The sequence below is a fragment of the Uloborus diversus genome, chromosome 5 (assembly GCF_026930045.1).
Source record: "Uloborus diversus isolate 005 chromosome 5, Udiv.v.3.1, whole genome shotgun sequence".
Taxonomy (NCBI): domain Eukaryota; kingdom Metazoa; phylum Arthropoda; class Arachnida; order Araneae; family Uloboridae; genus Uloborus; species Uloborus diversus.
Genome location: NC_072735.1, coordinates 119,201,913 through 119,346,091, shown reverse-complemented (window position 1 = coordinate 119,346,091; position 144,179 = coordinate 119,201,913). Strand labels below are relative to the sequence as shown.

General features: G+C 33.4%; 1 protein-coding gene across 1 annotated transcript; it reads left to right on the top strand.

Annotated features, from left to right (window-relative positions):
* Positions 1 to 62,819: 62,819 nt before the first annotated feature.
* On the top strand, positions 62,820 to 63,803 carry LOC129223102 (histone-lysine N-methyltransferase SETMAR-like). Its single transcript, XM_054857668.1, has one exon. It carries the CDS (start codon positions 62,820 to 62,822, stop codon positions 63,801 to 63,803), a length of 984 nt encoding a protein of 327 aa, XP_054713643.1.
* Positions 63,804 to 144,179: the final 80,376 nt, after the last annotated feature.

Genomic DNA, 144,179 nt, shown 5'->3' with positions numbered 1-144,179 from the left:
ATAAAAATATTCTAGCTGATAAAACAACAGAACAAACATTAGTGTTTCTGACAGAAAGACAAAAGAGAGAGAATAATATCATGAAACATTATCTATTTTCATCAAACGCGGAAATAAAACAGTTCTATAGCTTAAAATTAAACTGCAAAAAATCACATTTTTAACACCATTTTATGCTCAGCTTTACAAATCTAATGATCAGCTTCTTTACTCATTGTTCGTGATTTTAGAGATAGCTGAAAAATATATTTTTCTGCAATAATTAGGTACACATATTGCTTACTTTTTCTGAATATAAACAATAAATGTTCTAAGCTAGTCCTCTAAGTTTTCATAGCAAAAAGTTCATGATAAAACGTAATATATTTGCTGCTAACAGCTCATTCAATTGTATGAATTCATTTCATTTTTTGAGTTAATTTATCTTTGTCCGATATCTGACTTTCGGCAGAGCTGGGAAGTAATGCACTAAATATTTTAGTTTAGGATATTTTAATGAGATTTTTCTTTAAAAAATGCAATATTTCGATTGCTGTGATTGGTTTTCCAGAGAAAGTTCAATTGAAATTCTTTACTAAGGAAAAATCAATACTTCCGTTTAATTTTCCAATAGTTTATTGGTTTTCAAATCAAAACATTCTAGATTTTCTTGATTTCAGAATTCTTCTTTTTTTTAATTTTAGCATTATATATGCATATTAATTGGAGCAAAAATGTGAAATAGATTTTTTTCTTCTGATTTCGCGACTTTTTGACACTTTCAGTCGTAAGTATACCAAAAATTTAAAAAAGAATAAAAATATTTTCCTCTTTTAAAACTCTTTTTTTTTAATTTTTATATTTGTTGCAGTATATATATATATATATATATATATATATATATATATATATATATATATATATATATATATATATATATATATATATATATATATATATATATATATATATATATATATATATATACATTCCAGTATCCAGTATATGTTTTTTTTCTTTTCAAAACATATTTTGATCGTTATGTCTTTCTTCATTATGTCTTCAGGCTACAAATTTAAAACCTTTTTTTTACCTTCAGGGTAAAAGAAAGATTATTTTGCACCAAAAAAAGTATTTTTCTTGCTTTTATTTCACATCTGATTTTCTATTTTGCTCTCTTTTTGCTGTTGAACTGCAATTTTGTTTCATCTTGTGTAGTCTATAAGCGATAACTGCTCAGAAAACTTTTCAACTTCTTTTCAAATTTCGATTTACGTCATACTTGACTCTGCGCTCGTAACAAACTGTAAAAGGATGATCTGCACCAAAGGCGTATATGGAAAGAAAAAATGCACAGGAAAGAAAAAATGCTTTGAAGTAATCGTATGCTTTTCGAATTTAATTTGCGCAATAAATTTATTAAGTAGTTGGTGTAAGCAGCAGCTTTTTAACCTTAAATATAACCTTTAGTAGCTTTTTCCCGGATGTCTTTACATCCAAAATCTCACAACTTTGAATTTAAAAAAGAGGTTATTGGAAAGCCCTAAGCACGTGTATTCAGTAATCTGTTTATTTTTGAACAGCGTTTCATCTTTCCTGCTATTTTTCAGCATAAAAGTATTTGTTTATTTTATGGTTGGCTGTAGTTGCTCTATGTTTTTTATTGAAATGATCTCATTTTTTCCACTTGTTTATTTATTTATTTATTTTTGCATTTATTCATCAAATTACTTGCTGTTTTCTGTCGTTCACGTGTTATTTCAGAACTTGTGGTCACTTTATTTCACATTGTTTACATCCTCTAGAAATTTATGCATTCTAAAATAGTTTTTTCGCCTCACTAATTATCTTATACACACTTATAGGTCATTCTTCAAAAAATAACTTTTCTGTCACACGCTTTTTACAGTAAAATTTTAGGGAACAATTCATTTTAAAAATGATTTTTAATTTCATCAAAAATATATCTATTTAAACCTTTAACAATTTTTTAATAATAACTTTTATTTTAGTATATTTTTTGGTTCACAACATGTGAATTATCATCGCCGTGGCATGTTGCACACTTTGTGTGACTGTTTATGTTGCTTAATAACAGGTTTAATTAAAAGTATATACTTATTTATTATTTCTTTCACAAGTTCCTCAAATACTAATTGTTTAGGAATATTTAAGTTTTTAATATTATGTTTTAGTTCATTTTAGTTGGACAAGGAGTCATGTCACACAATAAACTCTTATCTCCGTTATTTAGACACAGAATGCCATTCCTCAGTAACACGTGGCAGCAATGACATCCAATTTTATTTTCCATGATACAAGGGAGCCCCCTTGTTTATTTTCAGCCATAGTTGAAGCTGTGATATTTTTGTCGAAAAACAAAAGGATGGATTTTGCTTTAAAAACTAAGTGTAGTTATTCTGACTTCTCACCTCCGTGAACTTGAATTTCAGCGACGTAAGTTTATGTAAAAAAATTAATAAACATGTTTTCATATGCTTAACATGTGCAGATTGTAGCAATGAAGAAAAAAAATCAATAAAAAATGTATCTATTTGGCCTATATTAATGGAAAATTCCTCACCTCCGTGAGTCTCCCCTCCGTGACAGACCTTAGCAATGTCATTATTTCTGAGGTGAAAACAAACGATGGAGGTAAAATACATAAATAATAGGCATTCTACCAAATTTATAAATTGCCCTATGTCCTCAAATTTACTAAATACTATTTTTAACATACATTTGAAACTACTAATTAAGTTGTACTTTAATTAAGAGAGTTTAATATTATACTCCTCCTAATCATTAAAATAGCTAATTGTTTGCACAATTAACAAAATTATTACTTTGATATTAAATTAGCCTCGATTTTTAAATATTAAAAGTTTTTTTCTTTTTATTTATTTCCGGTGAACAAAGCATTTTTTTCATTATTTTTTGTTTATGAGTAAAATACTCTGAACTTAGCTGAGCCATTGTCTATAGTTACTTCTAGTAGGTAACACTTTCGTGTAAGAATGAAAGAAAAAGAAAACAAAAAGTTTTCGAAATTGAAAAATATTTGCGTTTAAAAGTTATGTTTTCTGAACAATAACCCTTATGTAGTTTTGCTTTGTGCTACTCTTTTATTTAAAAAGCTACTTTTCTCCGCCACCTCACCACATTTCTTAGCGAATACGCTTTACGTATATTTTTTTTACCGCTCCATAGCTGAAGCTAAGGCAGAATTGTAAGGAAATGTCAAAAATAGACTGCAGTTTCACCCTCACTACAGGCTTGTCAGTCTGATGAACTAAAAAGAAGTGAAAATAAAAGCAGTCATTCTTTGAGATGCAGCCGTACTATGTTTGCAGACTTCTTGCTGATGCAATAAAATATTTTTAGCTACCCGTGTAAAATATTCTCAGCTTCTTTATGATGATTTTCACTACAAGTCTGTTATCGCTGTAGAAAACTGAAAAAGCTTAAAACAATAGCAAAACCGAAGTCTACAGATGTTGTAACGAGATGTTCGGTATTTGCTTGTCATGCTTTGGTTTCCTTCGATTCAGCAACTTTCTTATAAAAACTGAGCAATTATTTAAATCATAACTTTTCAGTATTATACCAATAAAATTTGTAGAACTCTAATAGAAATTTTTGTGTATTTATTATTACTACTTCAAGTAAAAATCTGAAAAAATCTTAAATCATTGATTAAGTTCAAATTTCAAATGCAAACTCTTATTTTTTCCAGTTAATAAAGTTACTCATTCAACATGCATATGAGAAACCAAATAAAATCCAAAACAAGATGAAAGATATCGCCCTGACTTGAATTTCCCACCAATAACTTACCTTAATTATAATGTTTGCTTAAATAGTAATTAAGAATTCAATTAATGTGCTAAAGAAAACTATCACCCGTCATTGATATGACGCATTTCTTGAGAAAAATCTCGTTAAAATTTTCTAATTAAAAATCCAATTGCTCTTTAGTGCGTAACTTTCAAACTCTGGCAAGCTCTGATAGTTAACAGAGAGAAATTAATTCAAAAGATCGAATATTAATAGAGAAGAAATAAATGTATACGAATATATATATATATATATATATATATTATATATATACATAAATAAAGCAAACAGAATTTCAAATATTAAACCAATTATATAAAATTGTGTTATATTTGAAATTCTGTTTGCTTAATTTTATATTTACTTGGCTTTTTAGTTTTGCTGCGTTGCGCATCTATGGGCTTTTGGTGTGGTCTTTTCAATATTTTTCACTTTTATTATATATATATATATATATATATATATATATATATTATATATATATATATATATATATATATATATATATATATATATATATATATATATATATATATATATATATATATATATACTTCAGAATAAGTGTAGATTCGGTTGGGGTGAAGGGACACAGAATTTCAACGTCTCAAATTTAGAGCCTTCTCTTTCTTTTGGATGAATTGAAACACACAAATTTTGCTCATTGTACCCAAGACTTACACTCTTTGAGAGAGTCTGGATGCGAAACATTTGACTTTATGACTGTTTCTCAGTGAATACCATCCTTTTTCCTTTTACCCCCAGATACTTCACAACTTACTAACTGAGGAACAGAAAACCTTGTTGACCAGTGTAATTGAACTGTACGGAACCAGTTTAGAAGCTTAAAAAGTTCTACACCAACAATACTCAATCGTAGGCCATAGGTCACTTACGACCTGCTGCATTTTTGAAATGTAATCTGGAACCGTTAAAAAACTATTAATGCCCTGGATTTGTGTAAAATACACACTAAAGTCTAATTTACACCAGAAATTTATCTTCTGAAAAATAACAAGAACGCCATAGGTCACTTACGACCTGCTGCATTTTTGAAATGTAATCTGGAACCGTTAAAAAACTATTAATGCCCTGGATTTGTTTAAAATACGCACTAAAGTCTAATTTACACCAGAAATTGATCTTCTGAAAAATAACAAGAACGAAAACTTAAAAGTTTCCATTTACCCTACACTACAGCATTTATATGGTAAATGGAAACATACAAGTTTCACACCGAAAACAGCTGGGAAAAGTGGGTTTCATGAAAAAATGTTTTAAGTAACTTTTCCCATGACTAGCAAAATTTGTTGCAGTTTGTTTGCATTTGTAGTCCTGGAGAAGAAAATGTACGCTCACTTAACTTTAAGAGCAACTTTTTTCAGTGTCATCTTCAATCAATGATTGCCACTATTCAAGTGTTTGAAAACAAGCGGAACACTCAGAATCTCAGTTATATATTGCCTTTTGTTTACTCACCAACAATTTAGTTTCAAAAATTACCACAAGTGAATCTATTATTTCAGAAAGGTCATAAGTCACATTTTTTTCAAAATTGAGTTAGCTGTGATTTTCCCGTATTTGTATGTAGAGACATCGACTAGTGTAGCAGGGGAGTCAATCCTTGTACAACAAAGCACTTTATTTAGGGGTCACATTTTTCGTTTAGTGCAGAAAGGGCTAAGTCCGGGACTTATGCCCTTTCTACACTAAACGCGAAGGGCGAATTAGTAAGACGCAATAATTACGCACGAATTGGTAAGACGTTTTTGGAAAAATATTCTACTGGGTGACAAATGTTTTAAATTATCAATTTTCATGATGTTTATATACTCGATAGAAAATCAAAGGAACGGTTTCATGCTTTCTTTTCTATAGACGGTTTTCAAGAGAGCATTGCAAAGTAATGCTTGTCGGATGAACTATCTTTTCCAATATTGAGTATAAAGGGAAAATTTTAGTATTGTTGGAAGTAATAACAAATGTCAAGATGATTATTCAGTTTAATTTTGAACATAGTAATATGTGCATCGAACTTGGTGCACAAAAGTAGAAAAAAAGAAGGATAGAAAAAAAGATTTCCATGGAGGATGTATTTGATTAATATGAATATAGTTTTATACACATGTAAAATTTTTGATTTTTATCTCAGTTTGTTAGTTGTTGTATTTTTTTGTTTTCATTTTTTTACACCAGACCATATTATTTCACTAAGACAAGACGAGAAAAAGAGGATAACGCATTTTCTAAAGATAATGAATTTATGAATACGGACTCCACTAATTATTTTTGTCACTTTATTATCTTATTTTTTATTATCATAAATCAGTTTGAAACAAATCTGTTTCACTTGATTTAAATTTTCATCACTCTAAACTAGTCTTTCGGGATATTTATTGCAGAAAGGGCACAAGTCCAAACTAATTTTTTTTAATATAATTTCAGTGACGAAATGAAACGTAATTTAAGATGAGGTAATGGTCCTACTTGTTGTAGATTAGTCATAAAACTTTTCGTAGAATTTAGTTCTTTTTTGAATGAAATAATCACATTTTATTGATTCCTGAGAAATTGCAATTGTTGGATTTATTCCCTTTCTGAAATAATCGATTCAAGTGTAGTAAATGCTTGTTTCTCATTTAACCCCATGCTTCCTTTCACATTCAACTGACCCTATACCAGATCATGGAAAATGTGTGCCTTAAAAGCTTGCTTTTTTTTCTTTAATTTTTTACTATTGTCTTTTATTGAAAAGATCATATGAAAAAAACATCTTTGAATAAATTAATTCGCAATTTTTAGTATTGAAAATGTGGTATAGTAAGGGGTATAATCTCCAAGTAAATTACACGATCATATTGCTGTAATTATTTAGGATTCTACTGTTACAGTTGAATCAATGTCTTTGCACATGACGTAAGAACCCAGGCTAATTTATGCAAAAGTGGTTAGCATTAATCAGAAAATGGTTACAAGTCAGTAAGCATCAGGGTATTCCGCTTATGCATCTATCCCACAGAAATTGTTAGTGTTCAGAACATTTGGCATTTTGATGTATGTGCGGTTCCTGCTTCCTAAGAGGCCTATACCTTGGTATTAACAGTGCAATATGCATCAACGTAAATTAGGGAGTAAGTTATGTTTGCTTCACTAAAAGGATAATTGTTACAGACAATTATAACTTAGTAAAAAAAAAGTTGAGAAGTAAATAAAGCTATTTTTGCGTACTTAAATTAGTTTGAGAGGTTAGTTATCACGTAATGAATTTCTTTTTTTTTTTCATCTTTCGAATTAAAGAAAAGTGGGGCAAAGTGAAATAGTAAACTTACCTTTTTCGAAATAAACAAATAGGGTGGTTTCCTTCAGTCAAAAGTACTACTTTTAGTCATTGAAATGGATAGAATGAGCAAAAAAAGAAAAAAACATGAACCCAGAAAATACTTTCATTTTCCCAACAGTTTTTTTTTTAATTAATTTTTTAAAATGTCCGATTTTTAGAACAAGGCGTAGTCTTGATGACGTCACAAATGATACACTTTGCCGCATCTTTCTACCGCGATTCCACGTTATGATAATCAAGAAGCGAATTAAATATTGCACTCTACGCTTGCAATCAACCATATCGTTGCCAAAACACGTGAATAAAGATGCGAATTAAGTAATTTGCTCTGTGAATGGCAACACTGAATGGCATTTCATCATTTGTGATGTCATCAGCAGAAGCCGTAAACAATGACAGCGCTCCGATTTAAGTATTTTTTTTTAAATATCAAACGTAAACAAATTTATCAAAAAATGGTCAGATCCTATGTTTTAAAGCATGCTCTTTCAGAAAAAATTACTTTTAAAATTTTGGAAACGACCCCATTGCAAATTGGAAATTTGTCTTGAAAATGGCAGTACAAAACGGAAAAACAACGCATTTTATAGTAAAACTTCCGCTGAAACACTATTTTTTATTTTTTGCATAAATTTGTACGTTTAAAAACAGGTAGAAATGTTTCTTTTTTTCATGGAGCAAAGTTAAAAATACATTTCCCTAATTAATTCGACGCGAAGTATAATTATCATGCATGAAAAAGAAAACTAAAAGCGTTTCATTAAAAGATGTCGAATTCATTCCTGGTTCAATATTTTCGTTTATTTTCTCAACTACTAAATATCACGTATTCTATATGGAAATTTTTAAGCTCAAATGCAACATTGCAGTATATATAAGCTTAAACCGGAAAAAAGTGTATTTATTTTTATTTATTTTGAAAAACAAGGAACATAAAATAGACTAATTAATACAATTTTAATCGACAATAAAAAGATTTAAGAAATTAAAGAAGATTAAAACAGTTTTCTCTCATAAAGGGAAGAAAACAAAATTTGAAAGCAGTAAAACAATGCGAATGCATTAATCTGTAATCGTAAAAAGAAGTTCAACTTCTTTTAAATGCAAATCATTGCCTACAAAAGCATAAAAATGACAAAAAACTAATTATAACTATTAAAAAATAATTCATGAATGCATATCAATGCACCAGTTTGTGGCAAAGCTCACATCATATGCGCCTTTTTCTTTAGGCGTTTGCGTCAAATGTCTTATTTAAAATATCCATGAATGTTTGAAAACTAAAGAAATCAACAAGTATATTAATCGCTATTTACATTGATTTTTTGCCAAGTACACTTTAATTTAGCTTACATAACTAATAATGTTAATGACTTCCATTTTACCAATTAAGTTTTTAAAATACATTGTTACTTCTCAGCTTACTTAATATTAGAAAATTGCAGTATTCAGTCCCTGCTATTGCTATTATCGAACTCAATATCTACATAAAATGTGCAATATAGACTGTTATTGCGCCACCGTAGGTTTATATGCTCACATTTAATGAAGTTCTTGTATACTTAAGTATATATGACATCTCAAGCGTAATTTATATCGAAATTGTGTTTACTACGTACATTTTAAGCACTTCAGGTATTTACACGAATGGAGTAAATATGAAGTTGTCAAAATATGATGTGCTAAGCGAAAATGTGTATATTTCAGTTCATATTAAAGCTGTAAATACCTACAAAAGCTTTTATCATTGATAATGCCTTATTTCAGCAGTTTTATTAAAATAAAACACATTCGTTTTTTTTAATGGTTTTAACTTATGTTAATAGACATACAAGAATAGTTTTCGAGTTAGGGTATGAAAAAGGTGGATTTAAAACCATCATATTACTTAAATTAAGTCAAACTTAAATTTAATAAATCCGTTTTTTCTTGATTGTAATTTTTGTTAAGTTTTAATTAAAAGTAAAAGAAACAATTAGTATAAAGAATTTTTGATAATGCATCTATCAAACATCAGCTTCAAATTTCTGAAAGTGATTTTTCAATTTATCAGAACTAACCTGTTTGAAACATTATCATTTTTATCGCAACCAAATATTTTAATTCGTTTTAATAAATCATTAATTTAATGAACATTTACGAAAGTCATAACTTGTTAATGAACGCATTCAAGCACAAGCATTTGAAAAGCAATTTAAAATTAATCTTTTAATTAAAAAATAATGACAGTGCATTATCTAAAATTATAATTAATCAAGTTCGTTTAGGAGAACACTTAAAAAAACCAGCCTCGTATATTCAAATATTGAACACTTTATTTGAAAAATATCTTCTTCAAATAAGTTAAGTTTTAGTTTTTCCTGAGCAAAGCTTCTAGCTTGACCTTAAATTATTCAAATGTAGCTATGCTATCACGGAAATAATACTTTCTATATATATATATATATATATATATATATATATATAAACAAGGCCATATGTAAGGGGCGGGTTTCTAAGGTTCAGATCTTTTTTTAAACTATTCCAAAACTAGCTTTTCATTATTCCTTTTTCGCTGAAAAAAATATTGTTATTAATTTTTTTCCCACTGCATTTGAAAAATGAAATTACTATACAAAAGTTTTACTAACTCGGTACTGTGTTTGCAGTATTTACTTTTGTTGTACTTATTGCAAATTTCATTTTTTTACGCTGCAATACTGCTTTTTCCTTCAGTTTTTCAAAACCTGTCAAAAACATTCTCTACATTTCAATGTATATATCTCTACCAATGTTCACTAAAGTCGGGTTCTTCCAAAAATTGCTTTCTTTTGAATTCTTTAAACACGTTTTTAGCCTTCTTCAGTTGGAAAAAAAATTCTCATGCGTTAATGGCAAAGCGTCAGCCAGCATTGACTGGCAATGATGTCAAAATCTGAAACAGCTTGAGAATGTTTGGAAAACTGAAGAAATTGTTGCACTTCAAAAAACTTTCTATGGAAGAGTTTTGATGTTTTTTTCAGTTTTCAATTTCGCATTTTATATCTAAAATTCAGAAAAAAGTAACTTCTTTATGAGAATTCAATACTTATTTATATTCTAAATGCGCATGTCAATTTCGTCATATCTCCTGCCAGAAACCTTTGCGCTTCATCAAGCACGGAGCTGTCTCTTCATACGTATGTAACAATGGCTGTAGTTTGTGGAAAAGAATAGTCTGTAATTTTTAACTATGTTTAATGTGATGTGTAGCTAGCACTAAATGTTTGTGCTTAACAACTGAGTTTGATTCTGCCCACATGCTTAAAGTAAGATTTCTGCAAAAAATGTGATGCATTCTTCTGAATCCCTTTGAATTGGTTGTTAAACATCGGTTTGGTATCAATGGTGAACTTAAATTCGAGAAAGTGTTTAGTGAAGCCGTCACGTGGGGTTGGTTCCTCACGTGGTCTAAAAAATATATGCGTAACTTTAACTCGTTATACGCTTTGCATTTGTTTGATGGAATACTTTTTCTTCGTATGTTTTGCAGTTATTCTAGGCATTCTTGCTTTGAAGTTGTTGTAGGTATTCTTGCTCTGAAATTGTTCTAGGCACACCTGTTTTGCTGTTATTTTATTTAGTCACATTACCCTGCCATTTTCAAGAAATATTATAGAGGCCTCTTAATTTTATTACTAAAATATTTTTCGTCATTTTTGCGGATATTACGAAAAATATTGTTACAAATTCTGTAAATAGTAATTATTGTAGGAACGTAACCTGTAAATAGTTTCCCGTAATGAATATACAACCCCTTTTTCATATGGCTAAAATATACGACCCCTATTCCCTCTTTGTTCATTGATAAAATTTGATAACGGTCAACGCATTTCGAGAAGCGTGTGGAATATTTGAGAAAATTCTTTTCGGTGTATTTAAGCCGTTAGCGATGGATAAACAGTTAGTTTCGATTCAGATTTCGAACGGAGAGCATTTTGCTCTGTTTATAGCGAGGCATTTCGCTGTGTTGTTTTCGTATTTGGAAGTAAATACGTGTGTAAACGTTGAGTTTACGGTGTTGTGTGATAATTGCTGATGAATAATTTAGCAGTTGTTGAAGATCTTTCCTGTACATAGTGTAAATAAATTTCCTGTGTTTTTATCAAGAACTGTGTCTTCATTTCAAGAAAGTGGAAGTTGCACCGAATCCGTTACAATTGGCGCCCAACGTGGGGCTTCTTCTGGACTTTCTTGGAGTAAGTGTGACTTTGGACATTTTTTCATAAAGACTTTTTTTGAATTAGGACTTTATTGTTTATGGTGATTACTCGCGCAATGGATGAACAATTAAAACAACTTCTTGACGCAATCACCTCTGTGAAGAGTGATATGGCTACTAATCAAGAACAATTAAAAAAGTGACTTGACTGCAAGTTTTACAGCTAATCAAGAACAATTAAAAAGTGACTTGACTGCAAGTTTTACAGCTAATCAAGAACAATTAAAAAATGATATGGCAGCTAATCAAGAACAATTAAAGAATGATATGGCGGCTAATCAAAACCAATTGAAAAGTGATTTAACGGTGCTGAGAAATGATCTAGTTTCTAACCAAGAGGAAATTAAAAACGATCTTACTTCGGTAAAGACTGTGATGGAAAATAAATTTAATGAGATAGAGCATCGAGTTGATGCTATTGAAGGAAAGTTTGAGGCAGTTGAAGGCCGATTCATCGCAGTGGAAAATAAAATCGAAGAGAAATTTGAAGAAAAATTAAGTTCCGTTGAAGGCCGATGCAATGCTGTAGAAAATAAACTGGAAGAAGAAGATAGAAAATTTCATCAACTTAAAGAAGACATCTTTAAAGACCTGGAAAGGAGATTGGCGACCGCGGAAAGCAGCTCTGTACAGTTTGGCGCTCCCACATCGGTTGCTCGACCGTCCATTAAACTTGCCACATTTGATGGGAAAACTTCGTGGCAGGTTTACAAAACTCAATTCATGATAGTGGCGGAAGCGAACGGATGGGACTCTGCTACCAAGGCCTGCCATCTTGCAGCATCCCTGAGAGGTGACGCAGCGGACATTCTCCAGACCCTTCCGGACAGCCAGCGCCTGGATTTCGCCGCCCTCACATCTGCGTTGAAGCTTCGCTTCGGTGAGAAGTGCCGGAAAGATTTCAGCCGACTCCAGTTGAAGTCCCGTTTCCAGAAAACCGGGGAGACCCTGCAAGAGCTTGCGGCGGACATCGAGAGACTGTCTCATCTTGCTTTTTACGACTGCCCTGCGGATGTTCGAGACAACCTGGCACTCAACTACTACATCGACGGGGTTCGAGATCCGGAAATCCAGAAAGCTCTACGGATGGCGGATGTCAAAGACCTGAATTCTGCCGTTGTGTATGCGATGAGATACGAGGCCGCCCAAGAAGCAACCCGTGTGGATCGCCATCTAATCCGGACTCAGGAAGCTGATGAGTCTGATTCCGGGTTGTCCCACCTCGCTGAACTTGAGAGACAACTCGGTGACTTGACAAGACATTTGAGCAGCATAACTGCCCAAAAGAAACAAGAGCAGAAGTGCTGGAAATGCGGTAGTGAAGGACACCTGCGAAGGAGTTGTCCGGCTCGCCAAGCTACGCGAGGGAAGGAAATCACCACCACTAAAGCTCTGCAGATTTCCTCTTCTGGTAGTGGCAGTGATGGACTTTTCATTTACGCACATGTAAATGGGAACCCCTGCAGACTGATTGTTGACACTGGAGCCAATGTGACAATCATTAGGGCAGATGTGGCTCGTGAATTTGGATTGAAACTGCTGTGGACATCGCCACGCGTAAGTCTCCAGACTGTGACAGGTGACAAAATTGAGATTGACGGTAAAGTGGACTTGGAAATAGTGTTTGGGAATGCCACCTACCATCATACGGCATTCGTCGCTAACATCACGGACCCCTTCATTCTCGGATTGGACTTTTTGAAGAAATATGACTTCACTCTCGACTTCAAGACTAATGAGCTCCACTCGATGAGAGAAGACATAGCCGTTTTCCCTGCAGAAAGTGATGTAAAATCCGCTCATCAAATAATAGCCCAAACAGATATATCGATTCCCTCAAGGTCAGAATCATTAATACCTGGCTCCCTTGCAGAAAGCAATAGCTTTCGATTTGGAATCATTGAATACCCTAACCTAAGCAATTACCTAAAAGGAGTGCTGGTAGCATCTACGCTTGTGGACCTTTCTAAGGATGTAATTCCTGTGAGAGTCGCCAACGTGAGTGAAAGGCCAAGGAATATCCGGAAAGGTGAAGTGTTAGCAACTTGTACTCCAGTAAACTGCATCATTAGAAGAATCAATTCCCCCGAGACTGTGTCTTCTGAGTCCTTGACATCGAAGTTAATTGGGAGTGCACCCTTATCGAAGGATCAAAGAACTGCTGCGGAACAATTGGTGGACGACTTCAAGCATCTGTTTTCATCTACATCGGAGGATGTTGGCCGTACGAATTTAACGCAGCATAGGATCTACACTGGAGAACACCCCCCTATTAAACAGCATCCAAGACGACTACCGTTCGCCAAGAAGGAAGAGGTTGAAACCCTTCTGAAAGAGATGAAGGAGAATGATGTAATCGAACCTTCATCCAGTCCTTGGGCCTCTCCCATCGTCTTGGTCCGAAAGAAAGATGGCTCCACCAGATTTTGTGTCGATTACCGACGGCTGAATGAAATCACCAAGAAAGACAGTTACCCTCTTCCACGGATAGACGACACCTTGGACACTCTTTCCGGACACAAGTGGTTTTCGACCCTGGATTTGAAGAGCGGCTACTGGCAGGTTGAGATACACCCTGATGACCGAGAGAAGACAGCGTTTACAACTGGACAAGGCTTATGGCAGTTTAAAGTGATGCCCTTCGGCCTCTGCAATGCACCAGCTACGTTCGAGCGTCTTATGGAGACAGTGTTAAGAGGACTTTCCTACGAATCCTGTCTGGTCTACTTAGACGACATCATCATCGTGGGACGCAGTTTCGAAGAACATCTGGCAAATCTTAGGAAGGTGCTGCAAAAGCTTAAGGAAGCCAATCTGAAGTTAAGCCCGTCCAAATGTAATTTGTTCCGCCGGGAAGTGAACTACCTTGGTCACATCATCTCTTCTGAGGGTGTACAAACCGATCCAGAGAAGGTATCTGCGGTCAAGAGTTGGAGTCGTCCCGAAAACATCCATCAGCTGCGAAGTTTCCTGGGGCTCTGCACGTACTACAGGAAGTTTGTGAAGGGTTTTTCCAACATTGCACGACCTTTGCATAAGCTGACGGAGAGCAAGCAAAAGTTTGAATGGTCCAAAGAATGCGAAGATGCATTTCTACGACTGAAGGAGGCTTTGACATCAACGCCTATCCTCGCCTATCCTCAGCCTGAAAAATCCTTCATCCTGGACACTGATGCGAGCAACGAGGGAATTGGAGCTGTTTTATCCCAAGAAATTGACGGAAATGAACATGTCATCGCTTACTGGAGCAAATGCTTATCAAAGTCGGAGCGAAATTACTGCGTCACCAGAAAGGAGTTACTGGCCATAGTGAAAGCTGTAGAACACTTCCATCATTACCTCTACGGCCGAAAATTTCTGCTTCGGACAGATCATGCCTCGTTAACTTGGCTTTTGAACTTCAAGAATCCAGAAGGCCAGATAGCCAGATGGATACAGCGGCTCCAGGAATATGACATGGAGATCAAGCATCGAAAAGGGTTATCTCACGGTAATGCTGACGCTTTATCAAGGAGACCCTGTCCTGAGAACTGCCACTATTGTTCCCGAATCGAGAAACAGTATGGAACGACTAGCCCTACCGCCTATCAGGTGACAGTGACTCCAACATCATCAGAACCTGATCCATGGAGTGATGACCAAGTTCGAAAAGATCAACTTGAAGACCCCGGCATAAAACCAATTTTAGAGTTCATGGAAAGTGACAGTCGACGCCCTAGCTGGCAGGACGTTTCCATCTTCAGTCCTGCAACAAAAAGATACTGGGCTTTATGGAACTCACTCCATTTACGGAACGGCGTGCTACACCGGAAATGGGAATCTGACGACGGCAAGACATCTAGGTGGCAGTTACTACTTCCCCGATCAAGGATTTCAGATGTTCTGAAAGAAATACATAGTAGTGCGACTGGAGGACATTTTGGTGTCTTGAAAACCCTCAATAAAGTTCGGGAGCGCTTCTTCTGGAGCAAGGCGAAGGATGACGTGGAGAAGTGGTGCCATTCTTGTGACGCCTGTTCTGCTCGTAAAGGACCGAAGAAAAGAAGCAGAGGGAAGCTACATCTGTACAACGTTGGAGCTCCTTTCGAACGAATTGGGATCGACATCCTGGGTCCTCTACCAAGAACTGCTGATGGGAACAAATACATTCTTGTTTCCATCGACTATTTCACGAAATGGCCCGAAGCGTATCCCATTCCAGATCAAGAAGCTACCACCGTAGCAGAGACTCTAGTCCAACATTGGATCTCGAGATATGGAACACCTTTGCAGATTCATTCCGACCAAGGGAGGAATTTCATCTCTGCTGTTTTTAAGGGCCTATGTCAAATTCTCGGAATTGAGAAAACTAGGACAACACCACTACACCCACAATCGGACGGCATGGTGGAGAGATTTAACCGCACAATCCTGAATAATCTCTCGCTTATGGTATCCAGAAATCAACAGGATTGGGACAAGAAGCTACCTTTGTTCCTGCTGGCCTACCGCAGTGCTGTCCACGAGACTACCGGATATGCCCCATCTCAGATGCTCTTCGGACGAGAGCTTCGGCTACCTTGTGATCTCGTCTTCGGTCGTCCTCCGGATGCGCCTTCATCGCCTGAGGAGTACATCCAGGATCTCCAGGCCCGGTTGGAAGACGTTCATAACTTCGCACGAGAGCGAATCAACATCGTGGCGGAGAAGATGAAGACCCGATACGACACAAGGTCTACTGGACATAAATTCAACGAAGGCGACAAGGTTTGGTTATGGAATCCCATCCGACGGAAAGGTCTGTCACTCAAATTGCAGTCGCATTGGGATGGACCCTACAAAGTCTTTAACCGACTAAATGACGTCGTAGTGAGGATCCAAAAATCACCTAATGCAAAACCTAGGGTTGTACATTATGATCGGTTAGCTCCATACTATGGCCATAGTTCATGAGTATTACGTAAACAACCATGGTTGATAACATAAAAGTTGTAGATAATTTTTGCTTTTAATGTTTAGTAATATTTCTTGTTATTATTGTGTTTTCTGTATCTGTTAGTTATTATTTAATGTGTGTAATTGTGAACTTGTGATAGAAGTTTGGCACCCTTTCTGGGGATTGTACTGCCCGGGACGTGCAGTCCTTAGGAAGGGGGCAATGTTACAAATTCTGTAAATAGTAATTATTGTAGGAACGTAACCTGTAAATAGTTTCCCGTAATGAATATACAACCCCTTTTTCATATGGCTAAAATATACGACCCCTATTGTTCATTGATAAAATTTGATAACGGTCAACGCATTTCGAGAAGCGTGTGGAATATTTGAGAAAATTCTTTTCGGTGTATTTAAGCCGTTAGCGATGGATAAACAGTTAGTTTCGATTCAGATTTCGAACGGAGAGCATTTTGCTCTGTTTATAGCGAGGCATTTCGCTGTGTTGTTTTCGTATTTGGAAGTAAATACGTGTGTAAACGTTGAGTTTACGGTGTTGTGTGATAATTGCTGATGAATAATTTAGCAGTTGTTGAAGATCTTTCCTGTACATAGTGTAAATAAATTTCCTGTGTTTTTATCAAGAACTGTGTCTTCATTTCAAGAAAGTGGAAGTCGCACCGAATCCGTTACAATATCATTGACATTGTCAAAAATTTTAAAAGCTTCAGAAATAGCTGCCTTATCTTCGTAATGCTTTTCAGCGTTTCCCATCCGGTGGTTCGCGAACCCCTGGGGGGTCTGAGAGATTTTCAAGGGGTTCGCGAAAAAAAATATTGTAATGGCGGAGTCTAAACATGCCTGTTTCTGATGAAGTCTCATGTTGAACCAGTTTCAAGCAAATTTTGCTCCTTTTTTATTTATTTGTCTCTCGCACATCCGATACTCTTATCGTTAAAATATTTGCATACTTCCTGACATATTTTACATTTAAATAGTTTAGTCTGTCATTGCAAATCGCCGGTTTTAGCGCTTCCATTGAGAATGATAGCCGTGCATCCAAACGCTGAAAAAGCTTTTCATATGAATAAAATGTCTTCATTTGAAATAATTTCAAAGCGTACATTTCCTCAGAAGCTTTTTATTGGAAAGATTGATTAAACTTGATGAAAACATTACATAGAGAACATGCAAGCATCTAAAATATTTTGATGTTTAGTTTCTTAACCATTAATTTGAGTCTCAGGAAGAGCTATCGCTCTGCTCTTGTGTTGAACCAAAAATGCATAGGAGTGAGCTCACGCTGTTGTTTGTTGCTCTAATTTTCACATTATACATATTCTACAATTTACTTCGAGCTTTATTGTCGGAAAAGAAAAAGAATCACCAGCAACCCAAAAACACCACAGGAAGTATCAAAAATTAATTTCTATAAAAAGTTTTCGTGGGTGAAAGTTTTTCAGTGTAAAGTTTAAACAGTAAAAAAATTCAGCAGAATTTAACCATGCAACTTAATTTGCACTCTATGTAAATAAGGAATTCATGAAATTTGTAAAGAAAATGTCTTTTGTGGGAAGTGAGCAAAAAAATATTTTTTTTGTTAAAAGTTACCTTTTTTGTGTAAAAATTAGAGTAAATGCGTATTTTGAACATAGACGCTTCTATTATTTTTCAGTGTACGCATTTTACTCCGCACTTATGGCATAATTACAAGAAAATTCTTCCGCAATCAAACGATCAATGCACGCAATATATCTTTATGAAACAGCTAGGATCGTAGTCCTTTTCGAGAAGACTTAAACCTACAGATCTTTCTCATTTTACTGTAAGAAAAAAGTTCATTTACTTAAACTGAAAGGTATTTTAACGGTCATTCTTTATTTAACTTCTGATTTAGTGACAATAGAGATAAATGTACCCTTGTGTCAGAAAAATTCCAGTCAAACTTTGGCCTGTTTGTTCCACAAATGTCCCCATTTTCAATTTTTTTTTTTAAAGTTGATTGAAGCTCAATGCAGAACAATCCCTGTGTTTATTTTTTGGTGAATTTGTTTTGCGTTAATTTTTTAGCGATCATTTTAGTTCGTAGCAATATTTTGTAATATTTTATATTTTGCCATTATGTTTTCGCTCTTGTTATAAACTATGGAGCAACTAAAAAAAAACTCCCAAATTTTATTGTCTATAATGTGCGTGTGTGTGCGCCTTTTTTTTTTTTTTTTTTGTTACTTATTACCTAGTACTCAAGGGGTTCGCCAACTTCTTTCGGAGTTTGGAAGAGGTCTGCATAGGGAAAAAGGTTGGGAACCGTTGCCTTAGATAGAGGAAGTGGAAAAGCATACATCTTGTCTTAAAAAGGAACACCCTAAAAAAAATTGCCGATTCGTACAGCACACAGTAAGGGGAAAACGTTTTTTAAAGTGTTGCCACTATTGTCAGTTATTTCCAGAAATTGTAGAGCAAGTGTTATAAAAGAGTACACTTTATACCAAATCACACTGATGCTTTTTTGCCTATTTGACTTCAAAGAAAACCATTAGATTGTATGTTTCGACTGTAGTGATGTTTAGAAAGACCGTAAGCCAGTTGGCACAATCTAAGAGGAATACTGCCGGAAGAGCTCTCTCTCTCTCTCTCTTTCTCTCTCTCTAAACAAAAGTTTTAATTGTCATTTGATATTTTTGGGGGAAAAAATCAAAAAAGTGAACATTGCTAACATCATGTAAGGTGTAGTGAGATAGTATATGGCGTTTAGTAAGAGAGCATATTTTCAATGTGTAAGATCAAAACTAATACATATTGAACAATAAATTAATTTCATTGTACATGTAATTTAAAAAGTCAAGTTGAAATTGCAAAAAGATATTGATTTTTTTATACGATTTATTCTTATGGGATCTGGTAAAAGCAATTACTATCTTTATTCAGGGTGGATGCAACATCTGGTTACAGACGGCCAAATAAAAACATTCAGAATATTTTTACTCTTGTGCAAAAAACAAATGTATACGTCTCCATCGCTATCAGCTTCCTTTATAACTATCCAAACATAAAAATATTACTCTTTGTCGCCAAGCTCTACAAGAACAAGAATTGATTCAAGTGGCTCATGACCTAGTCCTTCAAACCCGGAAGATAAATTTTCACACCTGTCAACATGGTCTGGTGAATTCTTGGACCGTTTAATCTGTTTTTCTTCATCAACTATGTCATCTTGACCAACGAGTTTATTTTCTATGTTTTTCACTTTTTCTTACGTTTATGTTTTCTTCTTCTTCTTCTTTTTTTTTTTTTTTTTTTTGCTTAAGTATCAGTTGAACGACACTTTTCCTTTTTTATGCCCTTTCTTCATTCTTTTCTCTTTTTAGCTTTTGGATATCCTCTAAAATTCTCAGGATACAAGAAAACACTCATTGCTGGACCAAAGCGGATGTACTCGTTTGTATCAATTTCAAACGTTTTTTAGTTTGGCAGTTTCGTATGGCAGCTTCTCTAATTGAAGCAGCCTGTTCAATTACCATTTTGACCGCTTTTATCATGCAATCCGCCGGAAATATTTCTTGTCTCACGCGGCCCATTTTGCATTTTTTATAAAAGGTTAAATACTTGTAAAACAAGCAAACATTTGTTTAAAACTCTGATGGATCATAAATTTAAATTGAAAATATTCCTATCAAACCATAATTTTGGGTGGCACCGACACAGTTTCATTCTTCCCCAACTACTTCTGTCCCACCATATCCTCGTCGTCAATTTTTTCGAATTCAATATTTTAAGCAATTCGTTTAAGACCCATCTTAAATTTTGCAGGTGACAATTAGCCACATAGGATGAACAATTAACTCTATCAAAAAGTTCGTTTTTATCCATAAAGTGAAATGTTATAAATAGATGAATGCTCGTGTCAAAAAATAAACATTTCTAAACACAAATCAGAAAACAACGATCAATTGAAGTAGTGAGAAGCAAAAGGATGCAGGTGATAAAATTAAAAATTTGGAGATAACCAGGACAAATGCTAGATGAACCTCTCCTCTGTCTTGGGACCAGAGATTGTACTAGTAGCCCTGGTAAGTGCTGCTGTACAGCATGATTTAGAAAAAAAATTCAATGAAAGCCTACCTATGATTTTATCTTTAAACGCGTTTTACTCAAAACTTGAAAATGTCCACATACATCAATTTTCTTAACACTGCCTCAATTGGTGCCAAACAGAATCAGCAGCTTCCTGTCCCAGAATCCACCTGCCTAATATGCTACAGATCAAGGGTACCTAGCACTATTTGTCGATTTCTTCAATAGCCCCAAAAATCGCGCTTCCCAGTCTTCTGTACCTCGGTGTCCCCTAACGCCTTATGACTGCATTCATTTACCGTTTCGTGCGAAGGTAAAAAATAATTGCACAGTATGAAACTTCTTCGATGCACATTTTGCAGACACACTGCAAGGAGCAGCCCGTTGTCAAAGAGAAGACCACATCACGAGAATGAAAGACATTCTGTACAATACAAAACTTCTGTGAAATACATTTAAAGTGACGTACATTTTGCGTATATACATCATACAAGATGTAGCATTATCAGCCATCAGACCACATAATACGTACTCATATGGAGCACCATTTGTACAACCCGATACTTCTATGAAGTATATTTAAAGCGGTGTACATTTTGCGATTACATATGTATGGGGTCACTCTCACAGAAATGGTCATTTTCATGTCCCTGTAATAATTTACGAATGTTTTATGACTCAAACATATTTTTAGACATTCAAATACTTTTCATGATACAGTTTAACAAGATCATAAAAGTAAGAATTCTATATTTTATATTAAATGTTAAAGTACCGGACTGTCATTCATTCACTTGTCCCCACTGTTAGTAAAAAATGAGCAAAAATTATTTCTAAGCAAACAAACAATAGTTCACATTTTTGTGGTTTTTATTTCAAAATATTGAAGCATTTAAGTAAAAACAAGTTTAAAATTTAATTTTTATTGAAAATTAGTTCACGTAATTATTTTTAGGTTTGTCCCCAGGCGGTTGATGTCATTCCCTCACAACAGTCGATTTCCTTCCCAGATCACAACGAAAAAATGCTTTTTCAGCTAAAAATAGTAGTTTAGTGTCGGAAATCCAGAAAAATATTGCAACATATTTGCGTCTTTAATTTGTCGGAAATTATTATTCGGAATCAATATGAAAACCTAAAACAAAATTAGGGTTGTTGCATCTGTCATTCCTCTCACATCTGTTTTGACAGAAAAAGGAAGTAAAACAACGTATGATCATAATTTGCTTCCCAGTTTGAGAATTCTTGTATGCATATATATTAAAAAATCAGTTAGGTATAACAACTAGAATCTACTTTTAATGAATGCGTCATTCCTTCTATTGTGAGGGAATAACGCTTAAGTGAGTTTATAATGCTAAGGGTATTATGCTATTCCAAAAATATTTTTGTTTAACAGAAATAATATTTTTTTCATAAAATCTTACATGTGGGTCATTCCATGCGAAATGAGCAAATCAGCTGTGGCTGACATGTCACAGATTTCAATGAAAATTTTTATTCAGGTAAACCATGCATATCTATGAGGGAATGCAAAGTATGAAGTTTAAAAACTGTTTGTTGCTTTGTTATTGACATTAGAAGTTGATGCTTATGCTAAGCCTAAATTTTCAGAGTTCATTGCTGCCAGTTTGTGACTGAATAACTCCATAAGTTATAAACGTACACTTAAAAAATAAATATTTCCGCATTCTATAAACAAATCTCTATTGGGAAAAAGCAAAGTAAAATTTATTCGGATCTTTTTTTGAATCTGAGATATTAACAAATATTGAAATTTTGCCAATTTACTTCAGATTTCAAATCACTCTTCTAACTCTTTTAATGAAAATATAAGAGTAAAAATGATTCAGATTGAAAAACTATCTGTAACTAACTATCTGCTCTAATTTAGTTATTGTTTATGAATTTCTTGATGACGAAATCGTACTTTAAAAAATCGAAAATTTCAGTTTTTCCTCTATTTCAGATGTTTTTTTCGAGATGAGGGAATGCTCTAAATTCACTCAAGTTTTTTTATGTAATATATTGAAGTGTCTTTTAGATGCTATTAAATTTTAATCATTGGTATCAGCGTATTTTTGTTACTAGAGTAACTTGAACTTAGGCAAAATTTCATTAGTTAGTTCTTTTTATTGTAAGTTTAGCAAAACTAACCATTTCTTTCGTGTTTTATTTTCTCAAAAGCATGTTTATGAAGTATTTGCTAAAATGTACATTTTTTTTAAATTCGAAATAAATGTTAGATATACTTGCTTTTGCATCATTGAGTCTTTTATCTAGTGTTTTGAATTCTCGTAATTTCACATAAGGGTCGATCCATACAGGTTTCATACAGTGTAAACTACTCATTCATGTTCAAATATTTCTAAGTTATAAAATTAAAATAATTATTTTGAAAATTACAATATGTTTTTTCAGTATAATGTATTATGTAGGGCACAATATATGTAATTTAAGAAGGTGCAATGAAGTTTTCACACTTTTAATTTCTGTTTTAGTGTGTGAATTGACTAGCAAAATTGCTCAATTTCAAAGACCTTTATCTTTTTTACAAATCAAATACAAAAAACAATATACATATAACATGTATAGTACTTGAATGGAATATTCAAAATTGCTCAATTTCAAAGACCTGTATCTTTTTTACAAACCAAATACAAAAAACAATATGTATAACATGTATAGTACTTGAATGGAATATTCAATTGGCCAAGAAATTTCATTTTTAATTCCATCCCCTTTTGGTTTACAGGGGTCTAAAAATGTCATTTTTGTCATTTTTCCGATTTTTGAGGGGCTGTAATCTATAAAGGGCGCACAAACACACAGCAACAGTTACATATTCTTTTTAGTATGGTTCCAGTGATTAGTTTTTGCTGTATTTAATTTTGTGTTTCCGTCCCCTACGCGAGTTATCCTCCTTTGAAATGAGTAAAATTTTTACATTTGGTCTTGAACTAACCTGTTGCCATTATTTCAATTATTAACGTACAGCTACGTAACTCAGCATGTAAGACTATCAACTTATGCACTTTAACATCAAAGCGTTAAATTAACTGTCATAAATGTAATTCAAATAGATTTTGGCCAAAATGCAAAGGTCTAAAAGTCCCATTTTTGAATACGAAAATCACTTTTGATGACCTCCAAAAAATCAAAGTTGAGAGAAAAAATAAAAGAGGTTTTAAATATCTTTCATATGCAGCTATTAGGGATATGAATTTCAAAAAAATTAAAAATGGTCGAGCGCAACCATCCGTCGAACCTGTATGGATTGACCCATAAAACAGAAAGAAAATGCTATTTTTCTGAATTTTATTTTACGTTTGGAAATCAAAAACCAATTTCGAGTTTCTTCAAGCAAATAGTAGAAACACAGCTCTATATTCTTGAAAAATTTTAAAGTTGTCTGAATTTTCCCTCATTTGAATTTTTGTGTGTACGTGAAGGGGAAAATCATCATTTTACAAAATGTCACTAAGTTTAAAACTGATTTTAAAGACAAATGAGTTAAAATACAACTTCAAAAGTAAGGTATTTCTTTTATGATACTTAGCACATTATTGGGTATTAATTTCATCAAAGATAATGCATTCTTTAAAGATTGAGATTAAAAAATAAAATGCTTAATTATGAGAAAATTGAAATATTTTCAGTTTTTGAGACTCGGTTAAAAGTTAACTATAATAACTTTGAAAATTTTACTGATATCAGATTGATTACCCTACTGCATAGATTGCAAAAACATATAACTTTTATGTTTTCATTAAATAGTTAACAAGATACAAGCCTTCAAAAGTGCAACATTTAGCATTGATGAGAATGCTGTTCAATTTGACCAATTTTCAATCGCATGTAACTATTTAAATAAAAAATTTTAAGCAAAAATATTTTAGATATTTTTATATAGGCATAAAAGGAACCTGGAACCTGTATACCAAATTTCATAAAAATCTGTTACCATGCGGCCACCACTTTTTTGCGAATTTTGCTCATTTCGCATGGAATGACCCATGTATCTAACTCTAAAAAGAGTTTCATCTGAGTCCACCTACTTTAATTTTTCTTAACTTAATAGGCTCAAAATGACTGTTTTTATGAGAATGACCCGTATATGATACATGCTTAGCTTTAAAAGGGCAGATCATTAGTGAGTCTATCGCTTGTTTTTTCACACTTTTTACTGTTGCCTTTATTTCGAAGCTGTAATTAAGCTCCTGAAAGAGAGAAGAGCAGATAAGATGAAATTGTTTTTCTCTTTTCGTATTTTAGAAGTAAACCGAAACGTTTGCTTTAATTAATCCTTTACGTAAACACTGATCCTGGGTTGAATAATCCAGGATAGTTTCAATTTCAGCTTGTGCGAAACATTACTTGCTCCTTGTCTGTTACCTAAATTGTTCTCTATATTTTTACAAACGTTAAAAAAAAGCCTCATTTTCATTTTGTTTAAATCTGTCGTTAGAGGAACAGAAGAAAAAAAGACAAGGAATTTTATATACCTGAATTTTAATAGCTAAAGCAGTAATGAGCTTCATAAAAAGTTACTAATCAGGTCATTATTGTCCTGGAACTCTTTTCTTTTGTAATTAAATGAGCTTTGGTTGCCGCATTAGTGGAAGAAAATTCCAGTAATTAGAGATAACTGCTTTTCTTCCAGAACTTTTACGCTACATTTTTTTATAAAAAGAAGTGCCGTATATTCTGGTGCATCTAATTGAACGGACGATTCTATTACAAATCAAACTAATGAGCATAAAAAAGTCAGGAAATTCGCAATTTTGGAAGGAAGGGGAAAAAAATGTAGTATTTTATAATGAAATTACATTTTGAGTTTATAATGTTGCTCGAAATAAGCACGAACATTAATTCTAGGGTAAAATGTCATTACCTTTGATTTTGAACATTATTGCCAACATTTAATTTTTCAAGAAGAAATAAAAAATAAATTTCACCATCGGAGTTTTCCTTTTACAAAAGAAATTCAAACTATTTTTTAAAACCCGTCAAAAATTGTTTTTTACATCACTGTATGTCACATTATGAGCTAGTAATTCAGATATTATAATCTAACGAATTAGTTTATGTTCAATAAAATGCTCACCAAATAATCATAAGTGTGATAATAAGTGCATATAATTTTCATACGTGGTGTGAAAGAACGAACTAAATTTCTTATTGCCCGTGAGCAACGCGTTCAAAATTTACACTGCTTGACAATTGCTAAGGAACAATTACGTTTTTTGGAATAGTTAAGAATAGATAATGATTAAAGAAACTGAACGAAATATATAGTTAGTAGGGAGGATGTGCCTTTTTTATAAGAACAAAATAATACAGATATTACTGCATCGATGAAATAAATACTTAAAAATAAAAAAATAATCCTACTTAGATGATTTTCATACAACCACAAAAAATGATCTAAGTATGATGGAGACATGAGTACCTTAAGATGATGTATGATTACCAGGGACACTGATGCACATTTTACATCTGTTTTCCATACTCCCCACTAATTATTGAAGAGTGCTTGGGGGATTTGAGTTCTTGTATTGTTCTGGGAGGGACAGTTCTTCACGCAACACGTCTGCCAAGAGGCCTCTCAGGCAAGTTCAACTGGATTTAAGTAGGGAAAGTAAGCAGGCCACTGCATACGGAGGATGTTTTCACTTTGCAGTGTGTTTTACACTTCAATGCTCCAGTGTGGCCGTGTATCGTCGTCCGTAACGAGAAAGTCTGGACCTACAGCCCCCATAAAAAGACGAACATTGTCCAGCATCACATCTCTGCAATACATTTGCGACGTATCGCTTTCTTATTTAAAAATGTGAAGCGGTGTTCTGCCATTGTGCATGATGCCTGCCCACACCATGATGCCTGGGCCGTACCGATCACGTTCGCAAACAAATTTTTGTGCATAACGTGTTCCACGCTCTCTCCACAGAAGTTGGTGACCAGAATCACTTGTCACACTGAAACGAGATTCGTCAGAAAACATCAATCTAGACCAATTTTGATGATCCCACCAACATGTTCCTATGGCGTGGTTGAACTTGGATGCAACGTACGGGCTTCTGTGCATACAAACCGACATTATTTACTCGCCGTGAGATGGTTGTTGCAGAAACATGCGTACCGGTAGCGGTTGTTAGATTTGCAGCTATTTGTCCAAGAGTGAAATTTCTGTTCCTTTTTGCCATGAGGGTTACATAGCGATCCTCTGAAGGTGTGGTGCTCCTACCACGACCCCCCGCGTGCTTTTGCAAAACATTTCCACCTTCAGCAGCCGTCTTTAATCGAGAGATGGCACTTTTTGATACACCCATTGCAGCAGCCACAGTGGTGACACTTTGACCTGCTTCCAGTCGTCCAATCGCTCGTCCACGATCGTCCATACACAAATGATGTCTTGCTGACATTTTACTCTTAAGTATTTCAAGAACCAAACAGAATTTAAGAGGAAAACCTTTTTTTTAACATACAGCACTATTTTTGTTAAAAACCAAACAGCGAGAATTTTCGTACGAATCTTGAGCGTGTATGCAGTCTTATACAGATAACAAGTCTTGGTCTACCACGTCATCTGAGCTTGAATTAATTTCCATTAGCCAGGTGGTTGACGTTCACATTTGCATAAATCACTTGTTCCTTAGCAATTGTCAAGCAGTGTACTTTAATTCAGTTTCACGATTAGTATTCCCTCAATATTTAAAAAAAAAGAAAAGCTCAAAATTTCGCTTCCAAAGGGCGCATTTTAGTTTTTAAGATATTGAATTTAGAACAGTTTAAAACTTAATTTCACATGAATAGAAACAAAAAGACTGGCGTGCTTTTGATTGCCATAGATAACCATAAGATAGTGGTATCAGAAGGGGTAAAATTAAGTCTACGAAAAACAGTGAGTAACTGCAAAAGTTATTATTTTATTGGCAATCAAATTTTTTTACAGGTTATTTACACCAAAAGCAATATTTTTGGAAAAAAAATATATTCGTCAGCATTGTTTTAGCATAAAGTGATAACATTTCTGGTTTTATGCTTGGCTTTGCCTATGAAACAATGAAGTTTACTTTTCTGCATCGCGTTTCTCATTCAAAATGCTGTCTGAATTTAGATTACATAAGCTTCTTTCGTTCATAAAGAATATAATCTCTACTAAATAAGTTGCATTCATTTTATTTCTTGTTTTAGAGACGTTTAAGCAAAATGAGGTAAAATAATTATAAGGGAAGCTGCTGTTCCCACGGACAAAATTTACTTTTCAATTTTTGCTGGTCTCTGGGAATGGATAATTGTATTGTACGATGAGATTATATCAACGATGTTATCGTACCGATGACTAATTTAATTAGTGCCCTTTTGAGTTGCAGAGTGTAATTGGAGTCCTTTTCAGAAAACAATACCTGTGTGTGGTTGAAGTTATGTCTTTTATTTCCTCCATGGTGATATAATGCAGTGATATCCTTGGTGAGTTATTTACATATGATATATGAAATTGAAAAATAAGTTATCTCTAAGCATAGATAATTCAGTAAAACATGCAAAACCATTATTGATAAATTTGTAATATGACTAACTTAAGAGTCATTTGAGTAATGGAGGTTTCAGTAATTTGAACTTAAGGTTTGCACACAAAGTTTACGATTATAAAATGCCTAATCGAGAGCATGACGGCAAACAGCCGACTTGGCTGACCATGAAACTAAAGTACGGCGCCTTAAAAGAGGAAATATTTCATTGGAAAAATATTTTATACTTCACTTTGCCTCATGAAAAAAGAAGTGAACAATTTCCAACATTTTTTGGAGGTACAAATTTCCTGCCAAAAATAAAACATAATGTTTCAATGTAAATTTTATTATGAAATATATTGTTCTTTCTTTATGTACCGTAATTTTTAGAACAAATTTCCCAATGGTTCATTTTGGAAAAAGTAAATTATCTTAACCATTTCACTTCGCCCAACATTCCCCTACATGTAAATAAACTATATGCTGAAGCAAATAAAAATCTAAGAGATAAACATATCTTTTCGAGTTTGATTTCCTACTTTCAATTAAGTCACATGTTCCCGTTGAAGTTGCAGTTTTATTTAAACTGTCTAAAGATTACGCATTGAAGACTAAAAAGATTAATCATTCATTAACAGAGAACAGAATAATCTCATTAAATTGCAAGGTAGTTTTACTAACATAATTTTTTCTCAGTTTAGCTGTAATGTGCTCTTTTATTATTCTCTTTGTTAGATAAAAAGTAGTCCATCTTTCATTTCTTCTATTAATATTTACGGAATAATATTGCAAAATTTCGTTTTCAAAAGTAAGTATTAAAAAAAAAAGATTTTAATTAGTAAAATTAACATTCCTATTTAAAAGTTGTTTTATTTCCTCTCTTTTTTCGTTTTTTTATCTATACTTTTTTTCAGCTTAGAGAAACAATTTATATACTAGAAAAGTATTTTCGTTTAAATTTGATTATGTTTTACTAATATTTTACTAATATTATACTTTTTGTTTTAATTTGCAATATAAAGCTGAGTAATTTCAGAGCAAAATTTTCATTTTCTTTCAAAATCTCAACCAAAATAATGTTTTTTATTCCGTAAAGGAAAATTTTAAACATAGAAATCTCTACCAAACACAACATGTTTTCAGAGACATTTTTCAACTACCGCTCCATTGTTTTTTCTTCCCACCCGAAAGAACTTTCTAATTTATTTCAGAATAGCAATATATCACGTCATGTCTCTTTTTCACAAACTAATTATCATTTACGAACTCAAAGTAATTAATTATTTTATTAAATGCAAATATGCTTAAGTAATCTTAATAATTAATATGTTAATATCTATCCAAAACATACATGTCCGTAAACAAAAAGCCGTAAACTAATGAAGAAACCTCATTGCTCCTCATCATAATTGAACTAGAAATTTCATTTTTGAGTTACACTGCGGGAATATGTGCAAGTAAATATTTCATGCGTACAACCAAGATCTTCATAATCTTCAGCTAATGTAGAAATAAAAATTTCAGGCAAGCGAAAAAAATTCTACTTTTTTTTTCTTTGAGTGAAACTACTTTTTTTTTCACAGCAGTGACATGTTTTGTTTTTCGAGAAAGAAAGGTTAAAAACACACACATTTTGCATGTGGTGGAAAAGTTTTTTCTACACGTTTTTCGTTCGATCAGTTCTGACTCGTAAATGTATGAACTGTATCAACATACGTTATATTGTTCCACAATTGACTGCAATACGTTATACTCTTGCTTCATTGAATGAACTACTTGAGGAACATGAACTCTACATCTACGTAATGCAATTAAATTTTAAATATTTACATGAGCCAAGTGTGCCAAATAAAGCCCACCTAAGTTTCAAAGCCAATCGCTCAATTATGACTCAATCGGCTCCCATTTTTGTTCATTCATCAAATGGCTCGTAAAAAATCTGAAAAAATTCATTTGAAGTGAAAAATAAGATTAAAATCATGTTTGTCAGCAGTTTCACAAAGAAAAATGGCGATTCGGCCTTATTAGGAGTAGGGCACAACTCAGTTAAAACGCCACAATCATACTAAAATAAATTGAAAGCTTTTACATTGTCAATATAAAATCGTATTCAACCGCAGTTCATAAACTCATACACATTATCAAAACTTCCACTTTTCCTTCAATGGAAGGAAAAAAATCAGTTGTCACATTAAAGCACTTATCAGTCTTTATTTATTTATTTATTTATGTACTTTATTTATTTTTTATTTATTTATTTATTTATTTATTTATTTTTTGGTCACTCCTACGCAAAGCTTGTGCTCATACATGCGCATCATATTCAGTCCAGGATTATATCCTCCACCCGATTCTTTCATGTCTTGAAAAGGACACCGGAGTTCTAATGCTTCTAATCATGGTCTTATTGGGCTACAGTTTGCTTTTCTAGGGTAATATAATCACAAGAGAAAATGACGGTACGCAGGGAACTTTTTACTTAATTATGTTATAATTATTTATTTATTGTTTTTTTTTTATTTTATTTTTTTATTTTTTTGTATTTATTGAATAAATTAGACTTTTTGGAAAAGCTTCCAACTTTTTAATAACTTTTTTCACACTGGTAAACTACAGTGAACTACGAAGAACCAAAATTTACTGCAAAATAAAATCTAGGCAGATATGACAAAAATTTTTTGTATCAACTCTTACTCACTTTTGCTTGTTGAAAACAAACTATTTGTTGTTACCGCTTCACTAAGGCTTTCTAATGACGATAAAATCATTACCTAATGAATATTTACTATTCTATTTAAAAAAATGAAGGGGGGAGGGGCGCCCTTAATAATTAATATGGTCTTATTTGGCACATCCACTTTGGTTAAGGAATTTTCTTTTGCTCAGTAACAGACGTATACGCCAGTTACTGAGTAAAAAATAAATAAATAATGCTTTGGGAAATCTTCAAAAGTTAGTTGCGTTGTAGAAAAGTAGAGCTTTTGTTAATGCAATGAAGTAAGAATCTAACATATTTGAAGTCTTTGTAGAGTCTTTTGTGCAGCAAATAAATTTATCAAAATGGAATTGCCTTGTAAAAAATTATTCAAAATACAAGTAAGAAGTTGAAGAGCAAAAAAAAAATGGAACCAGGATAGAATTTAGCTATTTTCTTTCCACAAATTCCAGACGACCCTTCTCTTTCTTTAGAAGAAGCAAACTTTTCTTGACTTTAAAAACCTAACAGAAACCCTAATTAGAACTGGATGTTGTTACAGAAAATGTGCACTTAATGATTTTTCTTTTTTCTTTTAACAGTTAAAGAAGAAAATTTTTTAAAAAAGTAAAATTTGGTTCCTACTTAGTCTCATTATCAAATCGGATCAGATTTTACCTTAATTTTGCTTTTTCAATTCTCCTTAAAAATAAAAGAGCCCACAAAATTTACTGCTTTGCTTAAAAGGAATAATTTTGATAATATATATTCCCATTTGTGCTGATCTCTAGTCACATAAAGTATTTACCCATAGTGTTAGCAACGTACTGCAAATATACTCTGTTATACTGCTTTATATATCATGAAAACAGTGATTTTCTTTTGTTAATCAAAATTTTCGGTTTTATTAATTTTTTTTCCTTCATTTATTTTTTTTCATTTATTTTTTTTCTTCATTTTTACTTATATTACTATTTTTTTTTGTTGTTGTTATTATTATGCGTGTATCATTTTTTTACCTTAAAAAATATCACGACATAATAACCTTTACACTAATTTCATTGTTTGAAAAACCTTGTTTTTTTTCTGATTTAAAATGTTACTTCTCCAAGTTATTGAACGAAAAAGTAACGTTTGAGTTCTCACACTCTTCATGGTTTTATTCAGTGAAAATGGCACTTAATTTGCATTCCGTCATACCGTAACTGTTGCTGGTTAAAAAGCAATTTAGCAGAAAAAGCAACACTTTGAAAATTAATTAAGACGCAAACCTTCACTGTTTTTGTTCTCAAGATTAGTTTTTGCTCAAAAACCAATATTCCCACTGTGGGAAAAAATTTCCGTAAAAATAAAAAATGCATTTTCATTGAATTTTTTTTGAAATCTGGAACTTATTTCTTAAAGTTCTAATTAACTCATCTAGTTTGTTTTTTCAGAGGACTGATAAGAAATTTTTGCGTTTCACAGTTCTAGTTTCGATATTTTTTTTTCTTCCTTCGAAAAATTAAAAGTTTTCATCGAACGTAGTTCATTTTTTATTCTTACCAAATCAACACAAAAGTCAATAATGATGTTTACTTTAATGAAAATATGTGCAGTTCATTTTTGATTGCAGAACAGTTATACTAACGTTGCAGTGTTTTGAATTTTTGGTTTCGATCAAAAATGCATCAATCTCCTTTCGTTTTGCAATGAAGAACTTTTCTCCGTTATTACTCGCGACAACCTTATTACATCTATAAAATGTTACCAGGTTACCTCTTATAGTTACATCAATAAAAGGTCACAAAGTTACCTTTTATAGTCACATCTATAAAAGTTTACAAAGTATCAAGGTTACCTTGATTCCTTCCTCCATCCCCCAACATCAGGGTGACGCTCAAGCACAAACCATCCACATCACAACACACTCACGCAAAAGAAAGAACAAGGACAGGAGAGAGAAAACATATCCATGCTCGAGTCGGGATTCGAACCCAGGACTTCCTCGTCCCCAGTCAGACTCTTCTGACCACTAGACTAGGCGGTCGACCAATATTCGAGTCTAGTAACAAAATAAACCGAGTAATACATTCTACGGGTATGATAATAAACTACATTTTTTATAACTAAATCAACATTTTAAAAATTTGAAAAGAACTTTCTTCGTATTTTAGTGTATTTGAAAATTATACACACTCGAAATACATTTTCAAAATTTTCAAACATGAATCTAATATTTTAACATAAAAAATACCTGTTTTTCATTGATGTGATTTATTTACTAAAATATTTGTTGTTCATTTAATTTCGAAAAACTTTTTTTAAACAGTATTAAAATTCTTGTTACGTTAAACATGACTCAAAAAAATATTTATCTCGCATAAAGACAACAAAATATTTTTCAAATAAAGCGATACACTTTGAGTAAATAAGTTTTCAAAATCGGATGCAATACTCCTGAGCCGGAGAAGTAATATGGGCAAAAAAACTCATTTGCACAAGAAACCAAACTTTCGTGATCAAAACATTTCCCATTGCTTTATTTTCTTTGAAAAAAAAAACATAAACAGTCAGAAAAGTTTACACTGTGCAACAAAATACGAATTCAAAAAAAAAAAAAACTCAATTCTGCACAAAAGCACGTTTTGCTTTTGAAAACAAGATACTTAATTGCAGTAACTACTGTTTTAATATTTACATCTTTGATATGACTGAAATCAATTGAAATCTCTGATTGGTTTAGATATTTCAAAGATGTATACCGTTCGTTAAAGTAATTTATTTAAGGCACGCAAAATTCACTATCAATTTACATTTGAGTTTACGTAATGCTCATACTCCCATGCGCTTTGTTTATGGTAGCAATGGTAGCTAGAATCATAAAGTTATTGAAATTATTATTTCGCTTAGGTAAATATATGGCCTGATACGTTCAATAAATCCGGCGTCCTTATGAAATGATACTTAACGATAAAGTATGCCCCTAGGATACGTAACTTAGTAGCATTTGTAGAAATTCAAGTTGTCAGTCTTGCTGTATTAATGTTATGTTTAATGATTACTAGGCGCTTAATGTGTAGAATTAAGAGTCAAGTTTAAGTGCTTTAATATATTGTTATTTGGGGTAGTTGTTTGTATCAGAACCATTTCTTTACTTGCTTCATTTTTATTTCTTAAAAAAGAAGACTGTTATCCATAACTTTGAATTGAAGAAAAGCAAATTAACCAGTGAAACAGCAGGTAATAGTGGAATCAAGTAAAGTTCTCTGAAGATAGTGAAATTTTTGGAAACTATGAGAAAGCAAGACCCCCCACTCCTTCGCCCCCAAAAAACTTTTCAAGTTTTAGTTGTGTTCTTCAAATTTCAGTTTCAGAAAGTGTTCTCAGCCCAAAATTTTCGGAAACGGTAATCCAAAATTTTCGGGAGTTTCAGATTACAAACATCTCTAACACGAGAGCTAAACACAAAATATATAGGGCCATTCAACGAAAAACGGAAATTTTGTCCCGCGCGTGACAGCTCATATCCTCATATAAATAATAGCCGATGATCGCGTGTTTCAACAATGAAACTCGCGCCACGGCATGATAGTTTGATAACGTGTGTTGGTAATGTTTAACATGCAGGAAAAGACTTTATAGTAACAAGGCTTAACTGGATCCGGTAACTTAACTGTTTTGCTGGTTTTTACTGTGTCATTTCAGGGGAATGAAGAAACGAAAAAATGGTTAGCAATGAACGCTATCTACTGGATTTTAGGGTTCATCCACTGGAGTTAGGGTTACAGTTTCAACTATCAAAATTTCACCAAACAGGTAATGGCTTCGTTCAAATGTAGAAACATTTTCACCCGTCATACCTTGATTGCTGATTTTCTAGTATTTCGTTAAAAATAATAATTTGAAAAAGTAATGGAGAAAATTTTGTTGCTGACAACCGTACGTGTGATTTCTTAAGCAAAAGCTTTTGTTGATTTCCTGTCAGAATTATTATTTTTAATCAAATGAGCTGTGCCGTGCGTTACAAAATGCCAACTTTTTCGTGGAATGACCCATAACAATTGTTACGGTTGAAAAAAAAAAACTTGAAATTAAGCTATCGGACCACGTTGAAATTGTTATGAAAGTTGCAAGAGAGAGTGAGAAAATGATAATCATTGTAGCAATATTTTATGAACTATAGTCAACTCTTCAAATATTCATCTAGTGAAATTGTTAAAAATAGCATTATATGGAACTTTATTTAGAACTAATGTACTGCTTTCATAATCACGAGAAAGTCAGCTAAATTTTAAAGAAACATAGTACACACCAGTAGCTGTTTAACTTGATAAAGTGCAAATGAATGTAATATAGAGAGGCACAGAGCTTTTCAGAGAAAATCGGTCTAACATTCCCTACATATTGCACAAATACATAACAAATCGATTTCCCGTTTTCCACGAACTAATTAATTTACTTTCCCCGTGTTACTGACTAAAATTATTAAAGTAAACTAGAATCAATTTGTAACGCAAATATTAAGGTGTTTCTCTAAAATGATATAATGAATCATTCTGTATTTAATTATTTAATGGATTTTTTAATTTCTTTCTTTCGATATTCATTTTATGCGAATGGTACTGGCTTCTAAGAATTTGGGTTTTGTAACTCATTGTAATATTTCCTGTTATGTACTGATACATTAAAACCCAATACCTGGAAGTCATTTCAGTTCTGTTATCTTTTCTTTTCTTTCGACAAACTTATTTCGGATGTATTACACTAGACTTCCGTTTTCTTCATTTCAAGTAGTAGTTAATAAACCACAATTCGTAAAAGTGAAATAACAGAGAAAAACAAATAACGATTACAAAAAGGACTTAAATTTCAATATTGAAAATTGAAATGAATTCATGCTGCCTGGCGATTATATTGCATCATAAAATTAATTTTGTAATGCCACAGATAACGTTCTAAAAATGTTTAAGAAAATAATTCAGAAGTGAGAAAAAGCCTGGATAAGAAAAACATGAGTATTGTAGTTCAGCATAATTGTTCTAAGCTTGAAAAGGAATTGACAGATTTTTTTCGTAGAAATATGAATAACCTGTAAGTACTATTTAGCGTATCTATAGAATGTTTACTTCGTGATTTTAAAAAAAATGAAGTCAACTAAAATATTATATTAATTTATGCCTTTATTTTGAATATTACTTAACTGTTACAGATAAAATTGAAAGGAATGCCCTAAATCTAATAGTAAACTCTCTCTCTCTTGAATAAACTTCTTACTTGCATTTATAATTTATAAACCAAAGAGGTCCATGCATTTAGTTAACATACTATGCCTGACCAAACTGGTTAAGTTACTGTGAATACTAGTAATTAGGGATCAATGCAGGTTGTTAATGGTTACAAAACCGTAAAGTGTTACGTTAAGGGCTTTTTAACGTACTAATCGTATATGGTTACAAAACCGTAAAGTGATAGATTTACGGTATCAATATACTAGTCCTTTATGGTTGCAAATCCGTAAAATGTTGCGTTGTGGTATATTTACGGTTTTTTCACCGTACAATATGGTTGCAAAACCGTAAAGGGTTGCATTTGCGGTTTTTCACCGCACTAGCTGTATATGGTTAAAAACCTTAAAATTACATGTTCACAGTTTTTAACCATTCTAGTTGTAAATGGTTTCAAACCCGTAATGCTGAAATAATGTCCCTAAACGTAAATTTGACGGTTAATCAGACGGACACCCTACTGCCGGTTATTTCACCGTAATATTGCGACGAATTTTTTAACAGTGGAGCGAATAGATGGTTTTACTCCTTTAATAGCTCTAATGAATCAATTCATAAACTACATGTGCCGTCCGCCCAGTCTGGTGGTCAGAGGAGTCTGACTGCGATAAGGAGGTCCCGGGTTTGAATCCCGGCTCGGGCGTGGATGTACTTTCTCTCTCCTGTACTTGTCCTTCCTCTGTGTCAATGGTTTCCTACCCTATAATCGGATCCTTGTGGCATGTGTGTATTGTGGAAGTTGGACTTCACACCAAATTAACGGTACAGTTGGAAAAGTGAAGCAGCGCTCCCGAAATTGTCCGCCTAGCTGGCACAAGAGAACAACAGCATAAACAATATGTGTAAGACATTCCGAATATTTATTTTCTAATTTGAATTGGTCCAATTAAACGAATAACGTTATTGTACTTGTTTTAAATATTGTATCTTATGACTTTCTTATCAGGGATGAAATATTTTGGTTTCTAAACCATCAACATGACTCATGCTAAATATTATATTTTATTTTGTATGTTTTTACACTGTATGCAACGCTTATACCGTATTCCTTTAAACCTTTTACCTTTACCTTATTAACTCCTTCCACCTTCCTTTTTTTAATTTAAAATTGTTATGGTTAACTCGCATGCACATATTTACCTTGTCTATCTATATCAGATAAGAATTTTAATTTTTCCATTTTCCCATATTGTTTCACGCCAGAAACAGACTGCAAATGCTACATGTCACTCTTCCACGTATGAAATTACCCCGCGTTAATCAGTAAGAATTTTTATCATGTTTCATATTCTGAATCGACAAATAGTAATGATTATTTCAATGTAAATTATTATTGTGTTTAACATTTAGATCGTAATTAATAAAAAAATTGTTATGGTTAACTCTCGGTTACACATATTTGCCTTTTCTATCTACAGTTGAGCCCGCTTATTAGAATATCGGTTAAAAGAATATCCCGCTTAATGTAAGACATTTTCAATGCACCAAACCAATGTAATGTATAATTTTGATTCCGGTTAGTGGACTATCTAGCTTATTGTAATATGTTTTCGTGGCAAAACGTCTATCTCTTTAAGTGAGTTTGACAGTATAACATGTAGGAATTACAATGGTTGCATTTTCCCATATTGTTTCACGCCAGAAACAGACTGCAAATGCTACATGTCACTTTTCCACGTATGAAATTACCCCGCGTTAATCAGTAAGAATTTTATCATGTTTCATATTCTGAATCGACGAATAGTAATGATTATTTCAATTTAAATTATTATTGTGTTTAACATTTAGATCGTAATTAATAAAAAAATTGTTATGGTTAACTCTCGGTTACACATATTTGCCTTTTCTATCTACAGTTGAGCCCGCTTATTAGAATATCGGTTAAAAGAATATCCCGCTTAATGTAAGACATTTTCAATGCACCAAACCAATGTAATGTATAATTTTGATTCCGGTTAGTGGAATATCTAGCTTATTGTAATATGTTTTCGTGGCAAAACGTCTATCTCTTTAAGTGAGTTTGACAGTATAACATGTAGGAATTACAATGGTTGCATTTTCCCATATTGTTTCACGCCAGAAACAGACTGCAAATGCTACATGTCACTCTTCCACGTATGAAATTACCCCGCGTTAATCAGTAAGAATTTTATCATGTTTCATATTCTGAATCGACGAATAGTAATGATTATTTCAATGTAAATTATTATTGTGTTTAACATTTAGATCGTAATTAATAAAAAAAATTGTTATGGTTAACTCTCGGTTACACATATTTGCCTTTTCTATCTACAGTTGAGCCCGCTTATTAGAATATCCGTTAAAAGAATATCCCGCTTAATGTAAGACATTTTCACTGCACCAAACCAATGTAATGTGTAATTTTGATTCCGGTTAGTGGAATACAGTAAACTCCCGATTATCCGCGGAATTGGGTGGCACAAGGGCCGGGGATAATAAAAATCGTTGATAACCGCAAAAAGACTAAAATATGGGACAAATCAGGTAAAAATTGTCCTATCTCAACTTCTTAACTGTATTGATGCACAACACTTTCTGCAAACAGTGAAAATATATATAGAGTACAGTACAAATGTTTTGTATTTTTGCACAACCGAACTTAACATCAATAACAAACAAGTGTATGTACGATGAAGAACGCACAAAAATAATAATAATAATAAAATTAAATCAAATCAATCAATCAAGGAAAAACAACTGAGTGTAAATTTACAATTTTTCAAAAAAAAAAAAAAACAAAAAAAAAACAGCCACTGGTTTCACAGCTTTTTACTGCGAAAATACATGTTCGTGATTGTTGATTGATTCGCGGATAATCCGCCCCGCGGATAAACCGCTCGCGGATAATCGGGAGTCTACTGTATCTCGCTTATTGTAATATGTTTTCGTGGCAAAACGTCTATCTCTTTAAGCGAGTTTGACAGTATAACATGTAGGAATTACAATGGTTGCATTTTCCCATATTGTTTCATGCCAGAAAAAGACTACAAATGATGCATGCCATACTTCTACATATGAAATTGCCACGTGTTAATCAGTTAGAATTTCATTATGTTTCATGTTTTGAATCGACGAATGGTAGTAATCATTTCAAAGTAATTAATTATTTTATTTCACTTTTAATATCGTGATTAATAACAGTTTATAAGGGATGCTTAGGAAATTCTTGTTTTCCTTACTTTTTTCCCACTGTGTGTATTCATATTAGATTTACTGCACAAAATGAATGACTTCGGTTTTGCATTCATTACGTAAGCAGTGTGCTATGAATAATTGCTATCGTATATCTAAACCTAAACAAAGCTGTACAATTTAAAAAAATCTCCTTGTTCTTTTTCATGTACTCGTATTAGAAATACAATGGCGATGATGATGAAGAACATCTTTGCTTACAGTACGGTTCGTAAGGACTACGGTGACGTTAAAACCTGTTATTTATGTTTTTCTTGTATAATACAAAAAAAAAACAATAACCGTTGCTTTTGAACTTTCGGTAATAAATTTTCAATTTTAAACTAACTAAGGTAAACACACCAGTAATGGCCAGTGCTTCAGTAGTGCCACTTCAAATTTTGTATTTCAAAAAATAGGATTTCAGGTCTCCCCAATAGATTCAATAGTGCATCAGTTATCAGGAGGCAATACCTTCTGCACGATTGATGCACTTTTGAATCCATTAGATGACCTAGAATCCTATTTTTTCAAATATAAACCTCGAAGTGGCTACTACTGAAGCAATATTAAGCACTAAGCACTGGCCACTACTGGTGTGCTTACCTTAATCTGACTACTGAGATGTGCAAGCAGTTTTTTTTTTTTTTTTTTAAATATAAGAAACAGGGAAGAATGGTAATGTATAGGACATTTCTTTCTCTTATTTTTTGTGTTTTTCTACTGATTCTATTTTTTCAAATGATCAGTGAGGATACGCTGATAGAAGACAGGTGGTCAACTGATAAGGATGGTCCACTATATAGGTTTTATTGTATCAACCTCAAATATTAGGAGAAGACGCTGTGTGATTTGCGGTGAGGATTCGCTAGTGGAAATGCTATCGATGGAGAGCAGAAAAAGTGCCATTTACAATAGCAGTAATGGCATGGTGCGGTGAACATCGTCATGAGATGTAGAGGAGTAGATTCACAGCAGTGGTTCTTTGATTACTATTTAGCAAGAATTTTGCTTTTGGTTCCAACTTGACCAGCATGATCCTCTTCGTCAAGAAAAACTTCGGTCAGAAAATCCATGAGAAGCTGCATGTTTAAGTGCTAAACGCTTTTGGGCCATTTAGTAGGGGGGCATACTATATTCCGTGGGAAATTTCGTGAGGAAATTGTGAGATCAATTCTATTATGATCCTTATGGCCTGTGTAACCATGCCTCACCAGGTGTTTTGCTTGAATTTGTGTCAGATGGCCTGTATGACGGCATGAATCCAAGATGGCAGCTGTAATGAGTTTTTGCAATTATGACTCAATTTTTGGGTATTTTGTGATAATTTTTATGTGAATTTGCTTGATTAATATCCTATTACTTTTATTATTATAAATTGAAAGTAAAATACTTAACTTATTTGTTTATTAAGTCATTTTTTAAAAATATTCTGAAGTCTTCATTTTTTACTTTGGCATTCAGAATAAACTAGTTTGAAAGTTCCTCGGGTGAGTTTTTGCAGTTAAAAATACTGCTAATTTTTAGGATAAAGTCTCTAAATATTGGTACAGTCGAACCTAGTTAATTCGGACACGCTTATAACGAACTCCTGCTAAAGCGAACTACATTTGCGATCCCCATCCTACTGTACTTACACTTAACACTATTGTTTTTCGGATAAAAAGAGCAACTGTTGAAGCAAATTCGCTTTTAAAGTCCCTTTGAGTTCGTTTTAACAAATTTCGACTGTATAATCGTTTAACAGGATTTCTTATAACCTGTATAATTACGCCTTAGGAGCTTTTCTTGCATCTTTTAGAACGCACGTTTCATTTCATCAACGCAGCTTACGTTCATGCAGAAACTGGTACATGTAACTAAATATATTTTAGGGGAAAATTTACCAACACTTACCACCATGGATATTGGATTATACAATCCAGTTTTAAAAATTGCTATGTCAAACAAAAACTTGTACAGGTCTTGACACTAATTTGACTGAGTTATACAGTGAAACTGTAGTGTCAAAAAATTCTTGCAGGAAAGTGTTAGACGAGCTATAGAAGCACATTCTACATTAAGGGTTGCCCTATTTAAATGTTAGCTCCATGCTTTTTATACACACAATGAAGAAATGAAATTTCAATGCGATGATAAAGTGCAAAAATTAATTGCTTTCAAGAAAAAAGTATGGTGAAACAAAAGAACTCCTCAAATATAATGCAGATATTACTAGATTCTAAAATACATGCAAAAATGAAAGAGTTGAGGATACAGAATCAAGTGGAAGACCAATATTTAAACTTGCTTTGTTATACATGCCATATGATTGATACTATATGTTACTTTTTATACGGTCTGTTAGGTCAGGACATTGAGAATTACACATTTCTTCATTGGAAGTTTTTACTCCCTATTTCTTTGCTTTGAAAATAACAAATTATGCAAGTATGATGTCATGGTACTTAACTAATATGAAATGAAGCGTCTTAAAGTAAAGCATCAAAATCTTCAGAATGAATTCATATGGAAGGAAATTGAGTTTTTAAAAAGTCTTTTGTACCGTTTTGTGCTTTAGGGTCAGACGAAGCTTTGGAGCAAGAGAATAGGAGTATAGGAGTATGAAAGTAATTGGTAGAATAGTAAATACATAACTCAACAGAAAAATAGTTTAAGATAAAGAGTAAACATTATCATTTAACAGATTCGAGAGAAAAGCGACTATATGAATATGTGCAATGTATATATAGTGCCATCAGAGTATCAACAAGCCTTATAATATATGAAGGAAGTCAACTTATTAACCCAACAAAGTGTACATAATGAAGTCATACAAACAAATGTATTAGGCATTTTAAACAAAGGCCGTGACATGTACGCTACTTTCAAACGAGAGAGAATTGAAACTGAAAACACAATTTCTGGACCCCAATGAAGAAAGAAAAGCTAAATATATGTAAAAATAGCATGAAGAAAGCTGCATCAAATACAGCTGCCACTGTTCTACAGTTAAAAGCTGATCGATCGTTATTTAAACGTCTGCTAGTTGTATCGAGGAGCCGAGCAGATATTGATTTAAAAACAGCATATGAATTTTAGGCTGTTCCGCAGTCTATGTTTAATCTGGATGAGTAGATAAAACTGTCCCAAAGCAAATTAAAGTTAATGAAAGTTTTAGAAGAATTTGGCTCAGAAAAAAAAAGACAGTAGCATCGAAAGTTATTTGCCGAACCCCCTGAAAGACTCGAATATACCGAAGCAAATGAACAGAAAATCTTAGTGTTGCTGTTCTTGATGGAATGGCACAGCTACAATCAATGAAGAAACCAAAGCAAGTGAAAATTGCCGTGTGCAGGTAAAACACAGTATCTGCAGAAATGAGTTTTCGAGGTATTTGAAGAAACGCGTTTTGTATTCAATACTAACAATAGGGAAATGTTGGAATTAGACGTCTTTTTTGTGACTTTTTTCAGCGGAAACCAAATAAGCGAGCTTGTACAATAAAGATAACGTACAGTAGATGATAAATGCAATGTCATCATTATACGATAGATGTATAATGATGAAATAAAACGTGCGTTCTAATGGAAAAAAAAGGAAAAATTTGCAGTTACTGCCCCACGGCAGAAAACATATAAGGATTTATTTGCAGAATTTAATAATAAGAGCAAGGAAATTCTTCCAAATTATGATGAAACACACTTAGTGTTTGACACATACATTGAAAACTCGCTAAAATCTGCCATGCGGAAAAAAGAATAAGTACATTAACACCCCCTGAGTTCAAAATAACCGATTGTACTAATATTAAAAACGTACACATGAAGACCCTTTTTTCTCATGTAAAAACAAAGGATAACTTAACAGCTCATCTAGAGAATAAACCGTTAATATACATATGCAGCATTGAAAAAAATCTAATCGTTAGCTGGAGAAATAAAGCTAAACATCGTTAAAAGGTGACGTGACTGTGCTGCAACGCAGTCTTGGAGAGGCAGGTATTAAAATACACAGTCCAGTCACATTAATATGACCACCACGTACTTTCCACGTCAGAGTTAAATAACCAATCACAGAAGGCAGGTGGCAGCACAGTGCAGTTGAGCGTATATAAAGAGTGTGTGAGGGCTTCGGAAAACATTTCAATCGTTGGCGTAATGCAGAAACGAAGCGATTTATCCGACGTGCAAAAGGGCATGATCATTGGCTTTCGGGCAAGGGTGGAAGCATTTCCGAAACGGCTGAATTTGTGAACTGTTCGCGTGCCGCCGTGGTAAAAGTGTACCGTGCATGGCAAAATGGGACCGTCCAAAATCAGCGACGGGGCAAATGTGGTGCCCCACGGGCCATAGATGACAGAGGCGAACGACGGTTGCGGAGATGCGTTCGGGCAGATAGACGGGCTACCGTTGAGCAACTGACCACCAAAATGAACCAAGGGGCTATCAAAAGTGTCTCCCAAACTACTATTCAGCGAACATTGCTGCGTCTGGGCCTCCGAAGCAGTCGCCTGGTTCGTGCACCTATACTGACTGCTGTTCATCGACGACGAAGGCTAAAATTTGCATGCCAGTACAGCAGCTGGACGTCCACTGAGTGGTGACAGGTAGTGTTTTCAGATAAATCGCGTTTTATGCTCCATCGGACAGATGGACGTTGGCGTATAAGGCGTGAAACCTCTGAAAGGAACCACCCTGCAACCATTGCCGGAACGGTCCAAGCTGGAGGCGGGAGCATTATGGTCTGGGGAATGTTTTCCTGGCATTCTCTGGGTTCACTGATCATTGTGGAAGGCACGATGGCTCAATACAAGTACGCATCTGTCCTTGCGGACTATCTCCACCCCTACATGCGCACTGTTTTTCCTCAGGATGATGGCATCTTCCAGCAGGACAATGCTAGGTGTCATACAGCTGCCAGTGTGCGTGTGTGGTTCGAAGAGCACCAGGATGAGTTTACCGTCCTCCCCTGACCAGCAAACTCACCTGACTTAAACCCAATCGAGCATCTGTGGGACTATCTCGATCGAGTTGTTCGCACCATGGATCCTCAACCGCGTGATCTAGCGCAGCTGGTCACGGCATTAGAGTCGGCATGGCTCAACATCCCAGAGAACACCTTCAGGGACCTAAGTGACTCTCTTCCTGCACGTCTCGCAGCAGTCCGCTCTGCGAAAGGTGGTTATTCTGGCTTTTGACAGATGGTCACATTAATGTGACTGGACTGTGTAGTACTGCACTGTCTTCATTGTTCTGGTTGAAATCATTTCACTGTCCATGCACATATATGACTGGGGCAGGTAGCAACCGAAGAATGACCTGCATTATGACCGCATTAGGACTAGATAAAACAAGAGGAATATTATGACTCTATGCTCTGTCTGGAAGTAATATAACAAGCTCACTGGCTTAGAAGGGAAAACTTTCTTTTGGAAAATTTATAAGACAGCTGACAAAGATACTCTTGACGTTCTGAGTCATCTGGTCAACTGAAGAATTCGGTACAAGTGATAAAATTGTTATTGAAGGAAGACTTTATTTATTCTGTGTATGTGCCGCTGACAAAGATTTCTGATATTGGAGAATTTCTTTGGTTCATGTTTTCCAAGCAGGAGACTCGAAATGAAAATTTGCCTCCTGCTAGAGCATCTTTGTCCCCTTACATTTTAAGAGCGCATTATCAGGTATTGGAGCGGCGTCTTGCTCTGAGTGACCAGCAGCACCCGAATTTACCATTACCGCCAGAGTTCAGATGCGAAGAGAAAGACAACTTCTATGTTTCAGTTGTGTGTACACTTTTTTTTGTGTTCCTGAGTCCATTTTGAAACTAATTCGAAGCAGCTGTGTAAAAGGAAAATGCATTGTTTCATGTAAATGCAAATCTCAAAATATTTCATGCAGTGAACTTAGTGTGTGAAGGTGATGAGGACTTATGTGAAAATCATAGCCAACAAAGCGATATTGGTAACACTTCAGATGAAGATCTTTAAGTAAAAACTGTGTGTTTACCTTTAAATCTATATTTTGAATTAAAATCACAGTTTAGATAATAAAATCAGTCATTCATTACTTGAGTACATAAAATATAAATAATAAAGTTATCATTATATCTGATATTAAGTAACGGAAGTTGAAATTTTTTTTCAGCATTGGAAAAAAAATGCTTTTTATAACCTCAAAACGCGTGTATAGGAATAATTTTACAGGTTTTTTGGAATAATAAATTTGATTTTATCGTACAAGCTTTCCAAAAATTTTTCAACTGCTATTGGTTACTAAAAAAGTTCATAAAATCTGCATCGAAAAAAAAAACTTATTTTAAATTGGCAATTTGTTTTCAAATTTAAATATAATAGTATTATAATATTAAATATATAAGATAAGTTGAAAAAATGTCATAATATGCCTCAAAAATCAGTTAAAACCGAAATTTTTCATCAATATTTAGTGTAGCCGCCATCTTGGATTAATGACGTCACAAAGGCCGTCTGACACAAATTCAAGCAAAACACCCGATGAGGCATAGTTATATAGGACATAAGGAATGTATTAGAATTGGTCTCACAATTTCCTCACGAAATTTTCCACGGAGGATCTTTTTCCTTAAGTACGCAACTGGACTAATCACACGACAAAGTCAACTGCTTGTCCCGCACGTGACGATTCATATGGTTCATTAAAAAGTAATAACTTTAAAGGGTAATGACGAAATTTTTTGCTTAAGGTATCACATATAAGTTTGTAGTTCGTTAAGCAAAAAAAAACATTGTTCATTAATATTTGAGAGTATTATTCGTAATAAAATTTATGAGGCGTCTCAAACGAGACAAAAAGACCCTTTTTCGCGAAATGTCATTTTGAGGTTCCTGGATGGATGCTTTTGTATGCGTTGTAACGATCAAAGGTCGACTAGACGTTTTTGTTTCCAGTTTACTACCTGTTGCTTTAAAGTTTGATACCCAAAATGATGTTTTTCTATCTGGGACAGGATCACGTCAACAAATTTGAAACCGAAACCGAAATTCTTTCGCTGAGTAGTAATCAAAAAACCACTTCTTCGAATACACTCCTCCACAACACATGACGATTCTCCCTTCACCCATTGAGAAGAGATAAAATGGAGGGAGTGAAGACTTTCATTCACGAAGCAAAGATCCCACGTCACATGATAGATTTTAAAACCAAGGATTGGAAAAAATCGGGTTTATTTCATTAGTTTCATGCAAAACGTATCAACCATTCGTCGTTGTTGAGTCACGTGACTTGGGGGTCTTCACCACAGCTTTTGCTAAGTCAATTATTGATCAGACTATCTTCCTCCATTTACTAATTCTTGCTCTAAGACTTCACCTAGCAATTTCTACTACTGTTAATAGCCCATATAATGCTAGCCATTGGTACGGCTTCCACCACTGTATCCCCACTCAATTCACACAGCACCCTCTCCAAATACTACAGGTTGATATGCAGCAACCTGTATTGCAGCAGAAATATTTTGCCGTAATGCTTTGTCATAAACACTAAACACGATTCAGAAACGTTCCTGGGAAATAATAGGCTGCTAATGTGCCCAATTTCTGCCAGTAAAATATTTTAGAAAAAAAAATAGGAAAGTTCCACGCTGAAAGTTCCCAATCCAAGTCAGACAACATGTTTCTGGACTGACTCAGGAGTTTCAGGGAAAACTTATATATGTATATAGTAATAACGTTGCACCTTCCTGCATTACCAGAAAGTCTTCTAAAGCAAATATGGCCGAAGCTAAGACGGAGTTGCAAGCAATTCCATCAAAGCTACACTAACAGGAGACTGCATTTCCTCCTCGATTGTATCTCAGTCACCCCGGACAAGCCGTAATAACTTTTAGCTGAAAGAAAAACACGACTTAAAGAAGAGTGACATATTTTTACACTGGTAGCTAAAAATGTTTTTTATCACAGTATAAAATCAGAATTCATGGAACTTGTTGTGATGCAGGTAACCTTTTCGCAACAAAACTTGTTTTTCACAGAAAACTGGTGTAAACCCTTCAAGTCTTGAAATGTTTCTCGGAAGTAATCAGTGACGTTTCAGAGTTTTTTTACAAAAGCATTTTGATCATTTTGGTAGGATGAAATATGCTGAAATATTATCTAATAAAAAAATATGGAGATAATCGATAGCAATGATAAAGGCCTCACCTATTACTTTAAGCCCGAATGTTTTCTGTATTTTATGCATTGAAACGATATGCAAATGAAATAAATATCAGAATTAGAAGAAAGAAAAGTACTAGGTTTCATTTTAGCTACGATTACAATTACAAAATACGGTGAGGAAACATCTTAATCCCTAATTATGTTAATTTTTTAATGAATCATATTTAAATCCTATATTACAAATTGTATCAGAGTAATAATTTAAGTGGAAACACGAACTAATTTCCTTAAGCAAGTTTGGAATTGGGTGATAAACAATACTTCAAAATAAAGTTTCATTTCTCAAAAAAGAACCAACGTTTCGAATGAAGCGCAAAAAATAAAAGAATGAGAATAAAAGGACAAGAATAGTTGCATTCTATTTGAATTTAGAAACTTAAGCTTCAGAAAAAACATTGATGCATTTACCTGGATCTGAACAAAGAAATGTATCATGCGATTAGAGATATGTCTCGAATGGTTTCAGCTTTCGTGATGGGGGATTTTATCTTCCCTGTTATTGACTGAAATACTTTTAACCCAAGTAATGGTAAAAAAAAGAAGATATTTTGAAAAGCATTTCGGTAACTGTATCTAGGAATCAAGTTTACACAATGAACTCGGCATTGATGCAATTTTTGGTTTAACTTGGGATGGGATATCACTTCAGAAGTTGAGTGTACTGAGTTTTATTAGAAATAGTGTCTACATTACTACTGCATTTTGGACTAGCTTTGAAGTTTATAAATTTGAAAGTTTCAGTTTTGTACCCCATTTCAGGCATTCTGATTTGGTTTTGCTTGGGAAATTTTAAAGTCTTGGACAGTAATGCCTTCAGTTGACAGAACTAAATGGTATGATTAAGGACTATGGTTGTTTAAAGAAAAAGAGAGTGACTGCGAAAATGTAGCCTATGTGGCTCTCTACGTGAAGTGAGGGACGCTCTTAACCAAAGATTTTTCACCAGTTTAAAGAGATGCTGATAAGACTTTGTACTGTATGGCTAGGCGGGATTTTGAGTTCTTGGTGAGGATTAAGAAAAGAGAATTAGGGCAACGGCTAGCAGATAGCATTGATTGGAATCCTAAGAAAACATCTACTTATGTGCTTATACTAATTCCTGATAAGTTTATACACTGTAAAAAAAAATTTTTGTAACCTTGCTCCAAAACATCGGTGGCAACTTAGCTGCCTCCACTGCTCTGGAGTAACTTAACTGATATAACTGGCATTAAGTTACACATCGCTTGTGGAAGGATGTACCATTGTAATGTGACTATAGCGTAACGTCTCACTCATTTCTGCGTAAGGTTACACCAGAATTTTCTGTATGCTTACAAAAATTAAGCTTTCCTCCGACTTTCTTGTAGGATTTATCAAGTTCATGCTTTTTCGCAACCAATGTACAGCAATTATTCATTTATTTTAATGTACAAACAAGACATTTTTTACGTTGAGAAGAAATAGCTTGAGCGGAATCCGAACCTAGAACGCAAATCTCAGACAGGTCGCAGAGCAAGAGCTTATACCTCTCGCCTACCGAGGAGGGTTTTCATTTCACTAGTAAGAGTTTACCTGAGGCTCTGCGCCGATTCTGATCTTTACGCATGCGCTTTGAATTCTACTGAAACCATAGTGCAAGGTTCCTCCAACAATTTAAGTTTTTAAAATAATGATGCTACACGCTTCAAAATTCGTGTAACGTTACACCAATCAATACTGGTAGACTTACACATTTTTTTTTTTTTTACAGTGAATGAGTCAAGTGAACCCTCTGGCAGACGAGAATGAGAATTCCACTCGTGTTTTCAAACGGATAACATATTCATGCTTTGTTTTAGCTTCATTTTTTTTTTTTTTTTTCAATTTGTGCGTGTTTAGGTGCAAAACGTCCGTCATAAAACTGCATAAGCTTGGAACGACAAATCCAAAAAGTAGTTATATTTGTATAACAAGCGCTTTTCCGTTCTACAGAGCAATTTATTTACAACTAGTGACTAAATAAAATAAAGATGAAGTCATATTACTTTTTATTAAATTTTTAGATACATTTTGTGCAAAGAATAATTCAAACCGAAGTACAGAAGAACTCCAATTATCCAAACTCCTACTATGCAAATCGCTGATTTTCCGAATTGCTTTCAGATTTGCGATTAGCAAAAAAAAATCATTCTACCCCCCCCCCCTACCCCTCTGCGATACCCCCTCCGCGAAACTAGTCAAACATTTAACTATGACAGAGATATTCAGCAAGTACTTTCCTTTAAAGACTTTCCTTTAAAGTACGGAGTGTACAAGTGTATACTGTATTAATGTTTAGTATTTGTAAGTATACCCAACCAATAAAAGTGCTGTCTTTTCATTTCATTAATTAAAAGCTCTTTTTCTTCAAGAATTATTCTTTTGCTTCCGATTTCAACACAGATTCGATAATAAATTACAATCGACACTTTTTTCAGACAAAAATCTAATTGCTCAAAATTTTGATTATCCGAAAGGGGTCCGGTCCCAATTGATTCGGATAATTGGAACTCTACTGTTTAAAAGTTAACTATATTCACATATTAACTAACCAAATTTTTAAAAACTACACACACTAAAAATCAAAATATGACTGAATTATAAAAATATATAACTAGATGTATGCTTTATGTTCAAGTTTATTCAAAAGCAATATATTCTTTGCATTTTCAAAAAAGTATTTCCCTAACTTTTTTTTCTTTGCTTGTTTTTTTGTATGAAATTAAAACTAAGAAAGATATGTTTAAAAATAAGACAACCTAAATACAGTTCATTAATTTCCTTACTTCCTTTATGTTCACAATTTAAGTCTTTAGTAAACAGACATTAGATGTTGCAGCAATGTTAAAGAATATTTAAATCTTTTGATCTCGTTGATCCATCTCTTTGAGTTGGCAGTGTTTACATTAGTAAATAAGATCCGATTGAAGAATCCCGTCGGAGAAGAAACGGTGTGAAAAGAGGTCTTTTGGTCTTTTTTTTCAAAGCATATTACATTTTGTAGGAAGTTCAAAATGTTGCCATCCTGTTTGCAAAAATGTTGCCGGGAAATTCCAATTAAAGCGTCAGAAATGGTTTAAAAGGAAATTTCTGCAGGAATCTAAAGATAGTATATTTTCGTAAGTAAAATAAACTATTCATGTCATTTAATTGACTTCATTTATTTTTAGAGATAAAGAAGAAATGCGAATTAAGCTGTAGATATAAAAGATATATTCTTCGTGAGCATCATTTAACCAAAAATACTTCTGTTTTTAAAGGGAAATTCTCAAAGTGAGTTAGATCTGTGAATAATATATGATAGCTGTATTGAATTTTTAGAGTTTCAGATAGCGGGAAAAAGATACAATCTCATTCGGGTTATTCTACTATTAAAGTTGCAAAGTAAAAGATGCAAGTGTGTTCAAATTATGGGCTTTGTAAATGTAATCTTTTATTTCTAATTCAAGAGATCAACCAGGGCGGCTTTAGGTTTAAAGATGGTACATTAAAAATGCGGATCAGTTTAAGTAAGTGAACATTTTTTAACCTATAATTCAGGATAAAACTCATTGGGATTTTCCTTTTTTTGCTACGTCATAGAGCCATGCTAACTTTTGCAAAATATTTACACCTAGACTTCACTTCTATAATTTTTTTGCTAAAAACTTTAAGAAAATGTATTTATGTTTTCCGTACATATCTTTCACTTTAAATACAAATTTTGCGTGATTTAATGAGAGTGATCACATAATCACGTGACAGTCATGTTCTCACGTAATCATGTGAGAAATTTAATTTCTCACGTGATTACGTGAGAAATCAAATTTACTATTTAAAAAAACTTTTCAAACCAACATAACGTCATCATAAACTTTAGCGTCATTCGGTACCAAGCCAACTTCACTTAAAAGTTCTTAATGTAAGAAACATTTTAAAAAATTAAAAACTTATCAATACATGAAACAAGGTGTGTTTTGCATAATAGTTCTAAAAACAAGGTCAAAAATTGAAATACTTAAATTCAATTAATGTTTCTAAGACAAAAATTATCAAAAGTTCAGATAGAAGAATCTCTCTCTCTCTCTCTCTCTCTCTCTCTCTCTCTCTCTCTCTCTCTCTCTCTCTCTCTCTCTCTCTCTCTCTCTCTCTCAAAACAGCTAGAGAAAGACTAGTCCAAATAAAGTACAAAATATTTTCTGTTTGAAAACTGTAGACCAAGAAACCTCATTCTAGTGTTTTTTATTTGAATAACTACGTGTCTTGTTCAATTTAAAACAATTAGAAAAATTAATATAAATGACCAACAGGAAAATTTGAATAGCTATAAATCCTATTTGGACAAGAAAATCGAAGTTTTGAACATGGTTTCTTGAAAAGAGCTATTGACACAGAACATGTACATAAAAATTATGTTTAGAATATGCTACTTTAGAACATAATTTGAACAAATAGCAGGAAATAACCAACTTTTGTAGCAGAAGTATACAAATTAATGCTGACACGTATTTCGAGGTTTCAAGGAACCCCTTTTTCAATACAAAATAGTGAGCTTTTGTATCTAAAGACATCCAGTAACAACTTCTGCATCCATAAGCTCACTATTTTGCATTGAAAAAAAAAAGGAATCCTTGAAACCCCCACACAAGTGTCTGCAATAATCTGTATATTTTCGCTACAAAATGGTGCTTATTTCATGTTACTTCTCGGCACAAAGGTATTTATTTATTTCATAATTTTAACAGTTCTAAATTTTTCAACACTTTTAGCAGCAAAGAAGGGTGCTTCCTCTACTCCTCCCCAGGAAAAAATTCACGCTTGATATTTTTAAGTATTTGATAAGAAATTTAATTAAAATCAAACTCATGAAAACAAAAATTTTGTAAGAAATTCAATTGAGCAAAAACCTTTTAAATAGTTGAATAAGAGAAAGTATTTAAAAAATTTCCCTAATTATTACAGTCGAGTCTCAACTTACGCGAGGGATGTGTTCCAAGACCCCTCGCGTAAGTCGAAATTTCGCGTTGTGGAAAAGGTTATGTAATACGAATTCTTTATTAGCATACCCAACTAATTTAACCATTTTTAAACATTCCTTAAACTGTTTTAGACCATTTCTTAACTATATATTACCGTTCCTTAAATAAAGAGCTGAATTTTCTGCATTATCCAACATAATATACTGTTACGATGCACAAAAGCAGTGGGTGAGAGATATATAAAATAAAACAATCCGGTACATACAGTATGCACAAATAATAAAGCGCTGCACAAAAACAGTGGTACAAAAGATACAATAGTTAAATTAGTCTTCTGAAAAATGTTGAGTGGTTATTTGTAAACACCAACTAAGCGATATTTAGATAAGCGATATTAGGTGTGAGAACTTGCGCTGTCAGTAATGGTGCTAATAAAAGGATAACAGTACATACATGGAACCAATATTTAGTAGTCAATAGCGATGCCGACACTTAACACCACGATTCCTTTTCAAATATTTTCCGGTATTGAGCAAGGAATTCGCGTTAACTCTAAAATTCGTTACTCGAAAAAAATTCGCGTTTATTGTCATTTCGCGTAAGTTGAATCGCGTTGTACCGAGAGTCGACTGTAATTTAATAGGAAAAAATCTACCATGAAACAATTTCCGAATAGCTAAAATTTCAGAAAGGTCTCTGCCATGCATAAAATGGTATAATCAAAGAAAGATTAACGGTTCTGACTGTAGAAATCTAGACTTCATCGTTGAGTGATTGATTACTTGAGACGTAATTTCGAGAAGGTCGTTGTTAAACTGACGGAATAACAAGTGTTCTGTTCCCGGAGGGGCGGAAGTCGAGTTTTTAAACCTCCAGTTTGAAGTCCTGAGTCAGACAATTTTGTTTTATTTCAAAGGATGCCGATATGGACGAACATTGATAAAAATTTCTTGCGAGATGAATTTGTCTTTCAGCGAAATATGAAGAATAAAATATATTGAAGGATTCTTTTTCGCTGCATAAGTTTTTTATTTATTTTAACTAGACGAATTGTGCAATAATGGGGAAAGACATCAAATGGGTAGCAATCAAAAGAGAGTAGTAAAACTTTTTTTTTTGCATGAATTATTTACTTTTGTGCCCCCGTATAACGAAATAGAAAATACAAATACAATACACAGAACAAGGAATACCGTAAAATATTAGCTGCCTATGCGCTTTCTCGCCTTCCATTAACAGTCACATGGGCTCCGTCTGGAAAGCTCAGTGCGCATGTGCAGGTGGCGAAAGTCCATTTATTCATTTGAGTTACTAAGAGGACAATTGGGACTTCCAACAATCCTCAAATGGCGAAGATGCTTTGTCAAACAGTCATGGCCAGTTTAAAGTCGAGGGTTGGGCACTGACTCTGCTCTTGGTGTTATTGGATCAAAATTGCGGTTTGTAAACAAAACCTTAAGGTTGATTCTACGATTTAAGTGTTTCCAAAATACATGCCTTGATTTCTTCCTGATATTTGATATATAATTTTATTACATTAAACGAGACTGGCTTATTTGATATTTGAATAGCAGCTGATCCATTCTTCGTTGGAGCACCAGCGAGCTTGTTTTCCTTAATCCCACTGTGTGCTAGAATCCACTGAAACACCACTTTTATGTTAAATTTATACCTTTGTACATAAAAAGGAAAATAAGAAATAACAACGTCAAATAGAGCAAGTAGCAAATTACTGTAGACACGCGTTTCGGCGTTACAGGGAACGCCTTTTTCAACGCAAAAGAAATGAGCTTATGGAGGAAAAGACATCCGACAAAAGTTTTGTCTGATGACTTTTCATTAATTTTTTGAAGTCGCCTTTTTTTTTTTTTTTTTCCTTGTCCAGTTGTAAAAACATCATTTGTACAAACACTCTTTTCAACTTTTATCATGGTGTTTTTCTGACTTATGTGTAAACTCTTATTTTTCACTTTAAAAAATAATAATAAAAAGTTTTTCATTTAAAAAATAATTCTGCATGAATACGATGTACGAGGCATGTTTTTAAAGTAAGTACCGTTTTGATATAAAAAAAGAACGAGTACAGATAGAGCAAAGAAATTAATTGCACAAAAATCTACCATCCTTACGCTATTTTTTGACATTGCTCCCGTGATTTTCCAAGCATTTGTCACAGCGTGGTACAGGTTTTTGTATACCTATTCATAGAAAATTGCCGCCTGTGTAGTCAGCCATGGGATAACATGTTCTCTGAGCTCATTATTGCTGTTGTGCCACAGACCACATACGAAAGACTTTAGATGCCGAAACAAATGAAAGATGTTGCGAGCGAGGTGAGGGCAGACCAGATTATGTTCAAAAACGCCCCAGCCAAAGCCCTGTAAGAGTCCTAATGGCTGACTACACAGGCGGCAATTTTCTATGAATAGGTATACAAAAACCTGTACCACGCTATGACAAATGCTTGGAAAATCACGGGAGCAATGTCAAAAAATAGCGTAAGGATGGTAGATTTTTGTGCAATTAATTTCTTTGCTCTATCTGTACTCGTTCTTTTTTTATATCAAAACGGTACTTACTTTAAAAACATGCCTCGTATATAAATTTCAAAACACAGAAAGTAACATTGTCAGGAATAAGTTCAATCGATATGAAACTGAATTAGAAAAAAAAAACTTCTGTATTTTCTCAGGTTCAATAATAATATTCATGAAAATCATATAAAATCGGTTTATCTGACTTTTCAAACAACTTGTTGTATTAAAAAAGCTAAATCAAAACAGTTGCGTTAAAGCAAAGCTAAAAACTAATTGAACTCGAAAACAAAAGTCTCTCTACTCTAAATAATGAAAGATTTCTTAATTACCTTAAAAGCATCAAGCTACGTTTCATTGTCATATTTGACTCTAAAATTATCTTTCTTATTATCAAAATTACAATCTTCCAAGTTTTGTTTCTGAAGTATGCAACAGTTCTGAAAAAGTTTTGAGTCTTCAAATTAAGAAATACATAGTTTGAGATAAATATAATGCCAAGGCTTGTGGTTACGGTTAAAGCAATTTTAGCTATTAAACTCTAATGGTTCTTAGTGCACTCTGATTTTTTTTTTCTTTTAAATGTATTGGGTTCAAGTATTCATTTTCTTTTTCTTGCTCAAGTTCCTACTTGAAATAAAATTAAACTGGAAGTAATCAATGTGCTGTATTACTTTTCTTGATTATAATACTAACACTAGAAAATTGCCCATCGAGGTACGACGGGAGAAAATTGCTCCTACATTTGAACGAAGCAATTCCCTGTTAGGTGATATTTTGATAGTTAAAATTTTAACCCTAAGATTCCAGTAGATAGCGTTAAGCTGTTGACCACTTTTTTGTTTCTTCATTTTTCTAAAATGACTCTTGCCAGTAAAACAGTAAAGTGACCGGACCCAGTTCAGCCTCGTCGAAATAGAGCATGTCAAGCATTACCAAAACATATTATCAAATTATAATGCTATGGCGCGAGTTTCATTGTTAGCGACATCAGGAGCGTTACTCGATCAGTGAGTTGGCTATTATATAATCAGGATACTACGTAACGTTCTTCTATTCATGTTGTTCAATGTGTTTCATGTTTGTTAAATTCAGAACAAAAATTTTTTTTTAGAACACGGACATAAGAAGAAAAAAACTTCGGAAAATTATGTCCTAGTGTACATTCATTAAAGGACACATTATATAGTTATTTAAATACAAACAATCTTTAACAGCTCCTTACTAATTTCTGGGAAAAAGAAGTGCATTGAAATTAATGATTGATAATTTATATTACAAGCCATTTGAAAGATTGGAGCAGTCATTATTTCTTCAAAAAAAATTGTTAAGTTAATTAGATTAAAGAAAAAAAAATTCTAAAAGTATGTTTCCGAATTATTTCCAGAATCAAACAGGATATATACTTTTCCGTTTTTTAGTCTATGTATTTTTTATGATTTTTTTTCATCAGCTACAATATTTTTTTTTTAACAAAACTGACCCCCCCCCCCCTTTTTTTGAGGATAACATTGCTTATTGTTATTACTTGACCGTAGTTGATGTCTTATTCCTTTTGAGACCTACCGACTTCCACGCGAGTGCTCCTCCTGTGAAAGAGCAACGGCTCCTCCTCCTTTTCCATGTCCCCGGATTCGACTTTATTTGTACCCGACCACTTCGACTTTAGACAACTTTCTTTAACAAAAACATCAATCAATATACAACATCTTGCATCCGTTACACAGCATTCAACATTCAGCACACAACATCCAGCATACATTTATTGAATTAAACCCTACCAATCACCACCGTACCAACCCTGGTAAAGGGTTTAACCGGATGTGGTGACTGGGGGGGAACAAAACAGTTCACGAGCGACACTTGCTGGAACATTTTTGATATTTACAGAAACCAATATAAAATCATAAACAATAAAAAAGCAAAGTATTCAAGTGAAGAAGCTAAATACGACTGGGATGGCTGGTAAATACAATATGAACGGCAATTATGAAAGTTTTTCAGCTGGATATTTAAAGTCATCTGTTTGAGATATGAGTAGCGATACTATTTTACGGATGTTTTTGCGTAACATCCATCACACAACATCCAGCATCCATCACACAATATCCAGCATCCATCACACAACATCCTGCATCCATCACACAACATCCAGCATCCATCACACAACATCCAGCATCCATCACACAACATCCAGCATCCATGACACAACATCCAGCATCCATCACACAACATCCAGCATCCATCACACAACATCCAGCATCCATCACACAACATCCAGCATCCATCACACAACATCCAAACATCCAGCATCCAGCACACAACATCCAGACATCCAACATCCAGCACACAACATCCAGCATCCAGCACACAACATCCAGCATCCAGCACACAACATCCAGCATCCACCACACAACATCCAGCATCCACCACACAACATCCAGCATCCACCACACAACAACCAACATCCACCACACAACATCCAGCATCCACCACACAACATCCAGCATCCACCACACAACATCCAGCATCCACCACACAACATCCAGCTCTTTGGCATTAATTTGAATTTTGACCTCTTGAATTCTGATTCTGTTTTTCATAATTATGAATGGGAAAGGAGTCATTTGTAGAAACAAGAAAGCAACGGGTGGGTCCTACCGTGATTACGAAAAACATAATTTGAATTCAAGTTGTCAAAATTCAAATTAACGCCAGGGGCTGGATGCTAGATGTGTGCAGTTAAAAATTATTTTGAAAACTACTTCTAGTTTATTTTCTTAATTTTTTTTTGTCTCGCATTTCAGGTAATTCCTATCATCAGGAATCTTTAATCAGCAGTTTTTACTATTAGAACAGAACTTTTTAGTTCACGTGTAAATATAGGACAAATAAAATGTAAAACTATAATGAAACATGCCACCATTATGAAATTTCTAAGTTGAATAAACAAAGAAAATTAACGCAAAAATGCTTTTAACGCAATGCTTTCCATTAGAATTGAAACACAGTAAGTACGATTAAAAAAAAAAAAAATTAAAAAAAGTCATGAAGCAGAATACATTTCTTTCAGCAGAAAGAAATTAAAAGGTTTTAATTATTCAGAGTTACACGAATTTGACGAGTTAGAATGAAGTGGTGTAAGTCAAACGTTTTACAATTTGAGTTAAGCAAAGCTCTGAGTTTATCTTTAGTTCATCGAATAACTGCACCAATTTTGCAAAGAAACACTAAAGATTATTGTCTACTACAGTGGTGACCAAAATTATAAGGACAAAAAATATGTTTCCCAAATCCTGTTTGCATTGTTCGGAAAGTTATGCACATTTTATGACTGAAAACTAATGGTAAAAAAAAAACTTTTTTTTTAGTACTTTTATTGGAAATACATAGGAGTTTCATAATCATAGAATAAATGTTTAAATTTAAGCACCCCTGTTATATGGACAAAATTATAAGGACAATTTGACTTGTGTGTTCTAAAACGCAAAATTTGCTTTTTTTTTTTTTTTTTTTTTGATCTGCACACTGTACTAAACAATAAAAAAGCTTAGTAAGAATTGGGGAGATCACATTCTATTTTTACAGTCATGCCTCTAGGTAACTAAACTTTAAAAAATTGAGAGAAGGAAAGTGGTTGCTTCGAAAACTTCATGACTTACTGTACGTCAAATAGCAACAAATCTGAATCGATAGAGGTTGGTCATTTAGCGCTTTTTAAAAATTCTCAGCAAGTAAGGACCACAAACACGAACAAGTAGGAAATTTTCTGTTTCTGCATACGTGTGGAACACATGATAGTAAGCGAGCTTGCTCCAAAAAAAAAAAAAAAAAAACCAAGAAAAAGTAGATGAGAATTAAAGTTACAATGCAATTCTCGATTTGTTCAACGTGTTTTACAAAAAGAGAAAAAGTTTCATGATGTGAAACTAATATCACGACCGACTCATTAAAAAGTTCGAAAGAGACCAAGGGTTGAACGTGATAAAAATACGTTGTTATGGATAAAAAGTGGGATAATGTAATCTTTTCTGGTGAGAAAATGTAGACTAGATGATTTTTCTACTTTTGGTACGATCTCTGTGAAGGAGAATAATCTCAAAGCATAGAGCGTACATTTGGAGGCGCCTCAGTATTAATCTGAGGAAGTTTCGCAACGGACGAAAACTATAGTTTAGATAATAGAGATATAGCAGTTTCATATCTCGTTGTGCTAAGATTGCGATCATTGGACATCGTTAGATCAAATTCTCTATTCGATGTTTGAACCTGAGGTCCGAACTCACAATCTCCGAGTCCACAGTCCAGCGCCTTTGCCATTCGGCCAACCTGGCGCTCGCTTCAAAAAAAAAAAAAAAACACAGTGTCAAATAACATATTTTACAACGGATTGTGTGACTTTCAGAGCATCCTGCTTGATTTACACCACTCATTATAACAACGAAAATTTAATATTGTTGTCTCCTCTTCAGTTATTCATTTCTGCTTCATCTGATTTTTTCAAGTTCATAACTTTTTTCTCTGTATTATGGAACAAACGGAACGTGTTAGGGAAAAATAAACTAAGAAGGAAAAATTATACAGAAGCTCTAAGAAAAAAATTTGGTAGTCACATAGATTTCTTACCTGGATACTATGAAGAAAAACTAATAAAGGATTACGCCTTCTCAGAAGTTTCAAAAAGAGCGGCAAAATACCTCCAAAGAAAACACCAGAGGAATTACCAGATCAGCTACTCGGAGAAAATACGTGAGAGGAAATGTAATGGATAAAAGAAACACTTTCTAGTCACTGGGAAACTTTGAGAGCACTGGCGAAAATGCTAACAAAATGGTGACAGTGAAATATGCTGTATTTTTAACGTACTCATAGGATTAGCTATATTAAATCTAATCTTTATTAAAATTAGGTACTGTGTACTAGAAATTTAAAATACGAACTAAGTAAAAAGCAGTGTTGCCAGATGGTCAAATCCAGAATTCCCCAATTCCCTTCCAACATTTCCCCAAAAAGCGATGTTTTCTATCAAAATTCCCCAAATTCAAAAATTATTTTTCCACCAATACTTTCATAAAATGAGTCGACTTCCTCTGATATTTTTGTCTCTCGAATTTTTTCTTTCCTCAAATAGCAAAATTTTCTTATAAAATTCCCCATTTTTTTTTCCTCCCATTTTCGTTTTTTTTTTTTTTGGCTTCTTTATCTTTATTTTTACTTATAATAAAGCTGAAAGTCTCTCTGGATATCTCTCTGTCCGAATCCCTCTCTGTCTGTCAGGATCTGCGCATAGCGCCTAGACCGTTCAGCTGATTTTCATGAAATTTGGCAAAGAATTAGTTTGCAGCATGGGGATGTGCACCTTTAAGTGATTTTTCGAAAATTCGATTTTGTTCTTTTTCTATTTCAATTTTAAGAACCTGTTCCCGAGCAAAATTATCATAAGATGGACAACTAAATTACCAAGTTATCATAACGTGAAACCGTAACGTGGGCAAGCCAATTGGCAAGAAATTCATCATGCATTATTCGTAACTATACAAGGGAACCAAAAGACCTTTTAATTTTCTACTACGGGCAAAGCAGCACCGTGGGTGCCACTAGTCATAAATACAAGCGCCTGACCGAGAGATAAGAAATAGCCAAATATTTTTTTCTACTCGCATTTACTAATCTGCTTCTGTACGTACATTTAAACTACACTGGTGTGCAAAAATTAAGGACGAAGTTGAAAAATTAGCATATCAGCTGAACGAAGAGGCAGAGCGGACAGAGAGATCAATCAGGAGATTAAGTAAGGAGATGTACGGTAGCAGATATGCAGGCAGACGTAATGGGGGAGTGTCTGAGTAGTATAAAGCATGTTGTCGGTGTAAGATCAGTATTTCTGGCAAAGAGATTGCACGTCGTATAGCATTTAAAATCACACCGAGTGGCTGCCTCAACGAGAAATGGCGAATAATCAATCTGTTAGACGACATCTGGATGCTTTTACCCGAGGTTGAATCATTGGGAAGTTGGAGGAAGGCCGCAGTGTGACAAGTGTGACTGCAGAGTTCGGAATTGCTCACAGCATCGTTTCACGATTTTGGAGACAATTTCAAACTACAGGAACAGCTATCCGGGGTTTCAGTAATGGTCGTCCACGAGGAACCACACCCATAGATGACCGGTATATTGTCTTACAGGCCAGAAAAAACCGGCGGCAGACAGCGGGAGAAATCGCTAGACACACGACACAGGCGACTGGACGACCGATATCGCGTTTTACAGTGACCAGAAGACTGCACGGTGGTGGTCTGTTTGCACGACGCCCTATATGGTGTGTACCTCTAACGCCTGCCCATCGGAGAAGGCGTTCTCTGTGGTGCCGGGAACACCGGAATTGAAGAGACAATGAATGGGGACGAATACTCTCGAGCAGATTCATTCTGAGTAGCGATTCTCATTGCATACTCATCTGGAGAGAGCGGGGAAGCCGCAATCATCCCTCGAACATCATTGAAAGGGACAGGTATGGAGATCGCTGTGTTCTCGTTTGGGGAGGCATCATGCTTGGTAGTCGTACAGACCTTCACATCTTCGGCGCAGTTTCAGTCAACGGGACCCGTCATTGTAACGAGATTCTTCTTCCATATGTGCGTCTTTTTAGAGGCGCTATGGGTCCGCAGTTCCTTTTCATGGACGACAATGTACCATGTCATCGCACAGTAGCTGCCGAACAGCTCTTAGAGAGTGAGGATATTGAACGTATGGATTGGCCGTCACGATCTCCGGATCTCAATCCCATCGAGCATGTATGGGATTTTCTAGGCAGACCCTTGGCAGCTCGTACCTTACCACCAGTAACGATTCGGGAGCTTCGATTGGCGCTGCAAGACGAATGGGCAACAATGCCTCAACAACTCATTGACACCCTCATTCTCAGCATGGGCAGACGCTGTGAAACCTGCCTAGCAGTCGGGTGAGATCATATCCCGTACTAAAGACCGGATGTTTCTTGCTGGACACCCATCACAGGGATGTTTCGGTCTTCAGTCGCATTGCGCTCCATGCTACTTTTTCAATAAAGCTTCTTTTTATCCCTCTGATTTCTCTTTTAGTAAGTGTTGCTTACATTACATATGTCCTTTCGTATTGGGGATCTTACGGTATTAAATGTGTTGATTTGGAAAGCTTTTGTATAAAGTCATATTGAAAAAACCGTCTCGTCCTTAATTTTTGCACACCAGTGTATGATTTTTGTATATATTTATTCAAGAACATTCTTCATCACACTTATTTTTATCTGTTTCACGTATAACTAGTTACTCACGCAGAACATTAATGCGAATTCCGTAGCATAATTATTCCACATAATGCGAAATGCGAATTCATAAAGTTGAGCAAAGCTAAACCAACGCTGTATGATACAAACAATGTAACTACCAGATGTCAAGACGCGAATTTAAATACGAAATTCCCCCCCCCCCCCGAGGTTTTTTTCCCCAGGTTTTCCCCAAGAGAAAATTTTTTCCCCAAAGAATTCCCCTCAAAACCCATTTCCCCAAAATTTCCCCAGAGAGCACCGCATTTCCCCAAAATGGGGAAATTTCCCCCAATCTGGCAACACTGGTGAAAAGACGCAGATTTAAAAAGATCAAAATTGGCGAACTGGTTTCAAGGGTAATCACCTCCTTCGTCAGTGACTGGCAGAGGAAGGAAAAACTATTTTAGGAATGAAATCTAAGTGCTTAAGAGATGGCCTCAAAACCAATCAAGCTTCAACATTTCCTCCACAACCGTAGAGATATAAAAAATGCAAATTCAAGTAGAAACTATACAGGGTTTGTCCGGAAAGTAATGAGCCTTATTTTATTGTGACGCGACCGTACACCGCCGAGCGGCGCGACCGCTTGGAAGTGGTGGGGGGAACCCTAAGCTTTCCAGCGAGCCATGCCTCAGTCGCCTCCGAGCTTTGAAACGGTGAGGACGTCATTTTAAGGAGACCCCTGTTTCGCGCCCTTGTCATACTAAAAATGGAAAGAACGATTGAACAACGCTACGCGATAAAATTTTGTGTCAAAGTGAACAAAACTGCCAAGGAAACCTTCGATATGCTTCAGGAGGGTTACGGGGAGGCTTGCAAGTCCTATTCGCAGGCAAAAAAGTGGCACAAAGCTTTCAAAGAGGGTCGTGAGGATGTCACCGACGAGGCGACATCGCCTCGAAGGTCTGGACGCCCTTCAATCTCGAAAATGGACAACAATGTGAGTTGTGTGCGCGAATTGTTGAACTCAGACCGCCGAATGAGTGTTCGTTTGTTGTCAGACTCGTTGAACTTGCCGAAAACAATTGTCCATGAGATTGTGTCGGAAGAATTGGGCATGCGAAAGATTTGCGCAAAACTTGTGCCCAAAGTTTTGACCGATGCTCAAAAAACGCATCGCTTGGAAGTCTCCAAGGAGATGAAAAAAATGTGTAGGGACAACCCTAATTGTTTGGACAGCGTCATCACTGGAGATGAGTCATGGATATTCGAGTACGACCCAGAAACGAAAAGACAGAGTGCGGAATGGCACACCACGGCGTCGCCTCGCCAGAAAAAAGCTCGAATGAGCAAGTCACGCGTGAAATCAATGCTCATTGTCTTCTTCGATGTTAAAGGAGTAGTGCATCACGAGTTCGTCCCACCTGGCAAGACTGTTACGGATCAGTTCTACAAAGAAGTGCTTCAACGGCTGAATAACCGCGTCACCCGCGTCCGAAAGAAGATCAAAAATTGTTGGAAACTCCATCATGACAATGCACCGTCTCACACCAGCTTTATTGTGACCTCCTACTTGACCAAAATTCGCGTTGACGCGCTTCCCCAGCCACTCTACAGTCCCGACTTGGCCCCGCCCGACTTTTTTTTGTTTCCCAAACTCAAACGAGAGCTGAAGGGGAAACATTGGGACACCGTGGAAACCATCCAGTCTACTACGACGTCACTTCTAAAGAGCTTATCGGTCGAGGACTTCCAGGGAGCCTTCAATTCATGGAAATCGCGCTGGCAAAAGTGTATCGACGCAGAAGGGTCGTACTTTGAAGATTTTTAAGTATTTGTAAGAATCTGATCATTAAAAGTATTTTTTTAAAAATGAGGCTCATTACTTTGCGGACAAACCCTGTACAAGTTTCGTTTTCGTAACGTTCAAAATATGGACCTTTCATCTTGGGGCAGATATCAAGTCAGAAGTATAATTTTTGTTTTACTCGCTGTAACATGATGCGATCAACCTTAGAAAATGCGATTCTGATCTTTTGGCGCAAACCTTGCAAATGATGTAAGGCACGAACTCACGGTTTTTGATGTAACACCATAAAAAAATCGCTTGGAGATAAGTTCGGAGAGCTCAATGGTTACGGAAGGTGGTTATTGTCGTCAGCAGATTACGTCAAATTCAACGACTATGAAGCTGGTTATTGAGGAAAAGGGAAACGTCTGTCAGATACTGGGGGATGCTCCATCTTGTTGGAAAATGAACGACATTGATTGTAGCATGTTACAGCGAGTGAACCAACAATTAAACTTTAGACTTGTAACCTATCTCATCGCGAAACGTTCACAAATCGATCATTTGTGAAACAGCACTATTATACAATTTCTTTCTCCATTAAAGTCATCGTTGTTACTGTATTGGTAATATATTTCTCTCAGAAACCTTCCGAGCTCTGAAGAGAATTGCCACAAAACCCGGACAATTCGCGGCACTCCGTCGCCATCGCTTGCGGCACTCGAGCCCCTGTGTTGGACTATGAAACTGTTTCATGCACAGTACAAAAAATACTCTTCAATCTCAAAGCACATCATACTAAAGTCGTTTAAACGTTTTAATATTTTAGCATGAATTACAACATGAACTAACTGTTCAAATGTAACACACAAACACTATGCAGTATATTTCTGTATCTATCACAGTAAATCACGAAGACACGTTGAAATGTTTTACTATCCAGTAACTACATGATCACTTTATTTTTTATTTTTTATTTTAAAATGCTTAACTTTTTATGTCTTATGCATAGAATACATAGTATTAGTAGGAAAAAAAAAATTACTCCTTTCTTACTTCAAAAAAACTGCGTAATTGTGCACGTTAACGTAAAACGTTAATATTTTAAGTAATTTTAAAAAAGTTCTCAAGAGCGAAACTCTTCAGAAAGTTAAAAACTGGATTTCTAAAACTTTTCCAATTAATAAAAGGCCGAAACTTTAGATAAAACTCTGCTGAAACTGATAGAAAAGAAAAATCTCAGCAATATTCAGTGATTTTTTTCTTGCTAAGAGCACTGGTTTCGAGTGTGCTTTTTTTCCCTCTATAACAACCATGCATACAAGAAAAGTTCTTAAGATTGTTGACTGTGTGGTTGAAGAACTTTTAAGGAAATTAAATGCTCAACAAAAAAAATTTTTACTTTGTAGATAAAAAAACTTTCCTCATCTTAAGCAAAAATAATGAAGAAAAACACGCCCTAAAATATATTGAGGTTTCATTTTTACTGTCTTGTGATTGGCTGGTATATAAATTGAAAAAAAAGAGTACCAATGAAATACTTGTTCTAATAAATTACAAACTGTACTAAGAGTTATATATTTTTTTACATAAAGTTAATTAAGGAATTTGGACAGGATTTCAACTTTCTACTGGTATTTAATCTTTCGATCTTGATTTTTTATCTTTTATGTGCGTTCATAAAAAATAAAATCTGCTTAGATACATCTATTTTTTAGTTAAATGTGATGTTTTATCCTGAAGTTTTATACTATCGTGTTTCTTATCTGAATGTTCCCTTATGAAGCACTTAGAAGTGAATAGTTAAGTGCCAAAATTAACTAGTATGTTGTGGCCATCACGAAACATGCTTCTATATCTTTCTTATAATTCTGATCCCTCCTTATGATTGACGAGGAAGTAATATTCCCAACAAAAACAAAATTACACACGCCAAAACACGACGACCCTCCCAATTCCCTATTTATCTCAAAAGTAAAGCAAACAATGAAAATTAAAAATTATTTTAAAAGCCTTGCTTAAAATAATTAAACATTTATTTGTTAACAAACACAGATGGCAACAGTTAAAAAGTTTAAATAATCGCGATTTTCTGGTCATTTTCCAATAATTCAAATCACGCGAATTACGCAGACAGTCTATTACGATTAGTCTTTTTTATTGTTGCAATTATAAAACTATTTTTATTCACAAAAAAAAAAAAAAAAAATCAGCCCCCCTTGGAGCGATTGGCGACAAAATTGAACCAACGCCTGTTTGCATATGGATTCACATTTCAAATTTCATCCAGAACGTAGCATTACTTCTGGAAACATGGCACTCACAATTTAAAAAAAGAACGTTCGATTGCTCCACCCCCTTTCAGCTGTTGACGCCAAAATAAAATCAGCTCTTATGCTCTCTAAGGACTACTTTTAGATACATTTTTGTTTGATTCCGTTCCTTATTTCATGGCATACAGCAGTCACAATTGAAGACAAAAAACGTTCTTTAGCTTTACCCCCGTTTGAGCTATTAACACCAAAATTGAATCAGCACCTGTACCTGTTAGGGGTAACATATGAACCAAATTTTCTTTAATTCTACCAGTTACTTCCTGGGGAATAGCAGGCACGCATAACTCAAGAAACGTCCCATTGCTCAACCCCTTGGAGGAATTCGCGCCAAAACCCAATGAGCACAATTTCACATAGGGGCACATATGTGTACCAAATTTCGTTGAATTTCATGCGGTAGTTTTTGCTGTAGAGTGGCCACAAAAAGCTGGTTACACACATCGTACGCACACACACACACACACACACACACACATACGCGCGCGCGCGCGCGCGCGGACGGAAGGACACCCGCACACTCAGACAGACATTTTCCGAAAATAGTCAAAATGAACTCAGCACACCTCAAAACGTTCGAATCCGCCAAAATTCGAAATTCGAAAATTTGCACGAATCCAATACTTTCTTCTAAACTCTCTTCTGTTTTCCGGTAAGAGATGGTAATGGTAATCGCAGCCCTGATAGGTGCTGCTCTGCAGGATGATTCATAAAAACGTTTCAATAAAAAGACCTATGCGTTTAGTTTTGCACGAGTCTTTCTCAAACTTTTAATTTAATTTCTTACATCACCTGTCTCATAGAATTTACTTTTTTAACATTCTTTAAGTATATTTGTTATATTTCTTTTATTCAAATTAAGCATTTCCCCTTTGTAATAACACTGCCGTGGGCAGCTAAACGGCGTTATCTGCAGAAACGAGTTTTCAAGTTACTTGAAAGAAATGCGTTTTAGTTTCCATACTAGTAGTAGGAAAATGTTGGAAATATACTTTTTTAGCGCTTTTTTTTCAGCGGAAACCAAATAAGCAAGCTTGTGCAATAAAGCTAACGTACAACAGATGACAAAAATGCAAAAAAAAATGAAAATTATGCAGTTTTTGCTCTTTGCTTGCCCACGGTAGAACAGCTCTCGTTGCACATTATCACCATCGTCCAATGATATCCAATTAAAAAGTACGAAATTAATGAGATAATTTCTAAACACATCAGGTTCTAATAATTACTCATTTAAAATTGAAAAGTGACGTTTATGAATACAGTTTCTTGAACTCTCAGTCTTCATGGTTTTAATCGTCATTGTTTGGGGCACAACTGTCCCTACTTTTACAACACTGTCCCTAGTATTTAACCAATTGGACCCAAGTTTTATGAAATTAAGTCCCTAAAGCTGCATCTTAAATGAGATTAATTCTTTTCATGATGAAATGTAGCTTATTTAATTAGAAGAATTTTCATTCTCCCAATATTTTTGATTCACCTTTTTTTCACTCGTAGGGTTTTTTTTTTTTTTAATCTACATCTTTCAAATAGTTAAAAGGAAAAGATCAACTATGGGTGGAGATCTAAGATTAATGTGTATTTATTTATACACATGCCAGGCATTAATAATTGAGTTGTTTGCTTTCTGGCTTCCCAATATTTTTGGACAATACAATCTTTAAGTGCATGTGTCCATTTTTTTTGTCTATTAGGGGCTGCGTTTTAGGATATAAAGCCTTTAGCAGACCTAGTGCAATCCCCCAATACGGCATCCAGTCTTGCATGGGTCACCATTAAGGCGCGGATGTCAATGGCACGGATAATTTGAACGCCCATATTTCACCAGATGGAGGGAACTTTGTTCTCTTTGATGAACTTTAATTTTGCCGAGAGAATTCTAATCCAAAAGAATACACAAGAGGTCATGCCGCATAATCATACGACACGGACGCTGATGATTTTCTGCATCTCGAAAATCCACCAACTAGCCACCCTGGGTCAGAACCTGGGTCCACTGAGGTAGAAGGCACAGAGTTTTCCGTCAAACTTAAACAAACTTTCAGAAAATTTGACAGCATACAAGAGAAATATAATACTAAAGTTCGAAATAAAAGTATTGAAATTTGTGCGAAAGATAGCAGTTTATAACCATCATATTTTAAACCCAAATAGATGTGGCAACAAATAAAAGAATTCAAGTTAAATATCTTATAAATTTAGAAAGATATCGGCGATCTAATGAGCTGTTTTTTAATGATCTCTGGTAGCGCAATGAATCATAAGAGAGTATTCACAATTAATCTGTTTACATCAGGAATCACACCCTAGAAACGCTGAATGACTGCGAGCAAATGTTGCCAATTTGTGAGCGATTCCTTGCGATTCGTCGTCAATGTGCCAAACATTAAAATATAACTGATCAGATCACCGGTGACTTACTAAATTTTTAAGAATTGAATTTTTTATGAGATTTTATATCTACTTGGGTTTTAAACTGTGAATTTTATAGTTTGCATTGGAGTTCTATTTATTTTTTTTATCCTTAAGTAAGTATTAACTGTTTGATTATATGCACATTTCTGTGGCTCGGAAAATATATTAGCTGTCGACTGTTAGTTGGTTTTTGCCAAGTGAATATGTTGTTTTATAAATACATTTATTTTTATTTAACTCTTTGGAAGAGAATAAATAAATATATTTCAAGTAAAGATGGAAAGTTTTTTCATCTTAGCTGCACCAGAAATAGCACTGCGTATAAAAACTCTGCTAAGTATTTGAACGAATTTCTATCTTTCGCGCATGAGCAGTGAAATATTAACTGCGTTAAACAATCATATTTCGAGATTTTTTTCAATACTTTTATTTTAAATTTTAGTATTATGTTTCTCTTGTATGCTGTCAACTTTTTAAATATTTGGGAAGGTTTGAAGGAAAACTTTGCGTGCAAGTCCATTCAAATAAATGTGTATTTTTGAAGGAAATGTTTTGAACCTCGTGAATATAATTCATAATTTCATGAAAATGTACAAAATAATTCTAGAGTCTGGTGGGGGAAGTGGACATAAAATGCAGGTTTTTCAACTTAGATAAATAATAAATACAGGAATTTCTTTTAAAATTTTTTTTAAAAATTTGTCGTTATTTTACACTGCATTAATAAGGAACATGCTGCACTGAATTTTAAGAGAAAAAAAATTGATTTAATTAGCTTAATGGCCTTTTCTTTTTCATGTGTGTTAATGACCTGGGATGGGGTTAAGTGGTCATAGTTGAAAAAATAGATCTAAAACCATCATAAATAACCGTTATTTTTTTAATGCTCAACACACCTAGTTTTTTTGTTTTTTTTGAAGAAGAAGAAGAAGAAGAAATTAACTTAATTTAAATAAATTTTTGATGGTAAAATAGGTCAAAATTTGGTTCATCAAGAATTTCAATCATACTTCACTCCTGGATCACATCAATATCATCAGGAAAGGTGTGATAATTTGCAATGTTTTATTCCTTTAGATATATATTTAAGATAGCATCTGAACATTGTATAAACGTCCTATATTACATAACAAGAAAACATTACAATCAAGTAGAGCTCGGAAAAAATAATACTTAAATAAAAAACAATAGGAGAAAAATGATCAAGCATTACCTATTTGTTCAATGTATGCGAAATAATTTTAGTTCTAAGTTTGTACTTTTTACTGATATTTAACAGATGATTTTTTTTTTTTTGAGAGGCGAGAGGTGGTATAAATAATTCAGTTTACCTTAAAAACAGTAAATTTTAGCAAGCTTAATATTTAACTGATATATGCCTTATAAGTGAAGATTAAATGAGTTTAAATGGACTATGTATGTTAAGCTTAACAGACGTGTTAAGCTTTATGCAGAAGTGTTCTAGAAACATCCGGGAAGCTGCCTGCACAACCAATCTGCTAAAAATTTTAATAAACAAAAGTTTACAAAGAAGTAAAAGAGGTGTTTAGATTTTGAAACGTTTCATGTGCACACAAAACGAATTTTTTCACGAAATAAAATACTGCCAGTAACAAAATTTTGAATTCAGAATGTAGTTCCAAACTTTTAAAATCTAAAATAAAAAATTTACCCTTATTCTTTCATTTTTTCGAATATATATAGTTCTTTTTTTTTTATTTATGACCACATGATCCCATTGGACACTTTTCCCCACCAAACCCTACGTATATATAATAAGCATATGTATTTCCGAAATTTTAAGCTTATTTTCAGCTATTTACAATGAAGCATCTTCAAAATCCCTTTTTTTTTTCTCGTGATAAGTCGTTAATTTCCACTTTTGGTCTCTCTTGCGCACACTTTGCGCACGTCTGCATCGTAGGATCATATCAAGCACCTGATTCATTGGTGTCTTAATAAGGACACTGGAGTTCTAATATGCGATAATGGTCTTATTGGGCATTTATGGCTTTATTGGCCAGTCTACCTTTCTAAGATTATCAAATCACAAGAAAAATTGAGGTACACAGCGAAATTTTTCCTTTAAAATTCTTCAGCTATATAAATAATGCTTTCTAGAACAATAATAAAAAACCTTCTTTTATACACATAAAATAACAAAACGTAAAATGAGATCGGGCAATTTCGGCAAGACTGTTTTGTATAACAACAGTTGCTTCACAAACTGCTTGTTGATTACGCTTTATGAACAGTTAGGTTTTTTTGATGAAAATAAAATTAGGATCTTGCGAATAATATTGCTATGTTACTTAGGAAAAAGGAGGGTGGGCTTGTTGGTCTACATGGCCTTATTTGGCGCACCTACCTTATGAGTAGTCTTTGCATTCAAACATAGAACTACCTTTTCAAAAACATATTTTGATCTAAAAAAAGGCGGAAAATCTCAATGAGATTTTTTCTAAAATGATCAATTCAAATTTAGTCTAAAATAAAAATATTCTTTAAAAAACATCAGCTAGTTTTTTCAATTTAAGCTTAGAACATGTTTAAAAAATAACGCTATCGTAATAAACAGTTATTTGTGTATGTAATTGTTTGACAAAAATTTGCATTTTAAAGTAAATATAATTTAAGTTGATCTCAAAATGATCCGCTCACTATTTTGAAGTGCTTTATGTTTAAATTAATATACTTGTGCATAGCTTAACTATTAAAAATTGCTTATCTTTCATGAAATGAATTTAAAACAGATGCAAATTACTTCACTAAACAATTTTCACTATGAAGTGCTAAACATCTTTTCTCATTTTTATTCGTATTTCGATTTTTTATTTTTTTAAAGAAAAAATCAGAGGGTTTTTTTTTTTTTTTTTTAATGGTTTAATTATTCAGATAAACTAGTGACAGAAGCTCATTCTAAGAACAAAAAGAAAAGAGATTTAAAGAAGCAAACTTTTCAAAGATAGAAAAAGATTATTTGAAAGTTTCGCAATTAGCAGAAAAATTTCTGCGAAAGATTGAAAACAACTGAACTATAAACAAGCTTTTTTTCTTTGTCCCTCAACTTTTTTGTTCAAAAGAAGCAGAAAAAAAAGGTAGAAAGCAGAAGTTTGAAGGAATTTTCAGTGGAAATTATTTTTGAAAAAGGACTTTTTGTTCTGTTACCTAACTCTTAACAAGAAAAAACATGAATGTTCAGCTTAGTGTTTAAATGAAAAAATAAAAGTTTTGGAGAGGTTACGGAATAGAAATGCTGTAATACAAAAACGAGAACTATTCCAATATTAAGCATCAAATATTAAAATGCTTTAGACATGTAGAGTTGTTTAAACTAAAAAATGCATCTTTTCGACTTATTTTTTTTTCTAAAAAATATGCTTCAAAGATAAAGAGAAATTTAATGTGATTCAGGTACTAAATTATTGGAAAACTATTTCCTGTTTATTAAGAGTAATTAATACAATAGCCATGCAAATAAAAGATAATTGAGTTATAATTCGTTTATTTACACATAATAGTCTGCCAGTAACCTTGTGAAGCATTAAAATGCCTTCAAAATACTCCTGATATAATTCTTACTGATTCTCATGTACAACAACTCCCTGAATACAAATGTGACCACCCTTTTCCCCTTCAAATCCCACTTTTTCAAATGACGCTCCCCTTTTTTCAGTTTTCTATAGTTATTATTTTTATTTGGAGGAAACGAGGGCACTATGTTAGGTATATTAACATTCTTCGAGGGGATTAGAGAGCTGCAATATTCAAAAGCATGAACATTTGGAGCAAGTTGTAAAGCTCATGGGAATTCCCCCACCCCTCTTAAAATACTTTTAAAATCATTGAAACCAATCTTTTTTTCTAAGCGATCGTTTTACAATTTTCTAACTTATTTTTAAAAATAAAACCAGAGTGTAGGACTCACTGTTAGGCTACCGTGGGCGGGTAAAAGGCAGTAACTGCAAACTTTTCTTTTTTTTTTTTTTTTTTTTCTTTTTTTTTTTTTTTTTTGTCACCTATTGCGCGTTAGTTTTATTGTACAAACTTGTTTATTTGGTTTTCACTGAAAAATAGCGCGTAGTAAACGTATTGAATACAAATTGCGTTTCTTCAAATCTGTACCTCAAACCAGAAGGACGTAAGTCCAAAAATCGCGATTTTCTGTTTTTTGTGCATGTATGTAGAAGTCTATCCCGCATCGAGCAACGGTTAAAAGAGTGCGCGTCCCATCCTTTGCATGATCCAGAAATAAGTTTTTTCTCTCCACTGTAAAATTATCATAATGTGACTTACGTTCCTCTAGCTCTGAGGTGCAGAAATATATTTAAAAAAATCATTTCTGCAGATGATGCCGTTTACCTGCCCACGGCAGTATGAGCTTCATCTTCAAAAATAATTTTACGTTGTAGAAAGATTAACAAAGATTTTGGAAGCATCGCATTTTGCGAAATCAGAATCGCATCGCAGATTTTCAGAAAAAAACCTCCTCGTTTCATTCAACTTACATTCTCAGACATAATTAAGATTAAAATGAACTAAGTACCTGTGGCAGGGGGGACTTATAAAAAAAAAAGCATTTTGTTTGTTTTTATTTTTAGGAATGCACTGCCGCTATTATTCTTCATTACATCAATAAGTGATAAACGAAGGAGCCAGTGCATCCCCAGAAATATCAATACAGACATTAATGCTACTCTATAAGCATATCTTATGAACTATTACTCTGTAGGCATATCTTTGGCGATTTTTTGCACATTGAAAATTCATTAAGTGGAACCGAGTTGAAACCCAGGACATTCCTCTTGCGACCTTGGACGCAAGAAGTCAACTTCCACTCACAGCGCAACCCTGGTGACTTCGGAACAAACGCTGAATCTGGTGCATTGACCATAGTTTCTGAAATTGTTCCGTGAAAAATCGGGCTGCCATGAAAGCTACCCAAGGGTTCAGCGAAACTTGCATTTTTGAGCAATCACGATTGCTTATTGTTCTGACTTGACGGTTTTGATGTTTCTATGATTTTATTTTCCTCCTGCCGTCCTTTGCAGCACCGCCGTGGACTGGCCCCTCCCGATGCTTCTCCTCCATCGAATACTGTCTGCAGCTTTTGCGTCTATATCCTACGCAAACATGCATACATACACACACACAAGGACATACACACATCTACACACACACGCAGATACCCACATACACACACACTCGTGATTGCGAAAAACATAATTTGAATTCAAAATGTCAAAATTCAAATTAATTGATATACGTATATATATATATATATATATATATATATATATATATATATATATATATATATATATATATATATATATATATATATATATATATATATATATATATATATATATATATATATATATTTCATTTTAAATTGGTCGCTCAAGAAATTGATTCAAATGTGGTTTGAGAGAAGCTCTTTTATCGTTATATCCGAATGTACAGCAGATAAAACATTGAGTTTAGCCTTGAAAGCCTATTGTCGATGTACCTACGACTTTTGATTACGTTAGTACAAGAGTAAGAAACGTTTATTGAAACGACATTTGAGTCATCCTTGCAACGGAAAGTTAAATTGGTCCCATTTATGAAATTCTGTGAGGTTTAAAGGATAAATATACACTCTGTTATGAAAGGCGGCTAAATATTGGAAGACGGTGTTGAATATTTTTTTTATAATTTTCAACTACATATGAACGCGACATGAGATTTTGAATTTGTGAGTCAAAAGAAAATAAATACCGTAACAGGCGTGCTAACCCTGATATGAGAGGTCAGCGTCCAATCGTAAAGCCTTATATATGGTATGAGGTAAAACTCCAGTATTGGTCATTTAAAGGACGATTTAGAAAGCGTTGGGCTGTTAAGCAATTACAAGGGAGCTTCAAGAAGGGCAATTAATGTAGTAGACCTACAATTTAAAAATATACTTCACGTGGTCACTACTAGTGCGTTTTAAACCTTAAAGTGGTTACTACTGAATCACTGGCCACTACTAATGTTTTACCTTGTATTTATAAGTACTTCTCGTCTTATTAAAAGTCAAACCCTAAAATTTCTTTTGAAATGATTTGTTTAAAGATATTTTAAGAAATTATCTTGCAAAGTTTTGAAGCTACTTTTTAAAAACAATAAGTATAATTTGAAATAATTTTCGGTTCATTGCGAATAAAACCTTTTTGAAAATGTTGTATTCCATCTTTACTACTGCAAGAGATAAACTCAAATTAAATGATAGACGTGTACATTGAAAAAGATTCCAAATCTTAAAAGAATTAGGAAACACTGACATAGATAATGATTTAAAAGGAATTATGATAAGCTTGAAGCTATTTTTCATTAACGTAACTCAGAATTCCCGGGAAGTAGAAAGTTATCGTTCAAAAATATACATATATTTTTTATGGTGCTAAATTCTATTATTCTCAGGAAAAGCATTGAAAAGACTGGTTATATTTTCCTTTATATTAATTTACTTTCCCACTCATTTACGCAAATGTCTCGATTATAACTTTGTGGATATTTCCGAAAACTTTTTCACGTTTTCAATGATTACAGTTCCCAAACAAATGGCTCTCTCTCACTTTTGTAAATATTTCCCTCAATGCTGATTGCTGCCACAAAAAAAATTCAAGAAATCTATCTGGCAAATTATCAGCATGAAAATTATTTCATTTTTGCAAGTTTTAGATTATTATGATACTAACTAATCAACTTCAAAAGCATCCGGCACTTTTCATCCTTGTGTTTAGTATTCATCAAGTCTTTTAGAACAGTCCCTTCAAAAGCATTCAGCGCCGATGAAATGAAACATTGAATTTTCTCAAAATACGGTTTTATCATCCAAATACTTTTTTGACAGTTATGTCATAAACAAAAGTTAGAACAGGAAATGCCTCTCTGTCAAAGTTACATTTTCTTCTTTTCAAAAATTCTCCACTAACATCAATACTGGATACAAAACAGATCAAGATCCTTTTGCTTTTCTTCCAACTTTTTTTAGTTTTTTTTTTTTTTTTAGTTTTTTTCATTTTACCAGATGGTTTCTTTCAAAAAAAAAAGAAGAAACTCAGTTTATGTTTCAAGGATTAACTGCAAAGTAGAAAAATTAATTGGAAAACTTGCGCTATGAACTTGTTACTTTGAGATATCCAATGCTGATGAGATCGATCTCAAAGTAGCCTTTTCTTTGTGCTTGGCATTGTTTTTTTAATTTCCCTTGTTTTCAACTTTTTTTTCTGTGTGCTAATTCCTTTATTAGTTTATCACCACTTATTGTACTTTGCTTTATTAACTGCTGCTTTGCGCATTATTGAGTTAAAGGTCATTAAAATGTTTTTGTTGTTGTTGTCGTGTGCCAATTTGTGGTGCTGTGCTTTACTTTTCCAATTGTACCGACTTCCACAGTACACACATGCCATAAGGCCCCGTTGTAGGGTAGGCAGCCATTCAAACAAAGAAAGGACAAAGACAGGAGAGAGAAAGTACAACCATGTCCAAGCCGGGACTCGAACCCGGGACCTCCCCATTGCAGTCAGACTTCTCTGACACTAAATAGGGCGGGCTGTTTTTTAGTTATTTGTATTTTTTGTTTACTGTAATATATATATATATATATATATATATATATATGGGATCCGATGGGTTCTGATCTTGACACAAAAAGACTTTGTCACTCAACGAATGATTCCAATTAGTATTCATAAGGAAATTTTAATTGATATTAGAACTTATATACAAAAGCTATTTGCAATTATGAAATTAAAGATCAATTCTGCATTATTAATCACGGCATTTCATAGCAAAACTATTCGGGCGGCTTTCCAGCGCATCCATTCATTCTCGTTTTCTTGGCTCTTTTTCGCTCGTCGCGCAGACTCGTGGTATATGTTGATTCCCGGTGTCGCCGGCAGCCACCAGCTATCTCAAGGCAGTCTGTTGTTAGGGCGCCCAAGTATATATATATATATATATATATATATATATATATATATATATATATATATATATATATATATATATATATATATATATATATATATATATATATATATATATATATATATATATATACACACAAAGGTCAGTTGGGGCAAAGGGAAACCGAATTTCAATGTTTCAAATTTAGATTTTCCCTTTCTTCGCGATGAATTGAGACACATAAATTTTGTGAATTGTGTCCAAGACTAAACTGTCTGAGATTTACTTAGTATGAAAAATGTCACTTCATGATTGTTTGTTTTGTTAGCAAATGAAATCATATTTCCTTTTACCCAGCATGTTTTCTTTACCTCAAGGGACTAGGAGGTAAATGTAAACACCACATTTTTACCCATGAGATTAAAGTAGGTAGATAATCGCACAATACAGAATCATGTTAAAATATTAAGAAGTTCTACACCAACGACACTCAATCTGTTTTCCGTAGGTTGAATCAGACCTGCTGAATCCTACGAATGTAATCTTCCAAAAAAATGGGAAGAATAAAAGTCGTAATTTTTCCAAATTGCCCCGAGCACTGCTTTTATGAGTTAAAAGGGAACACTTAAATTTCACAACATAAAAAAGTTCGGAAGGTGAAAATCATAAATAACTGCTTTTAATCACCATCAAAATGACAAGTAATACCAGTTGAAACCATTTAATTCGAATTTTTTGATCTTTTGAAGAGGAAAGTGAAAGATAACTTTAAAAACCAAATACCGTCAGTGTCATCTTCAAACAATGATGACACCTACACGTGTCTGAAAACGCGTTAATCTCTCACAATTTTTCTGTTATGGGAACGTAACTTACCAACAAGTTGCCATTATAGCGGCAATAGAGTTTGTTTTCAGTTTCCACATGTGTTATTTTGCCACTACTAACACACTACATCGTCTCACATTATATTCGTTTATTCAGTTCGAAATACTAGACACGAGAGCGATGAGATGTTCTATGAGGATTAGGGGAGTTACAACCTCGTGCGAATTAATAGAATCAAGTTGGGAATTTTTAATTTTCGAATTGTTTAGGTTGTTCATTCTTTGTTTATAACAGCTGTTTAGCTTACCAGTTGATTAGGTGCTACAACCGCAAGTTTTCTTTCTTTCTTTTTTTTTGTTGTCATAAATATTGTGTTTTGTCTAAGTGTTATAAATTTCTTCATATTTTTGCTGTTTCTTCTCAATTCGGTCACTTTTTATCTTTTTGTTAGACACGGAAGAGGCAGGCCATTGTGACATTGAGTGAAAATCTGATTGCACAACAAAAGAAACTAGTATGTTGTGGCCATCACGAAACTTTCTTCCATATTTTTCTTTTTTTTTTCTGATCCCTCCCCATGCTTGACGAGGAAGCAATATTCCCAACAAAAACGAAATTACACATGCAAAAACTTGACCACCATCCCAATGTCTGAATTATTGCAAAAGCAAAGCAAAGAGTGAAAATTGAAAGTTATTTTAAAAGCCTTGCTTAAATTAATTACAAATATTTTATTTGTTAACAAACATAAGATGGCAACAGTTAAAAATTTTAAATCATTGAGATAATATTTCCGATCATTTCCATACAATTAAAATCATGAGAAATACGCAGACGACAATCTATTACGATTTATCTTTCTTATTGTTGCATTAATAAAACTATTTTTATTCACTAAAAAATAATGATAATAAAAATAAATCAGCACCTCTTGGCGCGATTTGCGCCAAAATTGAACCAAAGCCTGTTTACATATGGATTCACATATATTCCAAATTTCAACCAGAACGTAGCAATACTTCTTGAGATAGGGCACTCACAATGGAAAAAAAGAACGGGTGATTGCGCTACCCCCTTTTTACTTTCTTCTATATCTAATATATAGAAGAAAGTATTGGATTCGTGCAAATTTTCGAATTTCGAATTTCGACGGATTCGAACGTTTTGAGGTGTGCTGAGTCCATTTCGACCATTTTTGGAAAATGTCTGTCTGTCTGTGTGTGTGTGTGTATGTGTGTGTGTGTGTCACGTCTGTGTGTGACCAGTTTTTTTGTGGCCTCTCTACAACAAAAACTACCCCATGAAATCGAACGAAATTTAGTACACATATGTGCCCCTATGTGAACTTGTGCCCATTAGTTTTTGGCGCGAATTCCTCCAAGGGGGGTGGAGCAATGGGACGTTTTTCGAGTTACGCGTGCTTGCTATTCCTCAGGAAGTAACTGGCGGAATCAAACAGAATTTGGTCCATATGTTGGTACTAACAAGAACAGGTGCTGATTCAATTTTGGTGTCAATAACTCAAACGGGGGTTGAGCTATAGAACGTTTTTTGTCGTCAATTGTGACTGCTGTATCTCAAGAAATAATAAACGGAATGAAAGAAAAATTTATCGGCATGTAGCCCTTAGTGGGTATAAGAACTGATTTTATTTTTGTGTCAACAGCTAAAAAGGGGGTAGCGCAATCACCTGTTCTTTTTTTCCATTTTGAGTGCCCTATCTCAAGAAGTAATGCTACGTTCTGGTTGAAATTTGGAATATATGTGAATCCATATGTAAACAGGCTTTGGTTCAATTTTGACGCCGATCGCTCCAAAAGGTGTTGATTTTTTTTTTTTTTTTTTTTTTTTTTTTTTTTTTTTTTTGCGAATAAAAATATTTTTATTAATGCAACAATAAGAAAGATAAATCGTAATAGATTGTCGTCTGCGTATTTCTCGTGATTTTAATTGTATGGAAATGATAGGAAATATTATCTCAATGATTTAAAATTTTTAACTGTTGCCATCTTATGTTTGTTAACAAATAAAATATTTGTAATTAATTCAAGTAAGGCTTTTAAAATAACTTTCAATTTTCGCTCTTTGCTTTGCTTTTGCAATAATTCAGACATTGGGATAGTCGTCAAGTTTTTGCATGTGTAATTTTGTTTTTGTTGGGAATATTGCTTCCTCGTCAAGCATGGGGAGGAATCAGAAAGAAAAAAAATATAGAAGAAAGTTTCGTGATGGCCACAACATACTAGTTAGCTGTTGACACCAAAACAAAATCAGCTCTTATACCTACTAAGGGCTACTTGCCGATAAAGTTTTCTTTCATTCCGTTCATTATTTCTTGAGATACAGCAGTCACAATTGACGACAAAAAACGTTCTATAACTCAACCCCCGTTTGAGTTATTGACACCAAAATTGAATCAGCACCTGTTCCTGTTAATGGCAACATATTGGCCAAATTTTGTTTGATTCCGCCAGTTACTTTCTGAGGAATAGCAATCACGCCTAACTCAAAAAACGTCCCATTGCTCCACCCCCCTTGGAGAAATTCGCGCCAAAAACCAATGGGCACAAGTTCACATAGGGGCACATATGTGTACCAAGTTTCGTTCGATTTCATGCGGTAGTTTTTGCTGTAGAGCGGCCACAAAAAACTGGTCACACACAGATGTGACACGCATACACACACACACATACACACAGACAGACAGACATTTTCCAAAAATGGTCGAAATGGACTCAGCACACCTCAAAACGTTCGAATCCGTCAAAATTCGAAATTCGAAAATTTGCACGAATCCAATACTTTCTTCTATATATTAGATATAGAAGAAAGTAAAAATGACTTGTGCTTTGCTAAATACATTATTTAGAGATCAAGAATTCAAAGAAAAGTGCAATACTCTAGTTGACTCTATGCCCATTAGAGTGAAAATGGTGCTGAACAAAAGGGGGGGCCATACTAAGTGGGGATTTTGATTTTATAATTAAATGATGCAAATAAAGATGATTTTGTAAAACAATTGGATTGATTCCATTAATTCGCACAAGGGTGTAGTGGTATTTAATGCTCGAATAAAAGAGAAATGCTCTTGATTTCATTTTGTATTTATTTGCGTGATTTTAATTTCTCTAAATTCAAAAAAAACGAGCTGATGTGTGCATCACATGACTTCCTTTTACTGCAATTTAATGTCATTACCCCGTTATTGGCAATTTTAATTTGATTCAATAGTTTACTCTCTAAATATCACCAACAGTGGCCAAATTGAAATGAGATTTCTAAAAAAAATCTCCAAGTTTGTCGCCAAGTTAGTGACAAAACTTGGTGACCAAAAGACTGGCGATATATCGCCAAGTGTCCGCCAAATTATAACACCACTTGAGTTTACATCGAAATTAACAATGATTTTCCCCCAAAAAGGGCAAAAACCCCTTAAGAAACATCCGAATGCAGCCAAAAGCGGAGGTGCACAACTAGATCCCACTAGGAGTCTACGTACCAAATTTCATCTTTCTAGGACATACCGTTTTTTGAGTTATGCGAGATACATACGCACATACACACATGCGCACATACGCAGATTCCTACATACATACGGACGTCACGAGAAAATTCGTTGTAATTAATTCGGAGGTCGTCAAGATGGATATTTCGGGTGTCTGTACGTTCCTAGGCATATATCCACGTGTGGTCGGGTCGAAAAAAAAACTCAACATTCATTCGGGGTGATAAAAATGGAAATTAAGGCCGATTTTTGAGTGAAGCTGTTTTTTTTTTTTTTTTTTTTTTTTTTTTTTTTTGCGAATACAATACTTCCTTTTTCGTAAAAGAAAGTAAAAAATTGATTGCAAATTCCTAAAAAATTGACATAAAGTAAGAGCCAAAGTTGTAAATTGGGTGGTAAGTCAGTTATTTACGCATTTGATTTTGTGAGTACAGTTTGTGAAGATTAAAATTTGAACAGATTTATAAAAGTGGTGTCCTTTTTTCACTGAATTTAAAACGTATCTTCAACCGAGTTTTAAAACCAAATATGACCAAAAAAAAAAGATCAATTTATTCGAACGAACTGGTCCTTATTAGTTCTGTAGCTCATTATTTCAAAACCAGAACACTGCATAAAACTAATATTTATAAGTTAATAATGAAAAGTAACTAAGTACTAAGATATTTCAATTCAAAATAACATTCAAAAAGATGCTTATTAACTGGGCGATTTCCAAGACCTAAATAAGCTTCATTTTCAAAAAAATATTTCTGTAGAAAATCTACTTATTTAGCTTTAGTTTTCATTATAAAAAACACACATTTGCTTTCATTTACAGAAATCTTCACTAGCAATATTTCTTACTGAAATGTATTACGATGAAGTAATCAAATAAATAAAGAATCTGACAAAATAAAAACTATGAGAACAACAACAAAAGAACATGAAAATAATTTATTTTCGAGAAAGCCAAGTGAACATTTTCAAATGTTTGCTAAAGTCATACGTGAATAATTAATTCTTCAGAAGCAATAATAAAATAATTGCTGTTTGTTTTACATATACACGAAAGACATTCATTTTTCAACATAATAATGATACTAACTTTTTTTTAATACAGTTCAGCGTTGTTAAGGGCTCATTCCATAGCGAAATAATGTCATTGTTTTTACAGAAAGAAGTTTCTGAGAAACTAATATGAAATCATTATGTTGGAATCAAGTTTTCGTAATGGTCTCCACAACTACAGAAAACAGAGATTGATGGGAAAAGTTTGGAGTTCGTTTGTTTCAGCATCATTAACGTGAATAGGATTTATTATAGCTTTTTTGTTCAAAAATAAAAATTCACTTTTAATTTATATTGCTATTAAGGTACATTTCCAAATGGTACATTACGTTGACTTTTCAAAGCAAATGTCAATAAAAGTCTTAAAATGAATATAGAACAGTTAATGTCAAAAATAAACCTTAAATTTCAAAAATTATGTAAAATTAGGTATACTTCATAGTCGTAGTAAAATCTGCGTTTCGCTAAAAATGTAACTCAGCAAGCAGCATAACGTTCAGGAATACTTTCAATAAAAAAAGAAAGAAATCAATATTATTTCCGCATAATTTAAGAAAACAAGCCTACGCGTGTTTTGGGGTTATAAGTAAGATCGTTTTCAGTGCAAAAATAATTATCAACTTCCGACACCAAGCAGGAGCGGAAATTAAAACTCATTTGATTGCTGCTTAGAGTAGAAGTTCCAAAAGTTCTTCCGTGTTTAAAAAAATGATTCTTTTTAACATTGAAGCGTGTACAATGTGCACGGAATAATTTTGCAGATTGATGTTCATAAACGTGGATTTTCTCCCCGCTTTGATAGTTTCGTACAAAGCTAACATTTTACTTCTTAATAGATTTTTTTGAGCAATCGCGATTGCTTATTGCTTTTATTTAACTGTTTTTGGCGTATTATCATTTTATTTGCCCACCGCCACCCTCCGCACCATCACCGTCGACCGGCTCCTCACGATGCTGCTCCTATAGCGAAAACAGTCTCCTGGTTGCATCAATGTCTCACTAGGGTGGTCACGAGGTACATGGGGAAAAACTTTTTTCAACTAATCTTTTGCGGCACCCCCTAAAATGTGCCAATAGACTAGAAAATGTGATTTGCAAAGTTTCAAGTTATTTCGATGATATTAACACGTGCCGCAAAGAGGCTAAAGTTACGAAAAATGGCAATTTTTAGCAAAAAATCGTAATTTTTTAGCTGTAAAACCAAAACTATTCATTCTAGAAACTTCGTTATGGTCTCATTTTATAGGGAATTTTATTCTTTTTGAATCTAATTTCATCTAAATTCTTTTAAAAATCTATTGAACATTATTCAGGATTTTCAAGTCAGGTCGTAGCTAATATCCTCAAAATCGCGTAAAAAGAACGAATCATTATAATATAAATTGTATTGCTTCATTTAGTTAATGGTTGTAACCTCCTTACAATGTTAAGCTATCAGAGCAAAAACAGCGATATTATCTGAAATATATGCAGTGAAATCCCGTTACAACGAATACCGATACAACGAAATATCTGTTTCAACGAAAGAAATTTTCAGCTCCGATTTTATTTCCATTACGTTGCTTGAATTTCATTACTACTAAAACCTCGTTACAACGAAGACAATTTCTCGTAATTTGAAGTTTGTTGTAACAGGATTTCACTGTACTATAGTTATGTCTCTAAAACTCAAAGCTAAAACAAACAACTGCATGTAAAACTAATGAAATTAGCTGTAGAGACCATAAATACGGAACGTTGCTTTCTTCCTCGGTGATCAGCCCTAAACACTAGCTTAAAAATCCCAGTCTTGTAAGGGTTTTCGACCCCCCAGAAAAAGCAAAAACTACGATTCCCAAGATAGTGGAATGTGTTCTTAAACGAGGACTTGTTAAGGCTTTCGTTAAACTGACAGTCATTTTATGGCTCCTTTCTGCAGTAGAAACTTGCGCTTTGTGGGTACAGTTTGTTACAGAAAAAGTTTTTGTATTTAGCTTCTTGCTACTACATCTTAGAAGTTGTTTTGAAAGGAGTTTTGATTTGAAAAGTAGGTACGTCCACTAGTCCTCAACCAGATATTTTTCAAGAATTTCAGGATGAATGATTTAGATAAGAAGCAATTCAAAGCAAGTATAGAAGATTTAAAACAAAATAAGCAATCAAGGTGAAATTCCAAGCTGTTTTTTTTTTTTTTTTTTTTTTTTTTTTTTTTGAGAAATAAATCAGTAGCAGCTTAGAGGTGCCTATAAGAAGTTCATTCCACTTTGCTTAACCTATTTAGGGATCATCACAGAAGATGGATGGCAAAGGCCAGATGACGTAGTGAAAAGCAAAAGGATGTAAATGGGCTTTTCAAAGTTCCTTATAAAATGCGCTTAAAGTGCAGATCCTTTCCAGACTTTCATTGAACTGTTTTTCTAAACCATGCAAAATAACAGCCCCTACCAAAGCTACTAGTACCATCTCTTGCCCCTTAGCAGAGGAGACGTTCCCCTATTATTTGTAATGATTATCTCGAAAATTTTAATTTTGGCAGTTACATTCCTTTGCTTCTCACTCCCTCATATACTCTTTAAAAATATATCTTCTCAGGGATGAGTTTTCCTTAATCGATTTCAAAATAAAAGTTATTGAAGATATTTGGCTGTTTATCAACAATATTTACGGAAAAGTATGGTTTATTGTCTGCGATCCAGCTTTGGCTCCCAACCAAGATCTACAGTTAGTAATATCTTTGATTCAATACAAGAGTATTTATAAAGATGATGTAGGCACAGAACTACCTAAAATAATTAACCATTTGTGGTCCCTGAACTCAGACAAGGTTGCATTTTCCTTTTTTGATGATGCTTTAGGGAGAAAAAAAGATCAAAACAAAGAAGGCTGAAAAATTAAAATCCGAAGCAGGAGATAATGAAGATGATTGTGATGACAGGGCTACAGAAGCACAGCTCAATCTGAAAGAAGCTTGGTTTATTGGACAAAGAAGTAGATTTTTTTATTCCTCCTCAAACTTTTTATGACATACAATTTTTTTAAGAGATTCGAAATCGATATAAAATTTTTAAATACTGATCTTGATGAATAGTGTGAAAACCAATATTAAAGCTAAAAAGATAGTAAATAGTTTAAGGGTTGTCAATGGCACAGCTGAAACAGGTGTAAAACTAATTTCTAACTAACGATAGTTTCTATTACAAGTTATGTCCGAAGGCAGGCACATTTTTCCATTCATCAAAATCGATCATATCGAAGCCATTACCCCTTTAACTTCTCAATGAAAAGTAATAACATAATGATGTGTAATTTCACACTGTAAGCAAATGCATTCGATTTTTCTTTCCTTTTTTGTAATTTTAACACTGCTTTCTCTTCTAAACTACTTAGTTCCTTTATTTTAAATCAGCAATTTGTTGCATTTAATTTTTAAAGTACTTCCAAATGAAGCCTTTTTAATGGATAAATTAAAATCAACAAAAGCAAATAAATGTAATTGAATATTGTAATACTTTTAGGTATTTGTATGAAAATTCCATATTAATAATAGTATCTTCCACGACCTGACCTGAAAAATACGAAGTACCATTCAATAAATTTTGTTTAAAAAATGGATTAGATAACTCATCACGAGAATAAAATTTCCTATAAAATGAGACCAGAACGAAGTTTTTAGGATGAAAAGTTTTGGTTTTAAGGAAGAAAAACTACGGTTTTTTGCTAAAAATCACTGTTTTTTGTAACTTTAGGCTCTTTGCGGCACGTGTTAATATTATCGGATAGAGCTGAAACTTTGCAAATCATGTTTTCTAGTCCATTGGCACATTTTAGGGGGGTGCCGCTAAAGAAATTCGAAAATTGATTTTTTGTGACCACCCTAATGTCCCACACACATGCGCATACATACACTACACACACACACACAAATATACACACACACAAACACATACACACACATACACCTACACACACATACACATACATACACCTACACATACACACACACAAAAACATATACACACACAAAAACATACACACACACTAAAACATACACACACATACACGCAACTACCCACACATTCATGCCTGCACACAGACACAAACACATATGCCTACAGACACGCACAACTATTTTAGTTACTTTGGAGAAAGTATCACTGATATTCATGAAGATATAATCATTTCTTTCAAAACTACGAATTTGGAGGATTTTGCCTCATAACATGCAAAATTTTCCATCAAAACTTACTAAACTTTTGAAAACCTTGATAGTATACAAGAGAATTATAATGCTAAAATGTGAAATGAAAAATATCGAAAACTTGATGAAATATGAATGTTTAAAGCCACTAATTTTTCATTGCGCATGCGCGAAAGATAGCAGTTTATACTTTCAATTATATTCTATTATTAAAACCAACTACGTTCCCCAACTCATAATAAACTAGTATGTTGTGGCCATCACGAAACTTTCTTCTATATTTTTCTCTTTTTTTTCTGATCCCTCCCCATGCTTGACGAGGAAGCAATATTCCCAACAAAAACAAAATGACACATGCAAAAACTTGACGACTATCCCAATGTCTGAATTATTGCAAAAGCAAAGCAAAGAGCGAAAATTGAAAGTTATTTTAAAAGCCTTGCTTGAATGAATTACAAATATTTTATTTGTTAGCAAACATAAGATGGCAACAGTTAAAAATTTTAAATCATTGAGATAATATTTCCTATCATTTCCAAACAATTAAAGTCACGAGAAATACGCAGACGACAATCTATTACGATTTATCTTTCTTATTGTTGCATTAATAAAAATATTTTTATTCGCAAAAAAAAAAAAAAAATCAACACCTCTTGGAGCGATCGGCGTCAAAATAGAACCAAAGCCTGTTTACATATGGATTCACATATATTCCAAATTTCAACCAGAACGTAGCATTACTTCTTGAGATAGGGTACTCAAAATGGAAAAAAAGAACGGGTGATTGCGCTACCCCCTTTTTAGCTGTTGACACAAAAATAAAATCAGTTCTTATACCCACTAAGGGCTACTTGCCGATAAATTTTTCTTTCATTCCGTTCATTATTTCTTGAGATACAGCAGTCACAATTGACGACAAAAAACGTTCTATAGCTCAACCCCCGTTTGAGTTATTGACACCAAAATTGAATCAGCACCTGTTCCTGTTAATACCAACATATGGACCAAATTTTGTTTGATTCCGCCAGTTACTTCCTGAGGAATAGAAAGCACGCGTAACTCGAAAAACGTCCCATTGCTCCACCCCCCTTGGAGGAATTCGCGCCAAAAACTAATGGGCACAAGTTCACATAGGGGCACATATGTGTACTAAATTTCGTTCGATTTCATGCGGTAGTTTTTGTTGTAGAGCGGCCACAAAAAACTGGTCACACACAGACGTGACACACATACATATACACACACACACATACATACATACACACACACACACACACACACACACAGACAGACAGACATTTTCCAAAAATGGTCGAAATGGACTCAGCACACCTCAAAATGTTCGAATCCGTCAAAATTCGAAATTCGAAAATTTGCACGAATCCAATACTTTCTTCTATATATTAGATATAGAAGAAAGTAAAAATTCCAGTTCAGTATCTTAAAAATGCCGAATGTTATCAGCGATCTAATGAGACGAGTTTCAGTAATTTTTGGATAGGCGACGAATTGTTAGGGGTCGTTTGCAAGTTTGCAACATTTGCTTGCAATCCTTCAGTGTGATTCCTGATAAAAATAGGCTATTTGCAAATGATCCCCCACGCAATTTGTAGCTTAAATATAACTTATTCAGCTTGATATCAATTTCGATAACCCTTTAAAATTTGGTGCATAAAGATAACCAGGTATGTTTCGTCTCATTTTATCCGTAGATAATGTGATAAAGAAAAAGTTCAATACATATTGTATGAGAAATAGATAAGCTCATATAAAACTATAAAAATATGTAATTATCTTGGTTTATAATAATTTTCTTGTATTTTTTACGGCTATATTCTTGGTCTTGTTAACAAAGTATCGAAACCTACAGCAATACTTTTATGATTGAATACAAAATATTACTCATCTGATTTAATGTAGCTTTCCGTTTCTATTTTTAATAAAACTAAGATTTGAAAAAATTCAATCTCTTTTCCAAAATGTATGTTTGGATTATTTCTACTTAGCTTTCAGCAATAAAAAAACAACGTTTGCAAAAATCAGAATCATCTAGACAAAATTAAGCTTTCAAAAGCATATTCCCTAAGTAAAAACAATAATAGTGTGGTGAACGTTCGCAAATGGTGACCGTTTTTCTTTACAAACCATCTTAGGTTGATGAAATTCATGAAACGAATGATTTGATTTCTATTGGCATTTATTCGGCAATTAATAAACCTTCTAATTGTAAGGAATTAAGATGCGGTACTTCAATAGTTAGTTAGCTCAAGTTATTTGAATGAGTTACACCTGTGATTGTTCTTTCTATTGCTCATTATGCTAAACTATTTGCTTCACCAAAGGTTTAAGAAGCTTGTATTTTATTAAGGCTATATTCTTGGTTTTGTTAACAAAGTGTCAAAACTACAGCAATACTTTTATGATTGAATACAAAAATTTTACTCATTTGATTTTAAAAAAAGTAGCTTTCTGTTTCTATTTTTAACTAGTGGTACCCGCACGGCTTTGCCCGCAATAGAAAAATTAAAAGGTCTTTTGGTTCGCCTGTATATTTACAAATAATGAATGGTAAATTTTCTCGCCAATTGGCTTGTACCCATAATACGGTTCCACGTTATGATCAATTTCGTATCTCGCCAATTGGCTTGTGCCCTTGTCACGGTTCCACGTTATGATAATTTCGTAATTTATTCGCCCATCTTATGATAGTTTTGTTCTTAAAATTGGAATAGAAAAAGAACCACATCGACTTTTCGAAAAATCGCTTCGAGATGCACACCCCCATGCTACAAACTAACTTTGTGCCAAATTTCATGAAAATCGGCAGAACGGTCTAGGCGCTATGCGCGTCACAGAGATCCGGACAGAGGAACATTCAGCTTTATTATTAGTAAAGATAAAGATAAAACTAATATTTAAAAAAATTAATCTCTTAATGCAAAATTTATTTTTGGAATATTTCTATTAAGCTTTCAACGATAAAAATAAAAAAAAAACAAGTTTGCAAAAAAACAGTATCATCTAGACAAAATTAAGCTTTCAAAAACATATTCCCTAAGTAAAAACGAAAATAGTGTAGAAGAAGAGAAAGCGTAAAATTTAAAACTGTAAATGCTAAGAGAGATAAAAACTGTTGAGATCACTCAAGTATCTCTTTTGCGAAAATGTACGGCAGAAAAAAAAACACATCTTTGTAGGAATGAGTGACTAAAAAACTTCGCAAGAATAAATAAAACGGTAATGAGTGAAGTAGTTGTGCCCATTAAGATAACGAAATCCATTCGGCATATTTTTGTCGCAACTAGTAAATGGAAGAGAAAAATAAGCAAACTTACTGGAATTCTTATTTCACAAGCTCAGAATAAAACCTCTTGGAATTATCACTCATGAAGCTTCTTAGAAAAGGGAATAGTATTTCAAATCGATTAAGCTAATGTGTTTCTGGAAACTTCAAATCAATTTTTCATTTATTTATCTTTTGTTGATGATGGGAATTGAAAAATGATTTTTTCACTCAGCAAAGAGCTCTCTTCTTCTTTTTTTTTTTTTTTTTTGCATCCCACTTAAACGTACGAAACATGTTTCAAAGATTTAAAAAAAAAGCATTGGATCTTAAATTTAAAGAAATCACTAACAATTAAAAATTAAAGGTTGAAGAATTTTTAAATGTTTAAAACATCTTTGTAATAAATAAATGCTTTAAAGTGCTTTCATAAAACGTTTTTGTGTTTGTACTTTTAACGGATGCAAATTTATGTAAATTATTCAGAACTTTCAAAATAAGGTCCGCTAACAGACTTGCAGCTGTAAAAAAAAAAAAAAAAAACATATTTTCCGCATTTAAATTGATCAAGAAGGTGTTTTTCACTAACTTCAGCACGAAAGAAACAAACTATTTAAACACAGACATATTTTTATCATGATGAAAAGAATTCTAACTAACTCAGCTCTAAAAAGTGAGAACTTTCATTGAAAGGAAGTTTTCGGCAGATTTGAGTGTTCTAAGCTTCTTATGTTCGCGCAGCAAAACTAAAATAAGATTCATTGTTCAATATTTGTCTGTGTTTTTACATTCACAGCTCTGCCCTCAATATTCTTTCAATAGTTTTCTTCTGAAATATAAAAGAGTGTCTTTTTTCATGAACGAGCAGTTAATTATCTCGCTCTGGGTAATTTCAAATTCAAAGCAACAACTTATGTTTGAAGAATAAACCATTTCAATAGAACTTCGGTAACGATTTCAACAACAGGAAATTACTATTGATAAAAACCTTTGAGCTAGATTCAAGTACATTTGTTTATGTACTTTTTGCTTCTGAAATATGAGGGTTAATTATATCTATGTTGTTGTTGTTGTTGTTATGTGCCAGCTAGACCGGCAAATAGGGGTGCGCTGCTTCACTTTTCCAACTGTACCGTAATTTAGTGTGAAATCCGTCTTATACAGGCACACACTTGCCATAGTGACCCGTTTATTGGGTAGGCAACCATTCACAGCATAACAACACATTCCCACAAAGAAGGACAAGCACAGAAGGGGAGGAGTACATTCATGCCCGAGCTGGGATTTGAACCCGGGACCTTACGTGACTTCGCACTTTTAATCAGAAAAAAATATGTAGGTACAAAAATAAATAGACAAGTACGAAGAAGTTTAATCGCATCCTCCATAAGTTACACCTCAAATCGAACAAACTGCAATATGCTGCTACTGTGCCAATAGGCGAAACATGTATTATTGCATTAAAACCAGTATGTAAAACAGCGATATTTTTTATCCGTGCAAAAATAAATAAAGAGACAAAGTTTGTTTCACCAACTGCAAATGAGCTATAATGTACACATATCGGCAAAACATTCAAAAGTTTCGCTAATCTCGTGTTTTCTTGGCTCTTTATTAGTTAAAATAGCACAATATTTTCATCAAATTCAGAAAAAAATAAATAAATTCTGATGGCTTTTCAATACTGTTATGAAGTTTTACGCATGTCAAATAAAAGCCTTTTTCTTCCTTGAATTGTCTACTTGTTCAATATATGCACCTATATGCAAAACATCCAAAGGTTTGCTAATCTCATGTTTTCCTTATTTTTTCATTGTTAAAAAAGCATAATATTTTCATCAGGTAAAGTGATGAGTAAATGAATATTGAGAAATTGGTGAAATTTCACTATTGTTATTAAGTGTGATGCAAGTCAAATTAATGGAAAACCTTTTTTTTTCTATGAATTGTCTATTTGTATTAAATTTTTATTTTATGTTTTGAACTGTCATTTTATTTTGGACGCATGCAAGTTCTCAAAAATTTCTCAAGAATCAGTATCATCATTTTCAAGAATGCTAACGATGTGCTGACACTTTAGATTTTCTTTCTCACTTCAAACAAACGAGTGTAATGTAGCTGAAAGTAAAAATAAAGAGAATTACATTTGAAAAAAAAAATCAGCCTAAAATATTAAATTTACCTTGCAAAAAAAGAACGAAAAAATGCTTTTGAAGGTGCATTAAAAAAGCTTAAAATATATTTTATATTTAATTGTTTTGAAAATAAAGATAGTAGTGTAGTGCTCCAGTAGTCGACCACGAGTTATTTTATTCTAAATGATGTGCACGTCATCCTAGTTTGCAATTCTGCTTGTTTTTTTTTTTTTTTTTTTTTGTTAAGAAGACACATCTTCTTTAAATGTTAAGTACCCTTCTTTTATTCATTATACTGCAAATTTGATTTTACTTTTATTTTAATGGATTGTATAACATAGTGTTTGAATGAAAAAACAAACTCCTCCTTAGTCTCAACTGTTTTTAAAGGGGTAGTTGACCACTGGGTATGGAATTCTATTGCACTTCTAGTAGTCGGCCATGGCAGTTCTACCACTGGTTTTATGCTGTTTGTTTGATCTCCCCAGGAATCGGCCGCATTCTTAATATAGATTTTTTAAAGTTTATTAAATAGTAATGTTATTTCTAATGTTTGTTTTAATTTAGAAAAATTTGCTTTGTGAAATTCATAAAACAAATGATTTGATTTCTATTGTCATTCATTCGGCAATTAATAAACATTCTAATTGTAAGGAATTAAGATGTGATGCTTCAATAGTTATGTTCGCTCAAGTTATTTGAATGAGTTAAACGTGTGGTTATTCTTTCTATTGCTCATTATGCTAAATTATTTGCTTCACCAAAGGTTTAAGAAGTTTGTATTTTATTAAGGATAATTATTTCAAATGTTGATACCACTTCTTATTACTGCTTTTTTTCTATAACCAAAAATTTAATTCCTTGGATTTTCTTCTCTACTAAATCAAAATTTATTTCTTGTTTAAAATAATGCTGACTTTGCTTCAAACTTGCATTACGTAGCTACAAATTCCATTTCAGTTTATTCATTGTGTATTGATATTCTTGTTGAAAGCTGTAAGATCATCTTCATGTTACCCCCCATTTCTCAATTTCAAATTACCTACACACAGACCCGTCATTTGGGCAATCGGGGAGGGAGGCAATCGCCCTTTCTGGATTCTTAAAACATGATGCAATTATGCATTTTTGCTTGCATTTTGATGCTTTTTTCCTATAATTGAATTCGTGCCCTTTGCCCCCCACCCTTCCCCCGAATAACTTTGAAAATAAGAACCTGCCTTCATAGTTTATCTTACTTCAGTTAGTTCAGAACAAAGTGTCTTAGGTTTTTATGGGAAATTTTGCTTTAGATGTGACTTTGATTGCTGATCTTTTAGTATAATAGGAAACTGGAGTTGATAGGGATAGCTGAAAACTAGCAATTAAGGAAAAATCCAGATAGTTTCACATACAAAATTTAACTCAACTGTTCAAAACTTTATTTTTAACAATTAACTTATTACTAGATCGTATGAAATTCAAGATGAAAAGAAGTAAATACAATTTTTTGAGGTAATTTAGGATCCAGCTGAGGTTGGTGTGCACATTAGTCACTTTCACAACATTAATGAGAGGGCTGACACTGTTATTTAATATTCGCATGTGAACACACAATTTGCCTCCCCCCTTGGTTGAGAACCGCTGACGTAGAAGATAGGTAATAAAAAATGTATTGCATGTGATGCATATTCAAACTGGTTGCAGTTTGGAAGACAATATAAAGAAAAACGTTGCAAAGACATCAAGAATCCAGAATTCTTTCGTAATTACTGGAATAATTTTTTTTTAAGTACACTGCTGTGCTGTAAGTTTCGCATTCAATTTTATTTAAATTTATTCACTCACACCCCTTAAGAGCAATGAAAATGAAACGGCCGACTACTGGGCTCATACCAAGCCGAGCACTGGGCGGTCATTCCAAGCTCGTCAGCTTGCGAGATCGAGATTCTCGCTCACGTGATCGGTTGGGACGTAGAAATGTTGCAAAGTAGTATTCTAATCTACTCGAACCTAGCCGCAAGCTAAGTTCGAGTAGATTAAAATGCTACTTTGCGACATTTCTACGTCACAACTGATCCCGTGAGCGAAAATCTCGATCTCGCAAGCTGACGAGCTTGGAATGACCGCCCGGGATATCTATGGTCGACTACAGGAGCATTTTCTATTATTAACAATAGCTTGGTTCTTAAAATAAAAATCTTTTTATTCCAGAAACAAGTTAGTGAATAATTATCAGAAAGGTATGGTCTAAAGTTTTGCAACATTTTTGTTGTTGTATTGATAGCTGAAATTTATAGGTTAACAAAAATCAACAATCCATCTTTTAAATCGCCGACTACTGGTGCTTTTACCCTATTTAATTTTGTTTTCTCACATTTTAAAATAACAATTTTCTACATTTAATAATTGCGTTTAAATTAGTTGTTTTTTCTATTTAACAATAACATTTTCATATATTTGAAAATAAAATATTTTCATCGTTTAAAAGCATAAACAATTAAGGTAGAAAAATATTTAGATATAAAATAATATTTTAAGACAGAAAAAAAAATCACAAAAGAAGGCTTTTAAAGGCAAGTAAAAATTGGAAAATAATCTTCAAAAGCCTTTCAAATTTCCTTCAGAACGCTTTCAAACACATTGAAGAGAAAAAATGTACATTTGAATAACCTCCTTAATTAATGATTTAAGTACCTCTTGTACTTAAAAGTGTAGCGAAAAAATCAATTTCGTTTTATCGTTTCAAAAAGTGCTTTTCTGCAGTCTACAACGCATTTGTGTCGCACTTTAAGTTTAGTTATAAGTTTTTTTTTTTTTTTTTTTTTTTTTAATTTAATTCCAAAGAGTAAAAATCTAACTACTTACACAAACTCTCTCCGAGTTAAGATATGAATAATTAAAAAAATCTTGAGTGTATTAAACATTTATTTGAAGCTGTGTTCTTAATATCTGGAGGGGAAAAAAATAATTTCAAGAAAAAGCATTTTAAGAAATATGCAAAATTAGCTGCATTACATTTCCTTTACTTGAGCAATAACTAAGTTCTTAAACGACAGACGAGAAGAAGTAATATATACTTCTAACAAAATATATTTTTCAAGAATTTTTATCAAAATTCCCACTCTAAAAGGAGAAAAGAGAGGGGGGAAACTTCTTAGACTAGTTATTCAAAAACATGTTTTGCATATACATAACTGACGGTGGAAAACTCAATTACCATTGAAATCGTACATGTTTCTGAAGAAGAGCGAAACACTCTATGCATTGATAAAAAACTTCACTAAGACAAAATTTTTATTAGAAAAAAAATTTTATTTAGAAGTTAGTAAAGCAATTTAAGATTTTATTCTCCGATTTTTCCTCTTTCGAACAGATGCAAGTTATAAAAACCGAACTAAGCATCCATCGAGAACTATTAGTATTACTTATCATACAGTTTTAATGGTTTGCGTTTGGCTGCCTAATGTAATTTAAAAGCAGTTATTTAATCTATTAGTAGAAGAAAAAAAATTGTAAGGTATATGAGGCAGTGAGAAGCAAAGGGATGTAAGTGAATATTTTCAAGTTTTGATTAATTTGCCTTTAAAGATAAATTCCTAGGTAATCTTTCATTGAGTTGTTTTTTTTTTTTTCTAAATCATACTGTATTTTTGCACCTACCAGAGCTACTTGTACTATTTCTTCCTCTAAGGTCAGAGGAGAAGTTCACCTACCACTTGTACGGGTTATTTCGAAATTTTTAACTTTGGCACTTACATCCCTTTGCTTCTCACTGCCTTATATGTTTTGAAAGAAGATTTTGGCAGCGAGAAGCAAAGTGGAATATTAATTGGAATTATTTTAATTTTAAGTAAAACCCATGCTACGTTCGAACTCTAAGTAGGTTTTCGTTAAAATCACTCCGTGAAAGTTTCTTTGATCATTTGCGCTAGTTATCTCCAAATTTTTAATTTTTGCACTAACACCCCTTTTTTTCAGGGGCAATTGTAATCTGCATTACAAAACGTGTTGTTTTGTATGTTTGGAGATTTTAATCGACGCAATTGAAGAACTATAGTTCAGTTATTGTGTATTACTTTTAAGTCACTTTTTTCCACGTTCATTATGTAGCGTAGACCGGGGAACGTTCAAGCGGATTTATTTCAATAAATTTTCTAAGTTTTATGTTTTAACTTAGGAAATTTTAGACATCGCGGTTTTATAAAGCAGTTAATAGTGTCGAAATTGGCATATTCAGTTGTTGCTCAGTTTGAGTTTTTAACCGTTAAAAAAATTATTTTTGAGTCCAAGTCGGTTGCGTAAACTTGCCCCGTACACGAGGCACGTTTACGCATATTTATTTTGACACCTAACGTGGTTCTGTTAGTGTTTTGAACATAATGTCTTACCATCGTTAAAATAAAGCAAATTCATTGCAGGATGAATAGTGTATAAAGTAAAAGCTGAACGGACATGAAGACAGCAAGCACTACACTATTGTAAGCTATGAGATACGAATTTGTAACTCAATTAAAAAATAAATAGTGATTTTCAAAACTAAATAGCCTGAAAATACTAAAAAGTTTGAGACAGTTCGGAGCGAAAAAAGCGTCAGGGCACGTTTAGAAGTAAGACATAAGAACGTGCGTAAAAGTGCTCAGACGTCAACGCGTAAATTTGCCAGTTCATACAAATACAAGTCTCAAAAAAGGATAAAATTCTGCTAATTTTTATATATTTGTTCTTTCTTAACTAAGTATTATTTGTTCACAAGAAGCTTCAAAACGTTCAACTCAAAACTTATGTGACTTGGTAGAAAATAGATTATTCTTTCTGCAAGCTAGACCGAAGCTCGAATGATGCTCAAAAACTTGTGAGGATATATAGGGAGCAGCATCAATATGTTATGACTGTTGGCTCTCCAGTTATATTCGTTTTGAAAGAAGGGCCCCGGTCTACCCAGGGCTGTATACGGGGGAGGATTTCTTGGGGTTCAACCCCCCTCCCCCCGAAAAGTTCGGTTTGATACTTAAAAAATGTTCGTTTATATTTAAGAATTTCCAAAAAATGTTGTTCCAAAACTCAAATGTCTTTCATATGTATATTAATTGCATAAAACGCTTTCATAATAGATAACCCGACGACTTGAACATTAGCACAAATTGTGCAAAGCTCCGCATGAAAGTTTTTAAACTCTCCCCGAAATTATTTTTCTATATAAAAAGAACACATATTTGCGTCGTTTATCTATTTAAACTATTTATTTGATCATTTATCTATTTGAATTAATTAATTGTTTCTTTTTTTTTTCATTATTATTATTATTATTATTATTGTTATTAAGTTCAAAATTTAGGCATAAATGTTAAGACGGGTCTAGACCTCAGATATTTTTTTCTTAATACTAAGCATCAAATTATTATTATTATTGAGTTCAAAATTTAGGCATAAATGTTTAGACGGGTCGAGGCATCAGATAATTCTTTCTTAATTCTAGGTATCAAAAGTTGTTTGGATCGTTAACATTTAGAATACCAACACACAATCTCGTCAAGACCAAGATTTCTATATTTGCCTACTGGAAAATGGAAATAGACGCGCTGAAATTTTTCTTTAGGGCATTTTTGCGGTTTTTAATGGATGCTTAAAATTGTTTAGAGATATTTTTGAACATTTTTTTTGCTTTATGTGTTAATTTTTTTTTACTGACTTATCCCGGTGTTAAACCTGACAGAGAATAATCACTTGAGTCAGCAAGGAATTTTGAATTTGAAACGTTTAGAAATTACCGAAAAAGCGTCTACCTATAAAACTGAAGAAGAACTACCAGTCTTTTTTTTAATTTGTACTACCCATATATAAAGGTATCATCGAAATTAAATTCTCCAGACATAAATATTTATTTAGGATACAAGACGTTCTCTCACGTTCCAAACTATCAAAAAGTATTTTATAATCTCAATGAAAAATAAGTTTGTGCATCAGGTTTCTAAAATTTATTGTTTGAGTTTTTTGCGATTCAAAAGTCACTATTACTGGAAAATAACAAATATAGAGTAGGTCATGCTTTATCCAGTTCTATACTAAGTTATATTAGTGCGAATCCCAGTATCTTCACTTTCTAATGGGGTCGTTTCCAAAATTTTAAAAGCATTTTTTTCGGAAAGATCAGGCTTAAAAACATAGAATCTGATCATTTTTAAATAATTTCTTTAAGTTTAAGATTTTTAAAAAATTACTTAAATCGGTGCTCTTTCATCGTTTAACGCTTCTGCCGATGACATCACAAATGATGAAATGCAATTCAGTGTTGCCATTCACGGTTCAAAATATTTAATTCGCATCTTTACTCACGTGTATTGGCAACGATATGGTTGGTAGCAAGCGTGGAGCGCAATTTTAATTCGCTGCTTGATTATCATAACGTGGAAACGTAGTAGAAAGATGCAGCAAAGTGCATCATTTGTGACGTCATAAAGACCACGCCTTTTTTGAAAAATCGGACATTTAAAAAAATTAATTTAAAAAAAAACTGTTGGGAAAATGAAAGTATTGTCTGGGTCCATGTTTTTTTTTTTTTTTTTTTTTTTTTTTTTTTTTTGCTCATTCTATTTATTTCAATGACTAAGAGTAGTACTTTTGACTGAAGGAAACCACCCCATTTCCTTTTCCTCGGCCCATTTTTTGCCTTACAGCACGGGAAATAAATGTTCAAAAAGACTTTTCCACGAAAAAGTCAATCGCTTATCTTGCACGTGACGAATCATATATTTCAGTAACAATTTTCAAGGGTAATAACGAAATATTTTGCTTAAGATATCACACTTAAGCTTGTAATTTGTTAAGTGGAAAAAAGTTGCTCTTTAATATTTTAATGTATTATTTTTAATGACAATTATGAGACGTCACGTGAGGGAAAAAATAATCGTTTTCCGTGGAATGACCCAAATGCGTTTTTCTTTAAACAGCAATTTTTAACGTGTCTTAGTATTGAACTGGAGCAAAGATATACATAAAACATCTAGCATTCATTTGAACTTTGACGTGTTCAATTCACTTCAATTTATGTTTTTCGCAATCACGAATTGCTATAGGACCCTACTCGTTGGTTTTCTTGTTTCTACAAATGGAAGCGATTGGAAATGGCCAAGAAATTTGCACCCGTCATATTATGACTAATGACTTTTTAGAATAGGTAATATGAGGCATATCTATATTAAAGGAAATGGTGATTAGGATCCTTTAGTAAAGATGAAGATTTTATGGCTCATATTCACAAGTGCACTTATAAAGATTATTTACATCGTATAAAGTTATGTATTTTTATTTCTCATCAATCTTAAACATACGAATTAGTAATCTGGAAATTTGTATCCATATGAAGTTTTGCTGCTTAAGTTTGTCTATATAAGTGGGGTTTTTTTTCCCTGAAGAAACGTAATTTTACACCAAACACCCTTTTTTAATGTATAGTCTGCTTGAGTTAAGCCCTGAAAAAAATATGCACAGTATCAAACCGCAGACGATTTGTAACTATGACGACGAAAATTTCGATCTCTAAATAAATATTAAAAACAACCGTCGTCATGGTAATCAGAGATGGAAAATCAGAGCAATATCTACTTTGGTCAAGTAAGAATAATAAGCAAATTGTGATTGCTCAAAAAACCAACTTTAAAAATGGAGACAACTTTAACATTTGAATTCAGATCGCTGAAACATGATTCGGGTTTTTAAAAAAAACTTTTCTTGTAAATAAGATATCTGCATTTCAAGGTTTAGTAAATACTTTTAAAAAAACTTCTGCTTTTATTTTAAGAGCTCTTTGGAACTAGATCAAATATGTTCTCCCACAGAATAAATTTTCTTAACTTGCATAACAGCTTCGTTCAGTTCAGTAACATTCCGAACTGTGTCTCCAAACTGAGTCTATAGATTTGCATTCATCATATGTCTGAAACATGCCAAACTCTGCAGATCTTTGTTTCAAAAGATAAACATTTCCGATACATTCTCGAAATAGAACATTGTTCCGATAAAGAAGAGGCATAATGCATGACAAGAGATTTTCAGCAGTGAAACGTCTATATTTTTACTAACTGGCTATTTTCCAAGTTTAAGAATATTGATTCCTTACTCACATTACCAGAGTTATTCTTTTGCTGCGAACTTATTTCACATCATCTAAATATTTTTATTTAAAGCATGCTTACGTAAATATTTATTTTTAGATTACTTGTTTATTTCTTAATCATCAAAACGTTCCCAATGGTGTGTTTCTTCGCATTATCATTATCAACAAATACTATTTTATGCAATTAAAAATTGAGCGTTTGTACCTATGTATGAATCTATGTATTCGCAACTCCAATAAACAATAGGGGGCGCTGCAGCCACTGTCTAATGGCGGATGAAAAAGGTAAAACAAACGCACGCCGTAACTGGTAACTTGCTTTGATGCTTAGTGAATGACAGTAATTTTTCATCGTATTTGTGGGAAGTTTTGTTTTTTATTCTTCTGAAATTACATTACACCATAAACTGTCTGAAGCCTTATAATTTACCCCAAAAAAAACACGTGGAATGGAATGTTATACCTTTTTCTTTAGTTTTGTTAGTCACCGCAAGGTAGCGTATTCGAGCTCTGGAGTTGCGAATTCCGAGCGTAATGTCCGAGTTACTTCTCCCGAACGCCAATTAACTGACCATCGAACCATGTATCGATAGATTCGTATTTCTCCCGTCTTTATGTTTGGCTGTTTGACATAATCCTCCGATAATAATTAGCGGATATATCAATTAAAATCTATTAATTATGATATTTAGATTTCGGCAAAAAATCTCTATTTTTCGAATGCTTTCCTCCATTCAAATTACTATTCAGTGCTTCACTCAACTTTCCGCAACAATGCTTTTATTAAAATTTGTAGAGTGAAGAATAGCATTGAGAAGAAAGATGTGTTGCCATTTGTTTTCTCGAAAATGAAGAAATAAAATTCTAACTTTTGTTTTGAGACATTCCCTGTAATCGGAGAATTTAAAATGTTTCCTTTTTAATTATTTTTCCGTAATCTGTCGCAAAATTGTCTTTTTTTATTTTTTTTTCAAGCTTGATTGTTGAACACGCGTCACTTAACATAACTTTTATTTTCGAGGTGAACCGTGCAAAGCCGGGCGACACAGCTAGTTGTGAAATAAAAATCGTATTTTTAAGAAAATGAATTCCTTATTAATTCTGTATTAAATGTTACTAAAACACTCTCTTTTTTTTTAATATATGTGTAAATTTCTTTGGAGAGAGTCTTATAGAGAAATGCGATAGCACTGCCAGTATGCCGAAATAAAATGAAAATTTATTTTTAGCTTATCCAAAAGATGTAGCAGCGAAAGTGTGAACTTGCTTCATCTAACCTACTTTTTAAAAAAAACATGTTTCTAAATATACTTTATTAAGTTGAAAACATTGATTCGCTTTTTTCACAACAAAACACTTTCTTGTTGGTACGGTTTTTTTTTTTTTTTTTTTTCATACTATCTAATTTCAAAAAATAATTTAGTTTTTAAATAAATATATCTTATCATTGAGACATGATTCATTCTCAGGCTACCAAAGTACTAATGTAGTGCCATTTTTGTCGTGCTATCTAAATCCATATAAATAGAGGAGATATATATGCATTCAGGGCCAGCCGGCCCATCGGCCCTCTCGCCCTTCCGCCTGTGTGTGCCCTCGAAAGTCCTCTGTGCACCTTCTTTTTTTTTCCGCGCTTGAGCCTGTACGATTTTGTTTTTCCTTGCTCTTAATCCTAAGCTTCTTCGTTATTTTTTTTTCTTTGTTACTTCGAACTTTTATGCTTTTGTTTATTTTTACGCCCTCAAACCTGCGAGCTTTTGGTTGTTTTTTTTTCTTTGCTCCCTCAAACTCCTGTGCAACTTCGGTTTTTTTTCTTCTCCCCCCCCCCCCCGCCTTTGAACCTTTTTTTTTATTTGTGCCCTCGAACATGTACGGCTTCGTTTTTTTGTCCTTCTTTTTTTTTAGATTAGGGTCAGAAATTTTTCAAAGTTGAAGTTCCAAAAACGCAATTTCATATAATCTTACATCATGTTAGAAACAGATATGTTCGGGAGCTCTCCCCAAAAATGTGTACTAAAACCGAAATTTTGATGATCTTTGAGGATGTTGGGGAGGAGGGGGACTGTTGCCCCATTTCCCCTTTCCTGGATTCACCACTCATTGGTATCGTTATCATATCCCTGACTTCGAATATTATTTACACTTCATCCTAATGAGTCAAATTCTTTTTTAAGCACATTATATTAATTTGGCCCAGTACTGCTCTACACGTTAGTAAATTTTATGAATTCTTCATCTATAACAGATGATGTATGAGGTAATGTCCCGTCTCGATACCCTGTCGATGTATTCGGTACGAAAATAGATTTAAAACGTTCAACTTCGCAAATGTTTATTTTTTTCTAAATATTTATTTAGCATAAGTAGTTTGGGATATATACTTTACTAGCAGTACCCGCACAGAGATGCCTGTGCTAAAATTTTAAGAAAATCCGTTGAATTAAAGAAAAACAAATTAAATCAAAATTACATTTGCAGTAGCTTTCAAATGTAAAAAAACTCTATAATTTAATTAAACGATGCGAAATCGCATCGTCAAATTCGCCAAGCGACTTTCTAATTAAAGAGAAAATAAATTAACATACGCACACTGATTTTAAAATAAAGTAATAACAGTAAAATATTCATAAGCAACAAACGCAACTTCCTCCAAAATGTTTAAAAAGAAAATAATTGAAAAATTGTCTGGAAAATGGACCTAGTGTTATAGTTGAAAATTGTCTGGAAAGTGGACCTTGTTATAGCAATTTCTCGAAAGAGAAACCTCGAAAATTGGCTCAGTAAGAATCGCTTATATCTCCTGTTCTAATTAATTGAGAAAAATTTAACAAACAACATCTTGTTTGGGAAGGAAAACCCTTTCCAACGATATATAATGCTTGGGAGTGGGAGGATTTTGCATTCCCTAATTAGCCGAAATTTAGCTTAATTAATTAGAAAAAATTTCGGCTTCGAGATGCACGGGCCCGGGTGCGTTCGAATTTTTGTTCCAAGTTTCAGGGCTGTAGGTGCTATGTGGGCTTCTAGCCATCCGGTACAAACATAGAAAGAAACAAAGAAACACCGTCACCTTTATATGTATAGATAATTTTAATTCAGATGGCAAATATTAATTATAATTTTTTACAACTTTTTCGTATTAGTCAGAAGGGGAAAAATAATTTTTCGACTTGGAGGCCCCTTGCCATCCGAGCCCCATTGGGCCAAATCGGTCCAATCGGACAAAGACCGGCCCTGACACTCACGCATAAATTAACTAAAAGCGATAACATTGAATGTAAAAAATATATGTCAAAGCTAAAAACAAACAATAGCACGATTATAAGTTTCAAAAACATTAAATGACTATAACATTAAGACATATCTCAAATTTTTACAAAAAAAGTCGTTTAGTTGTAAGTCAATACCGTTAAGAAAATGTGAAAAGACCAGCGGATAACCCTACCGTCAATAATCTCGAGTTAACTATATTTAATTAATCAATTATGGAATCATGCCGAACAAATGAAATACATTGACTAAACTTAAAATGTTTTATAACGTTGAAAAATAATCGACTGTTTTCAAAACATCAAAACTTTGGGTGACAGCTTGCTGTAAGAAGACCTATAATTCTGTGTAGCATACTAATTGTGTAACTTTTAAGCACTTCCTGGGATCAAACAAACTCAAATAAAAAACAAGTGCTCAGTGTGCCCTACTTTCCTGTCATCTATCAGCTGCACGTCGCTATCAACTTCAGAGTAGATACAGTTCAGAGTAGATACTTCCTAAAACTGTATTATAACGTTGACAGCGTAACACTATAAGAAAGTTTTTAGTGCCTCTACATCACTCATAGTACCACACCGGAAATTAATGAGACAGTGTAGTTACATATAATGGAATGGTTCTAATGAATGGGAATGTGTAGTAAAGTGAAATAGCTATGATAGCCTTCCTTATTAAAATGAACAAGTAAGAAATTTGCTTTGAAAATTACAGTACGTAAAGAAATAATAACGCATTTTGTAACAAAACTTGAACTGAAATATAATTTTTAATTTTTGGCAGTAAATTTGCTCATTAGAAAAAATTTCTCCCTTTCTTTACGTGGGGCAAAAGCGAAAAATAAAATATGTTTTCTGTGAAGCATTTTCCTTTTGAATGTAAAACATGTTTTTCATCAAATTAATTAATAGGTGAACTATTGAATGCATAAATAATATATAATGATGCAATAAGCGAATAAATAAATAAATAAATCAATTAACGCATGATAAACCTAAAAGAAATTAATAAAACAGTGAATGAATTTTAAAACCAGTGAATAAATGAATGAACAAGTGAATTAATAAATGAAAGACTGTAACTGAATTAGTATATGAATACATAAGTGTTAAATAAAAGAATGAATAAGCCAAAGAAATGAACAATTTCGCTTAGTCCCGCGTGTACTTGACAAACTGTAACGAACATTTAAAAACAAAACATACCTAATGCTCTTAACTAAATAAGTACGGCACTGAACATCAGTAGATCCCAATTAATACTTAAAATGTTAATTATGAAGACTTAATCATTGTATAATGGCAAAAATATCACGAAAATCAAGAAATCTTACAATATGGGTATAAATTTTTGAAAATGAATAAATAATTATGTTTTGATTTTTAGAACAATTCATTTTTTGACTAAAATTAACTATAAAGGTTTAAGAACATAGTTACTATATTCCTTGATAGGTGACGCTACAAATTGAAAACATTGAACCATTTCATTTGCCCCACATTTCTCTACGCCTACGTTGGGGTAAGAATGAGAGTAGCTTAAGTCATTCTAACGTAGTTTCAAGTGACTGAAAGTTTTGTAAAAACATCAGCAAAAACTTATCAGAACCACTCTCAATTTCAAAAGAAGTATTTGAGGAAGACATAGGTACTTTTTTGTAACTCATCAGCTATTTCTATCAAAAGTTACCTATGTTTCCCATAGTCGAAAAGTCTGGCAGCTGGTCTAATCAGAGACATGGGAGCGGACTTACACCACTTTCATTCTCATCCGAAGAATAGTTTCGGTTTTAACCATTTTTCGTGTTTTCCTAGAAGTCAATATATTTTAGTGTTTTTTGCGCAATTGATATCCTTAGTAGAGGAACTGGGGCCACAGTGGCCGAGTGGGGGAAGCATTTGCTTCGTATTCCTGAGATCGTGGATGTTTTTTCATCTCTCTTGCAATGTAAGTTCTATTTTTTTTTGTCGTGTCTATAAGTAAAATAATTGTTCTGCGATACATTTTCCTTGTGTGACAATGGCATTTCTCTTTCTCAGAATTGTGGGACACAACAACGAATAAACAACAATCGAAGAACCAAAGAAGAACTAAAATCTATGCTAAACTTGACTTGTAAAACTTTAGTCTTTGGCCAGTCTCAATTGGACCCCCCGTTCTAATAGAGCACCATTTTAATTTTCACGACTTCACCATAGAAGTAAGTCCCCGAGCGGTCTCAGTATTAAATTTTCCCCGTTTATCTTCGATGGAAAAAAAATGCTTTTATGAAACCTTATACCGAACAATTCTCTTGTAGTTTTTAACTCCACTCTTCTGTACTTTATATAATCACCAGCCGGTAGAGTGGTGTAGTGGTTAAGACGTTGGCCTCTCACGCCCAAAGGCACAGGATCAAACCTGGCCCCAGTCGATGGATTTTCAAGATGCAGAAAATCGAAAACATCCATGCCTTATGATTATGCAGCATATAAAAGATCCCTCCAGTACTCGTTTAACATGGAGTATCTCTTGGCAAAATTAAATTTCTAACGCAGTTTCGCATCGAACAGAGCCCATGTGCCTCCATCTAGTGGGGAAACTGGGCATCGAAATTCTCGTGGCAATCACATTCTACCGATAATGGTGCCACGTGATAGAGTGGATGCTATGCCGGGGGGTCGCAATAGGTCTGCATAAGGCAATGCCTCTACCGCAGCCCCATTAGAAATGGAAATATGTATATATATATATATATATATATATATATATATATATATATATATATATATATATATAGTCACTAAACTCTCTTAGCCCACTTCAACACCATTTCTCCCTGTGCATTATTTGGCGACCAAATTCTCTTATGCCACTTTAACTCCGTTTTCTGAATTTCATATTTGCATTTTCAACGCTTAACACTTAAATCTAACACAATTTTACGCGTAAAGCTCATTATCCATTAAATATTCATAGATGATTTTCATTCTATTCTTGGAAACAAATTCTCATTGAAGAGATGTATATATGATATCTCAAATAATCTCTTAACCCTTTGACGCAGATGGGACACCGGTGTCCCTTTTATACATAATTTTTCTGACGCTCTATTTATACGTAAAAATATAATTTTATATTTTTTAATAATAAAAAACAGTCTAATTATTACTCTTAAAATTTTTTTAAGTAATCGGAATTTTTTTTGTACTTGAATAAAAAATTCAAAAAATGTAGTATGAATTTTTTTTTTCACTCACATTTAAAAATTTGTCAATAATTGATTTCTTAATCTAAAGAAATTTCAAGAATGAATTACTGTTTCATGTAGATCTAAGTAACTGAAAAGTAGTGTGATTTCAAAAAATTATTGTTTAGAACTGAGCCACGAGGCCAGACTTCCCAAGGGACACATGCGTCCCTATCTGCGATAAGCTACCAGACCGCCCTGCGAGCGAGCACGTGTGAAATAGTTTGGGAGATAGTATTCATTTCTTCTATTCAGGGATACAATAGGCAAGAATAGTCTCTTTCTGTTACAATGGCTCCTGATAAAGGATTTGAAGGTCACATTTGAGGTTAGTATTTGCAATTTGAGCATTTGCACGTAGGTTGATCAGCATTCTGTGTTCAGCGAATTTTCTGTAAACAGCTAAAATGGCGTGCAGTAAATATCGTCGTTCAAGGCATTTTGAACTAACACAAGAACAAATTAATGCAATATTGTTTGCGGAAAGCAGTGGCAGTGAATGTGGTGATTTAGATGATGAAGATACCGAGTTTTTGGAAAGTGATATCGTTAATTTAGGTAATGGTGATCATGAAAAAACTCTTGTCATTATTGATGGTGCAAAAGTGAAAAATACTACTGAAAATGAAGAAGTGGAGGTAGTGCCAGAGACGGAAAAAGATGTGGAAAGAGCATCAAAGAGGAAAAGGAAAGCTACGTTTCAAAAACCAAGTTGCAAGAGAGGAAAAAAACAAAGCAGAAGCTATAAGAGAGGGAAGAAAGAAGAAAAGAAGGTTGTTTGGTCAAAAGAAATAGATCCCGTTTTTTTACCGAAACCTGACATCGAAATAGAATGGGGCAAAGTAAAATTACTGTCTTTGACTGAACACTCATCAGAAGCAGATACATTTCTCGCAGTTTCTAACTTAAAATCTTTAGTTGAAGAAATAATTGTCCCCCAAACAAATCTGTATGCTCAACAGAAGGGTGAACTATTTGAAACTTCATCCCAGGAGATATATGCATATCTAGGAATATGTTATGTTATGGGATATCACGTCCTTCCTAATTTAAGAGATTATTGGTCCACTGACGAAGATTTGAGAGTTTCACTGATTGCAAGAACAATGACTTATGAAAGATTTACTGAAATAAGAAGGTTTTTGCATTTTAATGATAATGAGAAGAATACTCCCAATATAGATGGCGAAAATCGTGACAGAGCATTTAAAATTCGCCCGTTGATAGAGCATTTCAATAAAGTTTTTCAGGAGGCAGTTGAGCCGGAGGAATGTATGTCTATTGACGAACATATGATCAAATTTAGAGGCCATAATATTATGCGCCAATATGTAAAAAATAAGCCAATTCGATGGGGATTCAAAATGTGGTCTCGGTGTGGATCAAAGAACGGATATTTGTACGAGTTTGATATGTACACTGGAAAGAAAAAAGAAGCTGAATATGGGCTTGGTGCATCTGTTGTTCTTCAGCTATCTGAAAAGTTGAATGGCACTTGTGCCAAATTGTTCTTTGACAATTTTTTTACGAGTTTTGAGCTGCTAAAGGTTCTCAAAGAGAAAAAAGTATTTGCTTGCGGTACCATTCGGTGTGATCGAAAAGATTTACCGATAGATTTGAAAAAAGACAGAGAAATGAATCGAGGTGAAATCGACTGCAGGCAAGCCGAAGGAATATACGTCGTAAAATGGATGGATAATAGGTCTGTCCTCCTCCTTAGTACGATGAGAAGACCCGATGAAATTGTGACAGTCAAGCGCAGAGAAAAAGGAAAAGTGGAAAAAAAAAGTGTAACATGCCCAGCAGTCATAAATGACTATAACAATTTCATGGGTGGTGTGGACATTATGGACCAAAAGAAAGTTTCATATGGAATCGATAGAGGCTCCAGGTATAAGTACTATTTGCGCCCATTTCACGACATATTGGACATAGCGGTGAATAACGCTTACGTTATTTTCCAAAAGTTGAATCCCTCAACAAAAGAGAAGAGTATCACCTTTCGGCGAAAAATTGCACTCGCATTGATAGGGGATTTTTCGAGCCAGAAACACAACTTACATTCATATTCAAACCGCAATCGCATGTCTCAACAACTCAGTGCACACAATGAAAGTTCCAAGAGACACTTACCAGATACTTCAGAGGTAAGAAAGAGATGCAAAAACTGTTCGGAAAAAAAAGTTGAGAATAGAACAAATATTTTTTGCACTTTTTGTAATATGCATTTCTGCCTTACCACAAGCAGAAATTGTTTCAAGGAATTCCATGAAAAATAAATGGTATGTATAGAAATTATTTATGTTTGGTGGTTCCTCTTTGTCCTCAAACTTAGGTAGTAAAATTTTTATGCTTTTTTTTGCTTCCATGGTGAAGACTGGATCATCATTGACCAGTAAAATTTAAATCTTTGACGCAGAAAGGGACACGGGCGTCCCAATAAGACTTTACCCTTAACGCAGAAAGGGACACCGGTATCCCATGCTGTATTTCATAACGAAAAAATATTAAATTTCTAAAAAACATATTTTTCACTTATTTTGATCTAAATTAATACAAAATAATGAAAAAAGTATGAAAAATGTGTTTATTGCAAATTCTGCTTCAAAGGGTTAAGAAGTATTGTGTTTGACATAATTTTCTAACATATTCATGGGAAAAACAGAATTATAAATAGAGAATCATCAAGGAAAAAAATGCAAAAAATATGAAGATTGGAAGAATTTAATTATGTAGAAGGTGGAAGGAAAAAAGTCAAAGGATTTTTATTTTCTCTAAAAAGAAAAAAAACTTCTTTTACGTGTGGGTAAGTTTAAAATCAAGTACGGGCTTTAATGTTAACGTCTTTTTTTTCTTTAAGTGGAGTGAATATTAATGCAAATCTTTTTTGAAGCATATCATCTTATGCTTTCCTGCTTTGAAGATCAAACTAGGGGGAAAAAAAATCTTTAATGCTTTTACTACTGATTCATAAGTGTTATTTATTTACGCTTATTTTCCCTTCGCTTTGGCAATCAGGTATCCTTTTCATTCCGTAGGAAAATAATGTTTGAAAATATGAATATTCCCATCAGTTTTAACAACATTTAGTTGTAGCTTTCTTTGAAGTTGGTTTATCGTTACAGAAATCAAAATTTTATTCTGCTAAAATGACACAATTACACGAGAGAAGATAATCTCAAATCCAAGTATTCCTCAAATGGTAAAAACAACTTTGAAAGATTTTTTGACTGCAAAAGTTGGTAATTATGTTAAGATTGTAAGTGGATTTCAACGTAAAAAAAAAAGCATTTAAGCATCTTAAGGTTATTGGGAAATGTATAGGGGATTGTGGGGTAAAGTGAAATGGTGAAATACTTACTCTGCTTTTAGCGCCACCTGTCTGGTAATATTTTAACTATGTAGCACCACATGTATTCTATTCCAGTCAGGAAAAGGTTACCTCTGAAGATCAGCGCATATGATAAAAAAAGCAAATTTTATAAATTGATACTCATACTGTAATATGTTGTAAGTCAAAAATTATGTATGTTGTCTTGCTGTAGATCTTGTTATTATCATTTTATGTATCAATTTAGACTTATTAATATTCTGTGCAGCATTTATTTAGTTAATGTTACGCTTGTTTGTATTTTAGATATTTTGTAGAATTAGTCAAGAACATACAGGGCAAAGTGGATAGGGTAAAATGAAATAGTTCATTTCGTTTACTCATTCAGTCATTTACTAACTCACTCACGCAAGCATTTATTAATTTATTTGCATTTCTTCCTTTAATAACTCACTCATTTGTTCATACATTCACTTACTTTCTTATCCATTCACTATATTATTCACTCATTTTTTCTCGTACACTAAATAATTAATTAATTTTTTATTAGTTTATTGTTTCATTATCTTTTCATATACTCCTTGACCTTTTTATTTACTCATTCATTTGATCAAAAATATTTTTGACCCTCGAATAGAAAATATTTCATTAAAACAATATTTCATCATACACTTTGCCCCATAAAAAAAAAGTGAGCATTTTCCACTTCTTTTTGATCACACAAATTTACTGCCAAAAATAAAAAATAATGTTTAAATACAAGTTATATTACAAAATGCATTGTTCTTTCTTTATGTGTGTGTACTGTAACATTTAAAAAATATATATCCAGTTTGTTCATATTGAATCATCGTAAAAACTGTTTCACTTTGCCCTACATTTCTCTACGTACATATGAGGCAGTGAGAAGCAAAGGGATGTGAGTGCCAAATATTTGGAGATAACCAGAACAAATGGAAGCTTAACCTCTCTTCTGTGTTAGTACAAGGGATTGTAGTACTAGTAGCCCCGGTATGTTCTGATATGTAGCATAAGTTAGAAAAAAACTTCAATGAAAGCCTACCTAGGACCTTATCTACTCAAAATGTCCACTTACATCCCTTTACTTCTCACTACCTCATCTGTCTGTTACTTTAAAAATAATCTATTAAATTAACATTTTTTCCACTTCAAAAACCAATGGATTGCCCCCCCCCTCCCCCAATTTTGCAATAATATCGTTTACTATTTTTGTCAATAATTTTATCTATGCTTGAATAAAAATAAAATAATTAGAAAAATATATGAAAAAAGATAAATTCTCCGAAGTATAAATTGACATGACGCATTTATAAACGCAATATTTACAAATGAACAAGATGAAATCTTTCATAAGTCTATAGAATATCTGGGAAATTCAATAGCATGAATGAATAAGCTGCCGAAGTTGGTTGAGGGCCAATTAGTTTAAGAATTAAGTTGTATAGGGGTGGCTGGGGCTGGAGGGGACAAATTCAGGTTTTCTTTTATTTTCTATAAAACTTTCACAATTGAAATTATTGTTTCTAAAACAGTTTATAAAGCATTTCATTGTCTATTATAAGAATATAGTAACAAAGATGTAACGCCAATAATTTGTTCAGTACAATGAATTACGGTATGGTAATCCGCTGTCCCTTTCTGCCCCATCATCGGGGTTGAAAGGGACATATGATGGGGATGAAAGGGACAAAACAAATAACAGTACTTAATGTTGCAGCACAATTTTATTTCTGTGAAAATACTTTCCCAAACAACAGCATATTCAATGTCATATAAAAGAACAAATATGAAAATTATTTAATGAACAAATTTCTAATTTCTAATGAACAAATATGAAAATTATTTAACACTAAATGAACTAATATCGATTGGAAATTGAAATTGTGCATTCATCCTTGCTGTGCCACCCAATTTCAAAGGCGGCGGCAACTTTGAAACAACATCATTCATATCTACGATGCTAGTGTCTTCATTGTCAGGAAAACCGAATTTCCAACATGTATGACTTTTCCTAAGGAAAGTTACTTTCAGTTCGTCTGTGTCGGGATTATCAACAACCTTTCCTACATAATGATGCACACAGGATTTTCCTAAAAATTTCACTAATACAAAGTCATTTGTCTGGATATTTGTTTTGTTCACAATAAATTCATCATAATCATTTGTTGAATCCAATGCTTGAAAGCTGTCGTCATCATCACTGTCACTAGATGAGATTGTGAGAAGCTTCCGTTTTATTCGTTTCGGACGGTCTTTCTGAATATTGTAAGAAGCACATTTACTTTTGCCTTTACTAGCAACTTTTGCTAAACGTTCTTGTTCCACTCTTTTGTTTTTTTTCTCAGGTGTGTCTGTCAAAATTCGGGACGAACCCTTTTTTCGACCTCTACATGCCTTTCTTGGTGCAGCCTTAGGATAAGGTCGGATCACTTCTATAGAGAGATGCTTTGTATCATTAGAAGACGGGACTGGCACTGCTAAATCCAATAATGGTTTCTCGAGTTCTTTTGATGTAACAGGTTGCGATACATCATTTTGGCTGGGAGAAGTTTCTGGGGCTATTATTGGGTTTGGTCTGTCTGTAACGTAGGCACTCAAAAAATCCTCCTCAGTAAAGATTTCTTTATTAAAAGGATAAATGCCACTTTTATGAAAACCGTACTGAATGTTCGATCTTGTGAAGGCCAAAGAAAATGCACTGCTTACCAGTTCGGCCACATTATAAATGGTTATGGTTTTGCCAGGGTTTGTTATCATCCAGTTATTGGCAGCAGCATTGTATCTACCTTTAAATGGGTCAAAGACAGAAACATCGAGTGGCTGCATTCTGTGGCTACAATGAGGAGTAAATGTCAAAATTACTATGCCATTTTCCTTGGAAAACTTTATGATTTCGACACTTATATGTGTTTCACTATTGTCTATTATAACAATATTGGATTATCTAGGGTACTGAAAGAATATTTGGCAAGGTGTTTAAGAGCTGCAAGAAAGTTATCACATGTCATCCATCCAGTCTTATACGTCAATCCAAGGCTCTGTGGAGGTGCACCATGAAGCATAAATTCCTTGTAATTGGTTCTTGGAAAAATAAATAAAGGTGGCAAAGTATTTCCTATGGCATTTACAATACATAACATAGTAACGAGGTGACCCCTTTCGCCTGATGTTATTTGTGAAACCTGCTTTTGACCACGTTTTGCAATAACTTTGGGTGGTTTATGTACAGTTGTAATCCCGGTTTCGTCAGCATTATAAATCCTGTCTGCTGTAAATTTGTAGCGATTCATTACTTCTTCAAGTTTCTCATAGAATATTCTGACATTTGAAGCATTGAAACTTGTTGCTCGGGACAAACTAGTTGGCTCAGGAGTACGGAGAGAGAGATCCCCACTTCGTTTCATAAATCCCTTCAGCCAGTCATAGCCAGCTTGCTTTGTGCTTTTCCAAACATCCGGAATCAGTGGCGATTCTATAAGCAAAGCATATTCATAAGCAGGTGCCCTGGTTTTGCACAGCAGTTAATCCATGACTAATTTTTGCAGCTTTAAGTAAATAAGAAGCTAATTCAGTTTCTTGTTCAGAAGTGAACACTCTTCTATTGCCAATGTTTGGCTTGTGAGTAAATTCTTTAACTTCTCCCATCTCTTTATACATTTTGATTTTTCGTGCTAAATATGATTTAGCAATCCCATATTGTTTAGAAACTGATCTAACTGATTGTCCATGAACTAGAACTTCATTTACAGCTGCTTCCATCTCAGATCCAGTCTTTCTGACTCTATCTGTCTTCCTTTTGTAGTTACGTACCATATTTGCAACTGAAAAAAAAAGTTGTAAAATTTGTATGTCTTAATTTGATTTCATTTAATTAATAAAATATACCTGCAGTTTAAAGTTATTTAAATTATACATTAACAAAGCATTTTTTCATAATTTATTATTAAAATTTTAATGCAATATATTAATTATTGAAATAATTTTTTAAAAAAAAGAAAATTTTAAACATAAGCATAATTTTTCTGGGGCTGAACATGTCCCTTTCAGCCCCGATGATAGTGTCCCTTTCAGCCCCAGATTCATACATTACATACACCACATGGCTGCTAAGCCTAACTTTCTGTACTGTGAAAATCGCTTATCACAGATTTTTTAGGTATTTAATGTACTTTTAATTAACACACAAAGAGTATTTCTATAACTAAATACACTTTAGTTCTGAAACAAAATATAAATAGAAGTATAACTTACTTTTTGATGATGAAAATTAACTTCAGTATTTGCAGATAAAAATAATTGTTATGTTGACAAATTGACTTGGTCTACCAACTATAAACATCTGGCTCCCTCTGTTGGCAGTAAATGAAAACTTTTATTTACATCAGGTTTTAAGATATATATAATGTCCCTTTCAGCCCCTGTCCCTTTCAGCCCCACTTTCCCCTACTTTAGTTTAGTTATAAATAGTAGTTTGAAAATTCAGTTATATAAACTCAATAAGTGTATGCCATTTTCTTTGCTGTATGCGTCGGAAACATGTCTGTAAAATGCTGTACGGTATATGTATGCGTTGTTGGTATACATATTTGGCATATTTGGTACATACTTGGTATGTATACTTCTGAATAAACAAATATTCAGAATTATTTTAAATTTCTAAATTAACAAATAGCCTCTACAAATTTTACCAGTTATAATGTAACCAAAAAGTAACGTAGAGATAGCTTTCGAACTGTTATATACAAGACGTTGTAGTATTACTGCTTTTGAGGAAGAGAATGGTTTTAAATTCTGTTAAATATTTTTTAAAGTACTCCTCACCGAGGATATTGCACGAGTCAGTGATTAAACAACTGACAATATGTTTAACATCGAAAAGCGTGTAAATGCCATCATTTGATAATGTAATCATTGAATTGCAACCGGAAATAGACCAATGTTATTGGAAAAATATGATGAAGCAAAGTAATCATTTAGTAAATGAAAATGCCACGTTGTTGATTGTATTCATTTGTGGGAAATCGTTTACACATTTCTCTTTTTAAAAAATAGCATTTTTATTTTTGCAAGAGAGTAGGAAAGTGGCAACTCACTTCGTCCCTATTTCTAAGAAAATAATCTCGTGGGAATAAGTGCAGCTCTCACATACTTTTATGAATAATTTATTTTCTTCTTAGTATCAAAAAGCAGTTGTAAAATGTTTAGAAGAAAAACCACGTTTAAGTGAGAAACAAAAACCAATGTTAAAAGTAACGGCTAAAACATTTGAAGTATTCACAGAGGGACAAGAAAAATTGAACTTCCAAGTTATGGATATTTAGTTAATTATTAAATAATGCACGTGAACTCAGATTCCAAAAAAAAAATATTAATTTCTTTCACACCTGTTTTAAACTTTTCTTCGATTGAACATATTTCAGAATTCCTCCCTCTCCCCTGTATTTTTTATACATATACCCATAGGAATTAGAATTTTAAAAAAAATGACATAAACCAAGAAAGAAGAGTAATATTCTGTCGTTAGCAGTTTTTTCATGAAAATACTGCAAGACCAAATAATCTCTATCTCAGTAAATATTAAGCTTTATGAAAAGTTTATTATCTAATTAAACTGTATATTGTGAGACAACTGTTTCATTTTACTCGATATTACTTATTTGCTTTAGAAATACATTTCTTAGAAACAATTTATTTGTAGTATCGTATTCATTATGAAATGATCTTTGTTTGCGATTTCATTATCTTAATGTGAGCTACATATATTCATATTTAATGTATGTTCTTTTTACACACACACACACACACACACACACACATATATATATATATATATATATATATATATATATATATATATATATATATATATATATATATATATATATATATATATTAGGGTGGTCCTTATTTTTGAAGTTGCAGATATTTTACGCGACGCCCCCTCAATTTGTTCCATTATACAAATAAATTTTCCTTGCAAAATTTCAAGTCAATCCATGAATATTAACACGTGCCCCTAAGGCCCCCTTCTTTGAGTTTCGAAGAAAAAATTACAGATTTTCTCATTTTTATGTAACAATATTCTAACGTTTTATATTTAAAGTAATTTTGAATCCCAATAGGTGCTGTTACTTCCAGACCGACCATTCTCTCCTTTTCATTCTGTAAAATTTAACATGTTACAGAGAATAAAATGTACACCAATGGCCTTGAGTCTAGCGTATCGCTCTTCTGCGCTTGTTCCAACCAAGCGGCAGGGGAACGTTTCTTCCCATCAAGATGGACACAAGGGATTATATAGTCCATTAATGAATGACCTAGGCCATTAATGAACGATCTTTGACAACAACAAATTGCCTCCTCCAGGCTTTGGGGGTGTTGATTTACAAAATTCCCTGTGTATGTAATAGGTGTGGCAAATAGAGTCGCAAGGTTTCAATGCTATAAATATAAGTAATTGCAATTATATTTTAATTCGCTGTTCTTTAGTTATAAACATACTTAAATGCTTATGCAAATTTTAAAGTATAAATTTTGAAAAATCCTCGATTACTCCTAACATAAAAATATACAGTATTTTCCATAGCTAAAATATAAATTTAAAAAAAATATTCAGATCGGAACAATGTAGAAATCTCTACTTTAAATTAATTTTCTTCTATTTCAGTACATAGTCCTTTATTAACATCAAATTCTAGCGATTCACAAAATTTAGAAACCAAAATGGGTATCTATCCTAACCTGTTGAACTTTTGTTTTCTACAGCTAGTCTACTACAATGCAAAAAAGCTTCATAACTATTGATATCTGCTCGCCTTTCATCACTGTTAAACAAATACCATATTAGGAATAAAGATGTTGTTCATTTATTTACATTTTATGTAGATGCAGTAAATTTAAATCCAAATGATCTAGTGATCAATCGTACATTCCTTAAGAGAGCAAAAGAAAATCTTCGAGAGGTAAAATTAAATTTCATGAATTTAAATTTAGATTTTGTAGTTATTCACTGGGATGCAAAGCTACAGCCAGATGTAACTGGAAAAAGAACGCCGACAGAATTACCGTGATATCTTCAGGTCCTAATATTGAACAGCTACTCGGAATTCCTTAGATATTTCTTCAATGGTATATGATATCTTAGATGATAGCTCTTTATTGCTAACTGTTCTAGCTGTAATGTTTCATACAACGACTTGCAATACTAACCGTATAAATTGTGCATGCAATTTTTTAGAGCAAAAACTGAGCGGTGATATATTACATTTGGATTGCCATCATCATGCACTTGAAATCGTACTGCAGAGTGTGTCCTTAAAGAAGTTCTTGCCTTTCTTAGTTCTAGATCAGATATTCAATTATTTAAGCGCTTCAAAATTTTGTGGAAAGATCTCCATCTTTCAGAACTTATAACATTTTAATCAAGGACACATACCACTTAAATTCTAAAAGACGAAGTTGATGACATATTATTGTTCGTAAAAAGCGGAATTGAGAAAGATTACAGAGAATTCTCATAACTTGTAATAATATTTCCTGGTGAATTTCCTCCTACAGGGATATGTTTTCGACAACCTGGAGCTTATACCTGAGCCACATGGGAGACAAAAGGAATTTTTGTTTGAAAATTTTTATGTTTAAGAAACAATTTAAATTGACCTTACATGAAAAGAAAGCCCTTCAATGCTGTTTTACAAAGCTGTTTTACAATAAAATGCTGTATGAAGATATGGTTTTTCGCAGCAACCCAATCGAGGCTCCTTTGAATAATATAATGTGTCTGAAACACTAGCATCGTACAAAATGATGACAAACATGCAGCAGAACCAGTGATTGAAAAATTCATAAATCACTTATGGTATTTAGGGGATAAACTAGTAGCTTTGTCCGTACTGCATGACGGAATTAACTTTGAAGATAGGAAAAGACTAGTCCAAAAATGCTTGTAATAAGAAAGACGTGTCTGATGACTGTTTAACAAATTTCAGATAACAGTAGTGATTTGGATTACTTTCTTAGAAAAGATCTTCCTCTTTATAGGATCAATTACGAGTCAATAAAACCGTTTGATAAGTTACAATTACTAAAAGATTTTTTCCTATTTGATCCTGATTCGCGGCAAAATGAAGGAAGCTATTTAAAGGGAAGAGAGATCGTTAAAGCACTAGAAATTGTGAATGATACAACTGAAAGAGGAGCACAATTAATCGAAGAATTTCACAACTAATTTACCAAATCTGAATCACAAAGCAATTTATTTTACAGACCGTCCAAGACTATCGGAAAAAAATACACACTATCGAGATACATTGAGAAAAGCGTACGATTAAGGAAAGTTTCTAAAACATTATTTCATTCTTATTCAACGTAAAATCTTTATATAAAGTAATTAAAAAGATTAATTTTAGTGCTACCTCACTGTAAAAATATTTTGCAAACCTAGGAAAAACGATGTACTGGGTCTGAAGTAAAAACTTGGAGATTTGTGGGAAAATTATCAAAAGTGTTCAAGTTCAACGGCCTAGGGGCACGTGTTATTATTGACCGATCGAGTTCAAATTTTGCACACGTTACTTTTTATTATAGTGTCACAAAACTAGGGGGCGTCACTTGTTGAATTACGAAAAAAAAATGTCCCATATAAATAAGGACCACCCTAATATATATATATATATATATATATATATATATATATATATATATATATATATATATATATATATATATATATATATATATATATATATATATATATATATATATATATATATATATATCACTATTTACATTGAAAAAGAGGTTCACCTCAAAACACGCGAGTACGGTAATCTGCTAATTTTGTGCGTTAAGACGCTGTTGATTACCATTTGCATACTGACTTGTTTATCATCTTTTGTTTTACCTAAAAAAAAGTTTTATCCTTCTACAATCGTTCTTGAAAAGAAATGACTCTTAACGCGTAGTATTGGATGGATTTGTGCTCAACAATTGCGTCTTTGTCTGATCTGTTGACTAATAAAGCGAAAGAAAAAAAATCTCAAGAGCACATTTAAGTATTGTGCCATTTATCGTAATCTTTTAACCTTTCAGTTTTTTCACAGTTTTATTTCCAAAAGAAAATTTATTCTCTTGAACCTTTACTCTTTGCTTAAATAAACTGCATGAAGTGACTAAATACTGCAAAAGAAATCATAAAAAAATACTACGAATTCTGACTTTTTGTTCTATTATTCTTTTTTCAGCTCTTTTATGAAAGTCAATAGTGAAAAAAAATTGCTTCATTAACATCGATTTCCATTTTTTCTTGAGTTATATCCTTTTTTTTTTTTCTTTTTAAGGGTTATATTTGATTTATTGCATGCATTCAAACATTCATTTTATACTGATTACTGCTTATACTTTGTCTTAAACGTAAGATAAGTGAGTTTGTTTATGTTTACAACGTTATAAATTGATTTTAAACATATGTTTAAAACCTACCATTCAATTTAAAACTTTTAAATGCAGAAATATGTATTGAAAAAGCATTTTCGATTCACATGAGAAAAAATTGCTTAGAAAAAGGACAAACATTAATGTGTTATGATTGATTAATTTGTAAATTATGTATAGTTATTCGGTTTTTTGTGTGGTGAAAATGTACAACTGCTTTTTCGATCGCAAACTACATGAACACATATAATTTACAACTATATTTCTGAATATATTAATGCAGGTTAGGAATGAAAAAAAAAACTCCTACCATCCTTTTAATGCTTAATTTCTAAGTTGTCATTTCATTAGCATAAATGAACAATCAGTGCTTTCATTAAATCCCGTTTATGAATATTTTAGCAGGAAAAAGTGACACCATGCTCAATTTTCTGAATTTAGCTATTTATAAGAAAGAGAACCGCAGGAAAACTTATCTCTTTTATGATGGAACAATGGGGTTGTTTCCTTCAGTCAAAAGTAGTACTTTTTGTCACTGAAATTGATAGAAAAAGCAAAAAAAAAAAAAAAAACATGGACTCAGAAAATACTTTCATTTTCCCAATAGTTATTTTTTAATTATTTTTTTAACATGTCCGATTCTTCAAACAAGGCGTGGTCTTTATGACGTCACAAATGATGCACTATGGTGCATCTTTCTACCGCATTTCCAAGTTATGATAATCAAGAAGCGAATTACAATTGCGCTCTACGCTTGCTATCAGCCATATCGTTGCCAATACACGTGAGTAAAGATGCGACTTAAATATTTTGTGCCGTGAATGGCAACACTGAATGGCATTTCATCATTTTTGATGTCATCGGCAGAAGCGTTAAACGATAAAAGAGCACCGATTTAAGTAATTTTTTAAAATATTAAACTTAAAGAAATTATTTAAAAAATGGTCAGATTCTATGTTTTTAAGCATGCTCTTTCAAAAGAAAATACTTTTAAAATTTTGGAAACGACCCCATTCTTATGTAATAATTTATTTTATAATATCTTATCCACACATATAGCCAATGATCGAGTTACCCGCAAGTCTTAACAATGAAACTCATGCTACGGCATGATAATTTGATAATATGTTTCGGTAATATTTAACATGCAGGGAAAGGCTTCATTGTGACAAGGCTGAACTCGATCCGGTAACTTAACTGTTTTACTGGTAAGACTGTGTCATTTCAGGAGAATAAAGAAACGAAAGAATGATCAGCAATAAACGCTACCTACTGGCGTTTAGGGTTCATCCACTGGAGTTAGGGTTACAATTTTAATTATCAAAGTATCACCAAACAGGCAATGGCTTCGTTCAAATGTAGAAGCAATTTTCACCCGTCATACCTTAACGGGCTATTTTCTAGTAATGATATAATTGATGGCGTCGCTGCAGCTAATGAAATCGTCGAAATATATATGATTTATGACGTAAGAAAAGTGTTGCTGATTATTTCTTGATCGAAATTTTACATTTCAAGCAAAGGCTGAGATAACCCAAATGCTGTAGTTTGCAGTATATTATTTTAAAACTAGAGCAGGGGTGTCCATTATCCAAACTATTTGGCCAAGGACCATATTTTAAAATTTCTGGAGACTTGCTGGCCAAATTACTTGCTGTACACAGTTATGGGGAAACCTCACAATTATCGACTTTGGTTTTAATCGTTACTCCTGTCCCGATAACGGGGGTTGAGTGACACCCTCATGAAACGACCCTAGACACGGTGGATTTAAATAAAAGATCTGGTCTGTGTGTGGTGACACCCATCGTCTACGTACTTTACCACCCCAAAGTCGCTGAGCAGATGTGATCAAAATCTGCAAAGGAAGAAAGGTAATGATTTAGCTTGATCCAGGCCGCACCACGTGGAGGCCCCCACCATCGGCCCGAACAGGAGGCAGAATCCTCCTAGTCTAATTATAAAATTGAAGTGAGCAGTATGCTTTACTGGGGAAAAAAATATTTCGAAATATTTATTTTCTCATACTGCATTAAATTATCTATTCACTGATATTTTTAACTCTTCTGCATTCTGTTTGTGTACTTCATACACTGAAAATCAGAGGCACGCATCAAAGTTTTTGGTCAAACGTATTTTTATGCTTTTTTTTTAAATAAAAGGGGAAAATGTGCGTTTGAAAATTTTAAAATATGTGAATGTTGTATTATTTTGAATGCAACATTCGAAACAATCTAAAAATGAAAAAATTATACAGGGTGTCTCAAAACGTTGTTGACAAACTTAACATGCTGATCATGATGAACAAGATTTGCATAGTAACATATGTTTGCAAACACAATGCTGGCGCACTACATGCGCACTAAGTCAGGCACTAACGGATGCACAACATGTCGCATATTTATTACACAAAGACGATTTTACACAACATTTTAGTTTTCAAGAAAGGCTTATTGCTGTTATTGAAATTTGCTGCCTTTAAATGTCAGTACCTGGATGACCGAGCCTCGCTCGGCTTTAAAAGAATTATTTTTTGTCAACTCGTGTTTTTTTAAGGTTCAATACTTTTCCAAATATACTTGAAAAGCTTCACGTTAACGAAATATTAAGCACTCGACCGTCTTATAACACTAAAGTACCAAACAAAGAAGATTCTGAATGTAATAAATTAAAACATTTTAAACTATCTGTTACATTTGTTTCCACTATACAATTTTCTTGTCAGTAATTAAAATATTTTGACCTTGGGAGTCAGTTTTGCTATGGTGAAATCGGTTTTTAACCGAATACTTCCTTTCATACTATGATGCGTTTCACGATTTTATCCCAATCTAGATTTTCTTTTTGAATAATTACTTTTAGTGTAGTTGGTCACTTTACGCCAGAAAATGCTACATACAGCATGATATCCATCAAAACTGATGATCCACAAACCATTCCAGCAAATGATAACAATTGTCTTAACAAAACATAAACAGTCTCAAGACTTACGTTTCTACGAAATAAAATTTAGATGCGTGATTTAAAAAAAAAGGTTTTAAACTATTTGTAGTGTAAAAAGAAAATAAATAAATAAAGTAGGACGGTCAAGCAATAGTTTCACTTAATCAAGCAATAGTTTCACTTAAAAAAGAAAAAAGTCTTACATCGACTTACAATGCTTTTGAATTTGTTTTCAGCCAAGTGTGTTTGAAATTAGCCAAAGTGGCCAATATCAGCCAAGGCTGGCAAATTTTCATTGTTGTGGTTACAAATCGTCTGCCTGATGCGTCAATTCACAGTTTACTTCAAGGCTTAACTTAATTAGACTTTATATTAAAAAACTGTTTTTTGTAAAAAGATCGCGTTTTTACAGAAAAAACACTGATGTAGATGAACTTAGAATGCAAAACTGCAATTAAATCCAAAATTTCATCCAAATCGTTAGAGCCTTTTTCGAGATACGAAATATATACATACCCACAAGAATTGCTCATTCAAAGATATAAGATACACATGTGACAACGACAAAGTACCGACCGTCGTAAATAACGGTCCATTCTGACAAGATTCGCTGCGTTGTCGTTGCAACATGATTATGAGAACTGATGGGACGCAAGTTTTAGCAACTGATTTAAGCTTGCCTTAAAAACTAAAATGTTGTGTAAAACCATCTTTGTGTAAGATATATCTGGCATGTTGTGCATCCGTCAGTGTCTAACTTGTGTGCGTGTAGTGCGCCCGCATTGCGTTTGCGAACTATGTAAATTTTGTTCATCATGATATGACACACCAGCGTGTTAAGTTTGTCAACAACCTTTAGAGACACCCTGTATACATACATCAAATACATTGAAGCAAAATAGATTTATGAATCTTATGTATTAAATGAACTCAATTTTTTTCAGAATAATTTTTCCCTTTCTTTCTTCAAAGATGTTGAAAACAGAACTGCCTTTAACATACAGAAAATACTAAAATGAAAATGAGCACTGTCATCATGTTCTACGAAAACTATATAACATTTTTGAAAAAGTGAAGCAAAATTCTGAATTTAATTTTTAAACAACAAAGTAGGTACATTATGTTTTGACACGGAATGTTCATACTGTTCTTCTAGAAATATTTCACTGTAGTTTCCTTCTCTCTAAAAAGTAAAAAAGAAAGCTAATATTGATTATGAGCATTAAAAGAGACAGAAAACGATTACGTCTCATTTTTGCCTGAAAAAAAAAGTAGGAAATCGTGTTTTAAAACTATCAAGCTTTGCTTTCTGGAAACCTGTGATGCTTATAAAGTAGATGATTAGAGGGATTTAAGTTAACAGGACAATAAAATTTCAAAGAAAAATTTACTTGCCCTCTGTGATACTTTAACGTATTACAAATAGGAGACTGTAGAATGAACATTGGTCTCATTTTTTATCGGAACTATAGACTATTTGAGTATATTGAAAGAAATTCGTAGAACATAAAGCTCTAAAAACGTCATTTAGGCTAAGATTTCTGTCCAAATGGGCTTTAAAACTTCAATTTACTCCAAACCGGAAAGCCATTAGACGCGAAAAGAAGACATTTATATACGACAAAGCTTTAACACTTTTGCAATTGAAAAATTGCTCTTTTTATACAACATACGCTGTAACGTCTGGAATCTCTAAAAAATGCCTACAAAATCGATGTCAAATAATTTTCCTTTCTCAAAAAACAGTTTTAGGTCAAAAACTTGTCGTAATATGAATCGGTGCTTGGAAAGACACTACAGTCCAAAAAACTCATTCAGAGTTTTTTTTTTTTTTTTTTTTTGGCGAAACACTTTTGTTTTCTCAATTGACCTAAATACCTTTTGGACTAAGGCAATCTTTTTTAACTGATAGCCTGACTCAAAATAATACTTCCATTCCACTAATTATTCTTCACATTTGATGATTATTGAATATTGGTAGACATGTACTCTTTTTCTACTCAAGTTAACGCAGTTGAATTTTCACTGTTAAGAATAACGCTACTACATAGAGAGAGAAAAAATACTTAATAAATTACACTAAACATTTTGATCTTTCACAAAGTTGTATAAAATAACTGTTTAGAACCGCTTCCTAATATCGGGACAATTAAACATGTGAATAACATAAAAGTTCCAAACGCAAAATGTTACAAAATTGGACGTCTTCATCTCGTCCGCTGATTTTCCAGATATATATTCCATAAAAAAATGCTAATGCTTTATTAGGTACATACATTATCAACTTGAATACTTCTTGAACTCATTTTGATTTCATTTATTGCAGCGCGTTTTAAGAACGTTTGCTTTTCCAGTGAAGTTTAGCTGACTTCCAACAATTTTATTACTATTACTATTTAATATATATATATATATATATATATATATATATATATATATATATATATATATATATTAGGGTGGAACGAAAAAAACGAAGTTTTAATTTTCGAATCGTAATAGTGCGGAAAAGTTGCGATTGGTGAAGACTTACAAAACAAAACAAAGATTTTTAAAATCGGATAATATCTTCCGATCCCGCAACGAGCCTGAAGATTTGAAAAAATGGAAAATTTCGTGTTTTCTTAGTGATTTTTCAAAAATTTTGTTTTATGTTTCTTTTTAAGGCTCTAATATGGAAAAGTTACGATTGGTGAAACCTTCAGAAATAAAAAAAATATTTGAAATCGAATAATACCTTCAGATCCAGAACCAAGCCTAAAAAATCGAAAAAGTTGAGAATTTCAGGATTTTTCCGAATTTTTAACATTTTTGGATCAATGTACTTTTTCAGGCTACAGAACGGAGAAGTTACGTTGAGTGAAGACAAAGTGAAAAAAAAATATCTTTTTGAAATAAAACAATATCTTCCGATCGCGCAACGAACCTACACGTTTGAAAAAATGTAAACTTTAAGCCCTTTTTTCAGCTTTTTTTTTCTTTTAGTTTAACGATCCTCACAAGTTCGGTATAAAATACTAATAGAAGAACGTTTGTTTATAAAACAAATGTGATATTTTAGTACTAGAGCCTGCCTGTAAATTGTTCACATGGCCCTTTAATCCCGCGATACTCATATTTGTTTATGCCGCTTAGTACAGTGTATGCATCTAATACGCCCCATTAGCTAAATAAAGAACCGCAAAAATTTCACAGACGGTGCCATTCATGTTTACAGAACAATTCAAACCTGTCGATATTTACCTGAGAATCTAAAACAAGTTGTTTATAGGGTGGAACGAAAAAAAAAACAAATTTTTTATTTTCGAATTGTAATAGTGCAGAAAAGTTGCGATTGGTGAAGACTTACAAAACAAAAGAAAAATTTTTAAAATCGGATAATATCTTCCGATCCCGCAACGAGCGTAAAAATTTGAAAAAAAAATGGAAAATTTTATGTGTTCTTAGAGATTTTTTAAAAATTTTGCTCCAACGTTTCTTTTTAATACTCTAAGACGGAAAAGTTACGATGGTGAAGCCTTCAGAAATTTTAAAAAACATATTGAAATCAAATAATATCTTCTGATCCAGGAACAAGCATGAAAAGTAAAAAAAAATGAGAATTTCATCTTTTCTTAGTGATTAAAAATAAAATTGTTCTTGTTGTTTTTTTCCCCGGTGTTACAGGGAAAAGCCTTTAAAAAAACCCTATATTACACATAAACATTAATTTATTTCTTGACTTATAAGGTATCTTCGAAACATGCAAAACTACCATTCTTTACAACAATGAAACATTTTCAAATAATAGAAAGTTATAAAATATTTACCAAATTTACAATCCAGTATACAAGTCTTATTGTTTTAAGTGTTAGTTGTTGAAGCTAATTTATAATCAGATTTTTTGGAAAATTCGGGCATAATTGATCTGGATTTCAATGTTGCTCTTATGTAGCCATCTTTTGATTTAAATCCACACACTTTGAGTGAAGCCTCCGTCATTAGCTTCACACATCTTTTGACAGCTTGCGTATGGCAGAGGAATAGTTTTATATCCCAGTCGGGTATAGTGCCTGTTACAATAAAATTTTCAATGTCTTTGTTAGAAACTTTTCGAAGAAAAGGTGGAGAAGATAGCTTTGTCGTGTTCCAATTAATAATCTCTGTGTAACCTTCTGCTTCGAAATTTAGAGATGGAATGACAAAATTTCTAATGCTTTTGCCTTTAGAAACAGATTCTCTGGCTTTTAAGACGTTTTTAAATGCTAGTTCTCTTATGTGCCCCCTTTCATTAAACACCATTGCCATTAATAAGTTTTCGGGATGCGCAAAGAAAGAGTTTATTTCAATGACAGGGTAAACAACTTGTTTTAGATTGTCAGGTAAGTATCGACAGATTTGAATTGTTCAGTAACCATGAATGGCATCGTCTGTGAAATTTTTGCGGTTCTTTATTTCGCTAATGGGGCGTATTAGATGTACTGTACTAAGCGGCATAAACAAATATAAGTATCGTGGGATTAAAGGGCCATGTGAACAATTTACAGGCAGGCTCTAGTACTGAAATATTACATTTGTTTTATAAACAAACGTTCTTCCATTAGTATTTCATACCGAACTTATGAGGATCGTTAAACTAAAAGAAAAAAAAAGCTGAAAAAAGGGCTTAAAGTTCACATTTTTTCAAACATGTAGGTTCGTTGCGCGATCGAAGATATTGTTTTATTTCAAAAAGATATTTTTTTTTCACTTTGAAGTCTTCACTAAACGTAACTTCTGCGTTCTGTAGCCTGAAAAAGTACATTGATCCAAAAATGTTAAAAATTCGGAAAAATCCTGAAATTCTCAACTTTTTCGATTTTTTAGGCTTGGTTCTGGATCAGAAGGTATTATTCGATTTCATTTTTTTTTTAATTTCTGAAGGTTTCACCAATCGTAACTTTTCCATCTTAGAGCTTTAAAAAGAAACATAAAACAAAATTTTTGAAAAATCACTAAGAAAACACGAAACTTTCCATTTTTTCAAATGTTCAGGCTCGTTGCGGGATCGGAAGATATTATCCGATTTTAAAAATCTTTGTTTTGTTTTGTAAGTCTTCACCAATCGCAACTTTTCCGCACTATTACGATTCGAAAATTAAAACTTTGTTTTTTTCGTTCCACCCTAATATATATATATATATATATATAATCAGTGGCGTACATAGCGCAAGGAACACCCGGAGAGGTAATTTGTGGGATTTTTCATTAACTCTTCAATCCAATTTGGTACCAGTCCTCCTCTAGCGTATGCCTCAGCGCAAGCGTCTCCCCCCTCCCTCGTAGTGATGCAACTGCCCTTTGAGAGAGTAAATATAGTTTAAAATGTTAGTGTCCTCCCAGTTTCGCCGACACAAAATTTCCTCCCCCCCCCCCCATGTTCTTCAATATTTTAACTATATCTTTTGATGCATGTAAGGGGGGAGAAAATATTAAATGTCGACGAAACTGGGGGGAAAACGAAAATATAAGCAGGAAATTTCTGAATTGAAGTATTTATACATTTTTTAAACTTGCAAAAACACTTTAGGTGTCACCTCCCTCCCCTCCCTTCAGATAACAACCGGGGTGGAACACCGTCCGCCCCCATAGCAACGACACTGGATTTATTTATTTATATATATATATATATATATATATATATATATATATATATATATATATATATATATATATAAGAAACTCGATAAATTAAAGTAAAAATTGTACGAGTCCATGAAACGCAAAAATGCATAACTGACACTAAAAAGAGATTGATAATATTTAGCTATTGCTTGAGAAAATTTCGGTACCCTGATCTTTCTCGAATTATAAATGCTTGGAGTGTTTTGTAAATGTAGCAAATATTTCTTATAATATTTATTTTCAAATGATTTGATATTCCATTTCAAAGGAGAGAAAAAAATTAAGTGCAATTCAGATCATTAAACAATGAACCATTCGAGCAAGCAAATAATGAATGGAATCATGCAAGCGTAACATACTGCAAGTGAAATTTCGGTTCAAACAATTTACGTTTGCTCGGAATAAATTTCTTTGTGGAAAAAACAGCGTTTAAATGTTGTGATTATTTCTAGAAAAATTAATTTGCTTCGTTTTCCTTTATTTCAAGAGCCTACAGTTGTTTGATTTAAATAAAACTAAGTTAGATTTGTATAAAATATAAATTGGATAATTAATTGGAGTGAATTGAATTAGATTTTGAATATAATAATCGGAAACTCTGCGCTTTTTCAAGTACAATCAAAGCTTAGATTAGAAGGAGCTTTAATTGAACTTTTAAATTAATTACTCATCTATTTATCGCTTCAATTTTCTTGCGATTCAAATTCATAAAAACATGAAAAGAGATAAAATTATTTTAGTATTTCAATTCCTTAGATGCTTGCTAAATGTTGAAGTTCTTTGCAAAGCTACCGTAGCATAATATAAGAGGTTTGTACATTTGTAAATCCGCCGAATTATACGCAAAGAAACGTGCAAAATTTTCTTCCTAACCTTTTAAGTACTAATTTATTCTGAGCTAAAAATTTGTCGATGCAAATTTTAATTGGGGTATTAATTCAAAATCAATAGAAAAAACGACACGACCATAGGATGAAAAAAAAAGAAAAATTAATTTGAATTTTGACATCTTGAATTCAAATTATGTTTTTCGCAATCACGAGTGTGTGTATGTAGGCGTGTGTGTTTGTGTGTGGGGGGTATGTGTGTTTGTATGTAGGGGATATGTGTATGTGTGTGTACGCACATGTGTTTGTGTCTGTTTGCAGGCATGAATGTGTGGGTAGTTGTGTGTATGTGTAGGTGTCTGTATGTATGCGTGTGTGTATGTGTATGTGTGTGTAAGTGTATGTGTGTGCATGTGTATGTGTTTGTGTGTAAGTGTATGTGTGCTGTGTGTGTGTAGTTGTGTATGTATGCGCGTGTGTGTAGGACATGGATGCAACCTGGAGACGGCTTTCGCTATAGGAGCAGCATCGTGAGGAGCCGGTCGACGGTGATGGTGCGGAGGGTGGCGGTGGGAAAATAAAATGATAGGACGCCAAAAACAGTCAAATAAAAGCAATAAGCAATCGTGATTGCTCAAAAAAAAAAAAAAAACATAACTTTTATCAGTGTTTAACGAATTTTCTCATATATTATTTTATCTTTGTGCTAAATCAGATGATATGCGCTAAAATGTGGCAATGGGGTCGTTTCCGAAATTTTAAAAGTATTTTACTCTGAAAAAACATGCTTAAAAACATAGGATCTAACAATTTTTTAAGTTATTTGTCTAAGTTTAATAATTTAAAAAAATTACTTAAAACGGTGCGCTTTCATTGTTTACATTTCTTGTCGATGACATCACAAATGATGAAATGCCATTCTGTGTTGCCATTCACAGAGCAAAATATTTAATTCGCATCTTTACTCATGTGTATTGGCAACGATATGGTTGATAGCAAGCCTGGAGCGCAATTTTAATTCGCTTCTTGATTATCATAACGTGGAAACGCGGTGCAAAGATGCGCCAAAGAGCATCATTTGTGGCGTCATCAAGACCACGCCTTGCTTGAAAAATCGGACATTTAAAAAAATTAGTTAAAAAAATAACTGTTGAGAAAATTAAAGAATTTTCTGGGTCCATGTTATGTTTTTGCTTATTCTATCAATTTCAGTGACTAAAAGTATTACTTTTGACTGAAGGAAACAACCCCATTACTTCATTTTTTCTCTGTTTAAGCAAAATTTGGACTCACTCGATTACAGGCAATCCTACCGATCTAGAATTAGCTTGACGCCTGAATTACTCAACATAGATCTAAAAATTCACTTCAAAGAATAAGAAAACTGCTATTACAATAAAAGTTTCAACGTTTCAAGCATAAACTTCCAATGAAAACTGCAGACACGTTATAAGATGCTACAGTAAACCCCTAGTCGTGTGTATAAATCTACAGTGTATACGTAGGGGAGACCGGGGCAAGATGACGAGCCGGACAAGATGACGAATGTCTTATTTTTTTTCGTTTTTCCACGAGGAAGCAGCATCAACTGGATACTACTGGCTCTCCTATTGGCTATTTGATCAGCAATAGTATAGAGACGCTGAAATAGCCATTGTTTTTGTTAGTTTTGAAGCTCTGATTGTATACCGCGGCCACGTTATAACTTTTATGCATGTGTAAATAAGCTCTGCTAGAAATACAGGCATGATAGAACGTTTCTTTTTAGTATTTATGAATAACTTATTTTATATACTGTGCATTACCATGAATAAACGTCATTTAATTGCCTTCCTTTATTTCAATGAAAACAAATACTTTCAAACAGGCAGTTCGAGGCATGATGACGGGCCGAAACACGGGGCAAGATGACAAGACTTTCTCTTTACAAGTCCTGCTTTTAAAGAGAAATATTGTGACCCTCCAAAATAAGAATGGATCCCAGTGCTGCAATGCCAAGAGTGGTGGCATTGGTGGCTGGAATGTTCCAGTTATGAAAATGGCATTTTTATTTGTAACTATTATTAACTGCACAGCTATACACTTCAACATTACGTTTCAATACGTTACGCTTAATTTGATGCTTTGTAAGATGTAAAAACATAGTTATTCTTTCTTAAAACATGTAACATATTCAAAGGATAAAAATATGTTCTACCTTTTTCAGTGCTGCCATCTTGCCCCAAGGCCAAAGTCATCTTGAGCCAATATTGGGGCAAGATGACGATTTGTTAAGGCTATGAAAAAATAAAAATATCCTTCATTAATTTCATTTGAAAACTTTAACTATAGTATATTTAATACTACAAAGGACTACTCTAACAGCTCATGTAAAATTAATTTTATTATCCTTCAAAAGAAATTAATAAACAACAAGAATTGTTAGCATAGTCATCTTGCCCCGGTTTCCTCTACCCCAATTTTCTATACATATATAAGAACAGTGTTAAACTGTAGATCAACAAAAACTTCTCGAATTTTCAATAAAACTGCTTCAAATAATATTAAATTTACTTTGAAAAGCAAGTGTTTAAAATTCTGGGATAAATCTTTTTTTTTTTTCTTTTTTTTTTTACAATTTAGTATTTATTACTTGATTTTAAATAAGAAATAATCGTTGCGAACTCTTTTCAAAAACTTCTTTTTTTTAATTCCTTTTAAAGAATCTGTCACATATGATAAATGATATAATTCCCATTCTTTCTCTCTCTTTTCTGTTCATCTCTGTTCTTCTGTTTCTCATTTCTGTTCACTATTTTATTTCTCAGACTAATAGACCTAAATGTTACTTCTCTTACAGGCAGTTCATATGTTTCTGAGATGACTGAGGTTACACCTGCAATTTACATAAAGATTTCATCAATCCTGATAAACGAAAAGTAAAAAAAAAATTTGATTTATCATTTGCTAAGTTTATTACTTTATTCTTGGGACGTAGTCATGCAGAAAAATGTATTTTTAAAACATAAATATGGTTTTGATAATCATTCTCTTGCCCAATATTTTCTTTTGAATTTAGATAATGCTATTGGTTTTTCGAATGTTTTCAACTTCACTGTAAAAAAATTACCCGTTTACTGGAAAATGTAAAAGAAACTGGGGTTCTCTAAGAAACTGAGAAAATCATAAAGGTTTTTAGTTGGGTCATTGCAGAAACGATCATTTTCATGTCCTTGTTGTAATGTACAAAGTTTTTATGACTCACACATTTTTTAAGGGTTCAAATACTTTTTCAGAATAGAGTTTAACAAGAGAATCAAAGTAAACTTTCTATATTTTATTTTAATTATGCTTTATGTGAGTCTAACGTGCCTAAATGTCATTTCCTCACTTATCCCTACTAGAAATGTAAAGTAAGCAAAAAGTATTTCAAAGAAATCAAACCATAAGTTCTCAATTTTGTGTTAAAATATTGAATGGCTAGAAAATAGACCGTCAAGGTATGACGGGTGAAACTTGCTTCTACATTTGAACGAAGCAATTGCCTTTTAGGTGATAGTTTGATAGTTGAAATTGTAACCCTAACTCCAGTGGATTAACCTTGAAGTCCAGTAGGTAGCGTTACTTATTGGCCACTTTTTCGTTTAATCATTATCCTAAAATTGTAGTTAAATTACCGGATCCAGTTTAGCCTTCTGAAAATAAAAGCATTTTTCTGCATGTCAAACATTACCAAAACCATCAACAAAAAAAATATCATCAAATATCATGCTGTGGCGCGAGTTTCATTGTTCATGCCGTCAGCATTATTCTGCCAGTGAATTCGCTTATATATATGAGGATTTAAGCGAAAAAAATCATTTGTAACTAAATTTTAGTTAAAAATTATTTCAGGCAATTTTTTTTAAGTTTGTCCCTAGCGAGTGATGTCATTCCCTCACAACAATTAACTTCCTTTCCAGAATCGCGAAGAATTTTTTTTTTTTTTTAAACAAGTATTCTAGTAATGTACAGCTGGCAACCGGGAAAAATATTACAGCATATTTGCGTCTTTAAGTTGTTGAAAAATTTTTCTTGAAATCTATCTAAAAGCATAAAACCTGAAAAGGTTTTTTGCTTCCGTCTTTCTCTCTCACATATGTTTTTTAATTAAAAATAAATAAAATAATGCATAAAAACTTAATAATCATAAGTTGCTTATTTGCTTGAGATTATTTCTGGGAGAATAAACTCAAATGTTAGCAACTAAGAATCAAATTTTAATGAGTTCGTCATTCACTAACTAGTGAAGGAATGACGCTTAACAGAGAATATAATGCCAACCATTCATTTTTTTTTTTCAGGACCAGTATTATTTTTATAAAGCCCTTACATATATCTATAAAAAGTTTCATCCGATTCCACCTACTTTAATTTTTCTGAACTTAATATAAGCTCAAACTGACTGTTTTAATGAGAATGACCCAGTTGCGACAGAGCTTTTTAAGTAACGTTGCAACGATACTGCTTCTGTTTAAGTAACACTACTAAAGACGTAGCTCTGTTTCTTTACTCGAAACCTTCATGGAGACATAACTTACCAGAAAAAAATCTAGTAAACGGGTAGGTGTTTTTATTATTATTTTTACCGTGTATTCCTACCAATCAAAATTGCTTTACCAAAAGTATAAAATTTGGTCAACACTAATTGCTGAATTAAAATGAATTTTGAACGTCTTTTACCTATTACGTAGTTCCAAAACTTTTTGAATTGGCTATTTATTCAAATCTGTTTCTAAATTTTAACGATCAGATTTATCAGGAAAACATTAATGCAATCGTAGATGGAGACAGAATTTTTTTTTTATGACCCAAGGCTCATATTGTCATGATGGGTACCAGCTTCTGCTGAAAAAGAAGGACTTTAAACGCTTTAATGTAGAGAAAATGTAAGGTGAACAACAAATTGTAAAACTTTTGATTCTATTATAATTGTAAGTTACGTGTTAAGGATGTATTGATGCTTCAGAAAGTTAGAAAAGGAGTTAAAACAATGTTTTAAAAAAGATAGAATGTTTTGTAGTGAGCTAGGGGAAGTCGAATTTTACGAAATACTCCCTCCAATGTATGTAACAAGCACGAATTTTCTTGGTTATTCTAGAGTAACATTTCTCTAGGTATGTGGGAAAAAACTTGTAAGTTCAGTGAAATGCAAAAAAAAAAAAAAAAAAAACTGATAATTTTAGTAATAATGTGAACAAAAAAAAGTTATGCAATTTATAACTCAAAACGAAACGATTCAAAATTACGTATAAATATTATTGAACATACAGTGAAAACCTATTTACGAGTAACTAACATATTTGTCATCTGTTCTTGATTTTAAAAGGCATTTTTTCAGAAGGTATCAATTAGTGAACCTTTAAAAAAAAAAAAAAAAAAAAAAAAAAAAAAAAAAAAAAAACACACACACACAATTTTAAGTAAACACGCAAGTTTATAGTGTAATTAGATTGGGACTTTTATACGCAATTCTTAATAACGTTTCAGTAACATAGAAAATTTCATATTTTTAATCTCACTACGCAATTTCAATCACACTATGTAACAAATTTCCAAACAAATTGCTTTTCTGGTTTGACAGCACTATTTAAGTATGCAGAAAACAAAAGAAAAGTTTAACCCCTGAAACTTTGCTTTTGTGGCTGTCACATATTAGGGTCAGACAATAAATAACGAAACAAGGGATGTAAAACAGGTTTTATTCGACATTCTTCAAAAATTGTGACTGAGTCGCATGATTCCAGGTTCATAAAAGTCTTTTGGCTACTGCTGGCAACAATTACACCTGTACTTCATCATCCAAATGAAATCGTTGTCCCCGAAGTGCCTTCTTAAATTTCCCCAAAGATGTAGGATCACATGGAGATAGATCTGGACTATAAGGGGGGTGGTTCAAGATTTCTCACTTAAATTTCCGTAAAAGTTCTTTATTTGCATTGATTGGCTATCTGTGGTCCCGGTAAACTTTCACATGCTGCCATCCTTTTGCACGACAACACTAAACCACAGACAGCCAATGCAAAAGATGAACTTTTACGGAAGTTTAAGTAAGAAATCTGGAACTACCCCCCCCCCCCTCCCCCTTATAGTCCAGATCTATCCTCACGTGATTCCCCATCTTTAAGGAATTCAAGAAGGCATTTCGGGGACAACGATTTCATTTGTACGATGAAGTAAAGGAGTGCGTGCGTAACTGGTGCCAGCAGCAGCCAAAGGACTTTTATGAATACGCGAATTATGCGACTAATTTCCCAGTGGAATAAGTGTTCAAACAATTACAGTCAAAATTTTGAAGAATGTCGATTAAAATCTGTTTCATAGCCTCTGTTTCGTTATCTATTACTGTCCCTCATAAATAGCTCCCAGCGAGGATGTTTTTCTTTCAAAAAAAAAACTGTTTTGTCTCTACTTTTCTGAATGAAATTTTTTCTAATATTGAGAAATCCTGTTGCAATGAGCTTTAAGAGACCGCAAAATTTGTTCGCTGTAACGGAAATTTCTTTGTTTTGGAATTCAGGAAATGTGATGGAACTTACATCGGGACTGAAATTTTATTCCGTTGAAACAGATATTTTGTTGCATTGGTATTCCTTGTAACGTGATTTCACGTGATCCTTTTTGTTGGCTAGCAGAAACACAAAAGCGCACACATTAACGATATTGATCTAAATATACTGGATTCACTAAGTTTATACTTATGCACATAAAACTGAGAATCGTGAAGAAATTTGTGGAAGCGTTTAATAAAGAATCTGCAGCCGATCAAGTATCTACAAAATTTGCTGCGAAGGCTTTCCGAAACAAAATTTGAAGCTGAGATTTTTGTTGTACTAGAATAATATTAAATGTCGATGGCTTTTCCCTTCATTCACGGAGCAAATGAGAAGAAAACATTGATCAGTTTGGTTAAAGTAGTTAAAGGCTTCCTTGAAAACCATAAGTAATTATCATGAATTTATGGACCAACAACAGGTTAAAAATTATAGAAAAATGGACTGCAGAATGTCTCTGAAAGTAAGCATCCTTGATGGTTGCAAAGATTACATGGGCGTAAGGAGAGAGCTTTCATCAAGATGTACAATTTTCAACGTCGCTACCATGGAATCAATGATGATCATTTGACGTGGTTGACGAGACATTTCGAGAGTTATTGGTTAAAGTGATGAGATACACATTCGCAAAACTACGCATTTCCAAAATCTTTGTCTTCAAATTGTAGAACTATGGTTAAAATATTGTTCAAATAATTAGTATATATATTAAAATATATATACTAATTATTTGAAGTGTAACGTTCTTTTTATGTCTTTACTTAAAGAGATACTGTAAAATTTGTCCACTGAACTCAAATTTTAACCTTTTGCTGTCTTGGCTGCAAAAGCAATGTCTTTGCAAAGAAACGACTATTTTTAGGTGTTTTTATGATACACCTCATTTGAAAATTATATTGATTACCAAGAAACAAAAACCATTTTACATAGGGTTATTTAAATCAAATCTATCTAATTTAGAAACAGGTAAATTTGTTGTTATACGAATAGAGAAATGAAAAAGAAAATTTCGCTCTCTTTCTCTCCGAGTATATGTTGTTAAGTATCCGTAGTGTTTCCACGCCATTTAAAGAGCAAAACGAGGCAGAAATTTGTTTCGTCTATTTATCTAATGTTCACCCACTTGAAGAAAAAGACATTTCTTCTGCTTCGTCAACATTCACCTTTGCACTAAAAAATCATTAATATCATTTTTCGAAAAATATGGTTTGGCATGAATGTTTCCGCCTTCAGTCTTCTTTTATGAAATCGTGCATTTTGTTAAGTATACGTCGCTGAAATTTACCACTCTGGTGCTTTCCAGTCTTTCTAAGTCTCTGCCCCCCTCCCCCTCTCTCTCTCTGATGAAGAGCAATTTTTATTTCTGGTGAGAGCCTAGAAAATTTGCGAGAAAAGTTTTGCATCAAATACTCTAAATCTTTTTTTTTTCTCTTTATTAAGTTCTAAAAGGGGTGGTTACCATTTTTATTGGATTAAGAAATTAAACTGTTCTTTAAATAAATTGATGATGAGCAATATTGCGCCTGATGTACTTGTATGACGTATCAGCAAATGATTTTAAGAAATCTGATGAAATAAATGAACATGTAATTACGATTTTAGTGCAAGTAGAGTGCAGTAACTACAATTTTTCTTCTGTTTTCTATTCTTTTGTTTTTGCATTCTTAGATCTGTTGTACGTTATCTTTATTTTACAAGCATGCTTATTTGGTTTCCGCTGAAAAAAGGGCACGTAAAAAACATCTAATTCCGTCATTTGCCTACTTTTAGTATTGAATTCAAAACACGTTTCTTCAAAGATCTCAAAAACTCATTTCTGCACATACTGTCTCTTACCTGTACACAGTAGTACAGTCTTACAGTAATATTTATACTAAAAAAATTGTTTCAATATACAACTAATAACTTGGGTATAAGAACTGAATAGATACCTCTGAATTTAAAACACGTATTAATGCACAAATTAGCAGAAAAACTGCAAACACGTGTTTCGGGGACACAAGAAACCGCTTTTTCATTCAAAAAAAGCGATCTTGCGGATGAATACACATCCGACAAATGAATTGAGGAAGTGAGAAGCAAAGGGATGTATGTGGCAAAATTAAAAATTTGGAAATAACCAGTACAAATGATAGGTGAACCTCTCCTCTGTTTTAGGGGCAAGAGATGGTACTAGTAGCCCTGGTAGCTGCTGCTGTATAGCATGATTTAAGAAAAAAAATCAATGAAAGCCTACCAAAGGTCTGAACTTTAAAAGTGTTTTACACGAAACTTTATAAAGTCCACATACATTCCTTTGCTTCTTACTGCCTCAATTGGGGCTTATGAGTAATAGAAAAGATATAGTAATAGAATCAAGACCTTTAATGCAAGACCAACCAGCAAACGTCCAAGAGGAAGACCAAAAATTAGGTGGCTGGGTTGTTTGAAGGGAGACTTTAAAACTATCAAATCCTTAGATTGGAGAAGTCGGGTAAAAACGGGAGGAACAATGGGTTGTCAAGCCAGTGATGACGATGATGAGCAATAGAATAGAAGAAATAAATAGTACATGTATTTCGTTTTAAAATTTAGGGGGGAAAACATTAAATTAGTCTTTGCTTTTTCTAAGAGGTAAGGCATTTCTTAACTCTTCTTATAAATATTGAAATAGGCCCCCTTCTTCTGGCTCCTCTTTTCTTGATTTATGGTTTTTTTAATTCGCTGCATTCCAGCAGCAGTAAGCTTGAGATTGTAGTGAAAAGCCAACTCTTCTCACAGTTGCTTAGTAGGGAAATGAGGGGCAAAGTGAAATGGGTAAGATGACTGAGTTTTTTCAAAATGAACAAATCGGAAATTTGGTTTGAAAGTTACAGTACATAAAGAACGAATATTTTATTTTATAAAAAATCTTGCGTTGAATCAGTAATTTTTATTTTTGGCTGTAAATTTGAGTCTTCAAAAAAAACGTGGAAATTTTTCACTTTTTTTTATGGGTCAAAGTGAAAAATAAAACATTTTTCTAATGACGCATTTTCTATTCGACTATAGAACGTATGTTTGATCAAAAGAATCACTAATTAAAAGGTTGAATGCATAAACGAAAAGTTAATGAAACAAAAACTAATAATTAAATGAATAAATCAATTAATATATAAAGAAAAATAAATGAGCGAGTAAAAGAATGAATGACTAAGAAAATAAATGAATGAATGAATAAATATAAGTGAATTACTAAATGAAGGAATGTAAATGAATTAATTAATAAATGAAAACGTAAGTTATTTATATTAAATGATTGAGTGAGTTAGTGATACAAACTATTTCACTTTGCCCCATCCACTTTGTCCGTATGTGCTTGACTAATTGTACAATTTGTTTAAAATTCAAATAAGCTTACTATTAACTAAACCAATAATAATTAATACTGCATAAAACATTAGAAAGTCTCAATTCATATTTAAAATGTTAATCACAAGAACTTTACCATTTTATAGAAACAAAAATAAGTTTTGACTTACAACAAAATATTACAATATGAGCAGCAATTTTTTACAATTGCCTGTATAACCAAATGCTTGAATCTTCGGCGGCACTTTTTTCCTGACTGGAATAGACTACATATGGTGCTACATAGTTAAAATAATACCAGATAAGTGGAGCTAAAAGCAGAGTAAATATTTCACCATTTCACTTTGCACCGCTATTTCACTTTGCCTCGCATTCCCCTACAACCTTTATTACATAAATTGACTAAAAGACATTTTCACCCCTCTTTCAACTGTTTTAGATCATCGTTCTTTTTGTTGGAACACCTCTTTCCTCTCTTTCCTCTTCCTACAATTTTCTTCACGAGCTGTAAATCTACAATTCCTTCTCAAACATGCTGAATGCTACATCATATTGTTAAAGATTTCGTAAATGGTTATTGAGCAATCACGATTGCTTATTGTTCTCATTTGACAGTCCTTGACGTTGTGGTTCCTTTTTCAGCTTGCACCAGCAGCACCACCGCCCACCGGCGCAGCGGTGGCACGGCTGCTCTGGTCCTGAGCACTGTCCCCCGGAATCCACTTCTGCTGGGTGGTGACGTCTATGTCCTACACACGCATGCTCATATACCCTCGCCTACACGCGCGCGCCTTTACACACATACACAGGCCTACGTGCACACACTTAAGCCTGCACACACACAACTATACACACATAACCACCCAGGAGGAGGGACATGCTTGGGGGGGAGCCATTTCTAGAAACAATAACTCTAATGAGTAGGGTCTTGTGGCAACTCGTAATTGCGAAAAACATAATTTGAATTCAAAGTTTCAGAATTTAGATTAGAGTTTTTTAATTTTTATGTGCTGAATCTGTTGTAATCTTGCTAAACTTAGCGTTTATTCCATTAGTCTTCATTGAAAAATACTTTACTTTTTGGAATTTTACCTGCATGTTAATGTTCTTGCATTTGCACCTTTTAGCATGAAATCTACGCGAAGCCCGCAGATATATCGGAAATAGTCACCAAAAAATACTGCCAAGCTGCTTACATTTTTGGCGACTAATTTCTGTCTTCAAATTTGGCAAGCAATTGCCAGATGTCACTAAGCTTGGCTATATTTTGGCGACCTTTCGATTCTAATGTATAACTAGGTATTTCAAACCTAATACATAAATATAACCAATTAAATGACTCTGGTCACCTCTGGAATTTACTACAATATTTCTGAATAGAAAGTGTAAAAATGTTTACGGAACTTCTATTACGATTATATAAGGAGCAATATGCGGTTCGTACGAGGAAGCCAAGGGTGTAACTGCCCCCTCATGTTTTCAAAAGTAAAGGGGCCTTTCCCCTTCACTTTTCAGAATCGAAATTGAATGATCGATTGAAAAATGATGTTAATAGGGTCCATTGATCTACTTTACAAAAGTAAAAACCAAAAATTCCAAATAATTGACCGTTTCTCATCTTATATTTCACAAAATGGTTACTTTGAATCAGAAGATCTACGGTGGGCATCCATCCCGATTTTTGAGGATATAACGTATTCTACATTTTTGGAGTTTTATAGAAACAGTAATGTTATAAACCTTTTAATCTACCTCAATTAAAAAAAAAACAGGGTATTCCCCCCCCCCCCCCTCCACACACACACACACTTCTTTTGGCCTCCAACTTTTTTGGTGCACCAGCCGCCTATGTAAGGCGCTTCTCCGAAATCAGTCTAGTTTTCTCTTGTTATTATGAGTGTGTCAGCTCTGTTGCTTAAGTGCTGTTAGAACTTTGATTTATCTCAGTGATCTTATTTGAATGTAAATACGAATTTCCGTTCTGTTTACGATTCTTTTATGTGATTTGCTAAATTCCTGCGGATATTTTTCACATTATTAATAATTTTCGTGTACATGCGTAAAACATTTCCTATGTTTTCACAAGAGCTGAGTCGTTATTTAAAGAAGACTTGAAGTAAGGGCATATTGAAGGGGAGGGCTCTCAACGGCATATTGAAGGGTGTTATAAACCCTTAAGGATCGTGGCCCCATAGTTACGTATGCAATAGAATAGTAGCAAAAATTATTTCTGTCAATTAAATAAAGAGTATAATAAAATAACAATACACCACAGTGACCGCGGTGACCTGATCGGTACAGCTTCGGGCTCGCAACTCGAGGGTCCCAGGTTTGATGCCAGCCGATCGAAGATCCTCCACGTTCATTAATGGTGGCTGGAGCACGTTTAATGTGTTTGTAGTCTCTAAGACTTCCTAGTTCCCATTTCAAATAAATACCAATGAGGGTGCTGGATCAGGCGTTGTTCGACTCCTGGTCTGGATTATCAGTCCTTCAATGCCTCAACCAAACGGTTAAACCACGTATAGTGGTAGGTATGCAGGAGATTCTGGAGTGTAATGCTGTGATGGTCACTTGTTCCCTCAGTTTTTGCGAAGCAAACGACCGAATCTAAAGAATTCAAAAATCAGACCTTTTGTATCTACATGTGTATGTTACCGGCGGGTAATATATTTTGGAAAAAATTCTTTCTGTTATAAACCTGTAGGAGAAAAAAAACGTGATTGCACCAAAAATGTAAGACCTGGAAATTACGGGGGAAACAAATATTTTTATTTAAGCACAGCATTCGAAGTGCAGTTTAGATGCAGATATTAATGGCCTTGTGTGAAAACAAAGCAAATAAGGTAGCAGTACCGTTTTTGACGTTGCATATTGATATAATACGAAAAAACCTTTTTGTTACCTGTTTTAAATTGCTGTTAAACGTAAAAAAATCCGAACATTGTATTTAATTTTGATAAATTAATGCCAAAATAATTTTTTATGAAATTTGGGAAGTATTTTCTATTTCTCTCTCTAAAATATTTTAATTGAAGCACTGCTTTGTACATAGAATTATAAACTTAATCTGTCCCAATAAAATTTCATTACTTTTTAATCGGAGTAGATAAAAAATGACTTCAATAAAGTTATTCCCTATGGTTTTATTCAGAGACATTTTCAGCAGCCCCTAGAAAGTAATCATAAAGTCATACCAATATTTTAATCTGCTGGGAATCTAAATTTTTGTTTGAATTCCTTTTGTACTGGAACCACCTTCGCGAGGAATTTCTCATTTTGAACTCGTGTTCTCGTATAGAAACTTTTAAGAAATATAGAATTACTTTTAAATTGAAAGCAGATGGAAATTGAAATTATATCCGGATTATATAGAATGTAACCGACACACATATTTCACGAAATTCATTCCACAGAAACAACACGTATAATAGTTAGTGAGAGACGGGAGATGGGTGGAAAAGTATGCAAAAATACCGTATGGAATTACCTTTGGAATTTGCTCATCTTTTTCGGTGCGAAATATGTATCTTTTTTTCTTCATTTTCTTCTTCAGCCGCACTCAATTCATTGCCAAGAACCTTTTTCATTCGTTGAAGTTTTTGTGTTACAAAAGAACGCGTAGCACAATGAAACGTAAGTCAAATATTATTTTTATCAAGACGTAGTTCAATTGTGGGTTCGTTAGATGGACAAAGAATTCGAAGATGTGTTGGGAACATGTTTATGAAGATATCGCTTCCGTACTTTTTTTTTTTTTTTTTTTTTTTTGACAAAGTAAAAAATATTATACAGGAAAAACATCTTATTAATGTGTAGAAAGTGTAAAAGGTGTAAAATGTAGTGCAAACACCGCTCTTTTCATCGATTACTTTTGCGCAGTTTCGCCTATCAAAGTTCTTGCACCAAGAAACTCAATAGAACCATTCCTCGGCCTTTATGTAAAGGGTAATCTACAAATAAGTCACGCTTTGATAGGGAGGGGTGGAGAAATTGGGACAGTTTTTGACGAGGATGCGATAAAGGGTAAAAAGAAGTAAAACATGGCACAATTTTTTACAATATGGTTGTGAAGAGCAACGTGATATGACAAGGAGGAAGGGTAAGATGAAGAGTAACACTTTGTGGCAAAGAGGGGAGGGGGGAATTTGTTGGAAAAAAGTAGCATCATTCACACACACATGGACAGCCCTCACTATAATTTTTGCCTAGTTTTTAAAACCTCAGTCTGAATCTCTATATACAGGGTGATTCAAAAAGAATGGTGGGGCTTCATATTGCCACTGATTCGGAAATGTTGAATGTAATAACTCTCTATCGTATGTGTCCCACTTGTTATTTATTATTCAGTAAGTCAAAACAACGATCAAGGGAGAGATGACTAAGCACTTTATGATTGGTCTCCTCTAGGTCACCTGACCTAACACCATGGGGTTTTTTCTTGATGAGATATTTAAAAGTCTATGTTTATTCCCTTTTTATCTGCCCACATGCTACACCGTTAATGGCAGGCGTTTGAGTACAGGTGTGATATCGTTCAAGTCTCAGGAGGAGGGCACGTCGAACACCTTTACTATAATTGAAGGGCTCGGGGTAGAAATGTGACAAGCAACAAGGAGTGACTTTTCGATCAAAATTTTTGTTCCTCAACTAAAATTGAAATAAACATGACAATGGATTATGTCATTTGGAGGAAGCCATATCTGGTTTTAGTATAGCAGAATACAGAATGCATAATACCTAATGAAAATTTTCACAAATATAGTTTTTATAAGTTGGAAATTGGCCTACTGAAAAATTCACATATGTGGCACATCACATTCTTGCCCCGAGCCCTTCAACTTAAGTGTGTAAAAAAAATTTAGTTTTTGTACCATTTTTTTTACTTCCTTTTACAAAAAAGGAAGTATTGTATTCGCGAAAAACATTTCACTCAAAAATCGACCTTAATTTCCATTTTACTCACCCCCGAATGAATATTGAGTTTTTTTTTTCCACTCGACCACTCGTGGATAAGTGCTTAAGAACGTATAGACACGCGAAATATCCATAATGACGACTCCCAAGTTAATTACAACGAATTTTCTCGTGACATCTGTATGTACGTATGTATGTATGTGCGGATATGCGGATGTGCGTATGCATCTCGCATAACTCAAGAACGGAATGTCCTAGAACGTTGAAATTTGGTACGTAGACTCCTAGTGGGGTCTAGTTGTGCACCTCCCTTTTTGGTTGCATTCGAGTGTTTCTAAAGGGGTCTTTTGCCCCTTTTTGGGGGGAAATCATTGTTAATTTCGATGTAAACTCAAGTGGTGTTATAATGTAGCGGACACTTGGCGTTATATCGCCAGTCTTTTTGTCGCCAAGTTTTGTCTCCAACTTGGCGACAAATTTGGCGATTTTTTTTTTTTAACCTGTTTTAATTTGGCCACTGTTAGTGATATTTAGAGAGTAGACTATTGAATCACACTAAAATTGAAAGTAATGGGAAAATGACATTAAATTGGAGTAAAAGGAAGTCATGTGATGCACACATCACCTCGTTTTTACTTTTAGTAATACACACGTTTGAAGCCTCACCATTATTTTTGAATCTCCCTATATTTTTCCAAAAACTTTTGATTAGTTTGCAGTTATGTATTGCCGTAATAAACGCAAACTTTTCCGAATCAATCTGCCGTTAAATTACGCATTTATCAATAACACATAAGAATTTCTTTTTTCGCATTGATTTCAAACTTCGTTAGAACTCCAATTCGGGTTTCCTGTATTAAAACTTAATCAGTTCGGCTCTTTGTGATTAAAATTATTCAAGCGTACGCTGAACTGCCGACCTTTTTAATTCAGATTGGCGAAAGCATATTTCCTCTCCGAATCCTTGAGAGCATCGCTTAATATAAGACGCCCCGGTATTTAAGTGGGAGTTCGGATGCCTTAATTAACTATGGTTTCGGCAAACAATTGAGCTCTGATTTCAGACAGAAAAGTAATAATATAGTTTAAAGCATTAAATTTGCTAATTTTGCATTTTTGGCCCTCAAATTACGGTTGAGAA

Bases quoted from the DNA above. Each gene is read 5' to 3' on its own strand.
- LOC129223102 (XM_054857668.1), top strand. From the start codon at position 62,820: ATGCTTCAGGAGGGTTACGGGGAGGCTTGCAAGTCCTATTCGCAGGCA.